This window comes from Dama dama, chromosome 31 (genome assembly GCF_033118175.1).
Source record: "Dama dama isolate Ldn47 chromosome 31, ASM3311817v1, whole genome shotgun sequence".
NCBI lineage: Eukaryota > Metazoa > Chordata > Mammalia > Artiodactyla > Cervidae > Dama > Dama dama.
The window spans coordinates 18,558,102-18,702,280 of NC_083711.1; positions in this window are offsets into that span (position 1 = coordinate 18,558,102).

Here is a 144,179-nt window from a genome sequence, read left to right on the forward strand (position 1 = left end):
AATAGCTCAACTGGAATTCCATCAGCTCCACTAGCTTTGTTCATAGTGATGTTTTCTAAGGCCCACTTGACTTCACATTCCAGGATATCTGGCTCTAGGTGAGTGATCACACCATCGTGATTATCTGGGTCGTGAAGATCTTTTTTGCACAGTTCTTCTGTGTATTCTTGCCACCTCTTCTTAACATCTTCTTAATAATAGATGATGATACCTGGATTTAAATTTATATATAATTTCACATACAAATATACATATATGTATATAATGTATATAAATGTACATTCATGTTTGTGCATGTGTGTATAACTATCCTCTCTCTCTCTCTCTGAGAGAAATGTAGGAGGTATTCTCTGGTGGCTCAGTGGTAAAGAACCCACCTGCAATGTGGTAGCTGCAGGAGATGCAGTTCGATCCCTGAGTCAGAGAGATTCCCTGGAGGAGGGTATGGGAAAACACTCCAGTATCCTTGCCTGGAGGATCCCAGTGTAAAGGAACCTGGTGGGCTACAGTCCATAGGGTTGCAAAGAGTTGACACCACTGAAGTGATTTAGCACAAAGAGGGGATTATCCTAGATTACATTGAGAAAACTGAGTCAATCAGTCGAATGGCCTTAATAGAAGAATTCAGGCTTCAGTGAAGCAATTCTGCTGTGGATTGCTGATCTCTGAGGACAGGGCACCACGTGACTCATATGGAAGACTGAGGGTCATTGGACAGACTCCCATAAGTCTGTTACTCCATCTTCTCAGGAGGATTGGGCCAGCTGGGGCATTGCTTCTCAGGAGGTGAATCTGGTTCTGGAGTAGAAAAAAATATCAGCAAAACTGCTGCTTTGGGAATGAACAGCTCTTGCCCCAATAAGGAACTCTTGCTGAAGTAGTGTGGTCAGGAGCATGAGGCAACAGGAAACTCCATCTCCCGTTATGTTTCCTATTGGCAAAGCTCCATAAGTACTGACTGGCAAAAGAAATGATCTTTGCAGAATCACAACTTGGGAATCACAGTTCAGTTCAGTTCAGTCACTCAGTCATGTCCAACTCTTTGTGACCCCGTCTTCTCCAGCATGCCAGGCTTCCCTGTCCATCACCAACTCCCGGAGCTTGCTCAAACTCATGTCCATCAAGTCGATGATGCCATCCAGCCATCTCATCCTCTGTCATCCCCTTCTCCTCCCGCCTTCAATCTTTCCCAGAATCAGGGTCTTTTTTAATGAGTCAACTCTTCGCATTAGGTGGCCACAGTATTGGAGTTTCAGCTTCAGCATCAGTCCTTCCAATGAGTATTCAGGACTGATATCCATTAAGATTGACTGGTTTGATCTCCTCACTGTCCAAGGGACTCTCAAGAGTCTTCTCCAATACCACAGTTAAAAAGCATCAATTCTTCGGTGGTCAGCTTTCATTATGGTCCAGCTCTTACATCAGTACATGACTACTGGTCCACTGGAAGCTGAGAGTCAGTATCTAATTACAAACACACTTGTCATTGTTTCACGGTGAGTGTTACAAAAGGGGATATAAATTGGGCTCCTGGAAAATAAAACTGCCTTCAGAAGATATTTATATTTATCTCCAAGTTTGGCTGTTCCAAATACTATTAATTCATTAATAAGTATCTCATCATAGCTAACTTGTAACTTCAGTTCAACTTACCAAATATGTATTTATCATAACTATGAAGCAGGTTAGATGTAGTGACACAGCCTTGTTAGGAGAGGGACAGTCAGTTTGGGGCCCTTCATTCAGCTTTATTTTCCACTTGCTAAAAAGAAAATCCTAATGATTGAGACTATGTCATGTACGTTCTCCAACTACTAGTTTACTGTGTATGAGAACAGAAATTTATGCTTCTCCTATAAAATATGTTTTGTAGCAAATATAGCTTAAAATTTGAGGAGAAAATAAACATTTTATGATTCATATGTGATAATAAATTAGAAATTATACTAAATCCTTGACCATTTAATGTTATTTAGAAGCTGTCAATATGTGTAAGGGATTTGCAAAAATCAGTTTGAATCAATATGAAAGTCTATGGATATAACTCTGTGAGAATATAATCAGTGTTCAATGCTGGTTAATTTTAAGAAACTCCATATTTGATTTAAGAGATAGAAAAGAAATATAATTTCAAAAGAATAAACCAAAGGGCTTATGCCTTGTGATATGTTTCAGGTGAATCAGAAAGTTCTTCAGCAGATTCAGTGGAATCAAAAACATAGAGAAACAAATTCTGAGATATAGTTATACTTCTACCAGATGTAATATTCAAGTCTTATTTACAGAAGTGAAAGCTGGTTATAATGATATATAATAAATATTTCACTTTGAAATAATAGTATGGAAGTCTCACAACAGCAGAGTTCTGTTCAAGAGATACATGGCCAGAGAGATGTTGTCAAACATAAAGCAGTTCTATGGAACATTCCTTGTCATTACTACTGTCCAGGTGATAGTTGGCAGCTAAGGAGGAGAACAAGCTGATGACTGTCCCTTTCTCTTGCAGGAACTTTTTGCTTTAGGAGAGTATTTACCTTCTGATTGTGCTGAGTTCCAAATACTCTTCTTTCCCAAAATATGGTTTTGTCATTTGCCCTATCAGACAAGAGACACTCCTAATCCAATTTTTTTGATTGAATATACATATTAAATGATGCAGTTATATTAACTGCCTATAATTCTATAACATGGAAATAAATATTTTAAGTTTAAAATATTATTTTAATTAGGAGAAGTTTCTTGTATCTCCCCAATTGGTTTTTATCAAAATCTTTGTAGAAACATTATATCTAGATGTAGCAAGAAACTGATTAATAACCTACATATCAAGTAAATCAAGTAATACGTCTACTTTAATTTCAAATAATGCTCAGAAACTGTAAAAGATGGGAAACTCATTGTCCTTCTTCCACTGTTTTTGTCACTTGGGCTTCCCAGGTGGCGCTAAGTGGTAAAGAACCCGCATGCCAATGCAGAAGATTTAAGAGATGGGTAGGGGCGATCTCATGGAGAAGGAAGTTGATCCACTCCAGTATTCTTGGGCTTCCCTGGTGGCTCAGTTGGTAAGGAATCTGCCTACAATGCAGGAGACCTGGGTTGGATCCCTGGGTTGGGAAGATCTCCTGGAGAAGGGAAAGGCTACCCACTCCAGTATTCTGGCCTGGAGAATTCCATGGATTGTGTAGTCCATAGAGTCACAGAGAGCTGGACATAACTGAGTGACTTTCACCTCACCAGTATTCTAACCTGGAGAATCCCATGGACAGAGGAGCCTGGAGGGCTAAGGTCTATAGGGTCACAAAGAGTCAGGCACAGCAGAAGCAACTTAGCACACACACATGCACTTGTTATATCAATGTATCATTGCCAACATTGAGGATATTGTATCTTCTAACAAAAAAAAAGTGAAACTGTTAAAAGACTTGCAAAGTAAGCCATCATTTCTTTTGTTTTCTTGTAGAAAACATTGCTTCCCTTTAAATTCCACCTCTGAAGAAATTTGCAAGTAAGTAGTAGGAAAGGCTGAAACACAAATTAAAAAATTTGGTTCAGTTCTATCATAAACAGTATTATTTTTTGAGAGTAAGTGGAATTTATATCAAAAAGAAGTTGGAGATTAACAGGAAGGTTATAAAGACTCTGGAAGAATAATAAAAAATAAAGGCAGTAAATTCAAATTAACCTGTTAAAGAGAAACCATCATCTCTTTTTCTCCCCAAAGCATTTTAGCATCTCATAATACTACTCTTTTGAATTGTGGTGTTGGAGAAGAATCTTGAGAGTCCCTTGGACGGCAAGATCAAATCAGTCAATCCTAAAGGAAATCAATCCTGAATATTCATTGGAAGGACTGATGCTGAAGCTGAAGCTCCAATACTTTGGCCACCTGATGTGAAGAGCCAACACACTGGAAAAGACCCTGATGCTGGGAAAGATTGAAGGCAAAAGAAGAAGGGGGTCACAGAGGATGAGATAGATAGCATCACTGACTCAATGGACACGAATCTGTGCAAACTCTGGGAGATAGTGGAGGAAACGGAAGCTTGGCATGCTACAACCCATGAGGTTGCAAACAGCTGGACAAGACTTAGGAACTGAACAACTACAAACTCTAGCCTAAACAAAATCTCAGAGCTTCTCTTTTCTTATCTGTAAGAAATTGGGATAATAACAAATCCAATAGTCATTTTGAGAATTAAGTGAGCTAGCCCATGCGAGCTTGCCTATTATAATATGTCAAAAATTTTACATTCTAATATTCAGAAACTTCAACTGGATAAATATATCCTGAACCTACTGCCCTCATCTTGTATTTTTACCTTCACTAAAGAAAGAAAAATAGAGAGATAAAGAAATAGAACAAGGGACTTCCCTGGCAGACCAGTGCTTAAATTTTCACCTTCCAATGCAGGAAGTGAGGATTCATTCCCTGGTCAGAGAGCTAAGATCCCACATGCCTTGCCCCCCCAAAATTAAAACATAAAACAGAAGCAATATGGTAACACATTAACTAATGATTTTAAAAATGGTTCCCACTAAAAATCTTAAAACAAAAAAGAAGAAGAAGAAATGGAGGGAAGGAAGGAATGAGAGATGGAGAAAAGGAGGAAGGCAGATTGGTGGACCACAGGAACCTTTCATCCCTTTATCTCTATACTCCGAACAATCATATATGGCCATACCCATGCCATCTATCAGAAAGTCATGTCAGATGCTGGGTTTATTTTTAATTATTCCTCTCCTGCATTTGAGCTTATTACAGTCTATTTTATTAAAAAAATCATGAAAAAGGTCGTTTATTTCATAAAGTATAGAAGGTAATGATATTCAGTTTCTTGTGTTTTCCAACCAGCTTTTTTTTTTTTTTTTTCTCCTTCAAAACTCATAATAGAGCATCAAAATAAAGCAGTGGAGTGAACACAGAAACTTGCAGGCATATCCCATCATGAGTGCTCCTAATTGATCTCATTTCATCCTATACTTTCTGATTTGTGTCCTTGGGGCAAGTTGGGTCTGTGCTACTGGAGAAAGATTAAATTATCCTTTGCATTCTACAAAGAACATAAGTTAACTCAAGATAAAACAGCCATTTATCACCCCCCCCCCCCACACACACACACAAGGTATAGGCAAGCAGCAGTTTCTCTCTACCTATTCTTTAATTTAGGTGTGTAAATGGGGGGAAAGTAGTTCAGTAAAGAAAGGACAAAGGATTGATTAGTTTTCTGTCTGAGAAGCATCACGTAAAAACATATGAATATCTGAATTAAAAATTGGCTTCAGCTGAAGCCATTGCTCTCAGCATCCAAGAAGCCAGGTAGTTAAAGAGCTTGATACACTTAACTGTAGCCATGCCTAGGCATTCAGCTTTGCCAATTTCCAACCCACACAAGCAACTCTTGTACTATAATGGAAAAAGGCAGGTGTATCTTTGTATGTGCCTAAATTCAATCCCAGGTTGAGCTTTAGATGCCCAAACAAGCATCTTGAAAAATTGTTTTTATTTGTTTTTCTATTTTCATTCACCATATTTAAAAACAGAACACTGACAGTCATGTATTTTATAGAGAGATTTTGAAAAAGGAAGCATCAAAATTTGCTATAATTCCATAGCATCTAGTAAGTTGCTCATGCAAGTACAAATAATAAAATATGATTAAATATTTTATTTATATTAAACTAAAATCTCCTTTTAAAGTTTATTTCGAAAGCTATTAGCAGAAGGAAATGAAATATCCCATGGTTCACTGAAATAAAAATGTTTGAGTAAGTTTATTTAAAATATTGGTGGTTCTGGTGAGACTGAATATTTTACTTTTCACCTCAAAAGTCCATTTAAAAAGTATAAGATGACGTGGCTATATTTCATTTTGATTACCCAAAGATGTTATTTATCATACTTAGAGCAATGATTGAGAAACTGATTCAGGGATTAGATACCCACCCTCCTGACACATGAGAGACATGGGTTCAACCCCTGGGTCAGGAAGATCTCCTGGAGAAGGGCGTGGTAACCCACTCCAGTACTCTTGCTTGTAAAATCCTATGGACAGAGGAGCCTGGCAGGCTACAGTCCATAGGGTCGCAAAGAATTGGACACGACTCAAGCGACTTAGCATTGCACGCGAACAATCCACTGTCAGTCTGTATAGCCTGGTTGGGGCTCCATCCCAATCTCCAGAGCACTGCCAATGAAAATTCAAGCCAAAGTCGCTTTGGATATGGGCTGAGCACATACATGACCTAAGTATAGATCACACGTCATATGTGGAAGCTACCAGAAAATAAGATTCTCGCTTATGTTCCTGCACGGAAATTGGGGAGCATCCATCTTGTAACCATAAAGAAAGAATCTGACAGTGAGGAGTAGACATAAGCTGTTGAGCAAACCAATCATTAGCAAATCAATTAATAATAAATCTTGATAATCATTTTTCAAACTATACTGTTGATCTTTAACATTGGAGAACCACATTATCTCTGGAGTATTTTAGACACAGAAATTTTCAATTTTGAAATATCTGTTTACTTATGCCTATCATCTATCCCTCTCATTTTATCAATTAGAATGAGTTATCATGTTTTTAGATAATAAAAATTCAAAATAGTATATGAAGGTACAACTTTTATTAATCTGGTATATCTAAAGATCTACAAAGAGCAAGGATGGTGGTACTGGGATAAGTATTTCTTAAAAACAGGGCTGTACTGACTGATGATTTAGGGCAATCTGAGAGAGAGAAGAAGGCAGAGCCATATTTGTAAAAGAATAGGCGTTCAGTTGCACAATACGATAAAAATTTCTGTTTTGAACCTAGAATTATTGAGCTATTGGGAGGAATTGCATCTGAATCTATATCTATAACTATGTTTATTTACATTTACATGCATCTATCCATGTGCATCTCTACCTAAAAACTCAAGGTAACACTGAAATGTCTTCCTTCCTTCCTTTTTATTTTTCTTTTAAATATATCCACGGAGCAATGTTCCTCCTATTCTACTTTTGCATCTAAATACTCTAATTTTTATCATACATTGACATGAATCAGCCATGGATTTACATGTATTCCCCATTCCGATTCCCCCTTCCACCTCCCTCTCTACCCGATCCCTCTGTATGACAAAAACCACTACAATATTGTAAAGTAATTAGCCTCCAACTAATAAAAATAAATGAAAAAAAATACTCTAATTTTTATTATTATAAGTCATTTAAACTTCCTTAGAAAAAAATTTGAATTTAAAGTCTAAGAAATTATTGAAAGCATGCAGGGAATTTAAGATTAGATGCTTTAAGGCAATTAAGAATGAAAATTTTTCAAACTTATAACAGAGTTATGAGATAGTTCACATTGAACCTTATAAACCAACTTAAGGAAATAATAGATTTAGAATAAGATTTAGTAAAAGAATGAAACTAGAACACTTTCTAACACCATACACAAAAATAAACTCAAAATGGATTAAAGATCTAAATGTAAGACCAGAAACTATAAAACTCCTAGAGGAGAACATAGGCAAAACACTCTCCGACATAAATCAAAGCAAGATCCTCTATGACCCACCTCCCAGAATATTGGAAATAAAAGCAAAACTAAACAAATGGGACCTAATGAAACTTAAAAGCTTTTGCACTACAAAGGAAACTATAAGTAAGGTGAAAAGACAGCCCTCAGATTGGGAGAAAATAATAGCAAATGAAGCAACAGACAAAGGATTAATCTCAAAAATATACAAGCAACTCCTGCAGCTCAATTCCAGAAAAATAAATGACCCAATCAAAAAATGGGCCAAAGAACTAAACAGACATTTCTCCAAAGAAGACATACAGATGGCTAACAAACACATGAAAAGATGCTCAACATCACTCATTATTAGAGAAATGCAAATCAAAACCACAATGAGGTACCATTACTCGCCAGTCAGGATGGCTGCTATCCAAAAGTCTACAAGCAATAAATGCTGGAGAGGGTGTGGAGAAAAGGGAACCCTCTTACACTGTTGGTGGGAATGCAAACTAGTACAGCCGCTATGGAAAACAGTGTGGAGATTTCTTAAAAAACTGGAAATAGAACTGCCATATGACCCAGCAATCCCACTTCTGGGCATACACACTGAGGAAACCAGATCTGAAAGAGACACGTGCACCCCAATGTTCATCGCAGCGCTGTTTATAATAGCCAGGACATGGAAGCAACCTAGATGCCCATCAGCAGATGAATGGATAAGGAAGCTGTGGTACATATACACCATGGAATATTACTCAGCCATTAAAAAGAATTCATTTGAACCAGTCCTAATGAGATGGATGAAGCTGGAGCCCATTATACAGAGTGAAGTAAGCCAGAAAGATAAAGAACATTACAGCATACTGACACATGTATATGGAATTTAGAAAGGTGATAACGATAACCCTATATGCAGAACAGAAAAAGAGACACAGAAACACAGAACAGACTTTTGAACTTTGTGGGAGAATGTGAGGGTGGGATATTTGAAAAGAACAGCATGTATACTATCTATGGTGAAACAGATCACCAGCCCAGGTGGGATGCACGAGACAAGTGCTCGGGCCTGGTGCACTGGGAAGACCCAGAGGAATCGGGTGGAGAGGGAGGTGGGAGGGGGGATCGGGATTGGGAATACTTGTAAATAAAAAAAAATAATAAAATAAAATAAAATAAAATAAAATTAAAAAAAAAATAGAATAAGATTTAGTTTAAAGATGGATTAATTTGTAAAAATAACTGCTTCTTAGATAATTTCAACTTTCTATGATTTTTGAATTGATGTCATTGGCATATAATATTGTGAAAGTTTAAGGTATTCAGTGTGTTGATTTGATAAATATACACATTGCAATGTGATTATCACTATAGTGTTAACTAACGCCTTCGTTAGGTCACATAGCTATCATTTCTTTTTCATGATGAGAACATTTAAGATCTGGTCTCTCGGCAACTTTGAAGCATATAATACAATATAATCACAATGCTGTGTATTAGATCTGCAGAACTTACTCATTTTCTAATTGCAAATTTGCCCTTTAACCCACTTTTCTCAATTCAACTTTAACAAATGGAAACTGATTCATTCTGTTTGACATAGCCAGAATTTCAAAAAAATAAGTAGAATCCCTTGCAAGATAAGAACATTGTGTTTGTTAACTATGGTAAGAAAACGATCCTCATCTGTTTGCTCAATGACCTTACAGTCACTTTAATGGGAACAATAATTAAATGCATTTAAAATTTGAATTTTAATCAAAATTAACAATTTCTTGCTCACCACTGAGTATATGATCTTTTTCAAAAAGTCCAATTCTGAATGACATGACAAGAAATAGTTGCTCTTATAGAATAGTGAATTTGCTTTTACCCTACCTTTAGGTTGGTAAAACAATTGAAAAAAAAATCAGCGTTTATTTCTTGTATTAATGCATGAGTGAGGCAAAAGTTCACTAGAGCTGTTGACTTATCTGCATATAAAATGTTGAGTGCTATCCAGGAGAGAGTGCTAAATGTTTCACAGCCTTGCAAATTTGCATAATGAAAAAGAGAGTGCATTTAATTTACCATTAACTTGTTAAACCTCTCTGTAATACTTTCTTTCTGTAATTTATTTTTATATGCATTACAAGGTAATTGAAATCAAAACTGCAATAGGTTAATGTAGCAAAAGGAAACAAAAAAGGAAACTATGAACTAGTTTTGCCCTTAGAATATTATCATAAAGAGCCAGGATATTAGAATCTAGAAGTGTGGAAGGCTATTCATTGAAGTTTGATATTGGACTTCCAGATGGTAAGTAAAGCACTTTTAATCAATTTTTATTTACACCTTCTGTAGAGATTGTGCATTAGCAAGCAAAAAGTATAATATACTATGGAGTACTACCTTACATTTTCTGTGAGGCCTATAATAACTGAAAATTCTGAAAGGAAAGACGGGTGAACCAGACAAATTGGAAATAAGCTTGTGGGCAATTGATTGGGTGGAGAGGGAGGTGGGAGGGGGGATCGGGATGGGGAATACATGTAAATACATGGCTGATTCATGTCAATGTATGGCAAAAACCACTACAATATTGTAAAGTAATTAGCCTCCAACTAATAAAAATAAATGGAAAAAATTTAAAAAAAATTAAGAAAGCATGTGTTTGGTAAGTATGGAGATGACTCAGAAATATCAGAGTGGTAATAAAAAGCATAAGTGATATGTTTTAAAACAATCTTCATTATCAACATAGTTCTCATCAAATTCATTCCTGTAAATGAGAATAGATCTAATACTTTTCTTTACACTCTGTCCATGACATTAAACATCGTCTTTAAAGATAGACTTTTCAGAAAATGCCTTTGAACAATAGCTCAACAGAGATCAGACATATACTCATTCTTTCACACTTAAAGGATGATATTTTTAGTATTTCCAAATGTTATCTGAAAACGTACATATTTTAATGTGTTGTTACATAAATATATTTTTACTGGTAATTAAGCCAACCTGAACTACCACGGTAAACACTGTAGCACAGGTTCCTTGAATCCAGGAGCATCCCTTTTGCCAAATATTCCCAAGTATAATTTTTCTTGTGCCTAAAACATTTATTAACTAAAACTACCTTCTAAACTTTTTAGAATGTCCATAATTTTAGGATAGATCTCTTTTCCATTTCTTCCAATTGTCCCTCAGCCTCTTCTTCATCTGGTTGCTTCTGCTGCTAAGTCACTTCAGTCCTGTCCGACTCTGTGCGACCCCACTGACGGCAGCCCACCAGGCTCCCCCGTCCCTGGGATTCTCCAGGCAAGAACACTGGAGTGGGTTGCCATTTCCTTCTCCATCTTCATCTGGTTTATCATTTATCTCTCAATGACATTTTTTTTTTTTAATTGAAGTGTAATTGCTTTATCTGGTGGCTCAAATGGTAAAGAATCACCTGCAATGTGGGAGATCTGGGTTCCATCCCTGGGTTTGGAAGTTTCCCTAGAGGAGGGCATAGCAACCCCCTCCAGTATTCTTGCCTGGAGAATCCCCATGGACAGAGGAGCCTGGCGGGCTACAGTCCATGGGGGTCACAAAGAGTTGGACATGACCGAGCAATTAAGCACAGCACATAATTATTTTACAATGTTGTTAGTTTCTGCTGTAAAATGAAGTCAAACAGCTATATGTATCCATATATCCTCTCTTGAACCTTCCTCTCACCCCACCCCCATCTGTAAAGACCTGGATGGACCTAGAGTCTGTCATACAGAGTGAAGTAAATAAGAAAGGGGAGAACAAATATTGTATATTAAAACATACATGTGGAATTTCCCATTGACATTTATTCAGAGAATTTCAGCCCCCCAAAGCAAATTAGATATTCATGTATGGAATGGCTTCCTAAATTCTGAAAACATTTTTATATAATTTGTTTGAAAAATAGCATGTTAATTTAAAGAACTTTCCTGTACACAAAGCCTCCTTTAGTCCGTACCATTTCTTTGTACAAATTATCAACAGCTGCTCCCGTTCACCTCTCCAGGTAAGCACAGATGACCTGTGCTTGCACAAGATGGATACTGACCGGCTGATTTGGCAAAGTGAACAATGTGTAGAGCTTCATTCTATTTGGTAATATATAGCACACTTAAAAAATAACGTTTATGTTTTTGAATATAGTAAACACAACGTCATCTTCTTTAACATAGTAAACCATAAAATCATCATAGTAGAACTGAAAAACAGAAAAAAGGATGAAGTAAAGAAGGAACCTGTCTATTCCTAGAGTTAGCAATTGTTAAAATGCCATTTTGTGCTCTTTCTTTTTTCACTTAAGTGTAAATAATGAACATTTATCATGCCATTCAAAATTTAGTAAATTATAATTATTATTCATTATTATCATTAAGATCATCTTAAATTGCTAATCATCATTATCCTATGTTTAAAGTAAAATAAAACATCTTTTAAATATTTAAATAATGAATTATATGTTTTGTACTGAAATAAATTTTCCCAACACTAACAATATGAGGGAACTGACTTCAGATGTTCAAGCTAGATTTAGAAAAGGCAGAGGAACCAGAGATCACATTGCCAACATCTGCTGGATCATCAAAAAAGCAAGAGTGTTCTAAAAAAAATCTACTTCTGCTTTATTGACTATGTCAAAGCCTTTGACTGTGTAGATCACAATAAGCTGTGGAAAAGTCTTAAAGAAATGGGAATACCAGACCACCTGACCTGCCTCTTGAGAAATCTGCATGGAAGTCAGGAAGCAATAGAACTGGACATGGAACAGCAGACTGGTTCCAAATTGGGAAAGGAGTATGTCAAGGCTGTATATTGTCACCCTGCTGATTTAACTTATATTCAGAGTACATCATGTGAAATGTTAGGCTGGATGAAGCACAATCTGGAATCAAGATTGCTGGGAGAAATATCAATAACCTCAGATATGCAGATGACACTACCTTTATGGCAGAAAGCAAAGAACTAAAGAGCATCTGATCAAAGTGAAAGAGGAGAGTGAAAAAGTTTGCTTAAAGCTCAGCATTCAGAAAACTCAAATCATGGCATCCAATCCTATTACTTCATGGCAGATAGATGGGGAAACAATGAAAACAGTGACAGACTTTATTTTGGGCTCCAAAATCACTGCAGATGGTGACTGCAGCCAAGAAATTAAAAGACGTTTGCTCCTTAGAAGAAAAGCTATGACAACCTAGACAGCATATTAAAAAGCAGAGGCATTACTTTGCCGAGAAAAGGTCCGACTAGTCAAAGCTACTGGTTTTTCCAGTAGTCATGTATGTATGTGAGAGTTGGACTATAAAGAAAGCTGAGCACCAAATAATTGGTGCTTTTTGAACTGTGGTGTTGGAGAAGACTCTTGACAGTCACTTGGACTGCCAGGCGATCCAACCAGTCCATCCTAAAGGAGATCAGTCCTGGGTGTTCATTGGAAGGACTGATGCTGAAGCTGCAACTCCAATATTTTGGTCACCTGATGCGAAGAACTGACTCATTTGCGGGGAAAAAAAAACAAAAACAAAAAACTCTAATGCTGGGAAAGATTGAATGTGGGAGGAGAAGGGAACGACAGAGGATGAGATGGTTGGATGTCATCACTGACTGAATGGACATGAGTTTAGTAAACTCATGTCCATAAATGTTGAGTAAACTTACTATTCTAAGAAATCAAATATATATATATATATATATATATATATATATAGGAATAGAACTATAAACATAGATTTTAGAATTGAAAATAACAAGAAAATATACTATATTATCTAATCTAATCAGAATTCACTTTAATGGCTGTTAAAATGAGGTCATAAAAACATTTTGTGTGTGTGTGTGTGTGTTTGTGTGTGTGTGTGTAGGGGTGCTCAGTCGCTCAGTTGTGCCTGACTCTTCGCAACCCTGTAGACTGTAGCACTCCAAGCTCCTCTTTCCAGAGAATTTTCCAGGCAATCATACTGGAGCAGGTTGCCATTTCCTACTCAAGGAGACCTTCCCTACCCAGCAATCCAACCCATGTCTCTTGAGTTTCCTGCAGTAGCAAGCAGATTCTTTACCACTGTACCACCTGGGAAGTCCCCATAGAAAATATTACATGATCGAAAATATTGTTATACAGTAATCTGTAAAAGCAAAACAGTATTGCCAATACAATTTTAATTATAGCAACTCCTTGTTTGTAAAAGACTCTTTTCTAAAAGAATTATTTGTATCATTGAGTTTTGTATTCACAGCATTTGCAAAATCAATGAGCCACTTCATCAAAGAAAAATAAATCCATTTACTGCTTACTAGTCAATACTGTGGTTGCAAGAACAATGTAAAATCTTTAGATGCAGATTTTTTTTTTTTTTAAACAAGAAGTCCTATCCTTTGACTTTCTAAGGTACTTCTGGACTTCCCAGGTGTCGCTAGTGGTAAAGAACCCACCAGCCAATGCAGGTAGACATAACAGATGTGGGTTCAATCCCTGGGTTGGGAAGATCCCCTGGAGAAGGGCACAGCAACCCACTCCAGTATTCTTGAATGGAGAATCCCATGGGCAGAGCAGCCTAGTGGCTACAGTCCACAGGCTTGCAAAGAGTTGGACATAACTGAAGGAACTTATCACACACGTAATTTCTTCTACCCAAATTCAAGTTCAGCCACTATTTTCAAGGAAAATTATCTGTAAATCATTGCAAGTATTAGCCAACAGAAGCTCTCTAATCGATAACCATAAGTGAGTTGACAAGTTTCCACAAAATTAGGAAAGTGCAGAGAGACAGATGGAGCTCAATTTTCTCACAGTCCTCAAAAGCTGCTGCTGCTAAGTCACTTCAGTCGTGTCTGACTCTGTGCGACCCCATAGACGGCAGCCCACCAGGCTCCCCCGTCCCTGGGATTCTCCAGGCAAGAACACTGGAGTGGGTTACCATGTCCTTCTCCAATGCATGAAAGTGAAAAGTGAAAGTGAAGTCTCTTAGTCATGTCAGACTCTTTGGGACCCCATGGACTGCAGCCCACCAGGCTCCTCCATCCACGGGATTTTCCAGGCAAGAGGACTGGAGTGGGGTGCCATTGCCTTGGCAGCGGCGGCTGCGGCCATTGCCTTCCTCAAAAGCTAATAAAAGTTAATAACACCCAGGTTCTAGCAGGACCACTAATAATAACACAAATGCCCAAGAAGTTCAAAAAGTGTTGAATTTGACCATGAGTTGCCCAGTCTCATAAAAAATAAAAATAAAAGAAGCCAAGCATTTGCTGCAGTGTTATGGTCTTTCTCCTTAGTGGCAAATCTAGGTATATCATTACTCTTCAGAATGACAAAGGAATTCTTCCATTCTTTGAATTCTTTTCTTTCTGCTGTGAAGAGCTTAGGCAAGTGCATGAGTTCTTCAACACTCATTTTTTGAGATAAGTCTTTTTGTTCATGCATTTCCGCTGACCTGCTTTGTGGGTAGTTCCAGTCCAAGAATGTGGCGTCCTTAGTCTTCATGACCATGGCATTCACTTTTCTCAGAACTTCAACTGACGCAACCTTCACTTTGAAAGTAATGGTCTGAGAATGATGTTTTATTTGTCATTTGATAACTGTACCAAATACCTGGGCATTCCTGCTATGATTCCACGTGTTGACTCTGACACTACCCCTCAGTATTTCATTAAATGGTAACTTATGAAAGAGTCATATGTCTGAATTTTTTGTCAAGTTTGAAAAAAATGCCAGGGTTTTTCAGACCAATACTTGCCATTGACACTTTTATTGGTTACTTTTGTTGTAGCCATGCGTTCCGGGAAGCAAACTCACTCAGAAGGACAATGCAGATAGTGGAGTGCAGTTTATTACACTGGCAGGCCCAAGGCAGAGTCTCCTCTTGGCCAAGGACCCCGACCAGTTTTTGTGAAAACCGTATATACCCTAAGTGTATGTGCCCAAACCCACCTCCCCAAATTCCCTGAAAATAGTCTGAAGAAAGGAAAAGAAATATACAATCAAAGTTAACCCGTGATTCATATTCCTTAAGCCTACATAGTTAACAGTGGAGAATTATCAATAGGCCTGTGATCATACCCCAATAAGCATAATAGAACTTATGATTCCATTCTGTTATACAGATAATTAGGGTATTCTTTAGTCTATGAAGAGTCTAGGTACGAGCCCTGGGACTCTTCCATCCAGGGGACCTGGTTTTCCAGTTGGCATGTCGTTTCCATAAGTACTGGGCATAGAGCTCAAAGTCCACAGTTCAGCCCAGGATGGAGTCCTGCTTTCAAGATGGAACCTGTTCTGTTTCCTCCTTCACTTTGACCAACGTTATGGTGACTAATTCCACCCAGAGCATTAAATAAAGTGCTTTTAACATTGAGTTATTATATCACTTATTGCAAATATTGTACACTGTGACATTGACTCTATTTTCTGTACTGTAATGGCAGGAACAGTCAGGTAAATGCTATATTCATCTTACTGCTTTCCTTAGCTAAGTGATCTTTGTATCACCGCTCACTTCTCTTCAACTATCTTTTATTTTGTGGTTTTGACTCAACTTTAACTGGAGTAGGTTGTTATCTCCAAGTAGTGCCCAACTCTTTGTGATCCCAGGGACTGCAGCACACCAGGCTTCCCTGTCCTTCACCATCTCCTGAAGTTTGCTCAAACTCATGTCTATTGAATTGGTGATGCCATCCAACTATCTCATCCTCTGTTGCCCCCTTCTCTTCCTGCCTTCAATCTTTCCCAGCATCAGGCTCTTTTCCAATGAGCCAGTTCTTCCCATCAGGTGGTCAAAATATTGGAGTTTCAGCTTCAGCATCAGTCCTTCCTGTGAGTATTCAGGGTTGATTGCCTTTAAGGTTGTGAGTATGGATCTTGTGTATCTGTGTTTTCATTGTAGGCTAATCAAAGTCCATTTGCAAAGTATGTGTTTCCTTCACAATTCTCCCCTTCTTTTTCCTGTATCTTTGTATTTACAATTAAAAGTGGTGCAAAGAGTAAACACATGGGCTTCCCAGGGGGCTCATTGGTAAAAAGCATGCCTGCCAATGCAGGAAACACAGGAGACTTGTGTTCAGTCCCTGGGTGGGGAAGATTCCCTGAAGGAGGAAATTGTGACCCACTACACTATTCTTGCCTGGAGAATCCCATGGACTGAGGAGACTAGTAGGCTACAGTCCTTAGAGTTGACAAGAGTCAGACAGAACTGAGTGAATATACACACACAAAGAATAAACACATATATTAATTGTTTTCCCTTTGACACAATAAAATATCAAGACTATCTTTATATGGAAGAAATTTATTAGGTGAAACACAGTGAAATAATACGATAAAATTGTTGTAATACTCAATTTTAGAAAAATCATTCTTGTTTTATTGCAGCAACAGTGCCTGAGTCAGGTAGAATATCCACTAAGAGTAAGACCTTTGGAAATTTCTGTCTTCTCTAGGATAAAATGATGGCAACAGACTTCATGATTTGTCATTAGCATTATGAGAAAATTTTTTGTTTCTGTAAGAAAACTGTTTTTGACAATGGACAGCATGCAGTATGGGAGCTTTCAGCATTCTGGGACTTGTCTCCCACAGTGGTTCAGACCACATCAAGTAAAACAAGATGATTCACTATCCACACATAGTTAACCCAGAGCTTCAGTATCGGAAGAGAAAAAAAGAGAACAATAATGTGCAAACAAAATATATTTAAGGATGAATGGCCACATCAAAACTTTTCAATGATTAGAATCAAAACATATGGATGAATAAAATCAATAATCATCATTGACTAAAAAAGATAATGGAGGTTTCAAAATAAGAGCAAATCATGTAAGCTAGATAACAAGCAGATTTATAATTATTCGTTTTGGAGCAAATGCACACAGGAGTGTACACACACACAGAGTTTTTTCCTTATAAGCTTGAAAAACTGTCTAAGACTTAATTGAAACACAATTCATATTTCAAGGTATTGAATAATCTGAAGATTAAAATAGGCAAATCAGCTATACTCTTGAAAAAATATGATGGTAAAATATTAGCTGAAGAAGAAGCAACTTGAGGAAATGTTATTGGGATAAATGGACTTGAAAAAGTTTGTGATCTGATTGTTACTGAAATGACAAATACTAAGATCACTAATGAGAATGTATATGTAGAAGAAATGTCAATTGGGGGAAGTATGATCAAGGAATATATAAGGAAAATGTGAAATAAATGCTAATTTATTTCTATTCTTATGAGGATATCCCATAGAGTATAGTGAAAGAAGCTATCAAACCAACTGACATGGGAAACTATGGAATATGTTGTTTGTGGGTAGAGTAGAGACACAGAGTGCTTTGAAAGTGGGATGATATGATTCCAAAAGTGGTACTTAGTATGCCTGGGATAGGTACAGGAGACAGGGCTCTGGATGATGATATGACCTGGTAACCAGATAACAGTGCTGATTAGATTGAAATATGTGGCCAAAATGTCATCTCTCATCAAATGTGTGCATATATGCTTGTTCAGTCATGTCTGACTCTTTGGGACCACATTGGCTGTAGCCCACCAAGCTTCTCTGTCTATGGGTTTCTCAGGCAAGAATACTAGAGTGTGTTGCCATTGCCTTCTCCAGGAAATCTTATCAACATAGGGATTGAACCTGTGTCTCCTGTGTTGGCAGGTGGTTTCTTTACCACCGTGCTACCTGGAATGCCCCTTATCAAATGGCCTGGGTTTTATTAGAAAATTGCTATAACATGATGAGGTCTGAATACCTCTGTCACAAATTGCCACTAGTAGGGTAGGTAGGCTATAGAATGACTGTTCCACACACATTGTGGATTTTTAGAAAACTTGGAGTGTTTTTTAATCTGGATTGGGGCTTCATGTTTGAGGACTGACATATGAAGATGTTTGGTAAATAATCTTGAAAGGGGTTATTTGTCATATACAGATATTAGCGAGGGAAGGAAGACCTTAGGGACAAAAAGAAACCCACAGAGTCAATCCAGAAGAGCCCCATTTACTTTAGCTTTGGTGTGATTTTAACTCTACCTTGAGACATGTTCTCTGAGGATCCAGAAAAAATTAAAAAAGAAACAGACTGAAAGCTAAGAAAGTGGGACAATATATTCCAGAGAGAGAAAGAGAGGGAAAAGATAAAGAAGACTTAGAAAGGAAACAGAACAAGTATTTTAATATTGCTTCTGCTACAAACTTAGTGGGCCGCCTTGTTCAACCTCTCTGGACCTCTATTTTTTATCTTCCCAAATAAAAGATTGAGAATCATATAATATATTGAGCCTCTTTCAAATCAAATCTTAAGGTTTCAAAAGAAATTTAACAGTATTTTAATCTAATAATTTCTGAATTTGGAGATTATTTTGCATCTGCAGGGCATTTACATTTCCATATCTGGAAATGATACTTTTGAGAAACAAGCATCTTCATCAAGGTTCAAATTTCCCCATTTTGTAGCTCTGATTTTGGGCAAGCTATTGTTGAGTCACTCATTCGTGTCCAATTCTTTGTGACCCCATGAACCGCAGCTTGCCAGGCTTCCCCCATCTTTCACTATCTCCCAGAGTTTGCTCAAAGTCATGTCCATTGAGTCAGTGATGCCATCTAATCATCTCATTCTCTGTTGTCCCATTCTCCTCCCCCCCCTCAATCTTGCCCAGCATCAGGGCCTTTTCCAATGATCAGCTCCTTGCATCTGGTGGCCAAAGTAGTGACTCAACCTTTTTAAATCTCTTTTTCACTTGATGAGTAATGATAATAGTGTATACCTCAAAATGTTGTTGAATATCAACTGTGAAATTAAATGCTTATATATTTCCCATATATTTTGGTTTACCCAAGGTTCAGAGGCAAAAACGAGGTGATCTCAACTAGTCAGAGGTTCCAGAGAACCAATCATCTGTAAAATAAGTAATTGCAAAATATAAGGACAGCCTGTGTCTTTATTGAAAAGCCAGAGAAATTTAGACTTGCCAGCTGGGGAGCTAGCTGCCAAGGGGTAGTCAAAAGTCAGTGCCTCTCAACAGGCCAAGTGGAGATCCAGATGGATCATTTTCTCATATGTTAGGATGCAAAATCCAGATTTTGGCAGCCAGAGAGTTTTTCATAATAAATATAGAACATGTGCCACCTCAAAAATCTAAAATCATCGGGTGCAAGGCCAAACTGTGAATTTAGGTTGGATCTGAGGCAAGGGCCATGCCATGATCTTTGTGGATAAGTATAACTGGATTCTTATTTTAGTGTTAATCTTTGCTGGCTCTTTTGCATCAAATTTCTCTCTCTAGCACTAGCCCTTCACTAGCCTGCTTTCAGAATGGCGACAGAGAACCAAGAGGCTGGCAGGTTTAAGAGGAAGTAGCTCAGCTTTGCAAACCATTCCTGTGGTTTGGGATGGATAAAAAGAGGATTCTTAAAATTTCAGTTACAAAGTAAATGAGCCACACAGATGGGGAATAGAGTCAATAATAATGTAATGACTGTGTATGGTGATGGAGGTGGCCAAAACTTACAGACTTCTAGTTGTAAGATAAATGTGTTGTTGTTGCTATTCAGTAGCTAAGCCGTGCCCCACTCTTTGCAACCCTGTGGACTACAGCATGCCAGGCTCCTCTTTTCTACACTATCTTACAGTTGGCTCAAATTCATGTCCATTGAGTCAGTGATGCTAACCAACTCATCCTCTGTTGCCCCCTTTTTCTTTTGCCTTCAATCTTTCCCAGCCTCAGGGTCTTTTCCAATGAGTCAACTCTTCACATCAGGTGGCCAGAGTATTGGAGCTTCAACTTCAACATAGTTCTTCCAAAGAATATTCAGAGTTTATTTCCTTTAGGATTGACTAGTCTGATCTCCTTACAGTCTAAGGGACTGTCAGTCTTTTTCCAGCACTGCAATTTGAAGGTATCAGCTCTTCAGTACTCAGTCTTCTTTATGGTCAAACTCTCAAATCCAAACATGACTACCTGGAAAAACCATAGTTTTCACTATACATAAATAAGTATTAAGGATATAATGTATAATATGATTAATTTGATTAAAACTACTGTATGCTATATAGTATATGAATGCTGTTGAGAGTAAATCCTGAGAGTTCTCATTACAATTAAAAGGTATTTTCTTCTGTTGTTTTTGTTTTGTATCTATCTGAGATGATGGATGCTCACTAAATTTATTTTGATGATGACTTCATGAGCTGTGTAAGTCAAATCTTTATGCTGTACACCTTAAATTTGTACAATGCTGTTAGAAGAAATGCAGTTATAAGGAAAAAAATAGAACAAAAAGAAGTTCTATAATGGGAAATATACAGAGGGAAAGTTACCAAAATATTAAGTGGAAGAGATACAAGGCTTAGAATGAGGTATTCAATTTTTTGATTGTACAGGATCTTTTCTAACAGAGCCAGTGTTTCTGGTTGACCAACTAATGGTGTGAGAAGCTCATCATCAATGCCATGCTAACAATTGTGTGAGAGAACCTAGAACAATCTCTGAAATTTTAGGAGCAGCCCAAAGCCCAATAGAAATGACCTCAGGCTGAAGAAAGGCCTTCTCTTTTTTCCTTTCTTTTTCCAAATTGATGTGTAATTGATGTATAGCACTATATTAGTTTCAGGTATACAACATAATGATCCATATTTTTATATATTGTAAAATGACCATCATGATACATCTAGCTAACATTTATCACCACATGAAATTTTCTAAATTTTAATTGTAATTGTTTTTCCTGTGATAACTTTTAGATCTAATTTCTTAACAGCTTTAAAAAATATAATAAAGTATTTTTAACTATAGCCACCATGCTGTACATTACACCTCCGGGCTTTTTCATTTTATAACTGAAAATTTGTATCTATTAGCAACATGCACAGCAAGCATCCAGATTTTGGTTTCTAATACTGTTCTCCAGTGAAAGGAAACTGGGATTCTTGAGGAAAAAGCTGGTCCTAAGACTGGACCATAACATGCCCAGGATCATCCTGGAGCATTTGCAGTTTGAGCAAATAAGAAAGTGCTAAAACAACACAAAAAAATGAAAAACTCACACATATTGATAAGGAACACAGGGACCATTGCTTACCTCTTTTGAGACCTCATATCTATAAACTAAAAAATATTTTGGAAATTAGCCACAGCAATCCCTGAGTGCTAGGCATTGGAAAGTATCAGAATAAATGATAATTATTATTTTGCTCACTTGAATTAGCATCAAAATATTCTATCAACAGTGGATGACAAAGATTTTCTGTTTTTTTTTTTTTTTTTTTTCTTCTTTCTTCTATATTATCTTCCTGAAGAAGTGGTGCTGGGACTTCCATTCTGGGCTAAATGCTCACTTGCTTGTTTCTCCTCATCTGGAAGAGCTTCCCAGGTGGTGCTATTGGTAAAGAATTTACCTGCCAATGCAGGAGACACAAGAGACATGACTTTAAGCCCTGGGTTGGGAAGATCCCATGGAGAAGGAAATGGCAGCCCATGCCAGTTTTCTTGCCTGGGAAATCCCATGCCCATAGGAGCCTGGCAGGCTGAAGTCCATGAGGTCCCAAAGAGCAGGACACTAAGGGTAGGACTTAGTATCTCAACAACAAAAACAACCCCATCAGGAATGTAAGCTCCTTCAAGAAGAAAATAAATAATCACTTAGTCCAATGATTCTCAAACTTAAGTGTTTCTCAGATTCCATTGCAGGGACAGTTGAAACACACACAATGCTAATTCCACCTTCAGTAGGTCTAGGTGGGGGTCAGAAAGTCAGCATTTCTCATAAATTCCCAGATGATGCTGATGATACAAGTTGTTAGATAATAATTAAGTCATTTTTGTGAAGAACAGAAGATCTCTAACCAGTATCAACCCTTACTGTTATAGGCTGAAGTAATAAATGTAATTTAAATAATTTTACTAAATACCACATATTTTATCTTTTCTTGAAAAAGCACTTACGTGATAGTTGTTACATAAAAACTCTTTTGCGATGAATCTAGTTATTTGGTATAATATCAGAATTTTTAGATCCAAGGAAAACTTGTTGAGGGAAAGTGTTTCTTTAAGTAGCTTCATTATTTTTTGCAGATTTGGCCCTTTGATATTATGTAATCCTCTGTCCAGGCAATGGACAGGCCATTGAGAAAGATGGCTTTCCACTCCTTATAAATATTTGTAATTTACAAAAAACTAATAATTAAATGGGCTTCTAATAGCAACAGACACAGCAAGCCCTTTGCTGATTGCAATTAGTCATTTAAAAGATCCTGGAAATTGAAGTAATTATCATTAACAGTTAACAAAGGGGGAGAAGTTGTATAAGTCAGCATGCTTCCTCCACAAAATTTTTTTTTTTATTATTATTTTTTTTTTATTATTTTTATTTTTTTTTTCCAGTGGGTTTTGTCATACATTGATATGAATCAGCCATGGATTTACATGTATTCCCAATCCCGATCCCCCCTCCCACCTCCCTCTCCACCCGATTCCTCTGGGTCTTCCCAGTGCACCAGGCCGGAGCACTTGTCTCGTGCATCCCACCTGGGCTGGTGATCTGTTTCACCATAGATAGCATACATGCTGTTCTTTTGAAATATCCCACCCTCACATTCTCCCACAAAGTTCAAAAGTCTGTTCTGTATTTCTGTGTCTCTTTTTCTGTTCTGCATATAGGGTTATCGTTATCACCTTTCTAAATTCCATATACATGTGTCAGTATGCTGTAATGTTCTTTATCTTTCTGGCTTACTTCACTCTGTATAAGGGGCTCCAGCTTCATCCATCTCATTAGGACTGGTTCAAATGAATTCTTTTTAATGGCTGAGTAATATTCCATGGTGTATATGTACCACAGCTTCCTTATCCATTCATCTGCTGATGGGCATCTAGGTTGCTTCCATGTCCTGGCTATTATAAACAGTGCTGCGATGAACATTGGGGTGCACGTGTCTCTTTCAGATCTGGTTTCCTCAGTGTGTATGCCCAGAAGTGGGATTGCTGGGTCATATGGCAGTTCTATTTCCAGTTTTTTAAGAAATCTCCACACTGTTTTCCATAGCGGCTGTACTAGTTTGCATTCCCACCAACAGTGTAAGCATTTATTGCTTGTAGACTTTTGGATAGCAGCCATCCTGACTGGCGTGTAATGGTACCTCATTGTGGTTTTGATTTGCATTTCTCTAATAATGAGTGATGTTGAGCATCTTTTCATGTGTTTGTTAGCCATCTGTATGTCTTCTTTGGAGAAATGTCTGTTTAGTTCTTTGGCCCATTTTTTGATTGGGTCATTTATTTTTCCGGAATTGAGCTTCCAAGTCACAATTTCATTTTTCTCTATGGAGCTACAAAATATGGAGATGCAACATTTTAAATTTCAGGGACCAGAAGTACTTCATCACTTACTTTGCCACCTTTTGGTTATTTGCAACAGCAAGACATTTGCTACCTCTTAGGAGTGATAATGATTGTCAAGGTCATTTGAGGTCATAGGCTAATAGGCATGCAAACAGTAGAAAGTGCTTTGCATATGTGTTGGTTTCTCTGCTTTTCCTTGAATCACTATGCTATTCTTTGCTGTTTAAATCAAAGTAAAATTAAAAAAAAAAAAAAAAAAAACTTACTAGATACATTATAGGCTTCCCTCCTAGCTCAGTTGGTAAGAATCTGCCTGCAATGCAGGAGACCTGAATTTGATTTCTGGGTCAGGAAGATCCCCTGGAGATGGAAATGGAAACCCACTCTAGTATTCTTGCCTGGATAATTCCAGGTCAGAGGAGCCCAACAGACTATAGTCCATGGACTTGCAAGAGTCAGACACGACTTAATGACCAAACCACCAGATACATTATGAGAACGTGTAGAAGTATGTGCACTCACTCAGTAGATTTAAATTCCTTTCTATATTTTGTATATCATAGCATTTAATTTATACAAAGGTAATATCTGGGGTAACATTAGATAAATGTCGTAGAGAAGAATGAATGGGCTGTGTGCACATGTATGGCTCTGTGCCTTTAAGTGACATCTCTTAAACACATGCTTTACCCTCTATGATTTCTTTCTAAATTGTGACTTTGAAACAAAAAGTCTTGGTAATCAGAAATTTATTAAAATTCACCTAGTTAATCAAAGTTCCCTAAATAATGGCATTAATTGTAGTTCTATTTTATTTCCCAATGAAACTCCTGTTTGCTCATGCAAGCTATTTTATTAAATTACTGCTTTTGTCATGTAATAGCTACAAATACAACACACTGGTACAGTATCAGAACTTATAGTTTACTAAGCAGTCAGATTCTAAATCAGTGTGTAAAACATTACATTATCCCAACATAAAATCATAACTAACTACATTTTCATAGAAGGAAAATCCTATCTATAGAAAAATCCATAAGGGTTTTAGGAAATATAATATTAAATATACAAATTTCATATTAAGAGATTGGAAAAAAAAATTGTGAAAGACAACAATAAAGTGAGTTTTGGAAGAGAAAGATGTGATGGTTAATTTTGTGTGTCAACTTGACTGGGTTAAGGGGTGCCCAGATAGCTGGTAAAACATTATTTCTGGGTGTGTCTTTGAAGGTGTTTTGGGAAGAAATTAGTAGGTTGATTCAGTTGGCTGACTGAGCAAAGATCATTCCTTACTAATGTGAACAAGCATCAGCCAATCAGTGGAGAGAATGAATGCAACAGAAAGGTTCAATTCAGTTCAGTTCAGTCACTCAGTCATGTCTGACTCCTTGAGACCCCATGAATCACAGCACGCCAGGCCTCCCTGTCCATCACCAACCCCCAGAGTTTACTCAAACTCATGCCCAAGGAGTCCGTGATGCCTTCCAGCCATCTCATCTTCTGTCATCTCCTTCTCCTTCTGCCCCCAATCCCTCCCAGCATCAGGGTATTTTCCAAGGAGTCAACTCTTCGCATGAGGTGGCCAAGGTATTGGAGTTTCAGCTTCAGCATCAGTCCTTCCAATGAACACCCAGGACTGATCTCCTTTAGGATGGACTGGTTGGATCTCCTTGCAGTCCAAGGGACTCTCAAGAGTCTTCTCCAACACCACAGTTCAAAAGCATCAATTTTTCGGCGCTCAGCTTTCTTCACAGTCCAACTCTCACATCCATACATGACCACTGGAAAAACCATTGCCAAAGGTAGAGGCAGGCAAATTCCCCCTCTCTCTTCTTAACCTGGGATGCTCATTTTTTGGGCTCTGGGAGAACAGAGCTCATGATTTTTTCACCTTAGGACTCTGGGTCTTTCAGCAGAGGCTCCCTGGTTTTCAGGTCTTTAACCCTGGGTTGAATTATACCACTTTCCTGCGTCTCAAGCTTGCAGGTGGCAGACTGGGACTTCTTGGCCTTCATAACTGTGTGAGCCAAATCCTACAATTAACACTCATACACACAGAGAGATAGATAGAGAAATATATATTAATATATGTAGACACATGTATGTGTGTATATATATATATATATATATACACATATGTATATATTTTATTCTGTTTCTCTGAAAAACCCAGACTAATACAAGAGATATGCCATGTACATGGCTAGAAATACTTCAAATTATTAGCAGATCAATCTTCTCCCTATTAAACTAGATGTTCAAATAAATCATACCCCAAATCCCAACTGAAATCTAATAGACCTTGCTATAATACTGATGTTCATAGGAGAAGAAAACTGGCAAAAATGATCAAAATTACATATGTATATAATTTTTATTGATATATAATTGACATATAACATTGTTGATAGCTAAGGTGTGAGAACTGCTTTGAGAAAGAAATTAGTGAGAAGGTCCTTGATCAGATATGACAACATACTGCAAACCACAGTTACTAAACAAATTGATACAAATTAATCAAAGTAGCAAATCAGTACTTTAGAGCTGTGAGCCACTCAGTGTATATATTTTTGGTAATTGGTTATTCTTTCAAATAAAAGCAGCACCTATTTCATATAGTACACAAATATAAACTTCAGAATGGTTGATATATACTTGCCTAATATACAAAAATTAGGGCAAGTAAAGCATATTAAATACAAAAATTAGCATGAGTAAAACATACTAAACACAAAAGCATAACTATCTGCATCTCCAAAGAGAGACAAGAGAGGATATAAACAAAAACCACCTGAAGGAATGATATAGCAATTTAAGCTTGAGGTGGATTTCTAAGTAAAATATTGGCTTAATATACATAGAAAACTTTAATTATATAAAATTAAAAACACAGCAGGATTCTGCAACAGGTTTAATTTGAAGAGGAAAATTGCAACATAATGTTTACGTTTGGAAGACTTGAAATTTGAAGATGGAGATTGCTAGAGGAAAAATGCATTACTTGCTAGGTAGAAGTATAAGATAGGTTCAAAAGTGACTCAGTATTATAAGAATATCCTGGTCTATTGTTTTGATGTCACTCTTTTTGACAATTATAGGATAAATATTTATGAACTTATTGACTAAAACTTACTTTGTTCTTCTGCCTTCATAGATTGTTTTGTATCTAACTGGCCCTAAAAATGCAGCTTAATCAGATCCCAGTCCTTACTCTCCATGACTACCAGGCTTTCTCCTTGACAGTCTCCTATATAGGAAGAGAGGCTAGCTAAACATTCAGAACACAAACATCTGAAACATCTGGAACTTGGCTTTATTGAAAATTTGTAGCAAGTTCCTGGCCAGAAAAATGCAAATCTAATCAAGAGCAAGAAACATAAATATTTCATGACATTATAGAGGGCAACGATAGAGCCTATATTTATTCTACAATCAAGTGGTTGGGCTTAGATAGTTTGTCTAAGTCAACAAAAAAAGAAAATGTTCCAAGATATAACATCACCTGAATCAGGGGACAGATGTAATAGCCTCCTAGGACTCTCATTTCAGTATATCTTATTTTATCTCTTATGTTTTGACATTTAAAGAGTAGAATGACAGTGAATTTTAACCAATGTGGATTTTTGTTTAATTGGCAAAACTGTCAGAATACACAGAGTAATGCATTAGGAGGGTCTATGAGTAAGGAGGAAAGGAAATATACTAAAAGGGAGATGTAGCTGAGAATGTGGTTTACAAAGTACTGCTAACTTTGCAAATGAATGCACCTCCAGCTTTCTGCATTTTGGGAAATTTATCTCCTCTTTGATGCCCTGGAGAAAGCTTTTAGAAGGCAATTGCTTTACATTCTGTTTAGTGAACCCTGAATATTCACTGGAAGGACTGATGCTGAAGCTCCAATACTTTGGCCACCTGATGTGAAGAGCCCACTCATCTAAAATAGACCCTGATGCTGGGAAAGGTTGAGGGCAGGAGGAGAAGGGGACGACAGAGGATGAGATGTTTGGATGGTATCATGGATTCAATGGACATGAGTTTGTGCAAACTTCAGGAGATGGTGAAGGACAGGGAAGCCTGGCGTGCTGCAGTCTATGGGGTTGTAAAGAGTCAGACATGACTTAGCTACTGAACAACAGTTTCAGATTTCCTGTCCCATTCCAGTATAATAACTGCCAGCTCAAGTGCATAAGACTCTGAAGATTTTCTCTGACATTCCTTGCTTGATCTTTAGGCTTTAACTGCTGTTTATTCTTTTTTTTTTTTTTTTTTTAACTTTTATATGATGTTTATCTGGATTGTAATCTTTTTTAATATCATGAAATTATTTCTTTTCCACAACTATGGGTGATATGAACAGTGGAACATCATTTGACAGTTTTAAAGCATAGATTCCAAACTCTGGTATTACTATTATTATTGCTATTAACTATTATTATGATTGATACTATTAGTCATCTAAATCATTTACAATAAATCCAGACAACAAAATTTCTGTCATATTTCTTTTGTCTTCCTATTTCTTACTTCCACTTTGTAATCAATAGTCTGCTTTAGCATGTGGTTTCACTTTACCTTGATCTAAGTAAGCCTATTGCTGGCGGTAATAATGATTTCCTTGATCAGTAAAGGCTCTGATCTCACCCTTAGATCTAAACCTGTTAACCATAGTCGGCACGACCCCACATGCTCTGATCTGTGTTTATGCCTGTCTCTTCATCTCCTATCACTCTCTTGCTTGCTTATTTACTTTCATCAGTGCCAAATTTATTGATGGTCCTTAAACATAGGAAATCTCTCCCTATTTGAGGATTTATCTGTTTCACCTCCCTATGAAACCTTGGCATGGATTTTATCTTCATATCATTCAGGACTCTGGACAAATAATACTGCACAGAGTTTCCTGACCACCTTATAAAAATTATCTACTTCCACTTTCCTCTCTAATATTATGTGATTCAATCCTATTTCTAGAACTCATGCCTCCTTGAAAATTATTTATATGTTTCAGTTCAGTTCTCTTGCTCAGTTGTGTCCGATTCCTTGCGACCCCATGGACTGCAGCATCCCAGTCCTCTCTGTCCATCACCAACTCCCAGAGTTTATTCACACTCACATCCATTGAGTCGGTGATGACATCCAACCATCTCATCCTCTGTCATCCCCTTCTCCTCCCACCTGCATTATTTCCCAGCATCAGGGTCTTTTCTAATGAGTCAGTTCTTTGCATCAGGTGGTCAAAGTATTGGAGTTTCAGCTTCAGCACCAGTCCTTCCAATGAATATTCAGGACTGATTTTCTTTAGGATGGACTAGGTGGATCTCATTGCTGTCCAAGGGACTCTCAAGAGTCTTCTCCAACACCACAGTTCAAAATCATCAATTCTTTGGTGCTCAGCTTTCTTTATAGTCCAACTCTTACATCCATACATGAAAAATCATAGCTTTAACTAGACACACCTATGTTTGTAAAGTCTCTGCTTTTTAATATGTTGTCTAGGTTGGTCATAACTATACCTCCAAGAAGCAAGCATCTTTTAATTTCATGTCTGAAGTCACCATCTGCAGTGATTTTGGAGCCTGCCAAAACAGTTTCCACTGTTTCCCCAGCTATTTCCCATGAAGTGATGGGACCAGATGCCATAATTTTAGTTTTCTGAATGTTGAGTTTTAAGCCAATGTTTTCACTCTCCTCTTTCACTTTCATCAAGAGTCTCTTTAGTTCTTCACTTTCTGCGATAAGGGTGGTGTCATCTACATAGCTGAGGTTATTGATATTTCTCTCAGCAATCTTGATTCCAGCTTGTGCTTCATACAGCCCAGCATTTCTCATGATGTACTCTGCACATAAGTTAAATAAGCAGGGTGACAATATACATCCTTGACATACTCCTTTCCCGATTTGGAACCAGTCTGTTGTTCCATGCCCAGTTCTAACTTTTGCTTCTTGATCTGCATACAATTTCTCAGTAGGCAGCTCAAGTGGTCTGGTATTACCATCTCTTGAAGACTTATCCACAGTTTGTTGTGATCCACACAATCAAAGGCTTTGGCATAGTCAATAAAGCAGAAGTAGATATTTTCCTGGAACTCGCTAGCTTTTCGATGATCCAGGGGATGTTGGCAATTTGATCTCTGGTTCCTCTGCCTTTCCTAAAACCAGCTTGAACACCTGGAAGTTCATGGTTCATGTCCTGTTGAAGCCTGGTTTGCAGAATTTTGAGCATTACTTTCCTAGCATGTGAGATGAGCTCAATTGTGCAGTAGGTTGAGCATTCTTTGGCATTGCCTTTACTTGTTATTGGAATGAAAGCTGTCCTTTTCCAGACCTGTGGCCACTGCTGAATTTTACAAATTTGTTGGCATACTGAGTGCAGCACTTTCACAGCATCATCTTTTAGGATTTGAAATAGCTCAACCGGAATTCCATCACCTCCACTAGCTATGTTTGTAATGATGCTTCCTAAGGCCCACTTGACTTCTCATTCCAGGATGTCTGGCTCAAGGAGAGTGATCACACCTTCGTGATTATACGGGTCATGAAGATCTTTTTTGTATAGTTCTTCTGTGTATTCTTACCACCTCTTCTTAATATCTTCTGCTTCTGTTAGGTCCATACTACCTCTGTCCTTTATTGAGCTCATTTTTGCATGAAAATTTCCCTTGGTATCTCTAATTTTCTTGAAGAGATCTCTAGTCTTTCCCATTCTATGGTTTTCCTCTATTTCTTTGCATGGATCACTGGAGAAGTCTTTCTTATCTCTCCTTGCTATTCTTTGGAACTCTGCATCAAATGGATATATCTTTCCTTTTTATTTAGCCTTTTGCTTCTCTTCTTTTCATAGCTGTTTGGAAGGTCTCCTCAGACAACTATTTTGCCTTTTTGCATTTCTTTTTCTTGGGGATGGTCTTGATCACTGCCTCCTGTACAATGTCACAAACCTCCACCCATAGTTTTTCAGGCACTCTGTCTATCAGATCTAATCCCTTGAATCTATTTGTCACTTCCACTGTATAGTATTCAGGGATTTGATTTAGGTCATACCTGAATGATCTAGTGGTTTTCCCTACTCTCTTCAGTTTAAGTCTGAATTTGGCAATAAGGAGTTCATGATCTGAGCCATAGTCAGCTCCTGGTCTTGTTTTGGCTGACTGTATAGAGCTTCTCCATCTTCAGCTGCAAAGAATATAATCAGTCTGATTTTGGTATTGACCATCTGGTGATGTCCATGTGTAGAGTCTTCTCTTGTGTTGTTGAAAGTGGGTGTTTGCTATGACCAGCGCATTCTCTTGACAAAACCCTGTTAACCTTTGCCCTGCTTCATTCTGTACTCCAAGACCAAATTTGCCTGTTACTCCAGGTATTTCTTAACGTCCTCCTTTTGCATGCCAGTCCCCTATAACGAAAAGGACATCTTTTTTTTTTTTTTTTTTTTTTTTAAGTTTAGCTCCAGAAGGTATTGTAGGTCTTCGTAGAAACGTTCAACTTCAGCTTATTCAGCATTAATGGTCAGGGCATAGACTTTTATTACTGTGATATTGAATGGTTTGCCTTGGAAACGAACAGAGATCATTCTGTCATTTTTGAGATTGTGTCCAAGTACTGTATTTCAGACTCTTTTGTTGACTATGATGGCTACTCCATTTCTTCTAAGGGATTCTTGCCCACAGTAGTAGATATAATGATCATCTGAGTTAAATTCACCCATTCCAGTCCATTTTAGTTCACTGATTCCTAAAATGTCGATGTTCTCTCTTGCCATTGCCTGTTTGATCACTTCCAATTTGCCTTAATTCATGGACATAACATTCCAGGTTCCTCTGCAATATTGCTCTTACAACATCTGACTACTTCTATCACCAGTCACATCCACAACTGGGTGTTGTTTTTGCTTTGGCTCTGTCTCTTCATTCTTTCTGGAGTTAGTTCTCCACTGATCTCCAGTAGCATATTAGGCACCTACTGACCTGGGGAGTTCATCTTTCAGTGTCCTATCTTTTTGCCTTTTCATACTGTTCATGGGTTGTTAAGGCAAGTATACTGAAGTAGTTTGCCATTCCCTTCTCCAGTGGACCATGTTTTGACCCATCCCTCTTAGGTGGTCCTACACAACATGGCTCATATTTTCATCAAGTTGGTACAGTAGACTTGGGTATGGAATAAGCTGTTTTGGAGGAATTCGCCATTAACACACCATAGTGCTGCCAGAACTTACAGAGGACTGGGGAAACAGACTCTCATTTCAGTTCAGTTCAGTCACTTAGTCATGTCCAACTCTTTGTGAGCCCATGAACTGCAGTATGCCAGGCTCCCATGTCCATCGTCTACTCCCGGAGTTTACTCAAACTCATGTCCACTGAGTTGGAGATACCATCCAACAATCTCATTCTCTGTCGTCCCATTCTCCTCCCACCTTCAATCTTCCTCATTATCAGGGCCTTTTCTAATTAGTCAGTTCTTTGCATCAGGTGGCCAAAGTATTGGAGTTTCAGATTCAACATCAGTCCTTCCAATGAAAATTCAGGATTTATTTTCTTTAGGATGGACTGGTTGGATCTCCTCACAGTCCAAGGGACTCTCAAGAGTCTTCTCCAACACCACAGTTCAAAAGCTTCAATTCTTCTGCTTTCAGCTTTCTTTATAGTCCAACTCTTACATCCACACATGACCACTGGAAAAACCATAGATTTGACTAGATGGACCTTTGTTGACAAAGTAATGCTCTGCTTTTTAATATGCTGTCTAGGTTGTCAGCCTCTGGGAGGGCACAAACTGAATCTTGTACACACCAGGACCCAGGAGAAAGGAGCGGTCACCCCACAAGAGACTGACCCGTACTTGCCCGTGAGTGTCCAAGAGTCTTTGGCAGAGATGTGCATTGGCGGTGACCTGTTGTAGAGTTGGGGGCACTGAGTGTAGCAGTGCGTGCATGGGACCTTTTGAAGGAGGTCGCCATTATCTTCATTACTTCCACCATAGTTTGGCCTCAGGTCAAATAACAGGGAGGGAATACAGCCTTGCCCTTCAAGAGATAATTGGATTAAAGATTTACTGAGCATAACCTAGCCATTCAGAACAAGACCCAGTTTCCCCCTCAGCCTGTCTCTCCCATCAGGAAGATTCCATAAGCCTTTTCTCCTTCACCATCAGAGGGCAGACAGACTGAAAACTACAATCACAGAAAATTTATGTGTTTGCCTGTTTATTATTTTATCTTTCCTACTAGAGTGAAAGCTCTAATGAGCAGGTAATCTGTTTTATTAATTAAGTCTCTTCCCACCTTCTGTTACACTGTCTGGTACAATGAAGATGCTCAATCAATATCCCCAGGGTGTGTGTCACCGTAGACATGGCTTATTGAATAGGTGCCTAGACTTTATGCTGAAGTGGTCCTGGGCTTCATGCTGTTTGTCAAGTAAATAGTTTTAGCTGGGTTTCCATTTTAGGCTTCAGTAATGTTTATCAATAAACTGTTATAAAAATTATAGCATATAATACAAGTAAATAGTTAGCCCAATGAACAGTATACATTGTTAGAGTATTTCCACTAATGTTAACTTATCATCCACACAAAACTGTAAGTTTTATGTGGGCAAGTGCAATGGCTTTCTTGACAATATGATTTCTCCAATACTTGGACCATACTAATAGTATTTGTTGAATGAATAACAGTAAGTAAATTAATGCTTGAAGCAAAAAGAATGCTTGTGTAAATATGTATCCATACATATGTGTATGTATTTTTATATATTATACTACTGTGTTTATACAGCAACATACAGTATCCATAGCAAATACTATGAAGTATAATTTATATGATAATTGTAATTATAATTGATGTTTTGATATGCTTTGTTCACATTACTCAAAGCAAATTTACCATATTTTATAAGATAATCATGTATGCATGTGTCTTAGAACTGTCCAACTCTTTGTGACCACGTGATCTACAGCCCACCAGACTCCTCTGCTTGTGGGACCCTCCAGGCAAAAACACTGGGCTGGATTGCCATTTACTCCTCCAAGAGATCTTGCTGACCCAGGTATCAAACCTGCGTCTCCTGCATTAACAAGCAGGTTTTTTTAATCACTGAGACACCTGGGAACTTCAAGATAATCATAGGTGTTTTATTATTTTAGACATTTCTTAAAATAGTAGGTCTTTGATGTGCTAGGATTTCTTGACCTCATACAGTTATATGAAATTTCAGATGTGAAAATTTCAGTAGATAATGAGTTATATCTTACAAAGCAAAAAACTTTTGGTACTTGCAAAATTAGCAGTTTCTTAGAATGTTAGGTTATAATCATTCTACTAAATGTGAGACTATGTCTGGCATATTTGATAAATAGGAAATTCAGAGTTCTGTGAAGCAACTGTAAATTCTTTCCACTCAAAGGAAGTGTCTGACACCGTTCAGTCTTTGGCACTGATACTCCACGTATGCTACTTGGATGAGGTTTCCTTTACAGGTGCAGTGACTTCTGGAATCAACTCTTAAAAGCAAAGCTCTGAGAAAGCTCTTTGGAAAACCCAAATCTCCCCATTTGCTAACTTAGACCAGATCGCATAGTCTAAAAGTACTCTTAACTTGCTTTTAATTGTCAATAGTCTGTCTGGTCTACAATCAGTGTAGTTTTAATGTGATGTGAAAAGATCAATAATAACTTTTAAGCTTTCATTTCAGTGAAAAAGAAACGCATTTTCTTCCTCTTGACTTTTGCCAAGGAAAATACTCTTTAAAGATAATGTTACACATTTTTTAAAGATAATGTTAAGTTATTAAAACATATAATGCATGTATTTGACAACTCTGATTAAAAGGATTTCAAAATAACTTTTTAAAGTATATATTTAAGATTACTGCAGAATTTGATTTTTCCCTTACACTTGCATTTCAGCAGACAAAGGAATGGTGCTATACACTTTTAAGCAAGAAAAGGGCCATTTTGTTAATATTTATTAAAAATTACTAAAAATTATTACAGAAAATAATCTTATTATAAACTTTATAGATATTGCATGTTTGATCTTCCAGAGTTGTCAAACACTTCATTAAAACTGTATTTTATGGAGATATTAATTTACAAATGCTTGATATTATTTGCAAACAAACTACTAAAACTCAAGATAAATCTCATTAACAGGTATTTTGGAGTAAGTTACAAAATAGAATTTAAATTTATCTGTGAAACTAAGTTTTAAATCTTTGCTTTAAAAAATGGTAAATTATACTCATAGCATTGTAAAATGAAGCAATGTAGTTTATGATAAGTCTTATCTGAAAACATGGAGCTTAAATCCTAGAGCAGTGTGTTTGAATGTATTTAGTACACTTATATCAAATATTTAGAATACATATGTGCATATATCTGTGCACATATATGTGTATGGACCATCTGATTGTTTGAAGATTGAGAAAGGAGTACAACAGGACTGTGTGCTGTTACCCAGTTTGTTTAAGCTATACGCTGAGCACATCATGAGAAGTGCTGGGCTGGATGAGTTACAAGCTGGATCAACATAGGGAGGAGAAACATTAACAACCTCAGATATGTGGATGATACCTCTCTAATGGCAGAAAGGGAAGAGGAACTAAAGATCTTCTTGATGAGGGTGAAGGAGGAGAGTGAAAGAGCCAGCTTAAAACTAAAAAAAAAAAAAAAACAACAACAAACAACAAAAAAACAAAACAAAACTAAGAATGTGGCATCGGGGCCCATGATTTCATTGCAAATAGAAGGGGAAAAGGTGGAAGTAGTGGCAGATTTCCTCTTCTTGGGCTCTAACATCACTGTGGATGATGACTTTAGACATGAAATCAGATGATTGCTTCTTGGCAGGAAAGCTATGGCAAACGTAGACAGTGTGTTGAAAAGCAGAGACATTACTCTGTCAACAAAGGTCCGTGTAGTCAAGGCTATGGTAAGAGCTAGATCACAAAGAAGGCAGAAAGCCAAAGAATTGATGCCTTTAGACTGTGGTGCTGGAGAAGACCCCTGAAAGACCCTTGGACAGCAGGGAGACCAAACCAGTCAATCTTAAGGGAACCCGATCCTGAATACTCATTGGAAGGACTGATGCTGAAGCTGAAGCTCCAGTATTTTGGTCATCTGATGTGAATAGCTGACTCATTGGAAAAGTCCCTGATGCTGGGAAAGAATGAGGTCAGAAGGAGAAGAGGATTTCAGAGGATGAGATGGCTGGACAGCATCACCGATGCAATGGACAGGAACTTGGGCAAACTTCGGGAGACAGTGAGGGACAGGGAGGCCTGGCATGCTGCAGTCCGTGGGGTCACAAAGTCAGACATGACTGGGCGACTGAACAGCCGTGTGCATATACACACATGTACATATGTATTTGTATTTGTTATATATGTACCTTGTGTTTAACACATATACATTTTTACTTAGTAAATACATGTTTATATTTGGAATACACATCCATAAATTCATATATAGCAAACACGTTTATATTTTATTGGAAAGCACTCTGGCAAACACACTTATAAGAAAGTGGGGAAGACAGAAAATGATGGGTAGAAAGAGAAGGTTATTTTCAATGTAGTTGGAAACAAACATTCATCTTCTTTTACAGGGAGGTCTGGAGTTGTCATTACCCTTCAGTTTTGTCCCAAACTGATCCAGAGCAGCCTGGCCCTGGAGTACCCCATCAGCCAGCATTGACTGAGGACCACCCTAGGAGGGGCTATAACTCTGGCTGAGTCAGCTTTCTGGGCTTCCCGCAGGTGACACAGCAGTAACGAATCCTCCTGCTAACACAGGAGACACAGGAGATATTGTTTTGGTCCCTGGGTCGGGAAGCTCCTCTGGAAGAAAAAATGGTAACCCACCCAGTATTCTTGCCTGGGTAATTCCTTGGACAGAGGAGTCTGGCAGACTACATATAGTCCATGGGGTAACCAAGAGTCGGACATGACTGAACACACACACATGAATCAGTTTTCTGTGTAATTCCAGTGATCAATGCAACTGATATTCTTAACAGCTAGAGAATGAAACTACATTGGCCTTGAAGAGGATATCTGGGCAGAGAACCAGAGTATCCACTAAAATACACCCCTTGCACAATGTTAAAAAAAAATGTAAAACTTAGACCTATAACTTTGTGTAGCAAATAGAGTAGAAAATAGTCAAGGCTGCAGTAAAAATAGCCCTGGATCTTGAGCCACGCAACCATCTAGGCTTTATGTTACTAGAATGTCCTACAACTGGAAAAGATATGTGAAGCTTATGGCAAGGCCTAAATTAAAATGTGCGAAAGTGTTAGTTGTTCAGTCTTGTCTAACTCTTTGCAATCCCATAGACTGTAGCCCTCCAGGCTCCTCTGTCCATAGAATTCTCTAGGCAAGATTACTGGAGTGGGTAGATGTTCCTTTCTCTGGGGAATCTTCCCAACCCAGGAATTAAACCCGGGTCTCCTGCATTGCAGGTGGATTCTTTACTGTGTGACCTGCCAGGGTGGCACAAATTAAGATGTAGCTCCCTTAGAATTCTGGAGCAAAGCCATACTATCTACAGAAAAAAAATTATGTAGCATGTGAAGATTAGCACCTAGAATGTAAGCTCTAGTCAGATGAAGCACCTGACAATTAATTATTAAAAACTCTGCACCCAGAGAATACCATTTGAGCTGAAGCCAAATAGACCCACTAAAGCATAGGCTGGCTGAGGTGGTGTGTGCTAGGATGTTAAATCCTCCTTAAGGCTGAATTCCAAAACATATCTCCTATGAAATATTTTCTAGGCATCTTGCCTCCTTCCTCATTTGGAATGAATTACTCTCTACTCAAAGGAGTATGCTCCTATATTAATAAGCTATTCTTTGTTAAGCTCTATTGAGCTGTTAATATTTGCAATTCTTCAGAAAAGAATTTTACTTAGTTCAAATATCTGTGTCTTTTATATACTCTTTTAAATATACAGACCTTAAAGATAATTTCCTCTTTGTGGTGGTTTAACACACCTTGGAATCAAATAGAAGTAACAAATGGTTTTCCCAGAATCATACTTATTTGTAGTCATGGCAATGTATAAAAATTATGACTTTGGAAGGTGTTTTAATGTCAGATAGATTCCCAAGTTTCAATTGCTCCCTCATTTTATACCCAAAGTTACTTGCCAATGACAAAGATCAATAGCCCACTGGGACTGACAAGCAAAAGGAATTAGAAACTTGAAGCTAAGCTACTTGCCTGGAATATAGAGCAGAGCAGGGTATTTTTTTTTTTTTTTTTAAGCATTAAAACATATAAATGACAACACAGTTGTAAGAGTCCTGTCTAAAGCAAAGGAAATGGCTTATCTATAGACAGTGATGTCTGCTGACCTGACAGTCTTTTCAGTGAAATCCAGGCCAATAGTTGGATTTACAGATTGTGATTTTTTTTTTTCTCTTGCATTCGAGGGAGATAAAATAATGCATGAAAAAAGACAAAAGCAAATACTATAGACGAATACTGAAAGAAATTGCAATCTAAAGCTTTGGATTTGTAGTTTATGTTTTTCAAGATTCTCTCTTTCCTTTATGATCCTAACCCATGTAAAGATGCAGTTTCTGATTTATGCCATAGTGGTCATATAAGGCAAGCTGATATATGAAAAAAGTGGACTTTGCAACTGCTATAAGAAATAATATCAGCAAAAACAGGGGTTTCCATGTTGCTTATGTCTCTAGGAAATACTGGTAAACTGAAAGAGGTAGGGAGCTACCTCAATTTCTTCATTTTCTTCTAGCTTTAACATTTTCTTTAAAGCAAAACCTGAATGAAAACCTTCAGGGATCATCCTTGTCTTTATAACCTGTATAATATGGATCATAGCTTGGGTTGTCTCTGTGTGTGATGGCTTTGAGACCCTGATTTTTATAGCATCCTGTCCTTGGTAACTGTGTATAGTCTCAAGAATGATTATATCTGTAACACATTCATTCTCTGTAACTTTTTCTCATCTCTTGCTTGACACGACTATGCTGAGCATTTCTGATGGTCACTTATGAGTCTTTTAATACTGTCTCCCCAAGCAGTGGCCTTATGCACATCTCACTATATCACAGTCATAACTTGAATTCTTCTCCCCTAACACTCTTTTGTGGGGACACACACATATACACTCGCAAATATACTAGTCACTAAAGAATAGCCAGGATAAGAATGTTGGATTTAAAAACATAAATAAAAATAAATAACGTTGAAAAATTTGGAATATTGGTGTGAAACTGAAATGCTTTTGAATTGTGGTGCTGCAGAAGGCTCTAGAGAGTCCCTTGGATTGCAAGGAGATCAAATCAATCAAAACTAAAGGAAATCAGCCCTGAATATTCATTGGAAGGACTGATGCTGAGCTGAAGCTCCAATACTTTGGCCATGTGATACAAAGAGCTGACTTATTGGAAAAGTCAGGGGATGCTGGGAAAAATTGAAGGCAAAAGGAAAAGGGGGTAACAGAGGATAGGATGGTTAGATAGCATCATTGACTCAATGAGCATGACTCTAAACAAACTCCAGGAGACAGTGGAAGGTAGAAGAACCTGGTGGGAGAGGGAAACGGCTATCCACTCCAGTATTCTTGCCTAGAGAATCCTGTGGACAGAGGAGCCTACCAGGCTACAGTTCATGGGATTGCAAGAGTCAGACACAACTTAGCTCTATCTTCTTTATTTATTTCTTTCTTTTTTATTATTTTTTTCATTTATTTTTATTAGTTGGAAGCTAATTACTTTACAATATTGCAGTAGTTTTTGCCATACAATGACATGGATCAGCCATGGATTTACATGTGTTCCCCATCCTGAACCCCTCTCCCTCCTTCCTCCCCATCCCATCCCTCTGGGTCATCCCAGTGCACCAGCCCTGAGCACTTGTCTCATGCATCCAACCTGGACTGGCGATCTGTTTCACATTTGATAATATCTATGTTTCAATGCTATTCTTTCAGATCATCCCACCCTTGCCTTCTCCCATAGAGCCCAAAAGTCTGTTCTATACATCTGTGTCTCTTTTTCTGTCTTGCTTATAGGGTTATCGTTACCATCTTTCTAAATTCCACATATATGCGTTAGTATGCTGTATTGGTATTTATCTTTCTGGTTTACTTCACTCTGTATAATGGGCTCCAGTTTCATCCATCTCATTAGAACTGATTCAGATGCATTCTTTTTAAAGGCTGAGTAATATTCCATTGTGTTTATGTACCACAGCTTTCTTATCCATTCATCTGCTGATGGGCATCTAGGTTGTTTCCATGCCCTGGCTATTATAAACAGTGCTGCAAAGAACATTGGGGTGCATGTGTCTCTTTCAATTCTGGTTTCCTTGGTGTGTATGCCCAGGAGTGGGATTGCTGGGTCATATGGCAGTTCTATTTCCAGGTTTTAAGGAATCTCCACACTGTTCTCCATAGTGGCTGTACTAGTTTGCATTCCCAACAGTGTAAGAGGATTCCCTTTTCTCCACACCCTCTCCAGCATTTATTGCTTGTAGACTTTTGGATAGCAGCCATCCTGACTGGAGTGTAATGGTACCTCATTGTGGTTTTGATTTGCATTTCTCTGATAATAAGTGATGTTGAGCATCTTTTCATGTGTTTGTTAGCCATCTGTATGTCTTCTCTGGAGAAATGTCTGTTTAGATCTTTGGCCCATTTTTTGACTGGGTCATTTATTTTTCTGGAATTGAGCTGCAGGAGTTGCTTGTATATTTTTGAGATTGATCCTTTGTCTGTTGCTTCATTTGCTATTATTTTCTCCCATTCTGAAGGCTGTGTTTTCACCTTGCTTATCGTTTCCTTTGTTGTGCAAAAGCTTTTAAGTTTCATTAGGTCCCATTTGTTTATTTTTGCTTATATTTCCAATATTCTGGGAGGTGGGTCATAGAGGATCTTGCTGTGATTTATGTCGGAGAGTGTTTTGCCTATGTTCTCCTCTAGGAATTTTATAGTTTCTGGCCTTACATTTAGATCTTTAATCCATTTTGAGTTTATTTTTGTGTATGGTGTTAGAAAGTCTTCTAGTTTCATTCTTTTACAACTGGTTGACCAGTTTTCCCAGCACCACTTGTTAAAGAGGTTGTCTTTTTTCCATTGTATATCCTTGCCTCCTTTGTTGAAGATAAGGTGTCCATAGGTTTGTGGATTTATCTCTGGGCTTTCTATTTTGTTCCATTGATCTATATTTCTGTCTTTGTGCCAGTACCATACTGTCTTGATGACTGTGGCTTTGTAGTAGAGCCTGAAGTCAGGCAGGTTGATTCCTCCAGTTCCATTCTTCTTTCTCAGGATTGCTTTGGCTACTCGAGGTTTTTTGTATTTCCATACAAATTGTGAAATTATTTCTTCTAGTTCTGTGAAAAATACCGTTGGTAGCTTGATAGAGATTGCATTGAATCTATAGATTGCTTTGGGTAGCTTAGTCATTTTCATAATATTGATTCTTCCAATCCATATCTTTCTTAATTGAGAGAGGATCTATCTGGAGATGAGCTTCAGCTTCCACCCAGGAAGGTAGAAAGTTCACTTTTACTGACCATTTTTTTGTTTTTGTTGCTGTTGCTACTGTTGTTTATTTTTACAGCTGCAAATTGTGAAGTCAAGGATTTGTCCCTAACAGTAGAAATAAATAAAGTGCTGATAACTTACAGCTTGTCCCTGCTGCAGTGCGTGTGTGTGTGCGCTCAGTCTCTCAGTCCTGTCCAGCTCCTCTTTGCAACCCTATGGATCCATCTATAGCCCGCCAGGCTCCTCTGTCCATGAAATTTCCCAGGCAAGAACACTGGAGTGGGTTGCCATTTCACCTCCAAGGGATCTTCCTAACGCAAGGACTGAACCAGCATCTCTTACCTCTGCTGCATTGGAGCATGGGTTCTTTACCACTACAAAGTGGGTTGGATGTTAATGCTCTCTTTTCATTGTTGTTGTTTTTCAGTGGCTGTTTAATCAGTACATAGTCAGTTTTAAAAGTATTCTGCTTGAAAAATATCATATCAGTTATAAAGTTGGGTTAAGTCAGTGGAAGTCAGTGGTTTTCTTATGCGTTTTTATGTTTGGATTTTATTTTAATATATATTTAGAGGAGATATTGTATTATAGTTGGCAGGTGATTTTGTGATAGAAATAATTAAGAATGGATAGAATTGAAAGGTGAAGTATATATATATATATAGTCTATCTGAAGATGAAAATAAGTACTACTTACAGTTATACTTTAGAGGTGTCAAGTAAAGAATTTACTAGCAAGTATTACTAAGAAGAATTCACATTCTAGACCAAGCCCTTAGCCATGTGCTGTGGGTTAAATACTATTTAAATTTTAGAGAAGCCTTTGGTATTTAAAAGCTTCAGCCACTTTTTTTGTTTAGATGTATTCCTCATAAACTTGAAAGTGCACTTTTGAAAATCCTAAGTTTATAAGGTTTAAAAAAGAGGTAGATTAATTTCTTTGAAACTCTATTTCCCAAATGATACATATCCTGTAGCCATGTCTTGGTAAACAAGTGTTATTTTACTTGCTTTCTGCAATGAACAATGTAAATATGTCTGTTTGATAAAATAGGTTAAAAGTCTTCTTGTGTCAAATTAATCTTATTTATTTAATTCCACTGATCTCAGGTTGGCAGCACACTCATTTAGTGACTTTACTATATTTTAGTGGAGTAAAACATCATGTTCAATTGTTTATTTCATATTCTTATCAGATATAACCTGATCATTTCTACCAAATTCCGATCATTGTAAATCCCCCTCTCTCCCAGATCTACCACAGTTACACATTTGCCTTAGATGTGCTTCACCTAGAAGAATAACTGTTCTCTGTCTTCATAACAGAACCTATCAAAGTGGCTGTGCATTACAGCCCGTCCAGGGAAGGTTATCCAAGAAAAACTGCTGGTTGAAAATAATGTGTGGGACCACTACTGATCATTGCTCTGGTAAATCTTTCTTTTTAGTTGCAAAGGGCCTCTTGGTAACTGTATAAAAATGCACATATCCACAGAACTATAGTTTGTAATATAGCCTTTTCCAAATGGTTTCTTGGAGGTCTCATTCTGAATTTTGAAAATATTTTTGAAGAGAACATGGACATCTGATGATAAATAAAATCATGATTGTATAGAAATAGTGAAAATTCAGGTTGCTATATAGCATCTTACTTGAACTTTTTAAACAGTATTCTTTTTGAAAATAATTTTTAGATGAACGTTGAGAAATGTGACTTGATTTTGACAGTTCTAAATACCAAGGTCCCTCAGTTATAATAGTATGTCAATTGGTAATTTGAAGGAAGTTGTTTTTTATAGTTGTGGCCTCTTAATCCTGAAAGTTCTCATCTTCTGAACAATACTTTGTTTTCTCTATTTCCATTAAAATTACAGCATCTTAATATTTTGGTATAAAGACTGCTTCTATATCAATTATAAGCTAGAAGAGTATGAGGTGGAAATGTTTAGAAATTAGGATATAACTAAAATTTGTTTTAAATCAAATTGAAAGGATGGCAGAACACTTTGTTACAAACCTGTACCTAGCAAGTATATTTTACCAGAAAAATCACCCTTATTTTCATGATTTTTACTAAGTGGTGGTCTTTCATGGTATGATATTGTTTTCACCATGGTCACTAACATGAATATGTATGTGGAGATTATTGACTTATGTGACAAGTATACTAACTCCTGGTATATTGAAGGAGCACTTTTCCAGCTTTATTGAGATATAATTACCATATGATTCTTTGTAAGTTTAGTGATGGTTTGATATATATTGAAACTGATTAGCATTTTCACAGTGATGCTTTATCTGTAGATAGTGGCTAATTGGTCTTGTGAGGAGCAGTGGTCAGGAATGACTTATGTCATGATCTTAACAGCATCACTTATTTTGTTTTTAACTAAGCTTTAGGGTGGTATGTGTGTGTGAAAGAGAGAGAGAGGGGAGGCAGGGATGTTTATGTCTTTATCAAAGAAGAGAAATCACATTTATCAGCCCTAGCTAATTGAGACAGATTTTTTTCCCCACAAATCTGTTATCAAATTCTTTCTCATCTTATAAAACAAAATACAGATGGTAAAATGCATACATGCTGTCACTTGGAAAAATGCTTATGTTGCTTTTCGATAAACATAAACATACAAAATTAAATTGGACAAAGCCCTTATTATGTATCATTTAATATCACAATTATTTTGGTTTATGTGTTTCTGCAATAACATTACTTTGAGGAATTTTCTTCCTGATACATGTTAAGAGCTCAAAAATTCAAAACAGGATAACATAAGACAAAGAGCTATGCTCTTATGTTATCTATGCTCTTATGTTATCCTGTTTTGAATTTTTCAGTTGAAATTTAATTGTTATTGGTATGATCTCTTAACATGTATCAGGAAGAAAAATCCATCCATGGAAATTTCTGCCATTTGGTTTATATTCCCTAAGGTTCAGAATTTCAAATGCAGACTTTTTATTAACTAATATTACTTATATTTTTCCTTTATTTGAGTAATGGATATTTATAGAAGACCAATACAGTATACTAACGCATATATATGGAATTTTAAAAGATGGTAACGATAACCCTATATACAAAACAGAAAAAGAGACACAGATGTACAGAACAGACTTTTGGGCTCTATGGGCGAAGGTGAGGGTGGGATGTTCTGAGAGAATAACATTGAAACAAGTATACTATCAAGGGTCAAACAGATCACCAGCCCAAGTTGGATGCATGAGACAAGTGCTCAGGGCTGGTGCACTGGTAAGACCCAGAGGGATGGGATGGGAAGGGAGGCGGGAGGGGGGATTGGGATGGGGAACACATGTAAATCCATGGCTGATTCATGTCAGTGTATGGCAAAAACCACTACAATATTGTAAAGTAATTAGCCTCCAACTTATAAAAATAAATGAAAAAAAAATCAGAAGTGGCTTATTCTCAGAGGAGGCTGCAAACACTGTCCTAAACCTTAGGTGATACACACGTGCACACATACACACATACACACACATGCACTCTTTTTATATTGCATTTAAGTAGTTAGCAAACAATTTGCTATATCATGGCTTCAATCATTCCTTTTATTGGTCTTCGGTGTTTAGTCGCTCAGTCGTGTCTGACTCTTTGTGACCCCATGGACTATAGCCTGCCACGCTCCTTTATCCATGGGATTTCCCAGGCAAGAGTACTGGAGTGGCTTGCCGTTTCCTCCTCCAGTGGACCTTCCTGACCCTGGGATCAAGCCCATGTCTCCTGCATCTTCTGCTTAGCAGGCAAATTCTTCACCATTGAAGCCCTAAAGAAGTTCTTTAAACTGTAGTTTTCAAACAAGGAATTTTTCTCCCTAGGAGAAATTTCTCCTATCTCCTATCTCCCTAGGAGATATTTGGAAATTTCGTGACATATTTTTGATTGTCACCAATGGAGGGTTGCTATCAGCATCTAGTCAGCAGAGGCCAAGGATGATGCTAAACATCCCACAATACATAGACCAGGCATCCACAGCAAAGAAAAATACAGTCTAAAAAAATCAATAGCACTGAGTTTGAGAAATTTGGCAATGAAGGGGCATTTATCATATTTTGCAGAGAACTTTTGATATGTAGAATGGAGACAATTGTTAAATAGGACTATCATACTCAGGTTGGGTAATCCAGGTAGGGAGAAGCTGCAAAGACACAGTTCTATTTACGCACATCATGGTTACACCTAAATGAACCACATACACAAATACAAATTAAAAATAAATTTAAAATGATCCTGGAAATTTTCTTTCTTTACAGATAAATTTGAAAGTGAGAGTGAACGTGTTAGTCACTTGGTCGTGTCTGACTCTTTGTGACTCCATGGATTATAGCACACCAGGCTCCTCTGTCCATGAGATTTTCCAGACAAGAATACTGGACTAGGTAGCCATTCCCTTCTCCAAAGGATATTCCCAACCCAGGGAATAAATTCAGATCTCTTGCATTGTAGGTAGATTCTTTAGCATCTGAGCCACCAGGAAAGCCCAGAGATACATTTGACTATCATAAAAATCAAAGTTGAAAATTTCTATCAAGGCAATAATTCCCACTAGGAAACCCTGTGATTTAGGCAAAGGGACTTGTTTGAGAGATGACATTTTGTCCACATCTAACATATAGCAAGACCATATAAGTTATCAAGTGTACAAATATATAAATATATGAAATGCAGTGTTTGATCTTCTTTGAATCACAAAGGATAATATTAAGGCATAATCATTCATCCAATTAATATCAAGAATGATATATTGAAAATGACATGTTAGTTGAGTTCCATCTAGAAGCCAAATCAGACATGGAATTAGAAGAGCATGAGATTTACTGGGGAAAATGCCTGTTCAACGGGCTCCTCAGGTGGTGTTAGTGGTAAAGAACACATCTGCTGATGCAGGAGATAGAAGATATGCAGGTTCAATCTCTGGGTGGGGAAGATCCCCTGGAGGAGAGCATGGTAAAACACTCCAGTATTCTTTCTGAGAGAATCCCAGGGACAGAGGAGACTGGCAAGCTACAATCTATAGGATCACAAAGAGTTGGACTGAAATAACTTAGCAAGCATGCATGCATGTCCATTCAACATGGTGAGAGAGAGTCACAGAAGAAGAAAAAAGCAATGAGGTGGAGTTGCTATTCTGATACCTGTGGAGAGAGGAACACAGAAGAGTCCTCTAGGAAGTGTCTTGGACCCCAGCACAGTTCCAAGAAAGGCTTGATCAGGCTAATGAGAAATCCTCAAGTCCCAAACTCCCATGTGAGGAGCTCCCAGTCTTTCAGGAACAGGGCTACATTAAGATCTTCACTGTGCAGAGTTATCAACTAGGGGCAATCCACAAAATCTTGACCTCATCATGAACGAGAAGGCTGGGCTAAAGAAGCATCAGGGCGCTATGTATCAATCTGCTCCCTGTATCAAGAATTCTCAATAGTGCATTTTTATAGTGGTTACGTTATTGAAGAGAGAATGGTAGCATGTTCTCCAGTCTGTTTCCACACACGAGACATCAGAAACTCTGAGAATATTAAATAAAATCAGAAATGAAAATCTGTATCCCCCTTTCCATTTTTGGTAATGTTTTATAACCATTAAATCTTAAACACAGAATTATGCTGTGGTTTTCATATCAATTACAGATAATGCATATTTGCAAAGTTTATGAATTGATGAGGAGCCAGTGTGTACTGATAAATACAGAGCTCTGACTGAAGTTTTAGAAAGAGTAATTGAAAGTGTACTTGACAAGTGAAGGCTGATACAGAATAGATCTAATAATGCACTATTACCAGATATGTGGATATTTGCTTATACTACAGTTTCTGATTGTAGGGTTTATAAACTTCTTCAACATTTTTTTATAACTGGAGGAAATGTTAGAAATGGTTTTCATATAGCAATATAGAGACTTAAACCTTGACTCTAATGATAACCCTAAAACTTACAGAGTTAGATATAAAGCTACAAGTTTTATATGGTGGTTTGAAACAAATTGGTTTAGACTTGAACTTGACAATAAAAACTGGTTTGCATACTTCATATTTTTCTATTATGTACCTCTTAACTTTTTCCATGATTATCATTTATTATTCTTGCAACAGCATTAGACAAATCTTCATGAATGTTGTCTTTGTGCTAATTGTTAATCTGAGTCAAAATGTGCTATTAATTAGATTAACTAAGGTTTGATGTAGTGACTTAATCTCTCTTTGATATTCATCTTTAAATAACCCTAATTTAGCTTTCTCTTTTGAACCAGTGCTTTTTATAATTAGAGTGGACAATGTCATTATTTCTACTGGGTAAGAGATTTATGCTGAAGAAAAATGAAGTGGACCAATACCTTAGGGCACATTGAAAAGAGCACCACTGTGACAGTCTTGTAAGATTCCTACCATTTATGGTAGATTTCCATCGTTCCTGCCTTTAAATTTATGCTGTTTCAAATACCATGTTTTGTCTGCCTTTATTCTAACTTACTTAGTAACTAATAGGCACATTTTAAAAGGGGAATAAAAAGAAGCTCAGAAATTTTGTGTGCACTATTTTAAGACTGCAGCTGCACTTACTACTTGAGTTGTCTAAAGTGTTCAGGTTATTTTTACCTAATTTTTCTAAGAGGGTGTTAGTCTTTGTGCTTTCATACCTCATTGTATCCCCAACTGTCTATATCTACCAAAGCAAAGAAGAAAAAAGATAATCAAAGCACAGTTAAGGAAAAGAAGTTGGACTCATCCTAGTTTATTTCCATAATCCATAAGTTGCAATAATGCAGTAAGCACTGTGCCATCTCTAGGGCTATAGATTCATTGTGACTTACTGTACAAAACTCTTCAGCTTATTTCACATCTTTCTGTAGGACAGGTTCCTGAGAAACTTTGTGTTCCATTTTTGCCATATTTCCTTTGTACTGATCTTCTTTTTCCATTCTTTCCCATATACAATATTGTATTTTTATTCTTTCTCTTTTGCACAAACAGAATAAGAAGTTGTTGAGTATGTTAACCAAAAATAGAACATTTAAAATTCTGTCTTGTTGTTAGTGTCAGGCACTCTTCTAAATATGATCTATATATAGTTACTAAGGCAAACTTGGGTCTGCTTACGAATGTACAGTAAAGCCCATCTATTGACATCAGCTTGTGATGAAGGAAAGGACAGCTTTTACTGAAGGGGACCAGAGAAGGTGAGGGACTCCTGGTGGTTCAGTGGTAAAGAATCCACCTGTCAATGCAGGAGACCCAGGCTTGATCCCTGGGGAGGGAAGATCCACTGGAGAAGGGAATGGCTATCCACTCTGATATTCCTGCCTGAAGAATTCCATGGACAAAGAAGCCTGGTGGGCTACAGTCCATGGGGTCATGAAGAGTAGAACAGGACTTGGCGGCTGAAAACACCCAAATTCCCCGGCTTTAAACCCCGAGGGGTTTTAAAGGCAGTGTGCGGGAGGGGTCTGCAGAGTGCATGATGAGCTTGTGCACAATTCTCAGATTGGCTAGCATCAAGGTTAAGTTTCAAGCATGTCTAATCTTCTGGTTTTAATTGGTCTGAGACATGTGTTTCCAGTCAGTGGTTTTCATCTGATTGGAATACGCCAACCCTGAAAACAACTTAGGAATGTGTGCCAGGGCTTTATCTCTATCTTTCAGGGAACGGAGAGTTTGATGATTCTGCTATGTGGTTGCTGTAGAGTGTATATTGTTACTAGTTTTCTGGCCCACCAGCAATTCTTTGTTTCTACAGCTTCACATTTCCTTAATCATTAGCTCCTCAGTTAACTTTTTGAGATTCAGAGGCGATCTGGGAGACTAAAGTAAAAACCTTTTGCCACAAAGGACAAAGACACAGGAGGCTTCTACATGATTTCAGTGTCCCCCTTTCCTTGACATTCTTTAATCTTGAGAGAAACAGGTTCAAAACAAGAAACGGAATAAAGTTTTGAATGAAGAGGATAATCATAAACTCGGCAAAAGAACTTGGTTTTAGGTGGACTTAGGTGGTTTCAATATTATCTCATTTAATCCTCCGAAGAACATGTTTGCATAAAAAAAAAAAATTGAAATTCTCATTTTACAGATCAAAAATTTGATACCCACATAAATTTAGGGACCTTCCCAAGGTAACATGGCTAATAACTGACAGTGTTAGGACTTGACACAAGTAAACCAGTCTTAAAACCTATGACTCAAACCCCTTATTTAATGTTGTCTCCCTGAAGTGACAGTCGGCCAATGGTGTGGACTAAGATAGTAAATGTATTTACTAATTAAAAAAAAACACACACACAAAAAAAACTATGGGCTTCTTTAATGGCTCAGATGATAAAGAATCTGCCTGCAATGCAGGAGACTTGGATTCAATCCCTGGGTTGGGAAGATCCCCTGGAGAAGGGAATGACTACCCACTCCAGTATTCTTGCCTGGAGAATTCCATGGACAGAAGAACCTGGCGGGCTACATTCCAAGGGATCACAAAGAGTCAGACATAACTGAGTGACTAACACTCACTTGCTTCATGATATTACTTCAAGATAAAAGCAATTTTCATTGCTAATAAATTTTGTTATATATTAATATGTAATGTTTTATCCTTGGAAACAAGATAACATTTAATAGTTAATACTTGAGAATTATTCACATGGCTTTCCTGCTTCCTTATGGCCTTGATTATCAAAACAAACATAATATAAAATATTTTAATAAAGTAGTGGTTAGCTAACAACTGAATATTTCATAGCTTCATTTAGATAAAGACTGAACTAGAAATCCCTCAAGAATGGGAAGACTAGTGTTGAGATTAACATAGTCTTTGGATTTCAAACCAGCAGGAGTTAAGATTAATAGTCTTTCTTGCAATAGTCTCTCCTGAGTGAATTTACCTGTGATCTCACAATGATGGCAGAACACCCCATCTTTATAAATGAATCAGTAGGACATTCTACGAATTTCTTTGTATAGCACTTTTGCATTTCTCTTCAACCTTGACCAGTGCTTGTTTGAAACATGAGTTCTGTGCTAGGAACAAGAAAGACATGAATGTGACTGGACATTTAAAAATTCCCTTATCTTGGTTAAATCTTTGATTATGTAGGTCACAGAGAAACCTGACCCTGCTGTCCACACCATTCATGTAAAAATATTGTTTGGTTACAACAATCAATTGTCATTAAAGTAATGGAAACTTGTGCTCAGAAATATGGGAAACAACAACCTAGGAATAGCATCCCACTTAACTAGCTTAGAATCCATGGTGTTTCATGAGAATTGAAAGAATACAATTTGAGGGACAGTATGATTTATTTATACTATCACCCCAATGGATAGAATTTGTTTATGTTCATTCTGGTTTTCAGTCATAATCATGACTTAACTCTTCTCTGTCTAGGAGTCTCTTTGCTTTTCATTTTTCAAATATGAATATCTCAATTCTAGTTAACATCTAATCTTTTAGAGATAGTCTAAGTAATATAAGTTAGCCATCATCATCTCTGATATGTTGAGGATTTAGGGCTATAGATTACTAGGCAACATATAAATGTGATGTCCTTGGGTCTGGTGTCCTTTTGTATTCCAAACACCAGCTGTATAAAGCAGATGCAATTCACAGTGGTTCATACTAAGAAAATTTCAGACCCTTTGCCTCTATACAGATACTGTGTGGACAGGAAAACAGCTTCTTTAATCTTGGAAGGTATCAGGTTTTGCTTGCTGCTCTCAATAACAATAATGAATAGAGTCTTGGTGCACAGAATGTAGAACAGAATCAGTTAGCTGCATATTGCATTTGCAGCTTTTGAATCAAATTTGCTCTTTAAGCGATACGGATTGTTTCCTATTGACCAGTTCAATCTAGAAATCCATGAAAGCTTGACCAAAACTAATCATGTTGTTTTCTTCAATTAGACTAATTAGAAAGTGAGATTTACATCTTGAAGCCACTCTTCTTCCTGATAGCAAAACTATATTATGGATGCAATAGAAGGTACATATTTTTTTGCTTTGACAAAAAGTTGGGCTTCTTGTTCATTGAAATATGCTTCAGTGTATTCAGGCAGAAGTTAAAAATGTAGTAAGGGCTCAGAAAAAGCCCTTATGCTACTTGATGTGAAATTATGGTCTGACAGTGTTTGTTTCCCTACTCTGTTTATGTCAGGGAAATACCATCCTTTGAAAAGTCATTACTTCTATGCTGAACTTGTGTTGCTCAACCCAGTAGTGGTTAAACCAAAGACTTCAGAGCTGCCAGTTGCTCAGTAAGCACTGCAACATGTTCACCAGTCAAGAGAAAAGACATTTGAAAAGCAGAGGAACTTCAGGCATTTCTCCATATGTATTCTGAATTCTGCAAGAATGTCTGTTCACTGTATTTACAAAGTTATTCACTTCTTGTTGTGTTTCTCAGCAGCTTGAATTGAATGAAGAACTGAAAATCCCATACTTTCCACTTACTTTAGTATGTAAGAGAAAAGGTCAGCTAGTAGCATAAAAGTCTTGCAAGAAAAAAAAATCTTTTAAAAATCAATTTTGCCACTCCCCACCTTGAGGGTGGGTTACACATATTGACTGAATTGCATAGGTAGCAAAGGAAAAAAAGTCACTTTTACAGTGGAGAAACCTAGCCAAGGTTTGAGGTTAACCTTGATGACTTGGCCAATCATCAAGGTTAACATCATTGGTGAACAATCAGACTGACTGTAACTACAGCTGATATGATGTAACAAGGACATTTTATGTTTCCCCACACCCATAACACCAGTCTGACATCAAAGAAATGTCAGAAGAATACAAACTGAAGGCTCTTCTGCAAAAGACATTGACTAGAAATCCTCAAAACTGAAAATCAAGGAAAGTCTGAGAAAGTAAAGACCAGGGGAGCATGAGGAGACACGACTACTGCATGTGACGTGGTCCCTTGGATAGGATCCTAGAATAAATCATTGTGTGCGAGTCACTCAGTCATGTCTGACTCTTTGTGACCACGTAGACAGGGGCCCACCAAGCTCCTCTGTCCATGGAGGTTTCCAGGCAAGAATGCTGAAGTGGGTTGCCATTCCCTTCTCCAAGGCATCTTCCCAACCAAGGGATTGAACCTGGGTCTCCTGCACTGCAGATAGATTCTTTACCATCTGAGCCACCAGGAAAGTCCATCGTTAGGGGACAATTAGGGAAATGGTAGAAAAGCAAATTAAGTGCAAACTTTAGTTAATAGTGTTTTTACTCAAGTTGGGTTCTTAGCTATAACAAATGCTTATAATAAATGTTAAATGTCTTAACCATCTAATATTACATTTCAGTCTTCGAGATCAAACCAACCCAAACAGGGGAGCTATTTTGCTAGTCATGATGTTGGAGTAGAGAAGGGTGGAGTACAGGGATATGTTTTCACTTTTGAAACCCTACATTATATTTAACTTCTATTTAGCAGGAAGTTTTGCCCTCCAATTTTAAAAGCAAAAAGATGAAAAAAAAAGTCAAGTCTGGATTCTCATGTCATCAGTTTAGGGCTATCATCAGCATTATGGGTTAAATTTTGCCTCCCTGGAAATTCACATGTTGCAATATTAACCCCTAATACCTGAGATAGGGTTGTTACAGAGGTTTGCAAGTTGAGGTTAAATCATTAACGTGGGTTCATGTGCAATATGACTGGTCTCCTCATACAAAGGAAAGTTTGGACACAGAGAGACGGACAAAGGAATGTGAAGTTACAGGGAAGAGACGGCCATTAACAAGCCAATGAATAAGACCTGGAGCAGATCCCTTCCCTCACAGTTGTTAAAATAAACTAATTCTGCAACCACCCCACCATCAGCCCCTGGTTTTGGATTTCTAGCCTCTGGAATGGTAAAGCAATAAACTTCTATTTGTAAGCAATCCAATCTGTGGCACTGTGTTAGAGTAGTCCTATTAAAGTTACAGAGTCAGTTACTAATGGTTGAAAGGAACATGTTTGGTGTCTCAGTGGAAATAGCTTCAAGTGCTAAGCAGAGTATCAGGGCACAGCCAAGGAAGTCACATATGGGGAAGGGCTCTAGGATCCAGAATCGGTGGGGAATTCTAAGCAGTGGGAAATGGTCTATATTAATATATATTAATACAGGGGTAGAATAATTAAACAAGATTCTTGTTACTAGGCTTATTTCACAGTAACCCAGAAATAAAATATCAGTCTGTGAAATGGAGTATTTCCTGCCATATAAGTAAAGAAGGATGTCACAACCATCAGCTATTTTAGGCTTTCAAATGTGAATTTCTGAGCCTCAATGCACCCAAAGTGGAAAACAATGCTTGCAATCCAGCAGCTGTCAGCTGCCTCCGAAGAAGCTAAGAAGAAGGATTTTGGCCCCAGATAGCTGAGATGCACTTGAAAGAAATGATTTCCATGAGCCCAGACATTTGCATCTTCCCATGCATAGAAAAGCACTAAATTCCTTGAGATATCTGGTTTTTCTTAATTAACAATAATCTTTTTATGTTCAGACTACCTGCTCCTTATTGCAAACTTCTATATAACCCGACTCCTACCCTCACCTCCTTGGAAAAGTTCTCTCAGGGTCATTTGAGATGCTGTCTCCCAGGCTTGAAGTCCTAAAACTTCCCACCAAATAAAACATAACTCCCAATTTCTAGGTTGTGACTATTTTCAAGCTAACAAGTCATAGAGAAAGAATAAAGATTCAGTCAAATGTTTGGTGTCCAAAAAGTTAACAGGGAGCTGAACTATTTCTGGCTGGGCACCTGCCTAGTGGACCATTGCTAAGGTTTGTGCCTCAAGATAACTCACAATGACCTGGAACAAAATGAATGAAAACGGATTGCAGCTAAAAATATTGACCTGAAGGAATAAGAACAGACTTCAGGTTTTAAATGAAAGCAAAGCTCTTGATTTCCACAAGAAGTGAAGAGAATCAGACATATAAATTCACAAAGACTGAGGGTGGGAGGGCATGCCTCCACTATACTCCACTTGAGAGAGCTTATTGATAAATAAATGTCCCTAGTTCTAGCCTGCTTGCATGACCATTCTTGTAAGCCTTGCTGTCAGTTCTCATGTAAATACATTCAAGGAATATCCATTATTATATTATTACTATAATTATTGGCTTAATACATTATGTGGAGGGTAATAGCAAAAGAGAAATCACAGTCTCTTCAATTTTTTTTCCACTTTATTCATCTTGAGGGGTTGGTAGGGAACTGTAGTTAAATATCAACCATGTATAATAAACTATTTTAAAAACTACACAGTGCAAGGAATTCCCTGGTGGTCTAACAGTTAAGACTCAGCACTTTCACTGCCATGGCTGGGTTTCATTCCCTGGTTGGAGAACTACAATCATGTAAGTCAATGTAGTGTGGCCCAAAATAAACTAAGCAATTGATTAAATTAAAAATTGCACTGTAAAAAAAAATAATAAAAATAAATAAATAAAAAAAAATTGCACTGTATAAAGTAACACGATTCAAGGGATTCTTGAATCTTGGTTGTAAATTAGCAGTAAAAGAAAATAACCTTTAAAGATTTATAACAGACTATTAATATTCATAAACTTATTTTAGTAACTTAGTAAATTGAACTAAATAAATAATTTAACTTTTATTTTTGGTGTGTGCGTGTGTCTTGAGCAAAAGGAACTTGATCGATTACATAGAAAACTTATGATGAGAACAACTTCCAACTCTAACAGGGATTAGCACACATTTAAACTAACATATTCTAAGTAATGCTTCAGAAATCACTTTAGATATATAGAATGACACAAATTACACTGTTTAAAAAATTAATTAGATGATGATTAAAAAAACTATCCAAAAATGGAATGAACCAAAAGTCAAAACCCAAGCTAAAAGCACAAATGGTTCCAGGGTTATAGACACATAACCTATTATAAAATATCCCAAATTTGGTGACCATTATTTATCATTGCTCACAAGTCCACAGATCTACTGGACAGTTCTCTGGACCTAGAGTAGACTTACCTGATCTTGGCTGGGCTGGTGGTTAGTTGGTGGACAAAGAACTGAAAAATCAATAGAGCTTAACTAGAGTTCCTACCAGTTGGTTGGAGATCTGCAAAGGTGGAGAGGTTTACTGGGCCAACTGTCCCTTGACCTTCAGCAGGTGGGTGGCTTTTGTTCAAGAAGGAGAGAAGTTTCAAGGGAGAGAAGAGGGCTCAAGGTTTCAGGAGGCCTAGACTGAGAACCAGCACACAGTCTTCTCTGCTGTGGACTATCAGCCAAGGCAAGGCAGACGACCCTACAGATTCTAGGGGAAGGAAACACAGCTTCTGCCTGTTAACGGAAGAGGGATCAACGGGTGTGGACACAGAAAGGAATGACGGAGTTTTGCAGTTCCCCACAGCTGTTAAAAGTGATGTTCTGCATTGCCGGAATACTTAAGTTGTCTGGAAAAGTCTTCTTTGCTTAAATCCTCAACCTTAACAAAGTTTTCTAAAAATGCCATATATGCATTGACTATAAATACAAAATATACCAAAATCAGTACAAATATTTCATCTTGTTTTTTTTTTTTTTTTTTTTTTTTAGAAAAAAATGGATTTTTAGCTATTTCTAGAAATACAGCTTCTGTAAAAGGTGAGAAAAGACAAGAAACACCTTGTGTATTAGTCTCCTAGGACATCCGCATCAAGTACCACAGGCGGGGTGCCTTCCACAGCACAAATTTACTTTCTCACAGTTCTGGTAGCTTCAAGGCTGAGATTAAGGTACTGGCAAGGTTGGTTCATTCTGAGTCCTTTCTCTTAGGCGTGTCAGTGACCATCTTTTTGCTGTGACCTCACACTGTCACACTTAAATCTGTGTTTCTTTTTACCCTAATCTCTACTTTTAAGAACAGGAGTCCTACGGGTTCAGAACTCAGCCATAGATCTCAATTTATCATAATGACCTGTATACAAGTTCACTCTTCAAATACAGTCACATTCTGAGGTACCAGGAGTTAGGACTTCAAGATAAGAATTTGGTGGAGGACATGATTCTAACATAGCACCTTCTATACAAATGAAGAGATTTTCCCAGGCAGTGTTAGTGGTAAAGGAACTGCCTGCCAATGCAGGAAACGTAAGAACTGCAGGTCCGATCACTGGGTCGGGAAGATCCCATGGAGGAGGGAATGGCAACCCACTCCAGTATTCTTGCCTGTAAAATCCTATGGATAGAGGAGCCTAGTGGGCTACAGTCCATGGGGTTGCAAAGAGTAGAATTTTAGTGAGCAACTTTCACTTTTCTCTTTTTCACTTTCTTATTTAACTCTTATGCCCATTAACATTTCTCTAATATCACTTTATAAAATGCCTTCATCACTAAATGTGATCTTTGGATGTGTTTTGTTTTTGTTCTTGTCTTTTTTTTTTTTAATTGGGGTATGGAAGCTTTACACTGTTATGTCAGTTTCTGCCATAAAGAGAAGTGAATTAGCCATATTTATACATATGTGCCCCTTTTTTAGAGTTCCTTCCTAGTTAGGTCACCACAGAGCAGTGACTGAAGTCCCCTGTTCTAGACATCATAGCGTTCTTGATGTAGACTCTGTACTGTTGTTAACATTGCCTCCACAATTCTGTTCACACATTCCTCTGCAGAGCGCACTGGGAATGAATATTATTCTCTGCTTACTCTCTGAGGATTATCTGTGCTCTACTTTAATACACAAGATTTCTTTTCATGTTTTTTGAATAAACTTTTATGGTTTAATAAATACACACATGGATAGAATACCTCAGTGAGTTGAATTTGAAAATTTTGGAGAAAATTGAACTTTTGGATGGATTTTGGCATCAATCTTTTATCTTCATTTCAGCACAGTCTCAGGTAAAGATATCAAAGTAGGTGAAGATCTTTTAAACATGATGGCTTTTTAATACATATTACATGTGTACATATAGTGTATGCATTTATTATGTTTATTATGTTCATTTTAGTCCCCGAGAAGGAGGTGGATATAATGTAATTCCTATTTACTGTGTGTGTTCATGTGTGTGTATTTATGTACAAATAGATTTTTAACAGTTCTGAAGATGCAGTTAATACAGGAAGTGAAATAAAAAAAGCTAGAACATCCCGTCTTTCACTTCTATTTCCATTCTGTAACTAATTAGAAAACTGCAGTTGCCTTGCTCTGAAGAAATCTATTTTTATCAGAGAATAGAAGGCTATTTCAACAGATTTTTTTTTTTTTCTATACCAAAGCATAGTCACAGACTTCACTATGTGGAAACAAGTTAAAAACTCTAGATGCAACTATTTATCTCAATAACTGTTTTGCTTTCTTCTACAAAGTTCAGATTATTCTTTAATTAATGGGTAATTGCACATCAGGCTCGAAAATATTTCCTAAAAGACAGCTACTTCTTAGTCTTGAGAAACTGGGTAAACAAAACAAAATACTCTTGAACAAATCCACTGACAACTTGACCCCTGGGATTTTACCAGAGTTACTCTAGAAGTAAATGAATCTCTGAATCTATTATTCACTCAAGGACATGTGACTTGTACACTAAAATATTTATTTTTTATAATTTCACAAAATAAAAAAGTATAAGAGGGACTTCCTTGCCAGTCCAGTGGTTAAACTCTGCACTTCCAATGCAATGGGCGTGGAATCCTTCTCTGGTCAGGAAACTGAGATCCCACATGCCATGAGATTCGGCCAAAAAAGAAAAGAAGTATAAGAAAACAATATACAAGTTTGTGTGATTATAAATGAATCATAGAACATTTCTATATTTTGTTTTTGTGTTTACTTATTTTTTCTTTTTTTTTAATCTTTTTGAAGTATAGTTGATTTATAATGTGTTAGTTCATAGTGTAAACTGACTCAGTTTTCTATACATATACATACATATATATATATATATATATATATATATATATATCTTTATCATATTCTTTTCCATTATAGGTTAGGGCAAGATAGGACCTCATTGTTTATCTATTTTATACACAGTAATTTGTATCTGTTAATCCCAAACTCCTAATTCATCCCTCCCCATTCTTTTCCCCTTTGGTGCATACTTGCATGCTCAGTCACTCCATCATGTCTGACTCTTTGTGACCCCATGGACTGCAGCCCATCAGGCTTCTCTGTCTGGAACTCTCTTGTCTGGACTTCTGCAGACAGGAATACTGGAGTGGGTTGACATGTCCTCCTCTGGGGGATCTTCCTGAACCAGGGATCAAACCCATACCTCCTGCGGCTCCTGCAGGGGGTCTTTCCCACTGAGCTACCTGGAAAGTCCTCCACTTTGGTAACCTTAAGTTTGTTTTCTAAGTCTGTGAGTCTCTTTCTGTTTTGTAAATAAATTCATTTTTATATCATATTTCACTCTATGTTTTCAAAAAGGGATCCTAGATTTTTTTCTTTTCTTTTTTTTTGCAAAGTTCAGCGCATTTGTTGGCAATTTTGGAGCTAGAATTCAAACCCAGAGCTTTCTGACACTTAAACATGTGTTCTTTTTACTATGCCATATTGCATAGTATAAGCTAAACTTGTTCATGTTACTTTTCTGCCTTAATTATCTTAGTTTAGAAATTCAGCTTGAAGGCAGATAACCATCTCCACTTAAAGACAGAGAGCAAATGTTTCTAGTTATACAGATATGTGACTCTGCAGCTCAATCAAGTGGACATTTGGAATGTTTTTCTTTAATTGCAAGACCCCTGATAGATGCCTGACATTTTTTCAAAACTTTCAACAAAAGCTCTTCATATTACTCTGAGAATGTTGTGTCACAAATAGGTGGAAACCCATGAACCTTGACCATTCTTGTTCTTGCTGCTGTTCAGTCACTCAGTCATGTCTGACTCTTTGTGACCCCACGGACTGCAGTATGTCAGTCTTCCCTGTCCTTCACCGTCTCCCGGAGCTTGCTCAGACTCATGTCCATTGAGTCAGTGATGCCATCCAACTATCTCATCTTCTGTCATCTGCTTCACATCCTACCTTCAATCTTCTCCAGCATCAGGATCTTTTCTAATGAGTCACCTCTTGGCATCAGGTGGCCAAAGTATTGGATTTTCAGCTTCAGGATCAGTCCTTCCAATGACCATTCTTATCTTTTGACAAATTAGCATTGTGGATATTACCTTGCTTCATTTAAACTCTGGTGCATTTTTTTTTTTTTTTCCTAGATCATCTCTAAACTCTAATGACTTCAGTTGAATTTCTCACAGACATCTGATCCACAACCTCTCTCCCTGAATCTGCTGATTAGACATCTCAGTCTTGTGCCTCCTTTTATTATTATTTTGGCCCCCAGGACAATGACTATCTAATACGAGGACAACATGATCCTGATAAGCTATAAATTTGAGGTGGCGTGCTTTGTTGAAGTTATCCATATGACAATATTAACAAGAAGGTTTGGGATATTGAACAAAATAATTAAGAAATGGTACTATGTAGGATATATATTTATTTTATTTTTCTCTGGCTGTCTTCTCTCCAATGCTCTGAGGCATTCCCAATTGGTAGAAAAATACTGTATTATTTTTCTGAACTAGATAGGATATAACATATTTTGCTACATTAAATGCATGCCTGCTAAGTCGCTTTAGTCATGCCCGACTCGTCACAACCCTATGGACTGTAGCCCACCAGGCTTCTCTGCCCATAGGGCAGATTCTCCAGGCAACAATACTGGGGTAGGTCCCCATGCCCTTCTCCAGGGGATCTTCCAGAGCCAGGGATCTAACCCGCATCACCCGAGTCTCTTATGTCTCCTGCATTGTCCGGCAGGTTCTTTACTACCAGTACCACCTGTAGAAGACTTTGTACTTGCAGCTAAATTAATTGATAAATTATATTTTAAAAATCACTGAAAATATGTTAAATCCTCTTCTGTACCTTTCAGTACCCTTATTTTCAGAAGAGTTACTGTAGCAAAGCTGTTTTTTAAAACCTTGTTGTTACTTTGATTTTTAACTCTGGCTCTTGCTATCCTTTGGCTAGATGGCTAGCTTGTTTTTTCTCCTCTGTGGATCACCAGAGGCTGCCTTTTCTCTGACAGGGGTTCTCCCCTGAATGGGAATTTGGAGCTGTTTATGTCTTTGTTCTTTTGTAGTCAATCTGTAGATGTTTTGTTCACTCACATTCTTGATTAACTTGAAGATTTTTATCATTCATCTCACACCCTTTCAGTATATTTCTCTGTTGGCCTCCTTTTTTTGCACATTCTTCTATTGTCCTGGTCCAATTTCAATATATTCCTTTACTGATTTTTTTTTTTCCCCTCTGAGTTTTATTTGTCTGTTTGTTTGTTTGCTCTCCTAATATTTTTGCTGTTTTACTAATAGAAGATTCTGGGCTGATTTGTTGGAGGTGGTATTCTGTGGGCATGAAGAAATATAGCTAGAAAGGCTAGGCTCTTTTTCATTACCTATTTTGAATTGGGAAAAAAAAAAAAAAAAAAAGGTCAGTCTTGATCTCACAAGAAATCTGTTTGAAGCATCCTGGAAGAAGGCTTGAAAGTGCTATGCCTTTGCAGTGCACACACCACTGAAAAATGCAAGGGTCTAAGTGTCCTCTCATTTATGGAGATTTCTATGAGCTCCCTCCCCCATCTATATGCACACTTTTATATTCCTCCAAACAGATCTTAAACTACAGAAAATGTAAATAACTTCCCACTACATTGTGTTCTGCAGCCAGTAAAGTCATAGATTCTTCCTGGATTTGTTTTTTGGCTACATCTATAAAACCCCTTTAAAAGACTGTTTACATGAGAGACCTCCTGCATCAGTTTTCCTGTTCACACGCCGGTTTGCTCAGTGCATTTAAATTACTACATGACTCCTTCGGCTCAATTGCTTTTGGAAATGGGAAACCCACTGTGGTTTCCTGAAATCTGGATGTGACACATTCATCAACATTTTTTTTTTTCTTTTTACTTATTCTAGAAATTCAATCTGCTAGGAGAAACCGGGTGTAAAGAGGTAAAAGCAAGGTGTCAGAAGTCACCGATAACATTTTCTTACTTAATGATTCATTTAACGACATGGATCTGAACTGCTGCTCTAAAATCAGTGGCCAAGGTGTCCTTTCACTTGCATACACATCCACCCTCACCTCTCTCTGCTCTCTCTTCCGATCTCATTGTCATTAGCTCTAAGATTTCAAAGAAATTTAAAGCAATTTTTTCTTCTTAGGGAGATGTTGAAAAAACATGTTAAAGGCTGAGACAATAGATGTGGATTATTTTTCTGGACAGAGTAATATGGCAAGGCCTGTATCTTAGAAGTCTCAATTTTCCTCAGCCTAAGTAAGCAATTCCATTGAGACTTGACCATGTTTTTGCATATGAATATTCTTTCTTTAGCTCCTGTCTGGTCCTTTAAAAGCCCAAGTTGCACGAAAATGGATGGTTTTTGAAGCTACCTCTATTAAATAGAAAGTATAAAGTTTTTTTTTTCTTTTATTGCTTTTTAGACAGAGATTATTAATGCTGTGATGACACTAAAGAGTATTAAATGCAAATTTGCAAAGCTCTGAAGAGCTTTATTAAGCTAAGTAACATTTTATTGTGTCAATTCAGTAGTTATTTTAATGAAAATCTGGCTAAATAAATCTCAGTGGAAGCCACCACAGATGTTGTATCTTGTGTTCTGGAGAATAAGAAACTAAATTTGGCAGAGAGGTTAAAGATGCCTGTAAGAGGAAGGAGAAGATTAGAAGGAGTGAAGGATAGGGTTATAATCTAGATTTTAGAATAATTCCCTCCATTTTTTTATTGAAATTACAATTGGGTACCATACAAACCAATTACCTGTCTCTTGGTACTAGTTGTCATCTCCTTTTCTAAGTAAATAAATGGTATTTCTTAACTTTTCTAAGTGAAGAAATGTGTGTGTAAACTTGAAAGAGAGGTAGGAAGAAAAAAATAGGAAGAAAGGAAGAATATTGAAAGAAGAAAAAAGCAGGAAAAAACAAAGATAGAAAGGAGGGAGGGAAAGAGGAAGAAAGAAAGGAAGGATGGAGGGAGGGCAAGCAAGGCAGTGATTTTGAATGGGGGCACTGGCTTGTTTCAACTTGATTAATTTTGATGGGCTTCTTCCTAACTATGCTGGCCTGATCTTCCTTTGCTTAGAGCATTTACTTTAGAAAACCTACAATTGTGATTTCTATTTCTGTTCCTTTGAGAAATAAATCTACCTCTACCACCAGGAAAGTCTTTTTCACGGACCTGAAGGTCATCCTCTGATATGTAATTTGAAAGTAAAGGTGTCTATCTCACAGTTTCTGCCAGGGGTTGGGGTATGGAGAGCCTGACTTCTATAAACTAAGGTTATGGGATGGCTTCATCCCATCAGCCAACCTCCCTCCTAGAGTTTTCCAGTACTTTTCCATTAGCCCAAGCTGGAGTCTAAAATTCCTCTCATCAATGGTTTCAGCAGATTTGAGTTGTCTGTCTCCCCTGCTGTAGGTCTTGACTCCTATTGCAATTACATTAAATAAAGTCTTCTTTTTACTGTTCTTAGTGTGTCTGATATAATATATCTTGCACAGAAGGATCACTAATGTGCAAAACAATAGCGTTATGTTCTGGTCTTGGAGTGTGCAATTGAGTCAGCATGTAACCTTTTACAAGTCTTTTAACATTTCTGGATATCAGCTTTTTCATCTTTCACTTGAGACTGTAAGTGTGTCTCAGCAGGTGTACTATTACTATTTTGAAGGAAACAATCCTGATTAAATGATTCTGACACCATACATTATACAAAGATCAGAACCCTTGGCACTTGTCCACCAAATGCAGATAGTGCCCAGGGATTATGATAATAAAAACTCTATTACCTTGTTACTCAAAGCTAAAGTGAAAGTTCTAGTCATTCAGTCATGTTTGACTCTTTATGACCCCATGGACTGTAGCCCACCAGGCTCCTCTGTCCATGGAATTCTCCAGGCAAGAATACTGGAGTGGGTTGCCATTCCCTTCACCAAGGGATCTTCCTGACCCAAGGATGGAACCTGGGTCTCCTGCATTGCAGGCAGTTTCTTTACCATCTGAGCCACCAGGAAAGTGGACCACTCAAAGATGGACCTCAAATCAAAATCATAATTACCAGAAAACTGTTAGAAATGCAAAATCTCAAGCCCCAAGTTAGACCTACTGAATCAGATCAGAAATATCAGAAATCAGCTGATTTTGAAGGTTTCTTTCATCTTTGATTTAGTTGTTTTTTAGTACCTTTCAACAATATTTTCTAATTTTCTGTCTAGTAGTCTTGAAAAGTTTTGTTAGATTTATTCATAGTTATTTTATTCATTATTGCATATAATGATGTGTGTATATTTAAATTTTTGTAACTTTATCCAGTTTACTCGTTTGCTTTCCATTTTTTCAACCAAAACATCATGTTCACTGAAGAGTTCTAATAATGTGCTTGAATTATTTTAAAATCTTTCAATATTTTCTGAGAATGACATTTTTATTACTTCTTTTCAATCCCTTCTATCTTTTTTTTCCAAAATTGTTTTCAAATGATCATAATAGATATTTCTTTCACTTCAGTTTTAAGAGTAAATTTTTGTCATTTTGCCATTGAGTTTATTAAATCAAAGAGGATTCCTTAAATTTCTAGTTTGCTAGATATTAGTTATCATTGTGGTTGATAGGATCATTTATACATTTTCCTGAATTCATTGAGATTAATATAACATTTTTTCTTTAAATTTGTGAATAAAATGATTCATTCTCAAGTATTAAATATGTTCTACATTCCCATAATAAATCCAATATAGTAGTGATCTATTTACTTTATATATATTGATGAATTGCTTTTCTAATATTTTGCTTAGAATTTCTGGTGAATGTAATCTCTGATTTCTCTCTTGACAAGTCCTTATATGTTTTATTTCCAGGAAATCACTGATAATAAAACTAGATGTGGAGTAGTTTTAGAGTCTATGGAAAAACTTTTGGAACATTAGACTTTCTAAATTGTTTTTATTTTTCTAGAGCAGAAATCATCTATAAAGATAACCGTAGCTAATATTTTCTTGGTGAGAAGCATTTCATTCTGTATTTAGGCTAATATGTATTAGATATCAAACTTTTCTATTTGTTCTTCATTTTAATAAATTTTATTTTAATAAGACTTTGCCCATTTGTCTTGTTTTTCATATTTTGTCAAAAATATAATATTGTTATATAATTGTATTTTATTATTAATATGTGTTAAACTTTATTTTACATTATCTTATGTATTTCTTTTAATATTTTTTATTTTTATATTTATTGAGGCTGAGGAACTTGTCAAAAGTTTTCAGTTTTTATTACTGAGAATGGTTATTTGTTACTGCTTTTTATCTTGATGAATTTCAGAATAATTTATTGTCTGTATTAATCTTTTAAAAGCCTTAATATGTGGCTGTTCTTTCTTTTATGAGCTTAATTCCTATTTTATTCATCTCTACCTTATCTTTTCTCTTTTGTATAATCTCTTAAATTATTTTTGTCCTGACTCTTTGAGATAGATATTAGCTCACGCTTTTCAACTTATTTTTGTTTTTCATCTTTAAATGCAGTATGTTACCTATGTGCGTGTGTGCTCAGTCAGTCACTCGTGACCAACTCTTTGTGACTCCATGGACCCATGGACTATAGCCGTCCAGGCTCTTCTGTCCATGGAATTCTCCAGGCAAGAATACTGGAGTGATTTGCCATTTCCTGCTGCTACTAAGTCACTTCAGTCGTGTCCGACTCTGTGCGACCCCATGGACTGCAGCCCACCAGGCTCCTCCATCCATGGGATTTTCCAGGCAAGAGGACTGGAGTGGGGTGCCATTGCCTTCTCCTGCCATTTCCTACTCCAATATTATCTATGTATTTTCTTCTAAATATAATTTCAGTTGTATCCCACAATTTATGGTATGTATTACCACAGTGATCATGCCAGTTTACATTACTGTTAGCAATGCAAAGAAATGATCCTCCCCATCCCACTTTACATTCACTTCTCCCCTCAACAGCAAAATGCATTATCAAACTTTTTCCAATGTTTGCTATGGTAGAAATGAAAAAATAGCACCACATTATAGATTTCATTTGAAGAATATTTGAGAAATTTTACATATGTTTAAAAGCCATTCCATTTGTATTTTCTTTACTACTAACACTCAGTTCATTTACTTTTCCTATATGCCATTCTGGAGAAGGAAATGACAACCCACTCCAGGGTTCTTGCTTGGAGAATCCCATGGACAGAGGAGCCTGGCAGGCTACAGTTCATGGGGTCACAAGAGTCGGACACGACTTAGGGACTAAACCACCATATGCCATTAAGATTTTTGTTCTTATGCTCTTTATCTGCTAGATAAGCTGTAACTCTTTTTGTGATATTAGTTGCAAAGATTTGTACCAGTTTATTATAGACCTGGGTTTGATCCATGGTTTGGGAAGATGCCCTGGAGAAGAGAACAGCTACCCACTCCAGTATTTGGGCCTGAGAATTCCATGCCCTGTACAGTCCACGAAGGCAAACTGTGGCTCAGATGGTAAACCATCTGCCTGCAATGTGGGAGGCCTGGGTTTGATCCCTGGGTTGGGATGATCCCCTGGAGATGGAAATGCAATACACTCAGTACTCTTGCCTAGAAAATCCCATGGATGGAGAAGCCTGGTACAGGCTACCGTCCATGGGGTCGCAAAGAGCTGGACATGACTGAGCGACTTCACTTTCACTTTTACCTTTATGATTTTTTTCTTCCAGAAATGATCAGCTTTTAATGTAGAGGGCTTTTTGTAAAACTTTTTACTTTATTTTATATATCAGAAGTGTTCTGTATTCTGACAAAATAATAATAATTTTCTCATTCTTTCCTCTTGTACTTCAAATATTTCTTGTTTTGCTGTGTTTAAATCATTTGTCAGTCTAATTATTTTGGTTGTCATTTCCTTCTCCATGGGATCTTCCCACCCCAAGGATTAAACCCAGGTGTCCAGCATTGCAGGCAAATTCTTTACCACTTGAGGCAACAGGAAAGCCTAATTATTTGGGGACAAAATTGAAATACAGTGTGATATTTTTCCAAACAACTTTTCAATTGTTCCAGTGCTCTTTAATAAGTAATTTATCTTTTCCTCACTTATTTGAAATAAGTGAATTACCATTGTTTTCAGTGGCCTCTTCTCTTATGATCTATCTGATCCATTTCTTAAAGCACCAGTGCATACCTGCCTTATCTTTCCTTGTAACCACTGAAATCTATGATCAAAAGGCCAAAATATCCATTTAAATTTCACTTTGAATCCAATAATATGATTTCCCTTCTTATCAGAAAACTCTGGATTTTGGAGGGTTTTTGGTTTCATTTTGTTTTTTGACCATTTTTGTTTAATACCTGCCTAACAACAGAGTTAAAGCAACTGTATACATTTATAACTCTAACTTAAGACAAGGCTTGTTTGAGGTGGACCAACCCTTCCTGTTTTGGCAAATCATAAGAATACCTAACTACATGTAACAAAAACTGGCCACAGATTGGAAACTCTAAGGGAATCTGACAAAGTAATATGTGTTAATCTTTTGAGTCAAGTGAAAGACTGTGGAAAATAGCTAAGTTTTTGACTGAGGTTAAAATTCTAGGACTGCCACTCACTAATTTTGTGAATTTGGGGAAGTTACTTAAGCTGAGTTCTCATTTTTAAAATTATGAAATGAAAATGATAATATTAGACATTTCATAGAGTCCTCTGGGAATTAAAATTAATATTTTATATAGGATAGAAAGGTTCTCATAACCTATCATAATGGAGCTTATATGCCTATTGTGAAAATACATTAACCATTTCTGAAATATATTATGTTCTGCTCTATGGCAAATGGATTCAGTTATCCATTTATATATTCTTTTTCATACCCTTTTCCATTACAGTTTATCATGGGATATTAAGCATAGTTCCCTGTGCTATACAGTAGGGTCCTCCTGCTTGACAACCACAAAGCTGTTCTCTATGTTTGTGAGTCTGTTTTGTATATAAGTTCATCTGTGTCATACATTCCATGGGCTTCCCTTGTGGCTCAAACGGTAAAAAATCTGCCTGCAATACTGGAGACCCAGATTTGATCCCTGGGTTAGGAAGATCCCCTGGAGAAAGAAATGGAAAATCACTAGAGCATTCTTGCCTGAAGATTTCCATGGACAGAGGAGCTTAATAGCTACAGTCTATGGGGTCACAAAGAGTCAGACACGACTGAGCAACTAACACTTTAACACTTTAGATTCCATATTTAAGTGATACTATATATGATATTTGTCTTTCTCTTTTTTGATTTACTTCACTTAAATGATAATCTCTAGTTTCATCCAAATTGCTACAAACGGCATAATTTTGTTCTTTTTTATAACTGAGTAACATTTTATTCTATATATGTACCACATTTTCTTTATTAATCCCTCTGTTGATGGACATTTATGGTACTTCTATGTTCTGGCTATTGAGAAGAATGCAGCTATGAAAAATGGTGTGCATGTGTTTTTTTTTTTTTAATCACAGTTTGTCTGGATTTATGCCCAGGCCTGGGATTTCTGGATTATAAGACGACTCTATTTTTAGTTTTCCGAGGAACCACCATAATGTTCTCCATGGTGTCTGCACCCATTTACATTCCCACCACCAGTTTAAGATGGTTTCCTTTTCTCCACACCCTCTCCAGCATTTGTTATTTGCAGACTTTTTAATGACGGCCATTCTGACTCAAGTGAGGTGGTACCTAAATGTAATTCTGATTTACATTTCTCTAATAATCACTGTTTTTGAGCATCTTACAGCCACAAATACATGGCATTTTTCCAAAAAATGAAATTATCACCACATATTTATGTGCTTTACTAATTTTATTAAATAACACACACAATTTTTGCCTCCACATAAATATAGTCATTTTTGTATTATTAGTTGCAATATTTTCTGATTTGTCCTTCATTCTGTTAGATGACAAAATATTACATGAAAGTATAGGTTGAATGTGGAATTGAGTTCTATATCTTTCTGAGGTGTCTTTTTTTTTTTTTTTTTTTGTAGTCCTCATAGAAATTTTATAAATCCCATCAGAGATATATTAGACAGAATTTTCCTAATTTCTCTCATTTAAGAGGTATCATGATGAAGCAAAATCCTAAGATTTAGGGTCAGAGTAAGACCTAGATTTTTTAATGATGGGTGTGACCTTAAGTGCATTTCCTCAACAGTAACAAAAACAATGATTACTTGAATCAAATGGTTTTGAGAGTGTTTTAGAACCACATGCTTGTGTGTGTGTGTATGTGTGTGTGTGTGTTCTCAGACATGTCTGACTCTTTGCAACCCCGTGGCTCCTCTGTCCATGGGATTTTCCAGGCCAGAATATTGGAGTGGGTTTCCATTTCGTCTTCCAAGGGATCTTTTCAACCCAGTTATCAAACCCGTGTCTCTTGTGTCTCCTGCATTGGCAGGCAGATTCCTTACCAGTGTGCCAGCTGGGAAGCCCACATAGATGTTTATTAAATGCTAATTATGCATGCTTCTTATCTGGATCCATTACACCCAGAAAGGTTACATGTGCCCTTAAAACTAAGATAGATTAATATTATTGAGCCATTCTTGGCTTATTGCAAATTGCTACTTAATTTCTACATAAGTGCTATTATAATTAAGAGCACTTTGTTGCTTGAGATATATTCAAGGCTATTTAGAGGGGAATAGTTGAAGCTAAATATTCCTTTTATTTTGTGTTTATAAACCAGGAAGCTTCTTTTGGAAGGGATGCTTTGTTGAGGTGATGGATGCACTTGTGGATGAAATTATATTCACTAGTTTCATACTAGGTCATGAACCTCAAGAGATGTGTTATAAAGTTTGAGGCTAAATCCAAGAGACTATATCCCCCCCCCCCCATTGGTATTTGTCATGGTAGTGAAATAAGCACTGAAGATGGAAACATATTTTTTGTTGCCATTCAAGTAAATTCAGAGAAATCAGATTATAGCTGATGTAATTTAGATGTTTGGAGGTGGGGGATTTTCTGATAGCAAAATCTAATATATTTGGCTCCCAAAATGGAAAGCCTCTCTCAGAGGGATGACCTGCATCAGGGAATTTATTTTTCAATGTGGTGAGGCTGACATCAACTTTAAAACTGATTTTTTTTTCTGAACTTTTTTTTCTGGTTGGATATGACTCAAATTTTGTACTAAACCATAGCCAAAATTGCAACTTCAGGAAGAAGACACCATTTCTTTCTCTACCTCACTACTTCTGGTCTAGTTTAATACTTTTACATAATTTTTCTGTTTGTTAATGATTAATATGTGATGGCACCAGGTAATGCATGGACATTTGTTTATTTTATTGGTGTTCCACGTGGTGAAGCGGGGGCTTCCCAGGTGGCATTAGTGGTAAAGAACAAGCCTGCCAATGCTGGAGACCTAAGAGATGTAGGTTTGATTCCTGGGCTGGGAAGATTCCCTGGAGGAGGGCATAGCAACCCACTCCAGTATTCTTGTCTGTGCAATTCCATGGACAGAGTAGCCTGGTGGGCTACAGTCCATGGGGTTTCAAGGAGTCAGACATGACAGAAGTGACTTAGCAGGCATGCACACACATGGTGAAGTAAATATTATACGATTCATTTTCTGGAAAAGTGTCTGAGACTTACAAAGTATAAATCATTTATCACAAGTTACACGGTTTAAAGAGGGTGATAGCAGCTATCAATAAAGGTATCTGACTCCAGATTTCATGTTTGAATCATTATGTTTTAAGGCCAAATTGTAGTAGTCATTGTGCGTTATATATACTCAGTCACCAAAATGTGATGGCTAGCTTCTCTATACTTCTTCTATCTTCAGAGAACATAGATAGTGTCTTAATGTTTTCTGAATTCAATTTGCAACAGCTAGAAATCTCTAAACTCTACTTTGGAAAGAGTGAGGGTTTACAACCTAGACAGCATATTAAACCTAGATAGCATATTAAAAAGCAGAGACATTACTTTGCCAACAAAGGTACATTTGGTCAAAGCTATGGTTTTCCCAGTGGTCATGTATGGATGTGAGAGTTGTACCATAAATAAGGCTGAGCACTGAGGAATTGATGCTTTTGAACTGTGGCATTGGAGAAGACTCTTGAACCCCTTGGACTGCAAGGAGATCAAACCAGTAAATCCTAAAGGAAATCAGTCCTGAATATTAATTGGAAGGACTGATGCTGAAGCTGAAAGTCCAACACTTTGGCCACCTGATGCAAAGAACTGACTCATTGGAAAAGATCTTGATGCTGGGAAAAATTACAGGTGGGAGGAGAAAGGGATGACAGAGGGTGAGATGGTTGAATGTCATCACTGACTTGATGGACATGAGTTTGAGCAAGCTCTGAGAGTTGGTGATGGACAGGGAGGCCTGACGTGCTGCAGTCCATGGGGTCTCAAAGAGTCAGACATGAGTGAGTGACTGAACTGACTGAGGACTTACATTTTAGTCACTGAATTCTCAAAGTGAAGTGACCGCTGATAGAGCAGCTGTTTTCAAGCACCGTGCACTCATGTGCACCCTATCTTTAGAGCACTAAGCTCCCATTCCTTTCTTAAGTTCCACATCTAGGAAAGGAAAGACTTAGGAGAATGATAGTAACTGGTGTCCATTAAATTTTATGTAAATTGTTAAGGTTTTGGCAAACAGAAGATAATCCTTTGATCAATTCTGGGTGAAAAATGCATCAAACTTGTTAAATTTGACTATTGCCAATTTGGTTTGGATACATGTTTCCTGGACACAACCCAACTGGGACAACTGGATAAAAAACATCAACTCATATAATTGTAATCTCAAATGTAGATATATCATGTGCAGTTTCAAAGAAGCTTCTGACTTCTACTGTTTGATATGAACAGTTACATATTTTGTCAGTTTTTAAGATTTATCTTAGGGAAAAGTCTTTCACCTTCATCCTAAATTGTTCGTTACCCCACCCACTCCTGTAGAACTATATAATCTTTTCCACGAAGTTCTCATGAGAAACTCTTAGGCACTGCCTCCTTTAGAAACACATGGTCTCAGTATTCTTATTTTTATCACTTAAGGGACGGAAGAAGCTTACAATAAACTTCTAAATATATTCACTGCACATTTTAGACAATCTCTCACCTCATCCTTTTTAGGATTTATTTCTCTAATTGGTTTTCTTCTCAATCTCCACACAGCTATTTCCAACTTTCTGAATTCTCCCTGAATTTCAGATCTATTTTTCCTCCCACCTTATTTTTATCAGATGAGCTCATCTTCCTCTTAGGGGGGATAAACATGTAAAAGTAAAATAAAAATTATCAGAAGACATCTCCCTCAACCTCCTATCCCCGAAGTAACAAATTTATAGGAACCTTCACTTGATCTTTTCTTTCTCATTTCCTATTAGAAAGAATCATTTTCCCCTTGAGCTGCAGAAAGTTCATTTTTTCTGTCTGTGCTCTTCATTCCTTGCTTCCCACATTTTCAGGGGCAAATCAATTATTTCCTTTATGTGTATTTAACCTCTCACTCTTCACATGTCTCTTCCTTCCCTTAAGGTCTTATATAGCTTATATCTTTGTCTTCTAAAAATTAGATTTAAAATTTAATGAAAAAAAAAAAAACTTTTAAAAATGCTTTCCTGTACATAGCCCATCTTACTCACAAAGCTAGAGCTCCAAAGTTGACATAGCCTATGCTCACTGTTTCTACTTCTGCATTTTGCAGTCCTCAGAAATCAGAATTACTTTCTGTGACGCTACACATAATGATCTCATTGCATCAAAATCACCTGCCTGTTGTTAAAGTTAATACAATTCTATTAATCCATATCATTTCTGACTCTAAGTGATATCTACCAATGTTGATCTCTCCCTCTTGAAAAAAAAATCTCACCTTTGGCTTCCAGGAGACCAGCTCCTCTTGGATTTTCTCCTGTTTCCTGTCCCTTTGTATAAAGTATATCTTTTTATTCTGATGTTTTATATCCAGGGCTTTACTGGTCCTCGGGGAGATCGCCCCTCTCTGGGCTAGCCAGTGCCTTGAGATAGATCGCAAACAACTCACCAGGAAGCAAGAGTTTTTTGTAAACCAACACATTCAGAACCATACCCTCACCCTCACCTCCTTCCTCAGGCTCCGACACTCTTGGCCAGTATTCCCCTTCCCAGACCACCCCAGATTCAGCTACCAGACAACTGAAGACAGCCCTCACACCCCAGACTCCACTGAAATGTTTCAAACTAACCAATCATTATTCTTATTCTTCTTCACCCATTTCTTCCATTGGAAACTACAATAAAGGCTCTTACCCACATTTTCCTCCCATCCCTTCTGCCTTCTCACTGAACCTGGTTCTTTGCTGTGGGAACTTCTATCAGTCTGATGGCTGCTACAAGGCAGGTATTCTTTCCTTCCTGAGTTACCTCAGGACTCACCAGCTCAACATTCTTGGTGACTGCAATTGCTGATGACTGACAGGTATCAGCAAGTATTTCGTTTCTCCAGGTAAGCGATATAAGGGCCTTTCATTAGTTTTCTTGTCCTGCATGCCAGCTAAGAAGCTTCAGTGGTGTGCAACTCTTTGCAACCCTCTGGACCAGAGCCCACCAGACTCCTCTGTCCATGGGATTCTCCAGGCAACAATATTGGAGTGGGTGGCCGTGCCTTCCTCCAGGGGATCTTCCTGACCCAGGGATCAAACACCTATCTGATGCTTCTCCTGCATTGGCAAGCAGGTTCTTTACCACTAATGTCACCAGAGAAGCCCTTTCTTGCCCTCTGCACCCTTAAATATTAAAAGCAACCCCAATCTGATCATTAATCCCTTGGCTCCTTTCTCTTTTTTTGTCTATTAGGTAGTTTTTTTTTTTTTTTTTTTTTTTTTTAATGTCTGATTCGGTTCAATTCAGTTGCTCAGTCGTCTCTGACTCTTTGCAACCCCATGGACTGCAGCATGCCAGGCCTCCCTGTCCATCACCAACTCCCAGAGTTTACTCAAACCCATGTCCATTGAGTCAGTGATGCCATCCAACCATCTCATCCTCTGTCATCCCCTTCTCCCCCTGCCTTCAATCTTTCCCATCATCAAGGACTTTTCAAATGTCTGATTACTTATTTACTTTTCCAAATTACTTTGATTTTCTGGTGTAGTTCCATAATCATCATTTGTATGTACCTTACTTCCTAAGCCTCTTGTTACTTTTTTTTTTTCCTGATTTCCTTGTTATATAAAACCCAATCATGTATTAACCTTACCAATTGCATTTTTGTTTCTATGCCCATCTTCTGAAGATTGAGAAAATTGTATAATTTTGTGGATTTCTGCCACTTCAAATTTATGATATTCAAGTTTAGTCTTGCTGTAAAAGTCTCATTATGTCACTTTTGCAAAATGCACTTTCAGTTTATCTGGCTATTTCAAATTTTACCAGTCTTCTCAAGGGAATGCTTCTTAGCTTCCTCATCCTTAAGAGATTGTTTTTATCCTTATTTCCAATAAAAATCAAAATTCAAGACTTCATTGTGAAAATGCCCTAATCTCTTAGATATTTAATTATATATATACACATACAAATTTCCTTACCTCTATTTCTCCTTTTCCAAAGGATAAATATTCTTTTTAATACTTAGGGCCGACCCATCTTGATCCTTATCATCACCTATACAATGGCCGCATCTACTTTTGTTTCCTTTAATATCACACTCAACTGCATACCTGTTTTCTTCCTTATCCTTTGACTCCTCTTCCTTCCTATCCTGTCCCATCTCCTCAAGTCGCCTCCATCCTCCTCTTTTCTTCTTTTTGCACTTTCCCTCTGTCTCTGTCTGTCTGTGTCTCTCTGGATAAACACACAGACTTCAAATTGCTCTCAGCTTGCAACAGCAGGGGGAAAACACACACACACACACCAAAACATAAATATTTCTTCACTTACCATGTTGCTCTTCCAGATAAAAATGTCTCTCCTACAAGATTCCTAGGAAACAGGCCTTTCTTCCCTAATTTCTCTGCATCTTCTGGTACCATTGATCAAGCTTTTCTTTTTGACACCAAGCTTCATTTTCACTTTCCTGCTTATTTTGCATGACTCAAATTAGTGGAGTCATGCAATATTTGTCCTTTTGTGACTTATCTCATTTAGTATAATGTCTTTCAGGTTTATCTATGTTGTCACAAGTGATAAAATTTCCTTTCTTTATAAGGCTAAGTAATATTTGATTGTGTGTGCATATTATGTTTTCTTTATCCATCCTTTGTTGATGAACATGTGAGGTGTTTTCAAATCTTGGCTTGTGGTTAGCACTATAATAAACATGGAAGTACAGACATCTCTTTGAGATACTAATTTCAATTATTTTGGATGTGTATTATGGAGCAGAAATTATAATTTTAAACCTTACTGTCACTAGAAGTTTTAAACTAATAGAAGGAAAGAAATAACAGAATAAAATTATGGCACATTTGTGGGGTCAAATATGCTCATTATTGTATCCCTAATAAACAGATCACCAGCCCAGGTTGGATGCATGAGACAAGTGCTCGGGGCTGGTGCACTGGGAAGACCCAGAGGGATCGGGTGGAGAGGGAGGTGGGAGGGGGGATTGGGATGGGGAACACATGTAAATCCATGGCTGATTCATGTCAATGTATGGTAAAAAACCACTACAATATTGTAAAGTAATTAGCCTCCAACTAATAAAAATAAATGGAAAAAAATAAAATAAGTAGGTTTGTTCATTAACATGAAATGGTATAAATAAAAGATAAATAGAGACATAATTTACTTTGACTTCAGGAAAAGAATAATAAGTTGATAGCTAAATTAGTTGAAAGAGCAGTGTGCATGAATGCTAAGTCATGTCTGACTCTGCCACTCTATGGATTGTAGTCTGTCAGGCTCACTTGTCCATGGGATTCTCTAGGCAAGAACTGGAATGGATTTCCACGCACTCCTCCAGGGGATCTTCCCAACCCAGGGACCGAACCCCAGTCTCTTATGTCTCCTGCTTGACAGGTGAGTTCTCTACCACAAGCACCACTTGGGAAAACAGCAGTATTTTCACTATAGATAAGACATGACAAAATCCTAAATGTTCATGGATAGATTAATGGATTTAAAAAATGCTGTACATGCATTTTCAAATGTTTGAACAATATTCAAACTTACAATATGTACCAACATGGATGAACTTTGAGAATATTGTGCTAGGTGACTGTCAGGCACAGAAAGATAAATAAATCATGATTGCACTTAAATGAAGTATCGCAAATGGCAACATACATTTATAGATTCAAAGAGTAGAACGGTGGTTGCAAGGGGAAGAAAGAAGAGAGAAATGGGAAGTTAATATCAATAAGCATAAAGTTTTAGTTAAACAAGATGAATAAATTATAGAGATCTGTAGTACAACATTGAATTCATACTCTATGATACTGTATTGAACATTTAAAAATGTGTTAAGAATCTAGATTTCATGTTCAGTGTTTGTATCAGGATAAAATTAATTTTTATAAAGGAAAATAATGAAAAAATAAAAGAATCTTTAAAAAATTAGAAGGAATTCATGATATAGACTTGGTAGTTACAGGAAAACATTTCCCAATTTGCAAGAAAAAGAAAGTTAATAAGAGCAAAAGAAAGATAATGAAAAATGGGTACAGTTTCCCTAAAGGTCATGAACAGAGACCTGACTTCAAGATTCTTCAGTTGATATGACAGAGGAATACATATTTTGCTTTGTGATATTCAGTCAGTTCACTTACGTTCAGTTCAGTCGCTCAGTCATGTCCGACTCTTTGCAACCCCATGGACCACAGCATGCCAGGCCTCCCTGTCCATCACCAACTCCCAGATTTTACTAAAATTCATGTCCATTGAGTCAGTGATGCCATCTCATCCTCTGTCGTCCCCTTTACCTCCTGCTTTCAATCTTTGCTAGCAACAGGGTCTTTTATTTTTTCTTTTTTCTTTTTTTCTCAGTGCAACACATTTTATTTTATTTTATTCATTTTTTTTTATTAGTTGGAGGCTAATTACTTTACAATATTGTAGTGGGTTTTGTCATACATTGACGTGAATCAGGGTCTTTTCAAATAAGTTAGTTCCTTTCATCAGGTGGCCAAATTATTGGAGTTTCAGCTTCAATATCAGTCCTTCCAATGCATATTCAGGACTGATTTTGTTAGGATGGACAAGTTGGATCTCTTTGCAGTCCAAGGGACTCTCAAGAGTCTTTTCCAACACCACAGTTCAAAAGCATCAATTATTTGGCACTCAGCTTTCTTTGTAGTCCAACTCTCACATCCACACATGACTACTGGAAAAACCAAAGCTTTCACTAGATGGACCTTTCTTGGTAAAGTAATGTCTGTGCTTTTTATTATGCTCTCTAGATTGATCATAACTTTCCTTCCAAGGAGCAAGCGTCTTTTAATTTCATGGCTGCAGTAAATACCTGCAGTGACTTTGGAGCCCCCAAAAAATAAAGTCTGCCACCATTCCCACTGTTTCCCCAAATATTTGCCATGAAGTGATGGGACCAGATGCCATTATCTTAGTTTTCTGAATGTTGAATTTTGAGCCGACTTTTTCACTCTCCTCTTTCACTTTCATCAAGAGGCTCTCTAGTTCTTCTTCATTTTCTGCCATAAGGGTGGTGTCATCTGCATATCTGAGGTTATTGATATTTCTCCCTGCAATCTTGATTCCAGCTTGTGCTTCATCCAGCCCAGTGCTTCTCATGATGTACTCTGCATATAAGTTAAACAAGCAGGGTGACAATATACAGCCTTGACATACTCCTTTTCTTATTTGGAACCAGTCTGTTGTTCCATGTCTAGTTCTAACTATTGCTACCTGACCTGCATACAGATTTCTCAAGAGGCAGGTCAGGTGGTCTGGTATTTCTATCTCTTTCAGAATTTTCCAGAGTTTGTTGTGGTCCACACAGTCAAATATTTTGGCACGGTCGATAAAGCAGATAGGTATTTTTCTGGAACTCTCTTGTTTTTTTGATGATTCAACGGATGTTGGCAATTTGATCTCTGGCTCCCCTGCCTTTTCTAAATCCAGCTTTAACATCTGAAAGTTCATGGTTCACATACTGTTGAAGCCTGGCTTGGAGAATTTTGAGAATTTCTTTGCTAGCATGTGAAATGAGTTCAATTGTGTGGTAGTTTGAGCATTCTTTGGCATTGCCTTTCTTTGGTGTTGGAATGAAAGCTGACCTTTTCCAGTCCTGTGGCCACTGCTGAGTTTTCCAAATTTGCTGGCATACTGAGTGCAGCACTTTCACAGCATCATCTTTCAGGATTTGAAATAGCTCTACTGGAATGCCATCACCTCCACTAGCTTTGTTTGTAGTGATGCTTCCTAAGGCCAACTTGACTTCACATCCCAGCATGTCTGGCTACAGGTTGGTGATCACACCATCATGATTATCTGGGTCTTGAAGACCTTTTTTGTATAGTTCTTCTGTGTATTCTTGCCACCACTTCTTAATGTCTTCTGTTTCTGCTAGGTCTATACCATTTCTGTCCTTTATTGAGCCCATCTTTGAATGAAATATTCCCTTGGTATCTCCAATTTTCTTGAAAAGATCTCTAGAGTTTCCAATTCTATTGTTTTCCTCTTTTTCTTTGCATCGATCACTGAGGAAGGCTTTCTTTCTTATCTCTCCTTGTTATTCTTGGAACTCTGCATTCAAATGGGAATATCTTTCCTTTTCTCCTTTCCCTTTTGCTTCTTTTCTATTCACAGCTATTTGTAAGGCCTCCTCAGACAACCACTTTGCATTTTCCTATTGCTTCTCCTTGGGGGTTATCTTGATCATTGCCTCCTGTATAGTGTCATAGTCCATAGTTTTCAGACCCTCTGTTTATCAGATGTAATCCCTTGAATCTATTTCTCACTTCCACTGTATAATCATAAGGAATTTTATTTAGGTCATACCTGAATGGTCTAGTGGTTTTCCCTACTCTCTTCAATTTAAGTCTGAATTTGGCAATAAGGAGTTCATGATCTGAGCCACAGTCAGCTCCTGGTCTTGTTTTTGCTGACTGTGTAGAGCTTCTCCATCTTTGCCTGCAAAGAATATAATCAATATGATTTTGCTATTGACCATCTGGTGATGTCCATGTCTTCTCTTGTGTTGCTGGAAGAGGGTGTTTTCTATGACCAGTGAGTTCTCCTGGGAAAACTCTATTAGCCTTTGCCCTGCTTCATTGTTTACTCCGAGGCCAAATTTGCCTGTTACTCTATGTATTCTTGACTCCCTACTTTTGCATTCCAGTCCCTTCTAATGAAAAATACATCTTTTTTGGGTGTTAGTTCTTGAAGGTCTTCTAGGTCTTCATAGAACTGTTCAACTTCAGCTTCTTCAGCATTACTGGCTGGGGCATAGACTTGGATTACTGTGATATTGAATGGTTTGCCTTGGAAACAAACAGAGATCATTCTGTCATTTTTGAGATTTCATCCAAGTATTGCATTTTGGACTCTTTTGTTGATTATGATGGCTACTCCATTTCTTCTAAGGGATTCCTTCCCACAGTAGTAGATATAATGGTCATCTGAGTTAAATTCACCCACCCCGTTCCATTTTAGTTCGCTGATTCCTAAAATGTCCATTTTCACTCTTGCCATCTCCTGTTTGACAACCTCAAATTTGCCTTGATTCATGGACCTAACATTCCAGGTTCCTATGCAATATTGCTCTTTACAGCATCGGACCTTGCTTCTATCACCAGTCACATCCACAACTGGGTGTTGTTTTTGCTTTGGCTCTATCTCTTCATTGTTTCTGGAGTTAGTTCTCACTGATCTCCAGTATTACACTGGTCATCTAGTGACCTGGGGAGTTCATCTTTCACTGCCCTGTCTCTTAGCCTTTTTATACTGTTCAAGGGGTTCTCAAGGCAAGAATACTGACGTGATTTGTGATATTAGTTTATTTGAAATAAGAACAATAAAATGGATTTATGGAAAATGAAATGGATTTATGGAGAGAAGACAAGACCAGACCATCTTAACACTACTTTAAAGACTTCTCCCATGGCTCATTGGGTAAATAATCCACCTGCAGTACAGGAAATACAGGAGATGGAGATTGGATCCCTGAATTGGAAGGATATTCTGGAGGAAGAAATGGCAGCCACTCCAGTATTATTGCCTGGATAATCCCATGGGCAGAGAAGCCTGGCAGGCTACAGTCTGTAGGATTGCAAAGAGCCGGACAGAACAAAGTATGCATGCACGCAAACTTTTAGGTATAGAAGAAAGATCTCATAAGAGAGAATTAGGGTTTTAAGTAGACATAGGATATAAATAATATAACTGTGAAATTTTTTCTGAATTATACATTTTAAATTTTGGTTTTAAAGTATGGCTTTATTGATTTAAAAAATGCTTAGTTCTTACTTGACTTCTGGGGAAATAAGAAAATACATAAGTTGAGCCATAAAGCTTAAAAGCTTTGGAAATCCATCAATATGAAAATACTGACTGTGAAGTTATAATCATTAAATGCATGTTTCTTAAAATCTTGTGAAATAACTGAAAAGAGAAAGGCCTTGTGAAAGTTTTATAAACAAATCTAAAGAGGCCAATAGTTGGTAAACAAATTAGAACTTGTATGACAATGTGGAACAAAAGAGATTCAGTACTACAGTGAAAGAAATGAAAATAAAGCCAAATCAGAACAGGAAATAAAAGGCAAATCACTGCTAGGTTTACACAAATCAGAAACAGATTATGTGCTTATTCATTATCCTCTTATTAATCAAATTTTTAAAAAATCATTAAATGTGCTTTCAGGCTTAAGTGTGTTTGGAATACTGACAAGTTTGCATGCTATTTCAGGAGCTGACAGTAGGATGAATAAAAAAACAGCACAGATGATGTGCAAATGAGGAAATATTAGATTAGGAAACATTTTGGAAGCCAGAGATGATGTGAAAGTTACAAAGCAACAGATCATGGGAGGAGAATGCTGCTTTATTGGTCAATCTCTGGATACAATTTCATTTTTAATTACCAAAAAGTAATATTTAGCTTAACTCTTTTTAGAACTCTAAATATTTAAACTTTAAGCAACTTTCTGCCAGGTGCTCAGAAATCACTCTATGCCTCTAAAGTTCTAAATTTTGCCATTCAGCCTAAGCCATATTGAAGGTGTTGATTCAATTTTTCACTAATATTTACAGAGTGCCTTTGTGTGCCAGAAATGGTGCTAGATGAGAAGTATATTGGTGAAAAGATACAGATACTGTCCCTCCTTCATGGAACTTTGAGACTCATTTCAGAACCATATATTACTCGAAAAATTATAGAAAAGATTGAAGGCAGGAGAAGAAAGGTGCGATAGAGGACAAGATGGTTGGATGGCATCACCAACACGATGGACATGAGTTTGAGCAAGTTCTAGGAGTTGGTGATGCACAGGGAAGCCTAGCGTGCTGCAGTCCATGGGGTTGCAAAGAGTCGGACACGACTGAGCGACTGAACTGACATAAATACAGGAGAGGAACAGTATTGGTTAAAAACAAAAATTGTGATGGTTTATTGAGAGCAAATTCAGAACCAGACAATGGAGAGTCATGTTGATAATGTGAATCATCATACGTCATCCTGCTGAGAAGTCTTTTTGATTCTGGTGACACTGACAGGCATATAAAATGTGGAATGTGATATGAGCACAGAAGATGGAAAATGATAGTACTCTCCCTGTAGTTGGTTGAATCTAAGCTTGTCCAGCCCCAAAACCCAGACTCTAAGAAAGATATTGACAAAGTGGAAGACATTCAGAGCCAAGGAGATGGGCGTTTTGAAGGGAATTGACAGTATAACAGATGAAGCCTCTTTAAAGCGTTTGTGGATATTGAATCTGTAGAAGAGAAGACTCAAGGGGACCTTGAAAGCCCCTTTTAAATAGACCCAGGGCTTTCCTATGCAAGTGGTATTTGATTTGTTCCTTGTAGCCCTGCAGTTTCAAACTAGAATGAAAAACTGGAAACTCCAGGGAGTATAATTTTTGTTAAATGTAAAAAGGAATTTTGTACCAGTCGCAGCTGTCCAAAGACACCTCAGACATCCTCTAGAGAAGCAAGACTTCAGGCGGTAGTATTTTCTGCATCCCTGAAAGCGCTCAGACACAGGCTGAGCACACGTCTGGCAGGCTGTTAGATGGAGAATTCAATATCAAATGCAAACTGAAATAGAGGCCCCCTAAAGATCTCTTATCCCTTACCACTCTGAGAGTCTAGTCAATGTACATTTTTATTCTTCTGGCTAGTGAGCATTGGCATTCATTCACTTAGCTTCTTTACCCCCGTAGTGAAGTTTTTGACTTTTTTTTTCTCTTTATACGTTTAATTTAAAACACTAAAATATTTTGGAGTGACTTCCCTGGCAGCCCAGTGGTTAAGACTTCACCTTCTAATGCAGGGGGTAAGGGTCCAATCCCTCGTTGCGAAGCTAAGATTCCACATGCCTTGTGCCTCAGACTCCAAACAAAATATAAAACAAGCAATATTGTAACAAATTCAAAAGATATTAATATATGTATATATATTAATATATGTATATGTACATATGTATATATGTATAGTATATAATATATATTATATAATATAATATATAATACATATATATAATATATGTATAATAATATATGTGTGTGTGTATATATATATTAATATCTTTTGGAGGTAAGAGGAGTGACTTTGGACATCTACTTCTGCTCAGCTCAGAGGCTGCTTAGACTGAGGCCTTGCAAGTCTGTTTTTCTCTCCATCTGGACTCAAGATCTCTGTCACTACCATGCTCTGCCAGATCAGGTGTCTGTTCAAGAATTCTAGCTTGCTCTCATTTTTCCTATTTATTGGAGCAGGAGGTGCTGGAGCAGCACTGTATGTCTTATGATTGGCATCTTCAGTCCAGTCAAGGTGAGACAGAAAGGATAACTCAGAACCCTGGAATAACCTGGGTCCCAGTGATCAGCACGCATTCTGTTAGTGACTCAGCTTAAAGAAAACTGAAGAAAGAAGGTTCAGACTGCTAAAAGAAATGGCTCACTCTGTGAATATCAATTCAGCTTGTAACTTGTCTTTTTGCTTTTTTACAGGTGTTTTTATTGAACAGAATCTCTTAATACATTCAAATTTATCATTCTCTCCTTCTTGCCTTGTTTTGAACTATTTTGAAAGAAGATATTTTTCACTTGCACCATTTCATGTGGTTTCAAATTTTATCGATTATTATTATGCTTTCCTTTTACATTAAAAAGTGTCACAGAAAACTTCACATGTAATGCAACTGAAATTGAATACGGAGGACAATGTATATAATTAAACACTTTCACTAATAAAAAGAAATGGTTCACTCTAAAGCTGCTTAAAATGAAGGTCTTCCAGGAACCATCCATACAATTTTCCACTTAACCAGGAAATATTTCCCCTCTAAATGCATGGACCAGTCCATCCTAAAGGAAATCAGTCTTGAATATTCATTGGAAGGACTGATACTGAAGCTGAAACTCCAATATTTTGGCCACCTGATGTAAAGAACTGACTCAATGAAAATGACCCTGATGCTGGGAAAGATTGAAGGTGGGAGGAGAAGGAGATGGCAGAGGATGAGATGGTTGGATGGCATCACCGACTCAGTGGACATGAGTTTTAGTAAACTCTGGGAGTTGGTGATGGACAGGGAGGCCTGGCGTACTGCAGTCCATGGGGTCACGAAGAGTCAGACAGGACTGAGTGACTGAACTGAAATGCACGAAATCATGTTGATGCATTGTGTTGGGGTTTACAATAATTAATGAGTAGTCTTAAACTGGAAATAAACAGTCTTTTTGTTTAGCAAAGTTACCTAAGGAAAACTCTGATATCTGTCTCCCTTTCACTCTAGCTAGATATACATATCTATATATCTATATCTATCTACATATATATAAATGTGTTTGTGCTAAGCTGCTTCAATCATGTCTGACTCTTTGTGGCCCCATGGTCTATAGCCCCCAGGCTCTTCTGTCCATGGGATTCTCCAGGCAAGAATACTGGAGTGGGTTGCTATGCTCTCCTCCAATGAACCTTCCCAATCGTTATCAACCCTGAGTCTCTTACATTTCCTGCACTGGCAGGCAGGTTCCTTACTTTTAGTGCCATCTGGGAAGCCCTACACGTGTGTGTGTGTACATGTGTGTGCACACATGCATGTACATGTGTGTGTACATATGTGCGTATCCCTTTAAAATATAACTTACTTCTTAAAAAGCTAACGAATTTCAAATATGACTAACTGGATGTCAAATATTTTGATTTTAGCAATATTTGCAAAATAAGGAAACATCAAACTATTTTCCATAATGTAAAACATTTTACATTTTATCCCCAAACATTTTATCCCCAATTATAGAGCTAGGTGGACTTCCCTCATAACAGAGTAAGTAAAAAAACCCACCTGCAATGCAAGAGACCTGGGTTCAATTCCTGGGTCGGGAAGATCCCTGGAGAAGGAAATGGCAAACCACTCCAGTATTCTTACCTGGAGAATCCCATGGACAGAGGAGGCCTGGCAGGCTACAGTTCATGGGGTCGCAAGAGTCGGACACGACTTTAGTTACTAAAGCCCCACCAACACCAACACAGAGCTAGGTGAGCTTGTAGCAAAGTTGAATCTTAGTGGTTGTGTCCGATTTTAAACCTCGGAACTTGGGGGCTCAGGCACAATAGTGACAGAAAGACTCATGCAGGAGCCCACAGCAGCCAGAGAGCATGCCATTACTGAGGTTTCTTGTTTCACCACAGCTCAGTGCTGCTGCATCGGCCCCTCCTACTTCTTTGGGACGTGTGACCCAGAGCCCGCAGGGCCAGCCCCACTACCAGCAGCTTTACAGGGACCCAAGATCAAGACATGCCCTCAGGAATCCTGGCGACTTTTCTTAAGACTGTGGTGTGTTTATGTCTTCTTTTCACAGCAACCTTCCTACATGTAAGCAGGGCCTAGATCTCCACCATTCCCAGAAAACTCACATCTCCAGCTTGTCCATCTGAAGAATCCCCATTTTTACTGTTGACATCAAACTCTTCCAGTAGCTTCAAGTCCTTCTACCAACCAACCTAGCCAGCTTAATAGTCATCAGTGGACCTAAAAATTAATTGATGTCTATTACCCCTTTGCAAGTAAAGATGGGGGTTAAGGATTAATGCCTATATACTGGTTTTAGAAAAACAATGGCTGAATTCCATCCTTTCTTGTTCCTTTTTCCTTTCTTTTAAGTCGGGGGGTATTTGTTTTACAATATTGTGTTGCTTTCCCCTTCACAACAATGAGAACCAGACATAAGTATTGCTGTACATATATTCCCACCCCCTGGAGCCTCTCTCCTACCCCCTCCACATCCCACCCACCCTGGGTCATCACAGAGCCCTGAACTGAGCTTCCTGCATCTCAGGCAACACCAAAGGACTCGTAATCAGGGGTCAAGATATCCAGACTCCCTGGCTGAAAATGGCCATGTGGCTGGCCATCTTCTATTTCCTTGTGTGTTGAAGAGATTCTCTCTTTGACCTGACTCTAGTCAAGCACTGTTGAGGCCTCTTCTGGACTCGGCCTCAACCTTGGCCTATAAACGTTTGAACCAAAAGCTCAAAACTTCATCCTTGAGGTGGTCCTAATCTCTCTTACAGTGTTTGCCCGTGAAAACTCAAGTCTGCTGAAATCATTCACTATTTGTTCCAGGCAACATCTGCAGAAGGTGCCCCCCTCTCCCAGTCTCTGGGATGGCAGGAGCCTAATTGTGATAACAGCCAGTTAACAAACCCAGATGGATTTCACAGGGACCAAAGTCTTCCCAAACTTGCTGCTTTTTGTAATTTTCACTTCCTTGACTGCGCTAAAGTTTCAAACATTCCCATGCTTTCTATACTCTCATTTTTCTCTTAAAACAACAGTTTACCTCAGCTCAAACAGAAGCTGAGTTCAGATCACATTGGACCCTCTTCTTTATTGTGAAAATAAATTATCGGTTAATATCAGTCAGCCCTTACCATTTTACCTAGTGTTTGACTCTACTTACCTTTGATAGTATCTAAGGAATGCATGTGATGATAATCATTTTTTTTTTTTTTTAACTCATCCCTTTAACCATCAATCTCATCATCTTTCGCCACAGTTGTGTTTGACTCTTCACGACCCTAGGGACTGTAGCCCACCAGGCTCCCTTGTCCATAAGATTTCCCAGGCAAGAATACTGGAGTGGGTTGTCACTTCCTACTCCAGAGGATCTTTCCAACCCATGGATCAAACCCGTGTCTCATGTCTCTTGCACTGGCAAGTGGGTTCTTCACCACTAGCCCCACCATATATGTGTGTAATTATATAAATAAGTAGAAAATTTTACACTAATAGAATCATGCTCTGAATATTATAGATAATCTGTGCCCCCTACTAGATCATACAACTAATGCTATATTTCTATATAAATTGGATTAAAATTCTTTAGCAATTTCTTCTAAGATTTAATTAACATACCTTTTACCATTACTTGGTAGGCCTCATGCTTTGCACTGAAAAGGGCTATTCTTATAGAGTCTAATATTAATCCTCTTCAGCATGCTATTACAAAAAGAAAAAGATAATGAGCTAGGTGCAATACTTATATAGAACTCAGAAAGCGCACAATTTCCCATCAGAATCTGAACAAACTGTCTAAAAGGATATGACTTTGATTTTGTTGCCAAGTTAACTTCCTGAATTTATGTGATATATAATTCAATTTTTAATTCATGAAACATGACCATAATATATTTTTTTAAAAAATTCTCATTTTTATACTTAACATTTCACTCATATTTTCTCATACTAAAGAAGCTTTCTATGATTTCCTAACTTGAAAATCCTTTTGTATGCACTGAATCTTCTTTAATATTTAAATCTCTCAGTACTTTTCAGTACCACCACATAAATATCTCATTGCCATTTTTGGAAAAGTAAATCCTCTCCATCTGGCTGATGACTTAGTGTAAGACTTTTCAAAAATGCACATGACTTGACTTCATGTTATTTTAAATTAATACTCCTTCAACACAGCTTGACCATGGATGTGAAAACTGAAAGCATAAGTAGGAAGTAACAGATTTTTGCCACATGGCTTTGCCAGAAAAACTTTGGTGGAATATGTGTGTGTGTGTGTGTGTGTGTGTGTGTGTGTGTATTTTTACTCTCAACAATTTTACTACTTATTGAGATGTTTTAAATTTTTATGATGAAGCAACTAAAAAAACAAATAGTTTAATGATTTAAAGCAAAAATGATCATTTTATTCTACCGTTAAATAGGAAACATATTAAAAAGACAATTCTCTTTTTTGAACTTCAGTATATATATATGTATTTTATACAAAACAAAACCAAAAAAAAAAGTAGAAATTGGCAATGTCTTGTCAATATTCATAGAGATAAAGTTTTAAATTATCAAGTGCATTTTCAAATATTCTAAAATGTTGCTGAGATGATAACAGTGAATCTTCATTTGAAGATGCAGAATTTCAAATGTGAGCCAACTGTGGAAACAATAATGTTTGTAAGGAGATGGTTCATCAGTGTAAGCCTGATCATGGTCTGCCAATTAACAGATATAAAACTTCAGAAATAAGGGACTGAAAGGGAAGGAAGGCGTTCAAATGAAAAGCTTATTTAAATCATACACGTTATTCTTATGTTCCATTTCCGTTGAACAACCAGTCTATTCAATGGCCATGGACATGGATATGTTATGTTTAAGTGAAGCAGAGCTAAATGATCACAACTTATGAAGAGAGAAAAAAGCTTTGCTATTCATAAGTGTAGAAAGGAAACAGAATATTTAGCTTTCTTAAAATATCGTGAGCTTTCCAGGTGGCACTCGTAGTAAAGAACTGGCCTGCCAATGCAGGAGACATAGAGATGCGAGTTCAGTCCCTGGGCTGGGAAGATTCCCTGGAAGAGGGCATGGAAACCCACTCCAATTATTTTCCCCTGGAGAATCCCATGGACAGAGGAGCCTGGTGGGCTAAGTCCATAGGGTCACACAGAGTCGGACTCAACTGAAGAAAATTAGCACACATGCACAAATACCATTCCTGGAAACTAAAAATCAGAAGAAAAAAGAGAAGTCAGGTTAGGAGGTTTAGAGGGAATCAACTCTTTACTATGCCTAGAAACCTAAGTTTCCACTTGGACTAGGGTGGAATGTTCCATAAGGTCTAAAACTGGCATGCTCCCTTAAAGTTATGTTTTGATGAAGTTTTAAGAGGCATCCCTTCTGTCAGATGAGCTGTGATTATGTTACTACTTGTAGGCTGTTTCTGACTACATCGCAGTCTCCTAACAAGTCATTTATTACTTATTATCATGGCTTTTGCTCTTCCTTTTTCTAATGTATCAGGAACACTGGTAGGTTGTCAGGTTTTAGAATTTACACTTTGAAGGAATTAGAAAATGAATAATTTATGAAATAATTTTGAGTTTCATTTGGCCACATGGGTTAGAAGATGAATCTGTTTCCTTCTAGTACTGAACTCATATTTCAAAATACTTAAACTACAGCTTCCTACTTTTTCATTATAGTCCCCTATGATGAAAAGGACATCTTTTTTGGATGTTAGTTCTAAAAGGTCTTTTAGGTCATCATAGAACCATTCAAATTCAGCTTCTTCAGCATTACTGGTTGGGGCAAAGACTTGGATTATTGTCATATTGAATGATTTGTCTTGAAAACGAACAGAGATCATTCTGTCTTTTTTGAGACTGCACCTAAGTACTGAATTTCAGACTCTTTTGTTGACTATTGAGTACTACTCCATTTCTTCTAAGGGTTCTTGCCCACAGTAGAAGATATAATGGTCATCGAAATTAAATTTGCCCATTGCAGTCCATATTAGTTCACTGATTCCTAAAATGTTGATGTTCACTCTTGCTCTTTACAGCATTGGACTTTACTACGATGACCGGTCACATCCATAACCGGGCATTGTTCATACTTTTGCTTCTGTCCTCTTCATCATAGGGTACTGGAACGCAAAAGTAGGAAGTCAAGAGACACCTGGAATAATAGCCAAATATTTGGCCTTGGAGTACAAAATGAAGCAGGGCAAAGCCTAACAGAGTTTTGCCAATGGAATGCACTAGCAAACACCCTCTTCCAACAACACAAGAGAAGACTCTACCCATGGACATCACCAGATGGTCAAAACTGAAATCAGAGTGATTATATTTTTTGCAGCCAAAGATGGAGAAACTCTATATAGTCAGCAAAAACAAGACCAGAGCTGACTGTGGCTCAGATCATGAAATTTGTTATTGCCAAATTCAGACTTAAATTGGAGAAAGTAGGGAAAACCACTAGACCATTCAGGTATGACCTAAATCAAACTCTTATGAATATACAGCAGAAGTGAGAAATAGATTCAAGGTATTAGATCTGATAGACAGAGGGCCTGAAAAACTATGGACGGAGGTTTGTGACATTGGACAGGAAGCAGTGATTAAGACCACTCCCAAGAAAAAGAAGTTCAAAAAGGCAAAATGGTTGTCTGAGGAGACCTTACAAATAGCTCAGAAAAGAAGAGAAGCCAAAGGCAAAGGAGAAAAGGAAAGATATGCCCATCTGAATGTGGAGTTCCAAAGAATAACTAGGAGAGATAAGAAAGCCTTCCTCAGTGATCTATGCAAAGAAATAGAGAAAAACAATACAATGGGATAGACTAGAGATCTCTTCAAGAAAATTAGAGATACCAAGGGAACATTTCATGCAGAGATGGGCTCAATAAAGGACATAAATGGTATGTATCTAACAGAAGCAGAAGATATTAAGAGGTGGCAAGAATACATAGAACTATACAAAAAAGATCTTCAAACCCAGATAATCACGATGGTATGATTACTCACCTAGAGCCAGACATCCTAGAATGCAAAGTCAAGTAGGCCTTAGGAAGCATCACTACGAACAAAGCTAATGGAGGTGATGGAATTCCAGTTGAGCTATTTCTAATCCTAAAAGAGGATGCTGTGAAAGTTCTGCACTCAGTATACCAGCAAATTTGGAAAACTCAGCAGTGGCCACAGGACTGGAAAAGATCAGTTTTCCTTCCAATCCCAAAGAAGAACAAAGTCAAAGAATTCAGATTACCATCCAATTGCACTTGTCTTACACACTACCAAAGTAGTCTTTTAATTTCATGGCTGCAATCACCATCTGCAGTGATTTTGGAGCACCCAAAAATAAATATGCACAGTACATCACGTGAAATGCTGGGCTGGATGAAGCACAAGCTGGAATCAAGACTACCAGGAGAAATATCAATAACCTTAGATATGCAGATGACACCACCCTTATGGCAAAAAAAATGAACTAAAGAGCCTCTTGATGAAAGCAGAAGAGGAGAATGAAAATGTTGACTTATAACTCAACATTCAAAAAACTAAGATCATGGAATCTGATCCCATCACTTCATGGCAAATAGATGGGGAAACAGTGACAGACTTTATTTTGGGGGGCTCCAAACTCACGATAGATGGCGATTGCAGCCATGAAATTAAAAGACGCTTACTCCTTGGAAGGAAAGCTATGACTAACCTAGATAGCATATTAAAAAGCAAAGACATTACTTTGCTGAGAAAGGCCCATCTAGTCAAAGCTATGGTTTTTCTAGTAGTCATGTACAAATGTGTGGGTTTGACTATAAAGAATGCTGGGTGCCAAAGAATCAATGCTTTTGAACTGTGGTGTTGGAGAGGACTCTTGAGAGTCCCTTGGACTGCAAGAAAGTCCAACCAGTCAATCCTAAAGGAAATCAGTCCTGAATATTCATTGGAAGGACTGATACCAAAGCTGAAACTCCAATACTTTGGCCACCCGATGCGAAGAACTGACTCACTGGGAAAGACCCTGATGCTGGGATAGATTGAAGGCAGGAGAAGGGGATGACAGAGGATGAGATGGTTGGATGGCATCACCGACTCTATGGATATGAGTTTGAGCAAGCTCCAGGGATTTGTGATGTACAGGGAAGCCGGACATGCTGCAGTCCATGGGGTTGCAAAGAGTCAGACACGACTGAGCCACTGAACTGAGCTGAAACTACAGCTGTCAAAATCTCTCATCCATCTGTGTTTTCTCAGACTCTAAGTACAGGGTTTACATGCAAAAGCAAACAAAATGGATAGTCATGTAGCACTTCAAAGAGCAAATCTGGGGAATAAAATGCAAAGACCTTTTTCAATAAAATATTTAACAGAAGACCTGGCAATAAAATTCTGGGCAAATAAGCTAGAAGTGTACAAAAAATTAATATTGTTGTAGCATCCATGCTGCCTGAAAGATATATAGAAAGTCAGTTTTAGGGAATTTTCCTGATTGAATATAGATTTTATTATTGGTATAAATCTTTATAAATATCCCTGCATTGCACCCTTATTACCATCTGGGCATGTAAATGATCATTATCATTTTACAAAAACTTGAAATGGCTAAAACAATTGTATTGTCTTTAAAAGAAATCAATATCCACAGGACTGCATTTATCCAGTAGAAAAAGTCTTTAATACTTAATTCTGTTCAGAGCAGAAATTTGGGAGGGGATAAGACAAGAAGCTTGAATTATTTAAGCCTGTTTTTCTAATAGGGAAAATCAAAAACAGAAATGATAAATTAACTCTACTGTAGGACTTTCTTCTGTCTGTATGGTAACCAGGAACCACCTGAGTTTGTAAACTTATTGCTGCCATTGTGAATGTCACAATTTCCATTTCAAAACTCCTTTTCAGCTGTCTCTTTCTCTAGCCTCAAAATGATATGTTACATGCGATCGTAGTCAAAATAAATCCCTTATCTGTGTGATGATAATTGGAGAAACTCACCAAGATGCAATCGTAACAGATTGGTTATTCTACTGCATTGTTTTGGAAGATGAAGATGGAGGATGTTCTAACACAGAATTAGTAACATTTACTTTTATTCACATCTAAGGTATGGTGTTACCTATTCTGCTACTGCAGCAGCATTTCAACTTCCATAGTTGCTACTGCAATATTGATTTAACTGTAAGGTTGCTGGATCTTGGGTTTTCCTCTTAGGTTTGTTTATTATCAATGTGTGAAGAAAACCACTTAATCATTAAGGAATCATTTTTGCTTTCCAAATATAAATTGGGCACAAGAATATCTGCCTTTTTCACTTCATAAAATTAGTCTGGAGGTCCAATGAAATGATGAGGAGTTAAGATTTGGACACAATTTAGTCACATCTACTAAAGTTGGTGGAACATGACATGTATTTGTATGTGCTGTTATTCAGTCACTAAGTCGTGTCCAACCCTTGGCAACTCCATGGACTACAGCACGCCAGGCTTTCCTGCCTGGAAATGTTTCCCTTCACTATCTCCCAGAATTTGCTCAAACCCATGTCTACTGAGTTGGCGATACCGTCCAACCATCTCATCCTTTGTTGCTCCCGTTTGCTCTTGCCCTCAATCTTTCCCAGCATCAGGGTCTTTTCCAATGAGTCAGCTCTTCATATCAGGTGGACAGGTCTGTGATATAATTTTGGAATGCCCATAGAATATCCTCCCAAGCCTAAATAGAATTGGTCACCTGGCCTTCATTTGTAACATATCTCATTCTGCATGATGTACTATGTTTATCATAAGGAATTAAAGGGCCCTGATTTATCAAGGCACAGGATATAATTTATTTAGAATACTTCCAGTTTTTCCCATTAAAAAATAAATAGAAACAAAAAAAGAAAATTATTCCTTATTTATTGTTAAATGAAAGTTTTCCCCATTATAACTACATTTTTTTTTTCTCTATTTAATCCTTTGTCCACACTTTTGATACTCTTCCTGAATTCCATAGAATAGTGGCGAAGAATTTAAAAAGCATATACATAGGTACTTTTATTTTTTAAGATGGGCATTATTTTTAGAACAATTATAGTTTTAAAGAAGGATTGAGAAGATAGTATAAAACTACCATATACACACCCTACCCCTTCCTGTATTGGCTTCCCTTTAGTATTACATGTTTACATTAGTATGGTATATTTGTTAAAATTAATGAACAGTCACTGATTCTTATTTAATAAAGCCCAGTTTATTCAGATTTGTCTAGTTTTAACATAATGCAAATTTTCCATTTCAAGATCCCATCTAAGATATTGCATTACATTTACTTGTCATGTTTCCTTAGGCTCATCTTGGCTGTGGCAGTCTCTTAACCTTTCCTGTTTTTCATGTCCTTGGGAGTTCTGGGCAGTACTGGCTAGGTATATTATAGGATCTTCTCCCTTGAAATTTGTCTAATGTTCTCATGACTAGACTGATTGTGGGGAATGGGGAGGAAGATCATAGAAATAACATGCTATTTTGTTATTGTCAGTATGACTTATGACTTAATGTTGACTTTGAACACTTAACTGAAATAGTGGTTGTCAGTTTTCTCCACTCTTATAGTTTTATAAAGTTACTCTTTTGTTTTTTCACCTCCTTTCATCCTGTAATCATTGGGTGGAAGTCACAGACCACACCCTACACTTAAGAAGTGACAGTTTTACTTGCCTCCTTGATGGCAGAGTATCTGTAATTCTACTGCATGGGAGATCTAGCTTTTTCTCTTCTCTCTCATTTATTTGTTTAGTCAATCATTTATAGCAACTTAAATGGATGTTTATTTTATACTTTACATTGTAATCTAATATCACTTGATTTACTTTTTTGTTCAAGTTGTTCTAGCTCTGACCAATGGAAACACTTGCACCTGACTCTGGTCCCTTCTATCCCCCTTACATCAATGTGAACCTTATCTTTTTTTTTATTTTGTTTTAAGAACTTCTTTACTTTAAGACAATACAAGATATTTCAGACTCACCCTGTATATTTTCTGGCCTAGTTCTATATTTAGCCATTTCTCCAAGGAGTATTGGTTCTTTTTATTGGATAATGATATAAAAAAAATTTATTGTGACATAGAAAATAATCTTCCGGTTACCAAAGGGGAAAGAGAGGGGGGGACAAATTAGCAGGTTCTGATTAACATATACTCACTGCTATACATAAAATAGATAACAAATAAAGACCTGTTGCATAGTGCAGGGAACTATACTCAAAATTTTTGAATAAGTATAAGGGGAAAGAACCTGAAAAAGAATATATATACAAATATACATATACATATATATATATGTATATATATATATACATATATATATATATTACTATGCAGTACACCTGAAAATAACCCATCATTGTACATTAATTATATTTCAATTAAAAAGTTTTAAATTAAAAAAATTGAAATCCAAAGGCATATATTGACAAAATGGAATGAAAACAAATAAACATAGTATCATGATGTTTGCACAAGTCTGAGCTCATTGAATTATACACATTAAATACTTGCATGACTTTGAATACTAATTACAGTTCAATAAATCTGCTAAATATGCTTTTAAAATAATGTAATAGACTTTATTACCCAGAAAAAGCATGCTATGGATAATATTAATACTTGTATCCAGTACTAATAAGGTATCATATTTTTAGATATTTTCAGGAAATATATGTATGTATACCAACCCTTGTATGTTCACATATCTGTAAATATTTCTATGTGTAACCATGTTTATTTATATTAAGTTGAACATGAGTTCTTACTAATGTCTCCAACTCGAAACCATTACCTGTAGATCATTCTAACCTTTCATTGCTTTTTTGTAAAATCTCGCTTCATTCTATGAAAAACATGGCTCCTACCAACTGCTATTCATTGTCTTAATTGTTCAATCCCTATAATATGTACAACTGTATCTCTGGGGAAGCTGTAGAGGTTCCCCTTACAGTTAATCATAGAAGGGAATTATTATTCAGCTAATAATGTTTAGTTAATTTTGCCTTTGATCTTACAGACTCCACTAATTTCCAAAGTTATTTTACTTAGGTCAGCACCTTGTACACCTTCATCATTTGTGAAGCTTTTTTCATATATTTTTAATAAAACTATATTCTCTTGGCATGGTCTATAATTCCTGGAATCTTTCCATATCATAAAACATTTTTAAAAAAATTGCATATATTAAGGTTCAGTGTGCTATACAATTCTATGGATGTGAAAAATGCATCACACCTATAATGATCATTACAGTATTTTATAGAATAGTTTTGACATCCTAAAGGAATCCCCTATATTTCACCTATTCAACCTTTTATCCTTCTCACTGAACTCCTGATAGCAACTGATCATTTCACTGTCTCTATACTTTTGTATTTTCCTGAATGACATATAACTGGATTCGTATAGTACATTGTCTTTTCAGACTGGCATTATTCATTAGCAATCTTTTTTTTTTTTTGCCTAAGGTAACAACTCAATTCTTTATGATGCTGAAAATGTCCCTTAACATATGCGCACCAGTTTCTTTATCAATTCACCTATGCAAAGATATCTTGGTTAGTTCAAATTTTTGGAGATTATAAACTGTTAGATACATTCACATGCATATATTTATGCAATCATGTTTTCAGATCAACCTAGGGATACCACTGATGGATCATGTTTGCACTATGTTCAGTTTTGTAAGAAAATTCTTCAAAACCTATCTCAAAAAGTGGCTGCATCATTTTACATTCCAATCAGCAATGAATGAGAGCTCCTGTTGCTTCACATCCTCACTGGCATTCTGTATTGATATTTTTTCAGTCTTTATCCACTATGATGAGTATATACTGGCATCTCATTTGCTTGAATTAGCAATTTTTAATGACAAATAATCCTAAACATTCGTTCAGTTCGCCCAGCCATGTCCGGCTCTTTGTGACCCCACGGACTACAGCACACATAGCTTCTCTGTCCATCACCACCTCCTGGAACTTGTTCAAACTTATGTCCATCGAGTTGGTGATGTCATCCAACCACCTCATTTTCTGTCGTCCCCTTCTCCTCCTGCCCTCAATCTTGCCCACAGTCAGGGTCTTTTCCAATGAGTCAGTTCTTCGCATCAGGTGTGCCAGGAGCCAGCACACGAGATCCCACCCATGACAAGGTCGTGAGGAGGAGACCTGACAAGCAAGGCAGATCAGGACTTCAGGGATTTCGAAAAGCTGCCCCAGTGCTCACCTTAAAGATGATCTCTGTCTTTCTGATGCTTGCTATATTAGACTACTCCCTAATTTCTGTGACATGGGTAGAAGGCCTTCCCTGATTTCTCTCCAAACAGAATCAACTTAGAACTTTAATCAACATGTCCCCGGACGGGGCGGTATCCTATAAGATTATCAGGGATGAAAGGAGTGTTTCAATTCAGACCCCTTTGCTGGCATTCTAGCCTGCTTGGCAAATGCGTATTAATGTACATGACTGCTCACAACACCTTAATCATGAACAGCATAAAGAACCTGATCACATAAAGGCCCTAATAGGCACAGAGCCCTTCGGGGGGTGAGGAAGCCCTATTAGAGAACACAAAAATATTATTTTAAAAGTGGTTGGAATTGTTCATTTTAACCAGGAATGCTAAACAGGGGCTGCCTCACCGGAGCTGCAGAGTCTTTGTGTTGTAAACCTTTTAGATAAATTCAACTAATAACTTCTGCAAAAGGACTAACCTTTGTGTTCATTAAAGAATAGATTACAGGAAAACAGCTTTGCATTCACCTAGGTCATAAAATGTCAGTAGGCCCCGAGGCCAGAAGATAATGTATAAGACACTCACAAAGAAATTACTGGAAACACTCTGGTTTCCTGAGGGACAAGATGATGTAATGTTAAACTTTCTTCCCCTAAAAATGTACTAACTTAGAATATAAAAGCTACTGTAAAAAATAAAGATTTGCCAGACTCTACTACACACCCTCCCCCCCCCCCCCCCGAAGTCTGGTCTCTCTCTCTCTCTCTCTCTCCTTTTCTCACTGACACCGTTCATCCTGAGGGTACCCCTGGATCCTGCTGAGGCTGGACCCCAGCACAGGTGGACAAAGGATTGGAATTTCAGCTTTGGTATCAGTCCTTCCAATGAATATTCAGGACTGATTTTTTTTTAGGATTGACTGGTATGGTCTCCTTGCAGTCCAAGTGACTCTCAAGAGTCTTCTCCAACACCACAGTTCAAAAGCATCAATTCTTCAGTGCTCAGCTTTCTTTATAGTCCAACTCTCACTTCCATACATGGCTACTGGAAAATCATAGCTCTGACTAGATGGACCTCTCTCAGCAAAGCAATGTCTTTGCTCTTTAATATGCTCTCTAGGTTGGTAAATAGCTTTTCTTCCAAAGAGCAAGCATCTTTTAATTTCATGGCTGCAGTCACCATCTGCAGTGATTTTGGAGCCTATGAAAATAAAGTATGTCAGTGTTTCCATTGTTTCCCCATCTATTTGCCATGAAATGGTGGGATCCGATGCCATGATCTTCGTTTTTTGAATGTTGAGTTTTAAGTCAACATTTTCACTCTCCTCTTTCACTTTCATTAAGAGGCTGTTTAGTTCTTCTTCATTTTCTGCCATAAAGGTGGTGTCATCTGCATATATGAGGTTATTGATATTTCTCCCGGTAATCTTGATTCCAGCTTGTGCTTCATCCAGCCCAGCATTTCATATGATGTACTCTGCATATAAGTTAAATCAGCAAGGTGACAATATACAGCCTTGACGTACTCCTTTACCAATTTGGAACCAGTCCATTGTTCCATGTCTGGTTCTAACTATTGCTTCTTGACCTCCATACAGATTTCTCAGGAGAAATGTTAAATATAATTTCATGCTTATTTGATATCCATGTGTCTTATTTAGTGAGTTGTCTGTTATATCTTTCACTGATATAAAGATTTTTCTGTTTTGTTTTCTTATTGCTTTCATCCTATGTGTCCCTCATTTTCACACTTGCCCCTGACCATTTACCCTTGGTAGAAGTTCAAGTTCTCTGTGGGCCCTTTCTGCTTGGCCTCAAGGGGATCTTTCTTCTCTGATATATGACACAAGGGCCAGAGCCAGGGAGGAATGTGGATAAGGGCTCTTCTTACAGTCTCCCCTCCCTAGAAACTGCACACAAAGATGGGCTTATATTTAACCTTCCTTTGAGGAAAGATGAGAAGGTCCAGTCTCATTGATGCCCAAGAACCACTGCAGGAAAAGGCTTCTATGTATGTCCCCTGTACCTCTGGCCAGACAGATGCCAAAGCTAGCTCACTTGAACTCCCTGCCAGCCTACCCATTCTATGCCATCTATTTCTGCTGCTGGAAGATCTGCTTGTCCCTCAGAGTATTACATCCTCCTTCACTGGGAAGGCATGTAAGTCTCAACTAATGTGTTTGCCACTCTGTCACCACCTGAGGAGTTAAGTGATCCAATGATAGCGAGTAACAACTTGGAGTCATCCCAGAATCACCCATTCCAGTGGTGATGCAGGACATGTTTTGTCACAGGTTTTCTTTCTTCTTTAGGACTGAAACATCCAAAGGCTTCTCTTAAGGAGTCCGCTTTGGAGCCAAAATGTTACCATAAATGCACATTTCTGATCTAAGGGGCTAGTCTATTAGAATTCTTATATGTCATCATTTGGGAATTTCATGGGATAAAGGCACATGGCAGTTTCTCTTAAAATATCCTATCCCGCTTCCACCACTCTTTCTTTAAGAAAGGTAGATGCTGCTAATGTTCTTTGCATAAGGGAGAGTTTTTTAGCCCTATTTTCTCACACCATTCCTCTCTAATCCAGCAATTTAGTACATGTCTATATGTAAATCTCTAGGGAGAATACATTTGTAAATATTTTCTGTGTCTCAAGGCCTGTATTTCTTATACTTCTTTCTCCCTCACCCCTCTCCCTTCTTTATTCTGTGTCTCTTCTACATATGTATACATTTGGTAAAATTTCAGGGTAGTATATTTCTTCTCTATAAACAATGCAAATATATATTGATATTGACTGATGTTGATATATATCTGTTTAGAATGAAAGCTTAAACAATGAAAATAACCTATACAATTTAATAAATGAAGAAAATAAAGGCTCTATCAATTACCTAATAGTATGAAATAAACTTTAACTACAGTTAGAGAGACCAAATATTGGCCCAGTAGTAAAGAAACCACCTACCAATGTAGGAGACACAGGTTTGATCCCTGGTCCAGGAAGATCCCCGGAGAAGGAAATGGCAACCCACTCCAGTATTCTTGCTTGGGAAATCCCATGAATAGAGGAACCAAGAGTGCTAAAGTCCATGGGGTTGCAAAGAGTGGGACATGACTTAGTGACTGATCAACAATTATTATAGAAGGGAGGAAGAAAATTTATTTTTAAGGAGATCATTTTCTAATAAGTAAATCTAATATTTAATATTCATTTGAGCTCTTCTTTAAAAATATACTTTTTATTGGAGTATAGTTGATTTACAATATTGTGTTTGCTTCTGATATACAGCAAAGTGAATCAGTTATCCATAAGAGTAAGTGAGTAATAGTTGCTCAGTAGTGTCCAACTCTTTGCAAACACATGGTCTATAGCCTGCCAGGCTTCTCTGTCCATGGAATTCTCCAGGACACTGGAGTGGGTTGCTGTTTTCTTCTCCAAGTTATCCATATAACCAATCTTTTTTAGATTCTTTTCCCATATAGGCCATCACAGAGTACTCAGTAGAGTTCCCTGCACTTGAGCTCTTTTCTTAATGGAATAGTTCATTGGAGGCTACAGATTTTGCACTTTACATTTCCTATTCATTCTTCAACGAAGGGAGAGAATTTCAGTTTTCAGATCACAAAAAAGCAGATGTAATACAAAACATGTAAAGCCACCCTTTTCATCTCCAGGAAATGTATTTAGGGAAAATGCATTTGCTTTCCTTGAAGTGATACTGAAGACTCAGAAAACTCATCACCTCTAGCAGTCCTGTTGTAATGTCAGTTATCAGTTTACCTATGAGTAGGCGGGCTCTACTGAGAACAATTTGATAGCATCATGTGTTTTGGTGAAACAAAATCTATAAAAAACAGTGGAGTAATAAATAAGTGAAGGCAAGTAATTATAATAGATTTATAAAACTAGAGATTGAAAGGAAGGAAATAAAAAATAGTGAAAAAAGATGACTTTTAAAACAAAATCCATCACTCTAGTTAACTTTTGAATATTTTATATGTATTATATTAGAAGTTAATATTTTGAAAATTCAATTTATTATGAATAATTAATAAAATCTTTGGAGGAAAAAGGCTAAATTTTTATTTAAAGAGATTCATTTATGTGAGCTATATAGTAATTTTTCAGTTTATTTATCTTTATATTCTATGTCTTACTAGGCTTCATTATCAAAAAATGACATGCCTATGGTTCACAGCAGCTGAAATCCATTAGACTAATGGATTAGAATTACAGATTGCCTTAGGAATTGTCTATTGTGTAGCAAAATCAAATGTAAGCCCTAGAGTGAAATTTCTTGACATTATTAAATGTAAGAAACACAATGCATCAGGTAGATGTTAATAAAAAGGATTTAGGACATTTGACTAATATACCAGAAAGTAATATGATGTTTAGGCCAAAACAGAAGCTACTTGTGTGTTCTTATTATGCTCTAGTAGAGCAATTTTTGCTCCCAGTCTTTGCCCAACAATGTTCAGTATAAAAATGTGTTCTAATTGGTTATACACTTTTCCTATCAAACAATATGCACAGGCTGTGTGCACATATATTTTATTATTACTTGAAATAGTACCTTGTGCAGTTGTTTTTATTCATCCATTTGGAAATAACAACTACCATGCCACTGACAAAATATCGAGTGTCTGCTCTATACCCAGTATTGGAAAGATGCATTGCTTAGTGACATGAGCAGACCCAGAAGTAACTTTCAAAGAAACTATCTTATGCTTCCACTGTCATAAATACAATAGAAATATTTTTACCCTTTGTTCACATTTTTGCATTCCTTTAGGTGTCTGTGACTCACTTTTATCACATGACATCAACATATCTGATCAAGATGAGGTTCTCAAGCAGCAGCTTTAAAAGACTGCACTTTGACACTCTCAAGTTCAGTTTTGCAATGAAGAGAAAGGTAAGAGAAGTTCCTGTTGTCCTTCAAAGACCCACCCCCCCCCCCAAGTATGGTCAATAGGGAACAGCTGTCCAGTGAGCTGAAAGCCACCTGCTGACCAGTAAAATTAGTGTAGCAAACAGATTTTTAGAAAAGGGCTTCTATTCAGTCAAACTCCTAAGAGGAAAGAAAGATTCATTATTGCTGTTGTTGCAGAGGAGTGTTGAGGTATTTTGACTCACCTCTTTAAACCTACAGAAATGTTAGAGATCCAGAAGCTAACTGGCCCCTGAGCTAACAGTGATATTAACTATTAGAACTATATGCTACCCTTTAAACATTCAACTTCCTTTTATCTGTTTAGTTATTCTTCCACATGAAGAAGGAAATGGCAACTCACTCCAGTATTCTTGCCTGGAGAATTCCATGGATGAAGGAGCCTGGTGGGCTATAGTCCATGGGGTCACAAAGAATCACACCTGGCTGAGTGACTAACACAACAACAGCGATTCTACCACAGGAGAGATTCTTTCACTGTAAATTGTTCTAAATCATTGTTAAGGACTGAATGATCCTGTCCTCCCAAAATTCATAACCTGAATCCTTATTAGAAGGTAATTTATTAGAAGGTATGTTATTAGAAAGTTCAGTTCAGTTCAGTCGCTCAGTCGTGTCTGACTCTTTGCGACACCATGAATCGCAGCACGCCAGGCCTCCCTGTCCATCACCAACACCCAGAGTTTACTCAAACTCATGCCCATTGAGTCAGTGATGCCATCCAGCCATCTCATCCTCTGTCATCCCCTTCTCCTCCGGCCCCCAATCCCTCCCAGCATCAGAGTCTTTTCCAATGAGTCAGCTCTTCACATGAGGTGGCCAAAGCATTGGAGTTTCAGCTTCAGCGTCAGTCCTTCCAATGAACACCCAGGACTGATCTCCTTCAGGATGGACTGATTGGATCTCCTTGCAGTCCAAGGGATTCTCGAGAGTCTTCTCCAACACCACAGTTCAAAACCATCAATTCTTCGGTGCTCAGCTTTCTTCACAGTCCAACTCTCACATCCATACATGATTACTGGAAAAACCATAGCATTGACCAGATGGACCTTTGTTGGCAAAGTAATGTCTCTGCTTTTTAATATGCTATCTAGGTTGGTCATAACTTTCCTTCCAAGGAGTAAGCGTCTTTTAATTTCATGGCTGCAATCACCATCTGCAGTGATTTTGAAGCCCCCCAAAATAAAGTCAGTCACTGTTTCCACTGTAAAACCTTTCAAAGTTTATTGTATTTAAATGATAGGATTAGTGATAGGATTAGTGTCCTTTACATAAGAATAGACCAGGACTACAATGAGGAGTTCAATCAGAAAAGCGGGGATACCATCAGAAAATGAGTATGCTGGCATCTTGATCTTGGACTTCCTAGCCTCCAGACCTGAGAGAAATAAATGTCTGGTGTTAAAGCAACCAGTGAATGGAATTTTATTATAGCAGCCCAAACTGACTAAAATGATCATTTATATTTAGAAACAAAAATGAATATTGACATATGCTTAGATATTTAAAGTTTAATTTTCAGGCTTAATATTAACATGATCAAACTTCAGAGATGAGAATGAAATGATTGATTCTGAAATATAAACCCTGTAAAGATGCAGGGAAACAAGAAAAAAGTTCTAATAAATTAGACATAAAGGTCACCAGAAAATTATGAACAACATTGAACCAGGAGGTAACATTTAAAATGATACTAATCGGAGGATAAAAATGAAACAGCTTTTATGAGCTATTTCTTCATCTAAGTATCTTGAAAATGAATTATACTATGGTAGGGTTTGATGCCAGAGAAGGCAACGGCACCCCACTCCAGTACTCTTGCCTGGAAAATCCCATGGACGGAGGAGCCTGGTAGGCTGCAGTCCATGGGGTCGCGAGAGTCGGACACGACGGAGCGACTTCACTTTCACTTTTCACTTTCATGCATTGGAGAAGGAAATGGCAACCCACTCCAGTGTTCTTGCCTGGAGAATCCCAGGGACAGGGGAGCCTGGTGGGCTGCCGTCTATGGGGTTGCACAGAGTCAGACACGGCTGAAGCGACTTAGCAGCAGCAGCAGCAGTCAGCAGCAGCGAGGTTTAATGTTCTTTCTAGGCGAAAGCTGTCATTTAAAAATTTAAAGTACTTTTACCAAGACACAAGAACACTGGTCTTTCTGAATTTTTATGCTCTCTCCCCACCACCCCTGCCACACACTCAATCCATTCACTTATTAGTTTTTATTCTAACAATATTTATTTTTCTGTATACTTGTAATTTAGTTTGAAAGACAAACTCATTCATTCAACAGGCATTTATCCAATGTCTTTGATGTACCAACTGTATATGCACATACTAGGTAAATAAGAAAAACAACTGAAGCACTAAAGTATGGCATATAATCCCAAGAAAAATAGGGGAATTATAGATTCAGTAACTTGAGTAAGCATTACTGGGATTGATTTAAATATAAAAGGAATTTAGGAGAATTAAGTTTAAATAAGGATAACAAAGAGGAAACTGTGTGCTACTAACATATTAAGGTGAAAAGTAGGCACTGGTCTAGAAAGAAAAAATGAACATTGACATTAAAGGGCAGAAAAGAGTCTAGAAAAATATGGGTATAGTGTAAACAGGAACTTAGTTACATATTAACTCAACACATTTACTCAAAAATACATTTCTATGGATTTATATCCAAGGAAAATGCATATGTGCATTATTCCGTACAATTCCAGATACTTAATAGAATCTAATGATAGTCAAGAATAGAAACTATCAAACTATGAAATAAGATTTTTAAAAATTTCATTTAAGAAAATCCTTACTCAAGTGTTTTGAATGGAGAAAATTCTGGGTTGAAATACATAGATGTGGCAAGAACCTTGAAAAAGTACTCTTGTTCACTTCTTATCTTACTGGATAAAGAAGCTAAGCTGGGGAATATGAGTGCAGATCCTATTCTTGAATACTATGTCCTGGGAATGTAACAAAAGAGTGAAGTGTTTTGGACCTTGGCCAAGTCTATGGTTGTTTGCCAGCTTTTCTTTCTTTTTTTTCCCCCTTCCATATGGATTATGTCTCATCGGATCCTTATCTATTGTCAGATTCTGTTGACTAACTTGACATTTTGTGACTTAACTTGGAAGCATATTATCCAGCCCAACTTGAGTCTCTCAGCTGATGTCCTGTGGAATAAAACCAAACTGTTCCCATGTAGTCTCAAGTCACATATCATAAACAAAATAAATGATTATCAGTTTTGTAGTCCACTATTTTTTATGGGGTCATTTTATACAAAAATTGGTGAATGGAATAGATTTTGATGTAAGAAATGTGATGAATTAATAATAAAACACTAAACTTGTGGCATTGCTTTGGGAATAGGCAGTAGGCATTACCAGAAGATTCCCTAGAAAATGAAAATTTGTTATAAAAGATTGGAAAGAAAGATGACTAATTTGCCTACCAATGCAAGAGAAGAGGGATGGGAAAATCCCCTGGAGTAGGAAATGGCAACCCACCCCAATATTGCCTGGAGAATCCCATGTACAGTCCTTGGGGTCGTAAAGAGTAGGACACAAGTGAAGCGAGTGAGCACCTACCTAATGACATGTATTGTCAGATAATGTAACTGTTGCCTGTGCTGTGATATATAGAAATTTCACCTAACCAACTATTATATTCTGACTATGTGGGTTTCTGCAGGGCCTCCCTTGTGGCTCAGATGATAAAGAATCTGCCTGCAAAGCAGAAGACCTGGGTTCAACCCCTGGGTCAGGAAGATACTCAAGAGAAGGGAATGACAACCCACTACAACATTCTTTCCTGGGAAATCCCATGGACAGAGGAACCTGGTGGGCTACAGTCCATGGGGTTGCAAAGAGTCAAACATGGCTGATCAACTAACATATAACACATGGGGATTTCTATACCAACTAATTCCAAATTATTTCATTAAATTGCATGCTGCAAAAAAAAAAAAAAAAAAGAGAGAGATTATTTAAAGAAATGACTGGTATATTTTTAAGAAGAATTGACAGGAAGTTAAAAAGAACAAGAAATAGTTGGGTTCAAATATAAAATTAGTTCCCATCCTCAATCTATTGCAGCAAGAGTTTATTAAATTAAGAAATGCATTATGACAAAGGTTAGGGCCACTGTCAGTAGAATGTGGTTTCAGGAAAAAGATATCAAAGAAATATCTGTGAGACCTTTCATCCCTCTCATTCAGCTTCAACCCAAGTTGAGAATGCCTGGAAAACAATGTGTTTTGTGATTTTGAACTATGGATTTAATTTCAACCTTAACCATAGCCTTGGGACTGTTTTATGTATTATGTGCTTGAATTAAAATTACAGAAATGGTACAAAATAAGAAGACGACTGTGGGCTCCCAAACTTCTTTTGATAGAAAAGGAGAAAGCACCCTAGCTGCAAACACAGGCTATTTCTCATATATATTAAAATGATTCAGAGGATCTAGACCACAGGCAATCATTTGCAAGGAGCATAGGTGGATTCTGATCAAGGAACAAGAATTACATTTTTGTCTTAAATTGGAAATTAATATGAACCTGTGAATTCTTTGGGTTTCCCATCCTTCCATTTAAATAGGTATCTCTTCTTTAGTTACCTTACACCTGTCATGTTGTTATATGTTGGGAGTATGGTTTAGTGAATAACTTTTTTCTGTATGTCATGGGTCTTTGGATTATGAGACACTCGGCATATGTGTACATCTGAAAAATAATCAGAGTCACGCTTATTTAAATTTGATTAGATGATGAGTGCATAATGGGAAGACATTTATAATACCTTGGGACAGGGAATTTTTCAGGCATTTTTCATATGGGTTACTGAAAAAAACAATTGTGGTCAATAGGTCCACTGTGTTTTAAGTCCTACCTCGTGTGGTGATTTGCTAGGCAGGATTAAATAATCTGAATGTAAAATCAGCTAAAATTAAGGATGAGAGTAATTTTCAAGGATTGTGGAAAGAGCAAAAAGTATAAAATTGTCATCTACACAAAATGGGCTATAAAATTTGGTGTGATTGCCAGTCAGCACTAAAGTTCTGATTATGAATAACAATTATGAATCATGATTTTACTTAATGCATCATGAATCATAATTTAACAATCATAATTTAACACCAAAGGATGCTGTTTTAAGCCACTAAGACTGTGTAAATCTGCTGCATAGCAATAGAAACATTTTGCCTTTATATTCCAATCTTTAATGTAAGCCTTTAATGATGATTTGGTATGACTTTTCTCTTTGCATAAATAGTGTATGATATAAACTAGAAATTCATTTTTATTTTTCCACATAGATGACCAGTTGTTATAAAATTATGTACTATCCATACTTAACCTAGCAAATTAAGTAGGTATTAGTCATTCAGTCGTGCCTGACTCTTTGCAACTGTAAGATATGTAGCCCACCCGGCTCCCCTGTTCATGGAGTTCTCCAGGCAAGAATACTTGAGTGGGTAGCCATTCCCTCCTCAAGGGGAGTTTCACAACCCAGGAATTGAACCTGTTACAGGCAGATTTTGTACCATTTGAGCCATCAGGACAGCCCTAGCAAACTCCATATTTAATCAACATTAAAATTCCCTCCAATAATAAAGGACCTTATCATTCTTTTATTCTCATCATCCTTGCTTTAATGTGCTATTATTTCCAGCATTTTTATTTTAGTTAAAAAGATTAACTATTAGTATTACTGTGAAGATATTGTTATACTGATGATGATGATGAGAGTATTTTTAATCTTAAATCAACAGGTCTTTATATCTCTCTATAAGCTTGGATTTTTTTCTCACATCATTCTTATTCATTCCTTTCATTACATATTGAGCCTCCTTTCTGAGATTTTTTATATTATTCCTGAAGTCCCTGTAGCAAAGTTGTATTGGTTGGATACCTTAGGGTTTTCCAGTATTTAATATTAAGGTAGCAACGTTCAAAGACTAGCTGTGACGGAGTCATTTTACAAACGAGAAAAGGAAGCTGTAATTTTCCTAAGCCCACAAGGAAACTCGGCAGGGAAAAGAATAATATTTCTAGGCTTCAGCTTTACACAGTCTAGCATTCTTTCCACCGTTCACTCCATAATCATCCCTCTCCTGTTCATTTACATTGCATCTTCCTGTAATAACATCTTGTTTGATGAAGATGGCTGAGGGAATATAGCATTGAAAATGTTCTTTTTGAATGTCTCAGCTTGATAACAATAGTGAATCTTTCTAATAATATCTAGCTGTTGTTCTAACATTTAACCCAGTGTTATGGTAGTTTGAATGATAAAGTAATGATTCCTGCTCTAGTATACTGTTGTTAGTACCTATGAAATAAAGTTATTCATTATTATTCATTTATAGATGAAACCAATTTCTAATTATTTCCTTGAGAAGCAAAAGTATTTCAGTTTGTTTAATTGATTGATACACATGTGAAAGGTAAAATCATCAAAAGGATATTTCATAACAATCACACATTTTATTTGAATCTAATATATTTAGAGTACATTGTTTAAGAAACAATATAAATGATGCTTTTCATAAAAGCATCTTACTAAAATTAGAAAGAAGAAAGTTTGTTTTTCTGAACAATTTATAATTCATCAGTTTTAAAACTGCCTTTGGAAATAGAATATGGCTCATTATTTTACTTTTTGCTGTTAACTGTGTGTCCATGGTTTGCGCAACAAACTCAATCAGTGAGTTTGTGAAAATTCCTAATATATGTACTATTATTTTTTCTGCATTTTGTGTCATCAAAACAACCTTATAAACTGTTAGAGAATCAAGTAAACCTAATTGATTAAATGTTTGCTCAAATTTATGAGTCTGATTTAGCAATGAGTGTTTTGCATATAAATAATTTTGTGCTGCTTGGATCCATTTAAAGAATTACAGTGAATTTTATATTTGGGTATTGGGAGATCCAACCAGTCCATCCTAAAGGAGATCAGTCCTGGGTGTTCATTGGAAGGACAGATGTTGAAGCTGAAACTCCAATACTTTGGCCACCTCATGCAAAGAGGTGACTCATTGGAAAAGTCCTTTATGCTGGGAGGGGATTGGGGGCAGGAGGAGAAGGGGACGACAGAGGATGAGATGGCTGGATGACATCACCGACTCAATGGACATGAGTTTGAGTAAACTCTGGGAGTTGGTGATGGACAGGGAGGCCTGGCATGCTGTAATTCATGGGGTCACAAAGAATTGGACACAACTGAGCAACTGAACTGCACTGATTGACATTTCAATATTGCAGCATTTTGTTAACACATTATCTGATAACAACAGAAATAAAGTAGTTTTTAAAAAGGAAGGCCATTTAATTTTGCAAATAAAACAGTTTAGTCTTTGTCCACTATATAAGACTGAAGAGATGAATCTTTGGTGGAGGCCTCATGGAAAGCACCAAGATGGAAGTGGAGAAACTGTGGGAAAATAGTCTGCCTTTTTATAGCCATCAGCAAAGTTCTTATTCTTCTATTGAGACAGCACTTATGGTGGCTAAATTTTGAAATCATACCTTCTCACGAGAAAATAGAAGACTATGAAAGTGAAAGAAGAAAGTGAAAAAGCTGACTTAAAACTCATTCAAAAAACTAAGATCATGGCATGCTGTCCCATCACTTAATGGCAAATCGATGGGGAAAAAAGTGGAAATTGACAGATTGTATTTTCTTGGGCTCCAAAATCACTGAGGACAGTGACTGCAGCCATTAAATCAAAAGATGCTTGCTCCTTGGAAGAAAATCTGACAAACCTAGACAACATATTAAAAAGCAGAGACATAATTTTGTGAAAAAAGGTCTATATAGTTTAAAAAGCTATGGTTTTTCTAGGAGTCATGTACGGATGTGAGAGTTGGACCATAAAGAAGGCTGAGGGCCAAAGAATTGATGCCTTCAAATTGGGGTGCTGGAGAAGACTCCTGAGAGTCCCTTAGACAGCACCGAGATCAAACCAATCGATCTTAAAGGAAGTCAGCCCTGAATATTCATTGGAAGGACTGATGCTGAAGCTCTAATACTTTGGCTATCAGATGTAAAGAGCTCGCTCATTGGAAAAGACCCTGATGCTGGAAAAGACTGAGAGCAGGAGAAGGCGCCGGCAGAGGATGAGATGGTTGAATGACATCACAGACTCAATGGACATGAGTTTGAGCAAACTCTGGGAGATAGTGAAGGACAGGGAAGCCTGGTGTACTGCAGTCCATGGGATTGCAAGGAGCTGGACCTGACTTAGCAACTGAACAACAATGAGAAAATAATAAAACACAGTTGCTTCAATACCAAGTACTGAATCAGTGAGTAAAAAAGGAGGAGCAGTCTTGCCCGTAAAGTGATATTTTTTCTTATGTAAGAATTTTTCTTACAATGGTGTAATTCATCTTAAGTACATTATAGAGCTGCTAGTATTATGACTACTTCCACCATGACCCCTTTCTCTCTTTTCTCAGCTCTTCCTTGGACAGTATTTGCTTTTTATAAATTGATCTCTAGAACTCTGGAACTCATATCCAATTGACATGACGTTCATCCTATGACCACTTCTTTCAGGGGAAGAGTGATGCAGGAACATCCAAACATTCTTTTATAAATTTCTTGGTTAATTACACGAAATTCTGTAGACACAGAAGTTACAAATGCATATTCTGAGTAATTAAGAATAACTGGAGAGAATTTTGAGATAGACACAGCTTGAAAGCCAGAGATAAACATACTATTCCAGTAGTTCAAGGGAAAACCACACACACACACACACACACACACACACACACACACACACACACACAAAGGAACTATAAACCCTCATCAGGAAGATCTTTAGCCTTAACCCCTATTTTTTTATTTTTTGCTGTCCCTCTAATTTCTGAGAGTCTCATTCTTCAATCATTTCAAAGTTTATTTCTGAATTTCTCTTGTAAACTTATGCATGACCACAGTAATTGTTCTCACTTGACTATTCATTTTTTTACTACTACCAAGAATCCAACAATAAAAAAGCTCATATTGGCAATTATTAGAAGTAAGGACTACAGTCAACAATAAAACCATGTAGCACTGTGCAGGTATACTATTCTTCCTGAAATAACATTTGGACCCAATATACAGGTACACACACACACAGAAAACTGCACATAAACTCAAACTTTAAAAACTATTAATATGATTCACCATGACAGAAGTACTCTAATTTAATATTAAGGGAAGATTTTTAATTAAATATTACATAGAATTCCCAGATCTCCTTAGCCTGAAGATTATATATATATATCTTTTACCATTTCCCTTCTGATTTCCAGCAATATCATCTCAGAAGTCACTCATTAGTTATGAAAAATGCAGTTCCTCTCAAAACATCTTACCAGACTATAGCAGTTCTGATGGGCCATACTTAATTTTGCAAAAACTTGGAGAAGATTTGAAATTACTGTACACTATTTTATTTTACTGTTGGATAGGTCAAATTCTTGTGTAGACAAACTCTTCTCACTGATCTCTAAAACTGAAAAAGATATACAATGTGGTTTTTTTAAACTTTTTTTTCCCCCAGGGTTGGGATATTCATGTTTCAGGCAGTCAAGGACTGGTGGTAATACTTTTCATATAATTATATAGCCCTGGAGCTCCAGTATTCTTGCCTGGAAAATTCCATGACAGAGGAGTCTGGCATTCTGCAGTCCATAGGGTTGCAAAGAGTCGGACATGACTTGGTAACTAAACAGTAAAAACATAGCAGTAGAAAGGAAATCAGCAAAAGCAATCTCATACTGAAAATGTTGTTGAGTTGATGGGATATATGAGTAAAAGCGATATATTAGGAAATTATAATCCTCATCTCTTGACAAGCTACTAGATACCTGCAGAGGTTAGAATGAGAGTTATTCATGTTAAGACTTGGATTTAGTACTCCACAAGCCTCTCTCCTGTAACCAGCTAGATACTCTAATGTTTGCATTGCTGGCTACCATGAGTCTTGGTTCTGAATAAATAAAATCTCTTATTACATCAGCTAAAGCAAATTAAGTTTCATGTTCAAAGGCTAGTGTGGATTGGAACTGCTCATTCAAATGATATACAACAACTAATTCCCAGTTGGAAGAAAAATATTTTAACTAATAGTTAATATCCATATCCTTTCCCTATGAGCTAATTGTCAGTAATCCACAGCTGAATTTTGTTTGAAAGATTTGTTTATACAAAGCTGAAATGTATTTTTAAAATGAAGAACAGCTCATTCTTTCAAAATCATATTTCGGGCATTGTTGTAGTTGTGGTTATGATTGCTTAATTAAATTTCTTTCTAGCCATCAAAAATTCAGCTCTGGTCAATGTAACATAAAATGTAGCAGAAGTGTTCAGTTCAGTAGCTCAGTCGTGTCCGACTCTTTATGATCCTATGCATTGCAGCACACCAGGCCTCCCTGTCCATCACCAACTCCCTGAGTTTACTCAAACTCATGTCCATTGAGTTGGTGATGCCATCCAACCATCTCATCCTCTGTCATCCCCTTCTCCTCTTGCCCTCAATCTTCCCAGCATCAGGGTCTTTCAAATGAGTCAGCTCTTCGCACCAGATGGCCAACGTATTGGAGTTTCAGCTTCAACATCAGTCCTTCCAATAAACACCCAGGACTGATCTCCTTTAGGATGGTAGAGTTATCAAATTAACTGAAGTGATTTTCTTACCTAGGAGAATTTAACTATCAATTTATAAAATAATCTGGATAATTAAACATTAATTGCTTATTTTGTTCTAAGGAATAATTAGTAAACTGCTTACTTAATTGATAACATCAATTAATACACTAAACAGAGAATGAAGATTTGCATGGCTGATGGACATCCTTTAGCTGTCCACCTTGGTCAAATTTACATGGTCAGTGCATTCTGCTTAGGTTTATTCCAGTAAGTGGGCAGCCCAGAAGGAAGCCAGTGAATATTGCTTGATCAGAGATTAGAAAATGTCATTTTTTTCAACATATCTCAACACACTGCTGTATTTATTTTCCCACTGAAACAAACTGACACCAAGAACATTTTGAAAGAAGGCTGAACTTGAAATATCTGTTAGCTCATGTTTACTTTAGTAGGTCTATTATATTTTTATTAAAGAAAATCAAATTTATGGAACTTGACATACTGTTTTCAAAAATATATATAATTGAAATTATATATGCATTTCCAGTTATTAATGGAGCTTAACTTAGAAACAAATTCAAGGCCTATTATAGTTTATAGCCTATCTCTGTTGTTTGCCAAAACAATAAAACACTGCTTTTTATAATCAATAAAAAATAACAAGCATTTACATGGTTGGACAAACTGGGAGATGGTTCATTGCAATCTTGCTCATATTTACAACTGAGATATAGTGAAAGATTGGTGAGATGAATTTCTCATGAAGGCTGATTAGGCAATGAAGTTTACTAGTACATATGACAGTCCATTACAAAATCAGAAATTTATTACATGGGGTGAGGATAAAGCACAGAGTCTAGGTGAATAACAGTGCAAAGTAAAGTTTAAGTAAAGTAGAAAAAGCTCTTATTTTTAAGCACTGGACTTTGGATTTGATATGGCTGAGTGCAGTTTTAAGATGAAAATCACATCCAAAAAAATGTTCTTGGAACTTGGTACATGAAGACATGTAATATGAATCTCATAAGTTACATTTTCAAGTTTAAATTATCATTGGGCCAAAAAAAAAAAAAAAAAAAGGAAAAGCTTTATAAAACACCATTTTCAGTGCCAAAACAGAGACAAAGACAAATTAATAAAAATTTTAAAAACATTGTAGAATTTTATGAACATATAATTAGGAATAAAACTTCATTGACTAGCTAAAGCCTTTGATGGTGTGGATCACAACTAACTGGAAAATTCTTAAAAGATGATAAGAATACCATCTTACCTGTCTCCTGAGAAATCTGTATGCAGGTCAAGAAGTAACAGAACCAGTCATGAAACAAATGAATGGCTCAAAATTGGTAAAGGAGTGTGTCAAGGGTATATATTGTCACTCTGCTTATTTAACTTATGTGCAGAATACATCATGAGAAATGCTGAACTGGATGATCCACTTGCTGGAATCAAGATTTCTGAGAGAAATATTCAATAATTTCAAATATGCAGATGATACCACCCTAATGGCAGAAAGTGAAGAGGAACTACAGAGCCTCTTGATGAGGGAGAAAGAAGAGAATGAAAAATTTGGCTTAAAACTCAACATTCAATTTCACAATTTGTATGGAAACACAAAAGATCCCGAACAGCCAAAGCAGTCTTGAGAAAGAAGAATGGAGCTGGAGGAATCAAGCTTCCTGACTTCAGGTTATACTACAAAGCTACAGTCATCAAGACAGTATGGCATTGGCACAAAAACAGAAATAAAGACCAATGGAACAAGATAGAATGCCCAGAACCCATGCCACTATAGGTACCTTATTTTTGACAAAGGAGGCAAGAATATACAATGGGGCAAAGACAGTCTCTTCAATAAATGGTGCTGGGAAAACTGAATAGCTATATGTAAAAGAATGAAATTAGAACACTTGCTAACCCCATACACAAAGATAAACTCAAAATGGATTAAAGACCTAAACTTAAGACTAGAAACTATAAAACTCTTAGAGGAAAACATAGGCAGAACATTTGATGACATAAATCAAAGCAAGATCCTCTATGACTTACCTCCTAGAGTAATGGAAATAAAAACAAAAGTAAATAAGTGGGACCAGATTAAACTTAAAAGCTTTTGCAAAGGAAACTATAAGCAAGGTGAAAAGACAACCCTCAGAATCGGAGAAAATAATAGCAAATGAAACATCTGACAAAGGATTAATTTCCAAATTATATAAGCAGCTCATACAACTCAATACCAGAAAAACAAACAACCCAATCAAAAAGTGGGGAAAGACCTAAACAGACATTTCTCCAAAGAAGACATACAGATGGCTAACAGACACATGAAAAGATGCTCAACACAGCTCATTATTAGAGAAATGCAAATCAAAACCGCAATGGAATATCACCTCACATTGGTCAGAATGGACCTCATCAAAAGTCTACAAACAATAAATGCTGGAAAGGGTGTGGAGAAAAGGAACACTGTTGCACTGTTGGAGAGAATGTTAATTGATACAGCCACTATGGAAGATGGTATGGAAATTCCTTAGGAAACTAGGAATAAAACCACCATATGACCCAGCAATCCCACTCTTAGGCATATCCCTTGAGGAAACCAAAATTGAAAGAGACACATGTATCCTATTGTTCATTGCAGCACAATTTACAATAGCTAGAACATGGAAGCAACCTAGATGTCTATAGACAGATGAATGGATAAAGAAGTTGCAAAATATATACACAATGCAATATTACTCAGCCACAAAAAGGAAGACATTTGAGTCAATTCTAATGAGATGGATGAACCTAGAACCTATTATACAGAGTGAAGTAAGTCAGAAATAGAAAGATTAATATGGTATTCTAACACATATATACAGATTCTAGAAAAATGGTACTGAAGAATTTACTTACAGGGCAACAAAGGAGAAACATACATAGAGAATAGACTTGTGGACATGGGGAGAGGGGAGGAGAGGGTGAAATGTATGGAAAGAGTAACATGGAAACTTACAATATATAAAATAGATAGCCAGTGGGAACTTGCTGTATGGTTCAGGAAACTTAAACAGGGGCTCTGTATAAACCTACAGGGGTAGGATGGGGAGGGAGATGGGAAGGAGATTCAAAAGGGAGGGGGTATATATACCTATGGCCGATTCATGTTGAGGTTTGACAGAAAACAGCAAAATTTTGTAAAGCAATCATCCTTCAATTAAAAAATAAATAAATTTAAATAAAGACAAAACTCAACATTCAAAAAACTAAGATCATGGCATCTAGTCCCAAGAAAATACAACAAACAAATTTTATTTTCTTGGGCTCCAAAATAACTGTGGATGGTGACTGCAGCCGCAAAATTCAAAGGCACTTGCTCCTTGGAGGAGAAGCTATGGCAAACCTATATGTATTAAGTCACTGCAGTCCTGTCCAACTCTCTGTGACTCTTTGGACTGTAGCCCTCTAGGCTCCTCTGTCCATGAGATTCTCCAGACAAAAATATTGTAGTAATTTGCCATGCCCACATCCAGGGGATCTTTCCCGACCCAGGTAGAAAACTTGAGTCTCCTGTGACTCCTGCATTGGCAGGCGGGTTCTTTACCAATAGCACCTGGGAAGTCAAAAAATTGGAGCAAGGGAGAAGGGGGCCATAGAGGATGAGATGGTTGGATAGCATCATGAACTCAACGGACATGAGTTTGAGCAAATGCTGGGAGATAGTGAAGGACAGGGAAGCCTGGTGTGCTGCAGTTCATGGGGTCATGAAGATTTGGACAGGGCTTAGCAACTAAACAATTCTGAATTATAAATAAGAAATATCTTGTTTTTATTTTGCTTTTTGTTAACTTATCAATGTATCCTGGAGGTCACACTTAAGTAGTATAAGGGGATATTTTTACTCCACTTTTTAGATGTACAGTACTCCACTGTGTGCTTTTGCCATAATTTAACAATCAGTTCCCTATCTATCAATATTTCAGTTATTTTCATACTTTTGCTTTAACAATTGGTACTTCAGTGAATAGTCTGGGACAATTGTCCTTTTGTATTTTAGTTTCCTAAAGTGAAATGGCTGGATCAAAGGGAAAAAGATATATGTAAATTTTCTAGATATCATCAAATTCCAATAATAGAGATAGAACCATTTACATTCTTGCCAATAAATAAATACAAAAGTATTTCTCTTACAGCCTTACCAATGGTGCATACTGAAAACTTTTGAAATTTTATCAAGACAACATTTGAAAAAAAAAAAGTATTTTAAAATGTTAACAATCTCTCTTTTGCCCCATGCTGTAAATCAGTATGCTTTTATAAAAATCACACCTTTAGAACTTTATGCATTCTCTTCTTTCCCTCCAACTTTTTTAACAGAATAAAAAACAAAACAAAAGTCATACTAATTTTCTTAATCAGAATCTGAGAATATTAAATTAGGCAGACATGGATGCATAACATAAACAAAGACCGTATTTGCCTATTTTAATTTTTCAAAATGGAGTTACAAATGCAAATGATGGTCTTCAAGGAATAGTATTTTGAGATAAGAGCCATATGGTTGTTATTTTTCTACAAAAAATATGGCAGATTTAAATGCAAGCCGCGCTCAACATTGCTCTCCTATATCCCAACTCACATACTTTTGAGGATATATATTCAACTTTGGGGCGTGATCAGCACTTTGAAAACACTTTGTTATCCTACAAGTCTATAGATGCCATAGATAGCTGAAATCATTTTAAAGCTTTCATTCCAAATGATGGCTTTAGAAGCTTTTTAGAACCACTTTTTTTATTCCCTTTACATAATTTAGAATGGTGGTTTTATCCCTAGTGTGTGATTGGCTGATGGATAAATTGCTATTTTATTTTGAGTTGATAATACAAATTCTTACTGCCAAGAAACACATTTCTCTTAAAACCTGATTGCTTTGTAACAACTAAAATGTATGAAATAAATGGTGGCATTGTATTCACATGGCATATAGGGCAAATAGAGCTTTACCCAGAGTGGTCATAAAGTCTTAGTACTTTCAATAGATCCGTATTGTTTTCCTTGGGGTTTACTATAATTCAAATGTGCTGAGAACATGAAGGCATATTTTCGATTTGAGGCTCTTTGGTCTCTTTCTCCATTATAAGAAGGTCTATAACTTTCCAAGTTTTTTATAGGCTCTCCTTGGGAGAGAGCCCACAATAGATATTCTATTATTTTGTCAAAAAGCTTATGTGGAAATTAAAAATCTCTATTTCTAGTCTGGCTTTATTTTCACTTTAAAAGGAGGACAAAACAACCTTGCTGGTTAATTTCATTGATATAAGTATTCATCATTGTTTGTCTACCAAATGCCAGATGTTTTGCATGTATTATTTCTGTTTCACAAAATATTGTGATATATTATTACACATTTTGTAGGTGAAAAAAATGAAAGTTTGACAATTAAATAACTTACTCATTGCCCTACTGCTATTTGGTCTTTGGTCTTCAAGCTCAGTTCCCGAAGTTGTTTTTTACTGAACTGGATCACTCCTTTCAGTGAAGTTATGATTTCATCTTTGAGCATTTTTACATTTATTTCCCTGGGAGATAGAAATGTAAGGTTTGTGTGCTTGTTATGTTATTGTGACCATGGTATTTACCAATTATACTGTGACCCCATGGACTGTAATTCTCTAGACAAGACATGGAGTGGGTTGCCATGCCCACCTCCAGGGGATCTTCCCAACCCAGGGATTGAACCCAGGTCTCCCTCATTGCAGTCAGATTCTTTACCATCAGAGCCACCACAGAAGCCCAAGACTATATTTCAGTTCAGTTCATTTCAGTCACTCAGTCATGTCTGACTCTGCCACCCCCAAAAATATAGGACTATATTTACATGAAAGCAAATAATTTGTCAGTAGGAAATACAAAGTTTCTGTACTTGTAGGCACAGAGTATTATTATTTTTTTAAATTTTTTTATAATTTTTTTTCATTTATTTTTATTAGCCATTAAAAAGAATTCATTTGAATCAGTTCTAATGAGATGGATGAAACTGGAGCCCATTATACAGAGTGAAGTAAGCCAGAAAGATAAAGAACATTACAGCATACTAACAGATATATATGGAATTTAGAAAGATGGTAATGATAACCCTATAGGCACAGAGTATTATGTTGTTTATGCATAGTGTTAAAATTCATAGGCTCTAGGATGGAGCTGCCTGTGTTCCAATACTATATTAGTTATCAGCTATGCAGTCTTGGGTAAATCATTTACTCTTTCATGCTTCTATTTCTACAACTACTAAATTAGTGTAAAAATACTATATAATTTACTGAGTTATGATAAAGACTATCATATATGTTCACATAAGTACACACATATACATTTTATATTCACACACACACTCATGCACACATATACATACATATATATCATAGAATAGTAATAATGGATCTGCTTAATAAATAATAATTATTACAATTATTTCTGAGAGCAAGCAGAAAAAAACACTGCTTAATATATTCTGTTACAGAAATTTTCCAGTTAATTGACTGGCAATTTGTTGCTTATGCTCATATTTGTAGAGAAAAATCTTTCCTTGACTATGGCTGAATTTTATTCTGCCCTTTGGACAGACATTAGCAAATTTGTGAAGCAGATAAAGAATGAATTCATTCTCCCTCCAGCCTTTTGATATTTTTGCCCTTTTTCCTATATATTTTTTACTCCCATCTTGCTAATTCACTTCTCCTGGGTCTCTGCTCAATGTTGTCCTTGAATCAACTCTAACTTTTTAACTAAATGTTTAGAAAACTCTTCTGGGGTCAGCAGGAGGCCTGAGACTTAGTGCAAAGACTCTGCAGGGGCTGGAGCCATCTTTAGGGATCCTCAGGGCAGGCAGAATCCAGGCTAAGGGTTGGCTGAGTCCCATTAGCATGGTGCTAGGGACAATCCTTTGTGCCATGTGGGAGCTCAACATTCACATCAAAAAAGCTTACATGATCTGTCTCTCCACCTCCATGACCTCATCTCCTGTTACTCCTTTTTTTCTTTTTCACTCTGTTTCAACCACGCTTGCCTTCTTTTTATTAATCAACCACACCAAGCACACAGATTTCTCAAAGCCCTTAGATTTGCTGGTCCCGTGGTGGGCAGTCTTATCATCCATCCACTTGATATGACATGTTCTCTAACTTCCTCTATGTCTCTGCTCAAGGAGGATCCAACAGCCCTCAACAAAAGCACTGTCCTTCTTTGTTGTATTCTGATTCATCTACTCAGAACACTTGCATTGTATAATTGCATGCAAAGTATATATCTATGTGTTTTTGTATATTGCTTCTGTCCCAGACTTTAATACCTGGAGAATCTAAGTGTCATGGGAGCAAAGATACTTATATTTGTTTATTGCTGGCCTTCAGGTTCTTGAACAGTTCTTTTTTTAAAAAAAATAATTTTATTTATTTATTTTTTTTTTGGCTGTGCTGGGTCTTCATTGCTATGCGGGCTTTTCTCTAGTTGTGGCAAGTGGAAGCTACTGTCCAGTTATGGTGCACAGGCTTCTCATTGTGTTGGATTTTCTTGTTTAGGAGCGCGGGCTCTAGGGTGCTCGGGCTTCAGCAGTTGCAATACACAGGTAGTTGGCTCCCAGACTCTAGAGCACAGGCTCAGTAGTTGTGGGGCACAGGCTTACTTGCTTTATGGCATGTGGGATCTCCCCAGATCAGGGGTCGAACCTGTGTCTGTTGCATTGCCAGGTGGATCTTTACCACTGAGACACTGGTGAAGTCTTCAAAGAGTTCTTGACAGTAGTTAAAACTAAGTAAAATTGTAAAGTAACCTCTTCTAGGTCATCCCATTATTAAACAGAAATACCTGTAGCATTTTCTTATTTCACCACCATACCCATACCCTCCCAGGGAGTAGCTGAGCATTGAATTATGCCTTCTTGATTGACACTGTAATATTTTCTAACTCATGTTCACTGCATGTTTAGGATGTTAAGGCTAGAATCCTGATCTGAGAAGAGAGATCATCATGAATCTTGCTTGTGTAAAGAGTTTAAAGTCCAGAATAAGAAAAATAATGCCAAGAAATATATTTCACTGTAATTCCCCAGTGATTATAGCCAAAGGGGTGGGGGCATGTTTTTGTCAAAAATTGTATAAGCAATAATAGATAGTCAAATTGTTGAAATGATAACTATCAGTATATTAGGCACATTAAGGACCAAATACATCATGTAATAGACTGAAGTGATTGGTATCCTCTGGACTGAGACTTGGATTACAAGTACTTCTGAAATAAAATAAGCGACCTGTTCTTTGACATATTTAATATGCATATGTACACATGATCACTAAGAAAGGCTTTCTTATCTCTCCTATCCTTTGGAACTCTACATTCAGATAGGTCTATCTTTCCTTTGCTCCTTTGCTTTTCGCTTCTCTTCTTTTCACAGCTATTTGTAAGACCTTCACTGATAACCATTTTGCCTTTTTGCATTTCCTTTTCTTGGGGATGGTTTTGAGCACAGTCTCCTTTACAATGTTATGAACCTCCATCCATAGGTCTTCAGGGACCCTGACATATCTAATCCCTTGAATCTATTTGTTACTTCCACTGTATAATTACAAGGGATTTGATTTAGGGCATACCTGAATGGTCTAGTGGTTTTCCCTGCTTTCTTCAATTTAAGTCTGAATTTTGCAGGAAGGAGTTAAAGATCTGAGCCACAGTCAGCTCCCGGTCTTGTTTCTGTTAACTGCATAGAGCTTCTCCCTTTTCTGCTGCCAAGAGTATAATCAACCTGATTTCAGTATTGACCATCTGGTGATGTCCATGTGTGGAGTTGTCTCTTGTGTTGTTGGCAGAGGTTGTTTGCTATGAACAGTGCATTCTCTTGGCAAAACTTTGTTAGCCTTTGCCCTGCTTTATAATCTTTGGCTCCAAAACCACTGCAGATGGTGACTGCATCCATGAAATTAAAAGACCCCTTCTCCTTGTAAGAAAAGCTATGACCAACCTAGACAGCATATTAAAAAGCAAAGACATTGCTTGGCTGACAAAAGCCTGTGTAGACAAAGCTATGGTTTTTCCAGTATCCTTCATGGATATAAGAATTGAACCATAAAGAAAACAGAGCACTGAGTAATTGATGTTTTTGAACTTTGGTGTTTGAGAAGACTATTGAGAGTTCCTTGGATTGCAAGGAGATCAAACCAGTCAATCCTAAAGAAAATGAGTCTTGGGTATTCATTGGAAGGACTGATGCTAAAGCTGTAATATTCCGGCCACCTGATGCAAACTGGCTCATTGGAAAGTACCCTGATGCTGGGAATGATTGAAGGCAGGAGAAGAAGGGGACAACAGAGAATGAGATGGTTGGATGGCATCACTGACTCAATGGACATGAGTTTGAGCAAGCTCTGGGAGTTGGTGATGGACAGGGAAGCCTGACGTGCTGCAATCCATGAGGTCTTAAAGAGTGGGACACAACTGAGTGACTGAATTGATGACACATGATAAATAATTAATATAATATAATATAACATAATAATAATAAAATATATTTATAATATATTTATGATATAATTGATTAATATAATATAATTAATATAACATAGTTTAAAAAACAGTACTGCAAGTTACTTTCTTTCTTATTGCCTGCTTTTTCTTAAAAGGTTAGACCATCTTTTAGATATTAATCATTCTCAGCAACTAACCTGATGACATGGAACAGAATATTTATATTTCTAAGGTCTATTATTTTTAAATAGTCTGCTTTTTTATTGCATTTTTTCTGAAAATTATGTATTTACTTTCCTCCAAGCATATAATGAAATAGGCAATGGTAGAAAAAAAAAGTATTCATTCCAACGTGGTGAAACAGGATGTGCATCCAGCTCATGCCCTGATTGAAGTCCAGTTTTAGAGTGTCTATACATCCAATGATTTGTGCTTCTCTGCAACAAAATATGTGTCTTAATTCTGAATGTAGACCTTAGGCGATTATTAATCTTCACTGGCAGACAAACGCAAGCCTGATCTGTTTTATATTCCCTCATTATTCCTGTTCACAAATGAAAATTTAATTTCTGTTTTGGCTTTTCATGCAGTAAACTGTAAGGTTATTAATATAAAACTGTTACTAATTCCTGGGAATGATATTTTAATAATGTTCAATCTCTTTTCCACATTCTAGCATCCTTTATAACCATATCTCTGTTTTTCTCCTTGCTTTTATTTTATTTGCAAACAAACCCAGCAGCACAGGTTGTAATTCCAACTTGGCTGGTGTTATGAGATCTTGCTTGTAATCAACACGGAATATTCAGAAAAAAAATAACTGAGAGATGGAAGTCAACTTTGCTCCTTATATCAGCTGCAATCTTGAACCTACAATCTTAAACCTTGCTTTATGTTTAATCTGTTCACAGCTTCTTAGTTGTACTTTAAGCTTTTGATAATCAATCTTGAACAATTTTCAGGTGGATTGCTCTGAATATCACAAGATACATGACTTCTTCAGTAGAGTTATGCTCCAACAGTCTTAATTAACAAGAACCTGTAATTTTGAAGACCCTTTATACATGGCAACAACTTGGGGCAACTCATTCCTAAGCTTTTGATAATTTGTTTTGTTAAGGGGTTTGTCTCAGGAATATTAAAGCAGTCACTTTAGTATTTTCCTCCTTAAGCTGGAGGGACTCAGGGTCAAATATTCCTTGGCTAGTGTCCCTTCTCCATATATAGTCCTGAATTACTCACTCCTGTATCTCTTTTATGTTATATTTATGCATAATAAAACAGCTAAGTAGAGACAATCTCTAATTTTTCACCCTCTTTTTGCATTAGAACATTTTAATTTTCTTATTTGATATGTTACATACCTACATAGGCTTCTTTCTTTCACTGAGTGTGGACATAGAATAGAACCTGAAAAGAAGAGTCTTGGGGCCAATGTACTCTAAGCATTAGATTCTTTAGGTCTTTGTCATAGCTCTCATGCTGCATTGCAACTCACATTCATGACTAGAATAGACAAATCTTGTTAAACGTTGCCTACACAGATCTAGATTTCAGGAGAGACTCTGGGAATGAAAGTCAATATCTCTTCACTCGTTCAAAAATATGTTTTGATTCAGCACTGGCAAAGTTGTCAAACACAAAAAGTTGTCAAAACATATCATATCAGTGAGAAAGACAATGAATTATTTATTACAAAACATTATGATAAGAACTGTGAGTAAACAGAAAATGAGGAGAAGAGGTAATCTAGAGAAGGTGGATTTAACCTAAAGGATCCATGCACAGAAGTTAGGGGTCTATGGTCTTGAAGGGAAAAACTCTCATGTTATTTTCACTAATCTCTTAAAAATATCATTCCCTTCAGTTTATTAATATAGACAATATATCAGAGTAGCATCTCTGTTTTAACAGTATCTCTGTTTTGTCACCAACATGGATCACAGACCCTTTCATATCACATAAAATTTTGAAATATTATTGGGGCATATCCCTATTTTTAAAGGTGGTACTTATTAGACCACCTTCCCAGTGGCTCAGGGGGTTTCCCCGGTGGCTCAGATGGTAAAGAATTTGCCTGCACCAGGTTTGAGCCTTGGGTTGGGAACCTTCCCTGGAGAAGGGAATAGCTACCCACTCCAGTTTTCTTGCCTGGAGAATTTGATGGACAGAGAAGCCTGGTGGGCTACAGCCCTTGGACTCACAAAGATTCAGACATGACTAATTGATAACATGTGGTTCTGTGCTAAAGAATCCTCCTGCCAATGCAGGAGATGTAGGAGATGTGGGTTCAGTGTCTGGGTCAGAAAGATCCCCTGGAGGAGGAAATGAAAACCCACTCCAGTATTCTTGTCTGGAAAATTTCATGGACAGAAGAGTCTGGCAGGCTATGGTCTATGGGGTCACAAAGAGTCAGACATGCTTAATGACTGAGCACAAACACTTTTTAGACCTGTCTCTAGATCTTTTGATTTGTCTAAATAAAGTATTCAAAAATTCTTTGGAATTGAGTTTGAATGATTTCCTGTGCTATCTTCTGTATTTTATTTCAAGTATTAAAAACTCATTCTTACAAAGGATTCATAGGGTATACAAGACTGCCAAACAGGTACCTGATACAATAAATAGTCAAGAATTTTTGGTCTATTAATATCTTTAAATTGGAGATGAGCAGAAAATCAGGCACAGAACTTTCCAGATCACAACACAACTTAAGAAAGAGACAAGAGAATAAGAAAAAAAAGAAAAGAAAGAAAATCTGTTAGCCATCAAAGGAGAAATGAGAGAGGAGAGTTATAAACCAAGAGAAAATTCAAGAGAAGATAATTTCAAGAGAAGCTTTTAAGAATGAGGGACTGATCAAAAAAGCAAAATGTAGAGAGAAACCAACATGTGTGCAAAAAGAGGAATGGTTATTAGTTTTGGTGATTTGCACAGAGGAGGAGGTCCTACTGTCTCCTGAGCTGCCCAGAGTCAGGTGGTACTAGGTGACAGCACGGCCCCATTTAACATTTAAAGATCATGCTCTATTCCCTAGCTCACACTCATCTAAAGGAATAAAAGTGAAAAATCTGCTGGAGCCAGAATGATTTAATTTGGTATATGTCCAAGTATATTTTCTTGTTAGGATATAATTTCCCACACATTAAATTTTTTCCTACGGGAATGATTTGCTTTACTCAAACAAAGCATCATGTAAGATGCCGTATTGGTTTAGATGATAGCAGCCATTTCTTATTACAAATGATACTCAGGCCAACCTCCAAAATATCTCCAATTAAAAAATGCCACAGGGTCTGGCAAACTTTCATTATGCATCCTCCTTATGATTATTTCTTCTATGAGAAATCTTTTTAAAGTAGAAAAATCTCTGAATATCAAGTTAATTCTTCTCAATGTCTTAATTGGAGTTTTTTCCATTAGATTTTTGTTTTTTATTCATAGGAGTAAATGTAGCATACAAATGATACTGAATGCTTTGAATATAAAGAGAATCTGAAAGAGAACCTTAAGGTAAGAGAGAAAAATTTCTTCACCTTTACTATGCACTTAGAATATGCATCTAAAATTAAGGCGAGGGTGGGATGTTTAGAGAGAACAGCATCGAAACATGTATATTATCAAGGGTGAAACAGATCACCAGCCCAGGTTGGATGCATGAGACAAGTGCTCAGGGCTGGTGCACTGGGAAGACCCAGAGGGATCAGGTGGAGAGGGAGGTGGGAGGGGGGATCAGGATGGGGAACACATGCAAATCCGTGGCTGATTCATGTCAATGTATGGCAAAAATCACTACAATATAGAAAAAATAATAATAATGAAAGCTGAACACACACACACACACAATAATAAAATTAAATTAAATTAAAAGCAAGTAAGTTCAAAACCATTAAGAATATATATATGACATATATGGGCTTTCCAAATAGCTCAGTTGGTAAAGAATCTGCCTGCAATGCAAGAGACCCTGGTTTGATTCCTAGGTTGGGAAGATCTGCTGGAGAAGTGATAGGTTACCCACTCCAGTATTCTTGGGCTTCCCTTGTGACTCAGCTGGTAAAGAATCCGCCTGCAATGTGGGAGACCTGGGTTCGATCCCTGGGTTGGGAAGATCCCCTGGAGAAGGGAAAGGCTACCCAGTCCAGTATTCTGGCCTGGAGAATTCCATGGACTAGGGTTGCAAAGAGTCAGAGACGACTGAGCAACTTTCACTTTCACTTTCTTTCACTTTCATATGACATATATAGCATATATATTTGTATTTAACTTTGTAAACATGTGTTACCAAATATCTGGCTCAAAATAAAAAAAAAAATTGAAAATATAATTTGTTGTGTTTAAAATTAGTATGATAGATTACTCTGGAGTCTTTGAATAACTTACATTAATCATATTAACTATTAAAATCACATATCAGTGGGCAATAAAAAATATCCTCAAATATATCAAAATAGCCATTGTTTCCGTGGTAACATCTACATTAGCAGAAAAAATTACTTGTATGTGTGTGTGTATACATATATATATCCATAAATTAATGAATAAATTATAATGAATTTTTTAAAAGTTTTGCAAATTTCAGATGTTTTCAGGTCTTCCCATTCTTTAAAACTTTCAAGAATAATGGTACTGATAAACCTATTTGCAGGGAAGCAATGGAGACACAGGCATAGAGAACAGACTTCTGGACACAGTGGGGGAAGGGGAGGGTGGAACAAATTGAGAAGAGTAACATTGAAACGTATACATCACCATTTGCAAAATACATAGTTAGTGGGGATTTGCCATATGATGCAGGGAGCTCAAAACCAATGCTCTGTGACAACTTAGAGGGGTGGGATGGGGTGGGAGACAATAGACAGGCCCTGGGTCGGGGTGACATGTGTATACTTACAGCTGATTCAGGTTGATATATGACAGCAACCATCACAATATTATAAAGCAATTATCCTCCAATTAAAAATAAATAAATAAAAATGACTCAAGAATAAAAATTTATATTTCCTACCAAGGACAAAAATAGTTATAACTACTACATAGAAGGGACCTCTTGCAATGCTCTGCATGCATGCTCAGTTGTGTCTGACTCTCTCTGACCCCATGGACTGCAGTCTGGCAGGCACCTCTGTCTATGGAATTTTTGAGGCAAGAATGCTGGATAGGTTGCCACTTCCTTTTCCATTGCCATGCTGATGGACATTAAAGATTAACACAGATCCCAGCAGTGTATCACCTCAATGCATCTTTTGGATTAAAATTAGCATGGCAATCCCATTCTGTATCATTTACCAAATTATATCTCTTCTTGAGAAGTACGACTATTAACTGTGAAGGAAAACTATATTCAAAAACTTGTTGAAAAGAAGAGGATATCACCATACTAAAGCTTACAAAAGTAAATAAAATCTAAGTAATTAAAAAATAAAGAAGACATGAATTTAAAATGAAAACATCTTTATAGTAAAATTTTTGATTAGGTTGACATTATAATCTTTGTTATAAATCATTCTGGTGCTAGTAATAAGGAACCTACTTGTCAAAGCAGGAGACAGTAAGAGATGCAGGCTCGAATCCGGGGTCAGGAAGGTCCCCTGGGGTAGGAAATGGCAACATACTTCAGTATTCTTGTCTGGAGAATCCTATGGTCAGAGGAGCCTGGCAGGCTACAGTCCATAAGTTCAAACAGTCAGACACAACTGAAGTTGTGTTTCAAACAGTCAGACACAACTGAAGATATATGACTTAATCATATATCTTTTTCTGGAATAGAAAAAAAAAAAACAAAGCATAACTCTCAGACTTCTGAACAAATCAATACTTATAGACTTGTCCAGAATTGTTCACTTTGGAGCTTAGAGCTATGATTTCTTTGAGTACACATATTTCTTTTGACTGTGTATGATTTGCTTTTGTGCTTTCTCTCTCTTTTCTTCTCTTGTCCCCTGACTGCAAAAAGAATGGTTCTAAAAATATCAATATTTGAATTAGCATAAGGAATTAGCAAAATCTCAACTGCTGGGAGCAAAAGAAACAAGAGTGTGCTTGCTATGTAAACAAATCTGCTTTGTAGGACTCGGAACAATGTCTGCATCCTAAGTTTGTTTTGACTGTGTATCATTTTGTATATATCAGGGACAGACAAAATCCACAGAGAGGAAAATGCAACTAACTTCATTAAACTGTTCTAAAATCAATGATGATGACACTGTTTTTATTTCCTGAGACATTTCGAAAATAACATTGACATAAGTACTGACAGAAAAAAACAAATGCTGAAACTGGAAGAAACTATATGCTCTTAACTTTAAAAGGGTGGTTGAACCTCAATATACAATTGACCTATGCATTCTTTAAAGTGATATTCTTGCTCAAATATAGACATTTTTCCCATATGAATAATTTGATAAGTCTGCTTGACCTATTAACTTCAAATAATGGAACGGTTATGGACCAAAATGGCTCAAACATTCTCTGAAGTCTGATTCATTGCAAGATAATTGTTTCTATAAATCCACACATGTAGAGGGCTTAGACCATGGCTTGCTGTTTACTAAAAACTTGATAAATACAAACCACCATGATTATTATTATTGTTATTATTACCATTAGGAAACTAAGAATCATTAATGTCAAGGAATTCAACAAGTCATGGAATATTTGTGTTGACAAACCTCATTTTTAGGTGGCTGCCTTTTCCTTGGATTCCCTGGTAGCTCAGTGGTAAAGAATCCACCTGCCAATGCAGGAGACACAGAAGATGTGGGTTTGCACATAGGGTTGAGAAAATCCCCTGGAGGAGGAAATGGCAACTCACTCCAGTATTTTTGCCTGGGAAATCCCATGGACAGAGGAGCCTGGCGGGCTAAAGTCCATGGTGTAGCAGAGTGAGCCATGAATTAGCAACTGAGCACACACACACACATGCACATGGCCTCCCCTTAAATTAGCAAGTTTCTCAAAATTAAACTTAGTGCTACTGTGCATTTTTTCCAGATAAGGTAAAAATAAAAAGAGGAGAAAATGGAAGAAAAAAAATGGAAAAGAGGCATGAGAGAGATATGCAAAGGAAAACAAACTTTAAATGAAGGCTTTTTTTTTTAAAGTACCTGTCAAAATGTACTTTGTATGATTTAAGATAATAACATTACAAAAGGGGTATAATATCCCGTAAATTATCTTATCAACTGAGGTATCTATTTCCTGTTATTTCAGGCAAGAAAAACACTTTTGGCTAATCATTAGCTCTACTTGTTCTAGCTGATTCTTTCTCAGATGGTGAGATTGAATTTAGTGACAAGAAAAGTACTGCAAATCAATGCTGCCATATGAACCAAGTAAATAAAAAGAAAAAGGACAAAAAAGAAATACACTCATGAAAATGACCCACATTAAAGAAATGCAATAGCTAAACTTTGGAATTTAGTTGTCACTAATATATGTAAGTAATGTCATTAATACCTAATGCATTATTTTGGTAAGAACAATCAGTGAGTATATCAGGCAGGATAACCAATACATTGATTAAATAGCACCATACTTTCTTATTTACTGTCAATAATATTAATATGTTTCATTGAGTCAGTTTCATCTTCATTACTACCTTCAAATTCTTAGTAATAGTAAAATTATGACTGAATTTTACATAGCTGTGTGACATTTTTCATTTCCTCTCTGTCTTAATACAAGTTAACTCAAAATTTTCACTTAATTTTTTAAGTAAATTCATAAATTGCTAATTGACCTAATATGCTAGTATGTTTATTTTTCCTTCACAGAAGTCAACAAATAAGGGAACTTGCAGATAAATTTGTTGATTATTCTTTTATATATATATATTTTCCTTTCATATATAATTTATAACATTATATGCTATATAAATGGTAATATCTATCTTTTAAAATATATTTATTTTAATTTTTGAAAAATAAAACAGAAGGGAAAAAGCCATTTGAAAATACTAGACATTTTGCCATCACTTTAGGGAACTTTTTTGAAATGAATGCAGGGATATATACCAAAGGGAAAAGTCTGTATTAATTGAAAAGAGAAATCTAAGAGGGGCTATAATTACTGTAGGTATTTGTAGAATCATTATATTCATTATAAACTTAATTTTTCTATGTGGTTCAAGGTCCTGTAAATATAATTTCCCTCTTTTAGGGAACTTAACTCAGTACAGGAATGGACTTCCTTCATTCCTTCTTTCCTTCCTCTTTCCCACCTTCCTTCCTCTTCCGCTCCTTTCTTCCTTCTCTTTGTCTATTTCTCTCTCTTTCATCTTTCTTACATCCTACCTCCCTCTTTATCTAACTTCCTTTCATTCTTTACTTCTTTCTTTCATTCTAAAATTAAATTCATTTGAGGAGATTTGATAACTTCATAAGCACACAGAAAACAAGTAATTTTAGTAATCCCGACACATAAATAGCAAGCACAACTATGACAATACTCATATTGATTTTCAGAGGGAAAATTATTATTAATTAACATGGAATGAGTGACTATCAGTAGTAAATGGATTCCATTTCTCATTGTGTTTTTCAAATTACATGTAAATGACCACATGTAGTTACTGTTAGAAAGGTGATTCCTGCACCCACAGACAACTGGACACTGTGACCTCTAAGGTAGTTTTAAATTCTAAGATTCTATGTGCTAAGAATTCCTGTGGTACCACATTAAAATATTCCTAAACTCTCCAAAAATAGAATGAACCAGCAAATTTTATAAGTCCACTTTTTTGCCTCTGTGAATCCTATCCATTGTTTCTTATATATAGTTTCTGGTTATTTGGGAACATATTGTCTCACCATGTTTTTGGTAGTTGTTTTAACTAGTATTGCACTTTGACTTATCCTTTTTCTAAAAGTCTAACTCAACACACTTTTTTGTATAATCAAACCAACCAGCTTATGAAAAATTCTTCAACTAACATGCTTTATTCACTTATTCATTCCATCGCTCAGTGTTTCAAGAAATATTTTAAGCATATACAACATGCCAGACCTGCTTTGCTAGCTTAGATTAGTACTAAATTTGTACCCTACTACCTGACCAGACCAGCCAGTTGACAGACTAGTGGAAAAAGGTAGACAGTATAAATGATTTTAAGAGAGTGTGAAAAGAGGTGTGAAAGAAGTTATAAAGAACAAATCATATTGACAGAATTAAGCTGATACTTTTAAAGTGAGCAAAATAATTCTAATAAGAACAGATAATTGACTTTAGAATAGTGTAAAAGGTATAAATAGATCTTTGTAAACAGACCTAAATCAGGAATTAAAGGATATACAAAGGATGGATGAGACTAGAATGTATACATAAATCAGACCCTGGATGGATTTATATATTTTTATAAGAAATGTGAACTTTGTCAATGATATAAGGAATTGCTAAAGTATTTTTAAGTGGAGAAGTGACATAATTACATTCTCATTTAAAGGTATTTAGAGTAGTATGATAACGCATGAAATACCAGATAGGAGACAGTGTGGTCAAGGTGCCCTTGCAGTAATTCAGGTCAGAGCTGATGAAGTCCAGATTGAGGCAGAAGCAGTAGCAGTAGAGAGACTTGGGGCATTTGGACAGTGAACTTTGACAAGTTACTGGGTAGTGGGAGTGAAGGATAGGGGCGAATCCATAGTACCTTTTAAAGTTCCCTTATGGGGGATGAATAAATGATAGCATCATTCACAAAGAACCATCTTCTTAGTGAGTGAGGTAGATGAGGGGAGGACAATAAAGTGCTATACAAGAAGCTTCTGATATGCCCATGGATTACGTGCGATGGTGGAGGAGGGACATTCAACATGTGTGTGGAAGGGAGTGTTTGGAATGTAGCAGGGAGATAAAGCATACAGAAATATTTGATATTTGTGTTGTGGTTGTGAATGAGATCTTTCAGGGAAAGCATGTAGCTAAAGGAAAGAAAAGTTCAAAGGAGAGTATTCTAAAAACTGTGACATCTACCAGTGAGCAGATGAAGTTCTGGGCAGGAGATGGAGAAGGCTCAGGAAAATACAGATCTATTATAATAGCAACATATAGCAGGTGCTCCACCTCTCAAGTTCCTTGAAAATAATAAGAATTCTGTATACCTTTGATGCATTGTGTATGTTATATTTTGTGTAATCACGGTTAGGAGGATGATTCACCAGATTTCAGAAAGAAAAGAAATATGGAACCCAGAGACCTATCAAATGGAGTAATTCCTTTGCCCTTATGGTGGTAGCATCTGGAGAAGGGAAAGGCAACCCACTCTAGTATTCTGGCCTGGAAAATTAAGTCCATGGAATAGCAAAGAGTCAGACACGAATGAGCAACTTTCACTATGGTGGTAACATAAGGGGTTGGGAAGATCCCCTGGAGAAGGGGTGATTACCCACTCCAGTATTCTGGCCTGGAGAATTCCAGGGACAGAGGAGCCTGATGGGCTACAGTCTACGGAGTCACAAGGAGTTGGACATGACTGAGTGACTACACTTACTTACTTTCTTTCGGTGGTAGCATACCACCTCCAAAAAGGCAGAGTAAGTGACCTAGATATTAGGAGTTGAGGAGTTCAGAATAAACTCATTATACATCACATGTTTTCCAAGAGAATACTCATAGTATTATTGATAATAAAGATAATAGCAATCTTAATGACAAAACACTTAGATAGTGCTTTTATTTGCTAGATATCATGACAAGCACTTTAAATATTTCAACTCATAAAATTTCATAGTAATTCTATGAGAGAAGAACTATGTATTTTCAATTTAATTGATTAGGAAGCTGAAGCAGGAGATGATAAAAATGTTTTACCACGTTAGCCAGTGACATGGAAATTAAACCTGAGCAGTTGATCCACAAAGGCCATGTCCTTAACCACTGTACATATAGCCTCCTATTAATCAATTTATAAACTAACAATTTCCCTCTGCAGTTTGCAATTTGTATGTCTTCATTAAGTACATAATTATGATGCAATTATTGCACCAAGATAAGCAAAATTGTGTAATAATAATGACAATAGCAAGGTTGGCAGCAACCCTATAATTTCCATATATTACTAACACTTATTGAGGTGGCTCAGACAGTAAAGAATCCACCCGCAATGTGGGAGACCTGGGTTCAATCCCTGGATTGGGAAGATTCCCTGGAGAAGGTAACTGCTACCCACTCCAGTAGTCTTGCCTGGAGAATTCCATGAACAGAGGAGCCTTGCAGGCTACAGTCAATGGGGTCGCAAAGAACTGGACACGACTGAGTGACTCTCACTTCACATACACACATTGAGTACCATATGCCAACTTCTCCACTAAGGTTTGCCTATGTTATAATATTTTGCTAAGTAAGGACTCTTATCACTCATTTTTTTTTAATCAATAAGTAAAACTTGTTTGAAGTATTGTAAATGAAGACTTTTAAGTGGCAGATCCATAGTTGAACTCATGCCTTAAAGCCTCAGCTGGCTTGCCTGGTGGCACAGATGGTGAAGAATCGGCCTTCAATGCAGGAGACCATGGTTTGATCCCTGGGTTGGGAAGATACCCTGAAGGAGGAAATGGCAATCCATGCACTATGCTCCCCTGGAAAATTCCATGGACAGAGGAGTCTGGTAGGCTCCAGTCCATGAGGTTGCAAAGAGTCAGACCATACACTGAGCAGATAACACTTCACGTTCACTTCTTAGTAGTGCTCTCTACCCTGAAGTAATCAGCAAATGCCACACACAGGGATGTGTCTTAGTTTTGACGTGTAAATTACAGATATAAAAGCAGAATTTGATGGAAGAAAATGCTACACACCTAAAAGGAGGGAATCAGTGGTAATTTAGAGCAAACAGTGATTGAAGTACCTGACAATCTACACAGACTTCATCAAATAGCACCATATTGAGTGGCCGGAAAGGACCGGTATACTCAAGGCAATCTGAGTAGATGACACAGGGCGGGAACTCTGCAGCTCTATCTTTACACGGACCTCATCAGGCTGTCATTACCTGTTTAGATGTCTCTCTCCAATGGTCCAGGGTGCAAATTCTAGACATCAGGGATCATATCTTCTTTTTTCCCCCAAAGGTTAAGGTAGGGCCAGCACATAAGAGGGGCTTTGCAATGAATTAGAACATTGCATAAATACATGCATTAGCTATATGATTTTATTTTGTAGTGATTTTTGTGCCAAAAAAAAAAAAAAAAAAACTAATGTCACTTAAAGTTATATTTATAAAAAGTCAGTGTGAAATAATATATTTACAATCTTTTATTTCTTTAGGAAATAAACATATTTTTAAAAAAGTGATTTATTTCATCAAAATTATTTTGGTAATATATTTTCCTTTTACTTGCTGTGTTTTCCCTTCTTTTCTTCAATGTTCTTTATGTTTTGTAGTTACAGCATTTTAAATGCAATTATGATGAAGTAAAAAATATTATTTAACAGTTACATAGAGTTCAATCAATTTCACATTTTTTCAGTGACTACCTTGAATGTCAAAATCAATAAGATGAAATAACATTAAGAAAACCAAAAGAATTAGAACAATATTAAGCCACTATTTATAAAGCTGTTTGTTGAGAGTAAAAATTTATCTTGTGAAAATACAGAAAAATATTAAAAGATGAGAAGTGGAAGTAAATGTAAAATTAATAGAAAGCAGGCTATATGGCTATATTTGTTTGGAAGGGAGCTTTTCCAGTTCTTTTATCCAAGTTTTGCATGAATCCAGATTCCTAAATTTGTTATTGTTGTTCAGCTTCTAAGTCATGTCCGACTCTGAGACCTCATGGACTGCAGCATGCCAGGCTTCCCTGTCCTTCACTATCTCCTAGAGTTTGCTCAAATGCATGTTCATTGTGTCGGTGATGCTATCCAACCATCTCTTCCTTTGTTACCCCCTTCTCTTCCTGCCCTCAATCTTTCCCAGCCTCAGGGTCTTTTCCAATGAATCTGCTCTTTGCATCAGGTGAACAAAGTATTGGAGCTTCAGCTTCAGCATCAGTCCTTCCAATGAATATTCAGGGTTGATTACCTTTAGGATTGGTTGGTTTGATCTTCTTGTAGTCCAAAGGCCCTCAAGATTTCTGAATAGATGAGCTAACACCAGATACATGCAATGTGGGAAAGAGATATTGATTAGCTAACTAGTCTGCAAATCTTGTGCTGGGAAAGAACCACTTTTAGTGTAGTTAAATTATTAGCAAATTTTAAATTTTACAAACATCATAGAGTACAATGAACATGAAAATTTCCATAAAATAAGAATACAGACTTAAGCTATTTTCATACCCATCAGAATTGCATACTTCAAACGCCACATACTATATCTTTAGGGTTTTTCAAATTATGAAGTCAAAAATGTAAGACACCTAGCATGCCTTAGGAAAGTACATGCTATAAATGAAAAATTATAAAATTCACTAAAACACTTGAAGTAAAAATCCCCAGTCTTTATATTATGAATTACTATTTTAAGCATATGAAAAATATTACAATATAAGATGCTTGCTGATGTTGAAACATTTGTCACATTCATATTATGAATTTGAAATTAATGACTGAGTGCAAATGCATATAAAGATATTTTTCATGACTATATAATAAAATGTAATCATACATATCATCCATAACATTAAACAATTTTAAATATGATTTAAAATATATGATTTAAATATAAATATGATTTAAATATATTGTATACACTTATTCTCTATTAATAATCTATTTCTATTTTATATATTTTATAAACTTTTTTTACAATCAACTTTGAAGTCAAAATTTATTGAATTATATTGTTACTGCATTATTATTATATATAATTTAATTTATTCATTAACTTATATATACACTTATATTTGTACACATAGACAATCACATACAGGTACTTATAATACATGAGCCTGACAAATAATAAGAGAGTTGTGAAACATAATTGCTTTTAAAATTTTGCTGGTCATTGATGTATATCACTTACACTTTTCATTGGCAAATCAAACCACACATTCAACCTAATAACAATTGCAGAACAATATTTTCTGCATGGTAAAATATTTTTAAGAGGTCAAATCTCTTAAAATCATTTTGATAAGGAATAATTAAAGAAATAACTGTTTTACTGTGAAATAAATTATTTAGTTTGATATTTTAATGAAGTTTGGCCCCTTTATGTTTTCTAAAGTATTTTACTGGGCTTCCCAGGTTGCACCAGTGGTAAAAAACCTGCATGCCAATGCAGAGATGCAAGAGCCTTGAGTTTGATCCCTAGATTGGGAAGCTCCCCTAGAGAAAGAAATGGTGACCCACTTCTGTATTCTTGTTTGGGAAATTCTGGGGAAAGAGGAGCCTGCTGGGCTATAGTTCATGGAGTTACAAAGAGCTAGACATGACTGAATATTTACACACTCTAGTACAGCATGTTATAAAGAAAAACTCTAGTATTTAAAAAAATCTGGTAAAAATATCAAGTAGAAATTATATAACTTTAAGGAAATTATGTGATTACAGTTTCTTGAAAAGGTAAAGTTGTGGTGCTGGAGAAGACTCGCAAGTACCTTGGACTGCAAGAAGGTCAAATCAATCAATACTAAAGGAAATCAATCCTGAGTACTCACTGGAAGGACTGTGGCTGAAATTTAAGTTCCTATACCTTGGTCACCTGATTTGAAGCCTCGGATGCTGGGAAAGATGGAAGGCAAAAGGAGAAAGGAGAGTCAGACACAACAGAGCAACTGAAAAACAGCAACAGTGCCTGGTTAAACAAGTGGGTTTCTACAGTTGCTTGATAACAGGTATTCCTTTGCTGGTGGGCTTCCTTTGTGGCTCAGATGGTAAAGAATCTGCCTGCAATGTGGGAAACCCAGAGTTGATCCCTGGATCAGGAAGATCCCTGGAGAAGGGCATGGCTACCCATGTCTGTATTCTTGCCTGTAGAATTCCATGGACAAAGGAGCCTGGCAGACTGCAGCCATGGGGTCACGAAGAGTCAGACATGATTGAGTGACTCACACTTTCACTTTCACTTGCTGGTGAAATCTTTATAGCATCTCTGCCAGCCATCCACTCTCTGCTTTTCTCAATCTTTCACATTTTATTCTTAAACAGATATTCCTTATTGATTATCTCTATTCCTACTCCTGTTTCCATCACTGTTGCTACAATAGTTCAGAGAAATTCCTGAAAAAAAAAAGAAAGAAAATATGGATCCAAGTATAATATTTTATTAATGTTCAGGCTATTAGCTTCACTTTTCTGAGCAAATTCTATTGAGTATTTCTGATTCATATGTGTGTGTATCATGGAATAATATGTTTATGTATATATTAATGGCAGAATATACACATAAAAACCTAGCAGTTATCAGCTATTCATTAGGCTCCAATAAGTTATAAAAGTTGAATATTCACAAAATAAGAAGGATCTGAAAGAAAATATTGCTTGTCAAACATTGCTGATAAATAATTTTCTTTAGTTTAATAATTTATAAAATGAATACATATATTTTATTGTTAGAAATGATATAAAATATTCCTCCATATGTTTTCAAGTGAGAAAATGTGATAGATTGAAAAGTCTCTAATTAATTTAGAATTTGACTATTTTATCCATCTAATGATGTCCATAGCTTCCACATTAATGCAGTCTCTTAAATGCAATGCTTATTAACTGCGAATTGTCCAGGTATCTTGACAGGAGAAAATTAAAATTATAATTTCCTAAAGGCTAGTTAATGATGGATAATAAATTTTGTTATGCAAATGTGAACTCCAACAAAAAGATTAAATTTTCCAACAACCTTTACTGAGCTAGTAAATTAAAACACACCTTCTATTTACATTGTTAAATTGTCAGTTAAATTGAGTTATTCAATACAGAAGGCATATAAGTTTTTACACATATATTTAATCCTTTCCATTTGGAAGCCCCTAGGGATCTAATTTTTAGTCTTTTGAGGTATCTCTTTAAAGTTTAGACACAAATATAAAATATGTTTTTACCCTGAACTAAATTCTTCTAAATGCTTAAGGTAAGCAAGTGAGTTAGCGATAGTCGCTCAATGGTGTCCGATTCTTTGGGGCCCCACAGACTGTGACATTCCAGGATCCTCTGTCCATGGAATTCTACAGGCAAGAATACTGGAGCAGGTTTCCATTTCCTTCTCAAAGGTTTAGGAATAAATGTTACATTCTGGAGATTCATACTAACTGATACAATCCACAAACTTTCTCCTTGTTATCTATAGAAACTGACTCAATTTATTCATTTTAATTTTTATTCTAGTTCTTCTAACACAATAATGATAGAAAAATTAACTGATAGGATATGAATTAGTCACATTTTAAGGTCATGCATAGTAGGGGTATTACATTAAAAGTATCTTTCTGTTCCTCTTTCCATCCAAATGATTCAAAGATCTTAATTTTCTTTCCTTATTTTTTCCCCTTTCTCCCTACATCTCAGATACCTCTCAGAATTTATCCTTTTCTGATTCAATATAAAGGGGGCTAGAGATAAGTTATTACAAAGCCAGACTATTTAAGTAGCAAACATAAAAACAAAGGGGAAAAAAAAAAACAAAAACATAGAGAAATAGTGTAATAAATCACCAAGCATCTAGGAATCTAAGATCATAACATTATTGTAGTCTAATGCTCAACTTTCAAAAAACTTGAGATCATGGCATCCGGTCCCATAACTTCATGGCAAATAATAGGGAAACGATGGAAATAATGACGGGCTTTATTTTCTTGGTCTCTAAAATCTCTGCAGGTAGGAACTGTAGTCATGAAATTAAAAGATGCTTGTGCCTTGGAAGAAAAGCTATGACCAACCTAGACAGCATATTAATAAGCAAAGACATTACTTTGGGGACACAGGTCCATCCAGTCAAGGCTATGGTTTTTTCAGTAGTCATGTATGGATGTGAGTTGTACTATAAAGAAGGCTGAGTGCCAAAGAATTGATGCTTTTGAACAGTGGTGTTGGAGAAGACTATTGAGGGTCCCTTGGACTGCAAGGAGATCCAACCAGTCCATCCTAAAGGAGATCAACCCTGAATATTCAGTGGAAGGACTGATGCTGAAGTTGTAGCTCCAATACTTTGGCCACTTGATGTGATGAGCAGACTCATTGGAAAGAACCTTGATGCTGGGAAAGACAAGGCAGGAGGAGGAAGGGGTGACAGAGGAGGAAGGGATGACAGAGGATAGATGGTTGGATGGCATCACGGACTCAAAGGACACGAGTTTGAGCAAACTCAGGGAGATGGTGAGGGACAGGAAAGCCTGGCATGCTGCAATTCATGGAGTCACAAAGAATCAGGCACAACTTAGTAACTTAACAATAACAATATTAAGTTTAAGTCTGAGTTCCCCAGGACATACAATCACACCCATATACACATTTCTCCCTCTATCCCCAAGAAAACATGATGGTTATGTTTTATTTTATTAGAAACTTCACTGTTACCTTAGTTCTTTCAGTACCCCAATGGGACATGCTTTCCCCAACAGCTTTGCATAAGATGCAGAGGACACCTTGATCTACTGGTCAACATTTCTTTCATCAACTATTTTCAGGACTTCAAAAGTTAATATATAGCCTCTAATTTTTAAAAATTGCCAAAGGATCTAAATTATGAGAACTCAAACTCTTTATACAAACTACTCATACTTAGCTAAATTTGTAAATTTTGAAACTTTATCCTGTGCTGTTGGTATAATTAATAATCTTTTCTTTTATATGATGATTTAAAAATTCAAATCATGCATTTGCAGGTACAGTAATCCTTTTTTTTGTATAATTGAGCTACGTGACTATGTAATAGTTGCATTTATAAATGTATCTATGCCATTAACTTTTGTCACATAAGGCAAAATTTAGTATATAAGTGAACACACAGAGAATACAGTTACAAAATGAGATTTGCTAGTGATTTCTTTGTAAAGTCAAATAATTAATTTTAAGAAATAAAGAACAAAACGTTTCCTCAGCTTAACACATCATGCCTATTCTAGGACAGGAATAAGCATGACAAGGCTATTTCCTTCCTTAGAGGCTATTTGCACCTCCATTATGTAGATTTTCTCTTCCATTGTCCTCTTTCTATATAGTCTGTGTTCGCTGGAAAATATTTTACTCCTCTTTTTTTTTTGGAATGGCTTTGTGTGGGTTTGTTTCTTGTTTTTGTTCTCTTCTTTTTTTTTTAATCTTTGCTTTCCCTGCTCTCTCAACTTACTTAATGCTTATCTCCCACAATTGTACATGCCTTTTGTATTAATAACTTACACCAGCAACACTTAAGCAACTTCATACTTTCCACTTTAATAAGTTATTTTTCCTAATATCTTCAGATACTTTCAAAATAAACCTCAAGCAAATGCTGTCACAGAACAGAGATTATCCTAGGAATTTTACCCATGTATATTAAAGTCCTTTATATTAATATCATAAGTTCATTTCATATGAGAAGAAACATTTCCTCACATAGTCTAAGTGTTAATGGAGATGTTGGGATCTTAATCTCAGGTGTATTTGATTCCAGACCCCAGAACTTTTTATTAAATAAACTTTAGATCATCAGTCTGAATTATGCAACTGAGAATCATACATGTGTATGCATATCAGGTCTCGTGTGTCCTATTTGTGTATCGCCCCATTTATACTCTAAAAGAAAGTCTATGCAAAGGAATTAAATGGTTTTACAAAGTTCTTCAGTTACATGACCTTGGCCAGTTTGGGTTTGGTTCCCTGAAATTATAAAATGTGGATAGGAAATCTGTGTCTATGAAGAGCCAGTAGAGCTTTGCTCCTCCTCACAGTAAGTCAGAGCACAATCGAGATCCAGTTTTAGCACATCTATTCCTGAAGTGAGTATGGAAAAGAGTTATTAAAGAAATACCTAGTTGTGATGCCTGAACTCTTTAACTCCAGCCCATGGGCTTCAAGATACATTCTATCAAGATTTTTTACAACAATATGCACTATCAAATGGTTTAGCCAGGCCCTTGAATTAGTAATAAAGGTACTACCAGAGAAATCAAAGAAATAGGAGGCAACAGACACAGGAGATCCTAAAAGTAAATACAGGAATTTGATATTTTAACAGCAACTATTAAAGGTCATCAAGGGAGTACTGGACTTTTTTATCTAAACAACATCACAATTGTATTACTATCACCACCTCACACCAATCAGAATGACCATCATCAAAAATTCTGTAAACAATAAATGCTGGAGTTGGTGAGGTGCAAATGGAAACCTCCTAGACTGTTGGTTGGAATGTAAATTAGTACAGCTACTGTGATTGAAGCCATGAAATTAAAAGATACTTGATCCTTGGAAGAAAAATTATGAACAACCTAAACAGCCTATTAAAAAGCAGAGACATTACTTTGCCAACAAAGATTCATAGCCAAAGCTATGGTTTTTACAGTAGTCATGCATGGATGTGAGAGTTGAACTGTAAAGAAGGCTGAGTGCTGAAGAATTGATGCTTTTGAACGGTGGTGTTGGAGGAGACTCTTGAGAGTCCCTTGGACTGCAAGGAGATCCAACCAGTCCATCCTAGAGGAAATCAGTCCTGAATATTCATTGGAAGGAATGATGCTAAAGCTGAAACTCCAATACTTTGGCCACCTGATGAAAAGATCTAACTCATTGGGAAAGACCCTGATGCCGGGAAAGTTTAAAGGCAGGAGGAGAAGGGGATGACAGAGGATGAGATAGCTGGATGGCATCACCGACTCAATGGACATGAGTTTGAGTGAGCTTTGGGAGTTGTTGATGGACAGGGAGGCCTGGCGTGCTGCAGTCTATGGGATCGCAAAGAGTCTGACATGACTGAATGATTTAGCTGACTGACTGACACTGATTACTTAAAAACTAAATACAAAGCTACCATATTATCCAGCAATCCCACTCTTGGGCATATATTTGGATTAACAATATGGCTCAAAAGGATGCATGCACCCCAATGTTCATTGTAGCACTGTTAACAATAGTCACGACAAGGAAGAAAAATAAATGTCCATCAATAGATGAATGGATAAAAGAGATATAGTATATATACCCCATGGAATATTACTCAGTCACTGAAAAGAATGAAATAGTGCAACTTGCTATATGAATGGACCTGTAAATTATCATACTATGTGAAGTAAGTCAGACAGAGAAAGGCAAATATCATATGATATCCCTTTTGGCAGAATCTTAAAAAATGATACAAATGAACTTATTTATAAAACAGAAATAGACTTATAGACTTATAGGATGAACTTGTGGTTTACCAGTAGGGGAAGGCAGAGAGGGAGGGATAGATAGAGTTTGGGATTGACATGCACACAGTGTTATATTTTAAATAAAATGCCTTTCCATGAAAAAAAGAAATAACATTTACAAAAAAATTATAAAAAATAGGTCTCTCATATAAGCCTTCCCTTTTGTCTATATCTTTCACTGTGACATTCTTATTAACTAGGAGATTATTTATATTCATATATTTTGACATAAAGTATAATTCTAGGTATTAGCAAATGTTCATGAAATGCTTGATAAAATAATACTTTTGAATGAAAAGATATACCACAGAAAAGAGAATAAAGATCCATGTCAGGAACTAGGGATTCTGGAAGTGTTTGTGGAGTGTCTTTCATAAGTTGTCATATTGGGGAATTTATTTCCTTGAGTTCTTATTGCTTTTCTTCAAAACTTTATATCTGAATGAACTATAGCTATCACCATAATCAAAAGCAGTTACTGGAACTTGCAATGATCTTCTTCACTGAAGGAAGGGAAAAATAATTTTATATTCTGATGGAGAGGAAGTTCAAATACTGTGTGTAACTGGAGTTATTACTTGACATCTGGTTTTTATATTCTATGTGGAAATTATGCACCAAAATAGAGTGAAATAAAAATAAGGTAAATAGAATTCTTTGGCCACCTGATGTGAAGAGCAGATTCATTAGAGAAGACTATGATGTTGGGAAAGATTTAAGTCAGGAAAAGAAGGGGGTGACAGAGGATGAGATGGTTGGATGGCATCACCAACCTGATGGACATGAGTTTGAGCAAGTTCCAGGAGTTGGTGATGGACAGGGAAGCCTGGTGTGCTGCAGTCTATGGGGTCACAAAGATTCTATAAGACTGAGAAACTAAACTGAACTGAAAGAGTTCATCTGAATTCTTTGGAAAATACCCAATAACAAGTTAGCAGTGATTACTTCTAGGGAGATTAACTCAGTGATTGAGAACAAAGGTTAGAAGGGACCTACTTTTTACTATAGAGTTTTTTATAACTCTGAAATATTTTAGCATCTAGCTTTATTTCTGCTAACAATAGGTTCAATAATTTACACAATTTGCAAATAATATTCTATCAAAGACTAGCAACAGACTCAGGTGTAAGTAAACATGTGACCTTAAAAAGATTTAAATCCAATCAACATTCACTTTATACCTTCTGTTTGTCCTATACAAATGTCATTAAAGACTTTTTCTTGTGTCATCTTTTAAGAGCTGCCTTATTTCATGCAATCCTTATCAAAAAATCCATGACATTTTTTTGCGGAATGGGAACAAATAATCCTACACTGTATATGTAAACACCAAAAACCCTGTATTGCCAAAACAATCTTAAAGAGAAAAAGAACAAATCAGGAGGAATCACACCCCTTGATTTCAGACTGAACTCCAAAGCTACAGGAATCAAAGCAGCTTGGTACTGACACAAAAACAGCCACACAGATCAATGGAATGGAATAGATAGCACAGAAATATGCCCACACACCTACAGAATTAAACTATGGGGGAAAAGGCAAGAATACACAATGGAGAAAGCCAGTCTCTTCAATAAATCATGTTGGAAAAACTGGACAGCTACATGTAAAAGAATGATATTAAATCATTAGAACATTTTTCCCACTACCAAAAAATATAAATTCAAAATAGATTAAGACCTACGTGTAAGACCTGAAACCATAAAACTCCTAGGACAGAACATAGCCACAACACTCTTTGTTATAAACCTTGGCACTATTTTTTTGGACCTGTTTCTTAAGGGGAAAAACAAACAAACAAATAAACAAAAATAAACAAGGAAAAATAATGAACGGTACCTGGTTAAACTTAAAAGTTTTTGTAGACCAAAGGAAACCATCAGTAAAAGAAAAAGACAACCTACTGAGTGAAAGTACATATTGTTAATGATACAATCTATAAAGGGTGCTTTTGAACTGTGGTGTTGGAGAAGACTCTTGAGAGTCCCTTGGACTGCAAAGAGATCCAACCAGTCCATCCTAAAGGAAATCAGTCCTGAATATTCATTGGAAGGACTGATGCTGAAGCTGAAACTCCAAAAGTTTACCATCTGATATGAAGAATTGACTCATTTGAAAAGACCTTGATGTTGGAAAAGATTGAACGCAGGAGGTAAAGTGGACAACAGAGGATGAGATTGCAGGAAGGCATCACCAACTCAATGGACATGAGTTTGAATAAACTCCAGGAGTTGGTGATGGGCAAGGAGGCCCGGAGTGCTGCAGTCCATGGGATTGCAAAAAGTGAAACACAACTGAGTTACTGAATTGAACTAAACTGATAAAAGGTTAATATACAAAACATTAAGCAGATATACAACTCAACATCCAATATATATATATATATATATATATATATATATATATATATATACAAGTTAAAAACTGGCAGATGTGAATATGTCTTTGGAATAATTTGTACAAAGAAGATATACAGATGGTCAATAGGCACTTAAAAAGATGCTCAACACTTTTTACAATCAGATAAATACAAGCCAAAATCACTGTGAGGTGTCATCTCACATTTCTCAGAATGCCTATCATCAAAAAGAAAACAAATAGCAAGAGTTATCAAGGATGTTGAGAAAAGGGAACCTTTGTACACTGTTGATAGGAATATAATTCATGAATCCACTGTGGAGAACAAACAAACAAACAAACAAAAAACATGTGAAAAAGAGTAAAAGAAACAGAAGCAGAGATTATCAGTAAAGAGAGGGAGGGAGACAGGGGCATAATAGGGGTATACGATTAAGAAATAGAAACTATTATGTACAAGTAGAGAAACAATAAAAATATACTGTACAGTTGGATGCATGAGACAGGTGCTCAGGGCTGGTGCACTGGGAAGACCTAGAGGGGTGGGATGGAGAGGGAGGCGGGAGTGGGGATCGGGATGGGGAACACATGTAAATCCATGGCTGATTCATGTCAATGTATGGCGAAAACCACTACAATATTATAAAGTAACTAGCCTCCAATGAATAAAAATAAATGGGGAAAACAAAGACATTTATGGAGGCTTGGGGTGGAGATTGAATGATATGTTCAAGACAAAATATATATATATATATATATATATATATATATACATATATACTGTACAGCACCAACAAATATAGCTATTGTTCTGCAATAACTTTGAAGGCAACATAATTAGTAAAAATATTGAATCACTATGCTGTTCAGCTAAAGTTAATATAATATAAAGTTAATATAATCAGCTAAACCTCAG